Source organism: Hyperolius riggenbachi, chromosome 3, assembly GCF_040937935.1.
Source record: "Hyperolius riggenbachi isolate aHypRig1 chromosome 3, aHypRig1.pri, whole genome shotgun sequence".
NCBI lineage: Eukaryota > Metazoa > Chordata > Amphibia > Anura > Hyperoliidae > Hyperolius > Hyperolius riggenbachi.
In genome coordinates, this window is record NC_090648.1 from 1,277,340 (window position 1) to 1,421,518 (window position 144,179).

Consider the following 144,179-nt stretch of genomic DNA (forward strand, 5'->3'; position numbering starts at 1 on the left):
TGGCTGGAGGTGACATAAGGTGACAGCAGGCTCCTGGTGACACACATCCTGTACAGAGATATATTGGGCTGGATGTTGGGGGAGCACACACTCTCTGGCTGGGGCTGGGATATGGTCACCACTGGCTGGAGGTGACATAAGGTGACAGCAGACCCCTGGTGACACACATCCTGTACAGAGATATATTGGGCTGGATGTTGGGGGTGCACACACTCTCTGGCTGGGGCTGGGATATGGCCACCACTGGCTGGAGGTGACATAAGGTGACAGCAGGCTCCTGGTGACACATCCTGTACAGAGATATATTGGGCTGGATGTTGGGGGAGCACACACTCTCTGGCTGGGGCTGGGATATGGCCACCACTGGCTGGAGGTGACATAAGGTGACAGCAGGTTCCTGGTGACACATCCTGTACAGAGATATATTGGGCTGGATGTTGGGGGAGCACACACTCTCTGGCTGGGGCTGGGATATGGCCACCACTGGCTGGAGGTGACATAAGGTGACAGCAGGCTCCTGGTGACACATCCTGTACAGAGATATATTGGGCTGGATGTTGGGGGTGCACACACTCTCTGGCTGGGGCTGGGATATGGCCACCACTGGCTGGAGGTGACATAAGGTGACAGCAGACCCCTGGTGACACATCCTGTACAGAGATATATTGGGCTGGGTGTTGGGGGAGCACACACTCTCTGGCTGGGGCTGGGATAGGGCCACCACTAGCTGGAGGTGACATAAGGTGACAGCAGGCTCCTGGTGACACATCCTGTACAGAGATATATTGGGCTGAATGTTGGGGGAGCACACACTCTCTGGCTGGGATATGGTCACCACTGGCTGGAGGTGACATAAGGTGACAGCAGGCTCCTGGTGACACACATCCTGTACAGAGATATATTGGGCTGGGTGTTGGGGGAGCACACACTCTCTGGCTGGGGCTGGGATATGGTCACCACTGGCTGGAGGTGACATAAGGTGACAGCAGGCTCCTGGTGACACACATCCTGTACAGAGATATATTGGGCTGGATGTTGGGGGAGCACACACTCTCTGGCTGGTCCTGGGATATGGTTACCACTGGCTGGAGGTGACATAAGGTGACAGCTGGCTCCTGGTGACACATCCTGTACAGAGATATATTGGGCTGGATGTTGGGGGAGCACACACTCTCTGGCTGGGATATGGTCACCACTGGCTGGAGGTGACATAAGGTGACAGCAGGCCCCTGGTGACACATCCTGTACAGAGATATATTGGGCTGGATGTTGGGGGGTGCACACACTCTCTGGCTGGGATATGGCCACCACTGGCTGGAGGTGACATAAGGTGACAGCAGGCCCCTGGTGACACATCCTGTACAGAGATATATTGGGCTGGGTGTTGGGGGTGCACACACTCTCTGGCTGGGGCTGGGATATGGCCACCACTGGCTGGAGGTGACATAAGGTGACAGCAGGCCCCTGGTGACACACATCCTGTACAGAGATATATTGGGGTGGATGTTGGGGGTGCACACAGTGGCGTAGTTAAGGAGCTGTGGGCCCTGATGTACGTTTTACAATGGGGGCCCCCCCAAGCACTCTATACATAACAATTGATACGACGCACCAAAACCTGCCAAAGGCAACTACAGTCTCAGAGGTGCAAGAAGGGGATGGGGAACAGGCTGTTAATGATTACCACTATTCAAAGTATCTATAAAAGTAATAATTATGAGCACAGGATCAATAGAGAGCTAATTCTGTAGTTGAGGCAGGATCCTTCGGGGCCCCTCTGGCCCAAGGGCCCCGATGCGGTCGCTACCTCTGCAACCCCTATTGCTACGCCCCTGGGTGCACACACTCTCTGGCTGGGGCTGGGATATGGCCACCACTGGCTGGAGGTGACATAAGGTGACAGCAGGCCCCTGGTGACACATCCTGTACAGAGATATATTGGGCTGGGTGTTGGGGGTGCACACACTCTCTGGCTGGGGCTGGGATATGGCCACCACTGGCTGGAGGTGACATAAGGTGACAGCAGGCTCCTGGTGACACACATCCTGTACAGAGATATATTGGGCTGGTTGTTGGTGGTGTACACACTCTCTGGCTGGGGCTGGGATATGGCCACCACTGGCTGGAGGTGACATAAGGTGAAAGCAGACCCCTGGTGACACACATCCTGTACAGAGATATATTGGGCTGGATGTTGGGGGAGCACACACTCTCTGGCTGGGGCTGGGATATGGCCACCACTGGCTGGAGGTGACATAAGGTGAAAGCAGACCCCTGGTGACACACATCCTGTACAGAGATATATTGGGCTGGATGTTGGGGGAGCACACACTCTCTGGCTGGGGCTGGGATATGGCCACCACTGGCTGGAGGTGACATAAGGTGACAGCAGGCTCCTGGTGACACATCCTGTACAGAGATATATTGGGCTGGATGTTGGGGGTGCACACACTCTCTGGCTGGGGCTGGGATATGGCCACCACTGGCTGGAGGTGACATAAGGTGACAGCAGGCCCCTGGTGACACATCCTGTACAGAGATATATTGGGCTGGATGTTGGGGGAGCACACACTCTCTGGCTGGGGCTGGGATATGGCCACCACTGGCTGGAGGTGACATAAGGTGACAGCAGGCCCCTGGTGACACATCCTGTACAGAGATATATTGGGCTGGATGTTGGGGGTGCACACACTCTCTGGCTGGGGCTGGGATATGGCCACCACTGGCTGGAGGTGACATAAGGTGACAGCAGGCTCCTGGTGACACATCCTGTACAGAGATATATTGGGCTGGATGTTGGGGGAGCACACACTCTCTGGCTGGGGCTGGGATATGGCCACCACTGGCTGGAGGTGACATAAGGGGACAGCAGGCTCCTGGTGACACATCCTGTACAGAGATATATTGGGCTGGATGTTGGGGGAGCACACACTCTCTGGCTGGGGCTGGGATATGGCCACCACTGGCTGGAGGTGACATAAGGTGACAGCAGGCTCCTGGTGACACATCCTGTACAGAGATATATTGGGCTGGATGTTGGGGGTGCACACACTCTCTGGCTGGGGCTGGGATATGGCCACCACTGGCTGGAGGTGACATAAGGTGACAGCAGGCTCCTGGTGACACATCCTGTACAGAGATATATTGGGCTGGATGTTGGGGGAGCACACACTCTCTGGCTAGGGCTGGGATATGGCCACCACTGGCTGGAGGTGACATAAGGGGACAGCAGGCTCCTGGTGACACATCCTGTACAGAGATATATTGGGCTGGATGTTGGGGGAGCACACACTCTCTGGCTGGGGCTGGGATATGGCCACCACTGGCTGGAGGTGACATAAGGTGACAGCAGGCTCCTGGTGACACATCCTGTACAGAGATATATTGGGCTGGATGTTGGGGGTGCACACACTCTCTGGCTGGGGCTGGGATATGGCCACCACTGGCTGGAGGTGACATAAGGTGACAGCAGACCCCTGGTGACACATCCTGTACAGAGATATATTGGGCTGGGTGTTGGGGGAGCACACACTCTCTGGCTGGGGCTGGGATAGGGCCACCACTAGCTGGAGGTGACATAAGGTGACAGCAGGCTCCTGGTGACACATCCTGTACAGAGATATATTGGGCTGAATGTTGGGGGAGCACACACTCTCTGGCTGGGATATGGTCACCACTGGCTGGAGGTGACATAAGGTGACAGCAGGCTCCTGGTGACACACATCCTGTACAGAGATATATTGGGCTGGGTGTTGGGGGAGCACACACTCTCTGACTGGGGCTGGGATATGGTCACCACTGGCTGGAGGTGACATAAGGTGACAGCAGGCTCCTGGTGACACACATCCTGTACAGAGATATATTGGGCTGGATGTTGGGGGAGCACACACTCTCTGGCTGGTCCTGGGATATGGTTACCACTGGCTGGAGGTGACATAAGGTGACAGCTGGCTCCTGGTGACACATCCTGTACAGAGATATATTGGGCTGGATGTTGGGGGAGCACACACTCTCTGGCTGGGATATGGTCACCACTGGCTGGAGGTGACATAAGGTGACAGCAGGCCCCTGGTGACACATCCTGTACAGAGATATATTGGGCTGGATGTTGGGGGGTGCACACACTCTCTGGCTGGGATATAGCCACCACTGGCTGGAGGTGACATAAGGTGACAGCAGGCTCCTGGTGACACATCCTGTACAGAGATATATTGGGCTGGATGTTGGGGGTGCACACACTCTCTGGCTGGGGGTGGGATATGGCCACCACTGGCTGGAGGTGACATAAGGTGACAGCAGGCTCCTGGTGACACATCCTGTACAGAGATATATTGGGCTGGATGTTGGGGGAGCACACACTCTCTGGCTGGGGCTGAGATATGGCCACCACTGGCTGGAGGTGACATAAGGTGACAGCAGGCTCCTGGTGACACATCCTGTACAGAGATATATTGGGCTGGATGTTGGGGGAGCACACACTCTCTGGCTGGGGCTGGGATATGGCCACCACTGGCTGGAGGTGACATAAGGTGACAGCAGACCCCTGGTGACACATCCTGTACAGAGATATATTGGGCTGTATGTTGGGGGAGCACACACTCTCTGGCTGGGGCTGGGATATGGCCACCACTGGCTGGAGGTGACATAAGGTGACAGCAGGCTCCTGGTGACACATCCTGTACAGAGATATATTGGGCTGGATGTTGGGGGAGCACACACTCTCTGGCTGGGGCTGGGATATGGCCACCACTGGCTGGAGGTGACATAAGGTGACAGCAGACCCCTGGTGACACACATCCTGTACAGAGATATATTGGGCTGGATGTTGGGGGAGCACACACTCTCTGGCTGGGGCTGGGATATGGTCACCACTGGCTGGAGGTGACAGCAGGCTCCTGGTGACACATCCTGTACAGAGATATATTGGGCTGGATGTTGGGGGAGCACATACTCTCTGGCTGGGATATGGCCACCACTGGCTGGAGGTGACATAAGGTGACAGCAGGCTCCTGGTGACACACATCCTGTACAGAGATATATTGGGCTGGATGTTGGGGGAGCACACACTCTCTGGCTGGGGCTGGGATATGGCCACCACTGGCTGGAGGTGACATAAGGTGACAGCAGACTCCTGGTGACACACATCCTGTACAGAGATATATTGGGCTGGATGTTGGGGGTGCACACACTCTCTGGCTGGGATATGGCCACCACTGGCTGGAGGTGACATAAGGTGACAGCAGGCCCCTGGTGACACATCCTGTACAGAGATATATTGGGCTGGGTGTTGGGGGAGCACACACTCTCTGGCTGGGGCTGGGATATGGCCACCACTGGCTGGAGGTGACATAAGGTGACAGCAGACTCCTGGTGACACACATCCTGTACAGAGATATATTGGGCTGGATGTTGGGGGTGCACACACTCTCTGGCTGGGATATGGCCACCACTGGCTGGAGGTGACATAAGGTGACAGCAGGCCCCTGGTGACACATCCTGTACAGAGATATATTGGGCTGGGTGTTGGGGGAGCACACACTCTCTGGCTGGGGCTGGGATATGGCCACCACTGGCTGGAGGTGAGGTGACATAAGGTGACAGCAGGCTCCTGGTGACACATCCTGTACAGAGATAGATTGGGCTGGATGTTGGGGGAGCACACACTCTTTGGCTGGGATATGGTCACCACTGGCTGGAGGTGACATAAGGTGACAGCAGGCTCCTGGTGACACATCCTATACAGAGATATATTGGGCTGGATGTTTGGATTTCCGGGCAGTGAAGACACTCTGTCCAGCAGTGTGAGTGTTAATTCCTGGCACAGATGTTCCCCGTATTAGTGCTAAGGATTATGTTGGAATTAGTGTCACCATCTGTCCCTCAGCCGCTCATCATGCCCGCCTGTGACACTGGGAGGGGGGAGGGAGATGACAAAGGTGACATTATTGAGCACATTACACATTAATTGACCATTCAGTCAGGAGAAGCTTCAGTGACATTTTCCAGAATCCGGCTTTTCTCTCAGACAATCTGTCATCATTCATGAGAACACAAACCACTCATGCCACAAACTGTAAGACAGCGACAAAACCGGGCACTGAAGATGCTACAAATAGAGGGTAGTAGTCTCCAATACAAAATGGAGAGTTTATTCAATGAAAAAACATCCCCAGACTCAGTGTTATCTCCTTGCTCACTGCCCTATGCCACAGCAAGAAATCAGACTGGAGCGGAGCGATCCGCCCGTGCAGCCTGTAACGCTCCGCCCGTGCAGCCTGTAACGATCCGCCCGTGCAGACTATAACGATCCGCCCGTGCAGACTATAACGATCCGCCCTTGCAGACTGTAACGATCCGCCCATGCAGACTGTAACGATCCGCCCTTGCAGACTGTAACGATCCGCCCATGCAGACTGTAACGATCCGCCCATGCAGACTGTAACGATCCGCCCATGCAGACTGTAACGATCCGCCCATGCAGACTGTAACGATCCGCCCATGCAGACTAACGCTCCGCCCGTGCAGACTATAACGATCCGCCCGTGCAGACTATAACGATCCGCCCGTGCAGACTATAACGATCCGCCCTTGCAGACTGTAACGATCCGCCCATGCAGACTGTAACGATCCGCCCGTGCAGACTGTAACGCTCCGCCCGTGCAGACTGTAGCGATCCGCCCGTGCAGACTGTAGCGATCCGCCCGTGCAGACTGTAATGATCCGCCCGTGCAGACTATAACGATCCGCCCGTGCAGACTGTAGCGATCCGCCCGTGCAGACTAACGATCCGCCCATGCAGACTAACGATCCGCCCATGCAGACTGTAACGATCCGCCCGTGCAGACTGTAACGATCCGCCCGTGCAGACTGTAACGATCCGCCCTTGCAGACTGTAACGATCCGCCCATGCAGACTGTAACGATCCGCCCGTGCAGACTATAACGCTCCGCCCATGCAGACTGTAACGATCCGCCCGTGCAGACTGTAACGATCCGCCCGTGCAGACTGTAACGATCCGCCCGTGCAGACTATAACGATCCGCCCGTGCAGACTGTAGCGATCCGCCCGTGCAGACTAACGATCCGCCCATGCAGACTAACGATCCGCCCATGCAGACTGTAACGATCCGCCCGTGCAGACTGTAACGATCCGCCCGTGCAGACTATAACGATCCGCCCGTGCAGACTGTAGCGATCCGCCCGTGCAGACTAACGATCCGCCCATGCAGACTAACGATCCGCCCATGCAGACTGTAACGATCCGCCCGTGCAGACTGTAACGATCCGCCCGTGCAGACTGTAACGATCCGCCCTTGCAGACTGTAACGATCCGCCCGTGCAGACTGTAACGATCCGCCCGTGCAGACTGTAACGATCCGCCCGTGCAGACTGTAACGCTCCGCCCATGCAGACTGTAACGATCCGCCCGTGCAGACTGTAACGATCCGCCCGTGCAGACTGTAACGATCCGCCCGTGCAGACTGTAACGCTCCGCCCGTGCAGACTGTAGCGATCCGCCCGTGCAGACTGTAGCGATCCGCCCGTGCAGACTGTAGCGATCCGCCCGTGCAGACTGTAACGATCCGCCCTTGCAGACTGTAACGATCCGCCCGTGCAGACTGTAACGATCCGCCCTTGCAGACTGTAACGATCCGCCCGTGCAGACTGTAGCGATCCGCCCGTGCAGAGTGTAACGATCCGCCCGTGCAGAGTGTAACGATCCGCCCGTGCAGACTGTAACGATCCGCCCGTGCAGACTATAACGATCCGCCCTTGCAGACTGTAGCGATCCGCCCGTGCAGACTGTAACGATCCCCCCTTGCAGACTGTAACGATCCGCCCGTGCAGACTGTAACGATCCGCCCTTGCAGACTGTAACGATCCGCCCGTGCAGCCTGTAACGCTCCGCCCGTGCAGACTGTAACGATCCGCCCGTGCAGCCTGTAACGCTCCGCCCGTGCAGACTGTAACGATCCGCCCGTGCAGACTGTAACGATCCGCCCGTGCAGCCTGTAACGCTCCGCCCGTGCAGACTGTAACGATCCGCCCGTGCAGACTGTAACGATCCGCCCGTGCAGACTATAACGATCCGCCCTTGCAGACTGTAGCGATCCGCCCGTGCAGACTGTAACGATCCCCCCTTGCAGACTGTAACGATCCGCCCGTGCAGACTGTAACGATCCGCCCTTGCAGACTGTAACGATCCGCCCGTGCAGACTATAACGATCCGCCCGTGCAGACTGTAGCGATCCGCCCGTGCAGCCTGTAACGCTCCGCCCGTGCAGACTGTAACGATCCGCCCGTGCAGACTGTAACGATCCGCCCGTGCAGACTGTAACGATCCGCCCGTGCAGACTGTAACGATCCGCCCGTGCAGACTGTAACGATCCGCCCGTGCAGACTGTAACGATCCGCCCGTGCAGACTAACGATCCGCCCGTGCAGACTGTAACGATCCGCCCGTGCAGACTGTAACGATCCGCCCGTGCAGACTGTAACGATCCGCCCGTGCAGACTGTAACGATCCGCCCTTGCAGACTGTAACGATCCGCCCATGCAGACTGTAACGATCCGCCCATGCAGACTGTAACGATCCGCCCATGCAGACTAATGATGGCGTGCACTGTCCACGTTATGATTCCTGTGAATTCTATAAAGGAAAAGCAGAGAATCCTATTCTAGACAGTTTCCATCTTGGTTACCTTTGAATGAAGTTAATTCTTAATTTCCTCCCTCACTCTCTTTTCGCCTCTTGCTAATTGTGTATTGGTTACCCGCCCTCCTTCCAGAGTCTTCAGACACTCCCACTGAGGGCTATACTAGGAAGTGCACTGGTTTATGTCATTAGAAGGAGGGGAAATACAAGGAAGAGGAGGAATATATTATAGATAAAAAAAGACCCCCAGCATGCAACTGTTTTGCCAGCCGATGGCAATGGCAATTAAAGGCCCAGTGCTCCTAAAGTATGTGATAACTCCAAACCATAACAGCAGAAAAAGTTTTGCAAGTTTTAAATGCAGGATTAGCATCTTTATCACTTAATACACTCAGACCAGTTGCTGTTGAGATTTGATTTTTATGGTGACACTCCCGCTTTAAAGACGATGTTAAAGTGAGCCTCCAGACTAAAAATCGACTCAGCAGCACTGAGATGGCTTGGTGTTTCTTTAACAGTTTCACAGCATCAGAACTTTGTTTCTCTTATACAAGCCTCATTTTTAGCTGCACAGAAGAAAACTGCCCGGGCTTTTTTCCCCTGATGCTGTGCAAAGCATGATGGGATTTCTGATTTTGTTGTTCTCTTTCTGCTGTTTTGGTGCAATTTTTTTACATTTTGAATTTGACATTTGAAGCCTAGTGTGTGCAGCTGGGAGGGGTAATCAGGACACAGGATAGTTGGAACTGTGTCTTCTGCTCCTTGTCACCTCCTTTCAACCAAAAAGATGGCTGCCCCCATGACAAAGATGGCAGCCCCCATGACAAAGATGGCAACGCTCATAAATCACAAACATTTGCCTGTTCTTTTAAAACAGGGTGGGTAAGAGATTATATTACCTATCTATTCTAATTAACATAACTATTGTAACTTGATGACAGTATGTTTGTTTAGGCTGAAGTTCCCCTTTAAGACTTGTCTGGGCCACATTGGTCAGATGAGTAAGAATATGTTACGTGCATTTATGTTTTTAAAAGTTGAAGTAAACTGTAAGAAAGATTTCCAATAATTGAGTTCTTAGCTGTAAATAGTTTATACCCAATGAGGAAAGCCACTGTCTAGTGTTCCCAGCCTGGAGTGCGTGTCTGTATTTGTAATGCTGGCTACACACTAGGAGATTTTCTGGCAGATTTACTGTCAGATTGATTATTTCCAACATGTACGATTTGCTTTCCGACCGATTTCCTATTAAAGTGCATGGAAATTGATAGGAAAGCAAATTTGTCATGTTGGAAATAATCAATCTGACAGTAAGTTGGCCAGAAAATCTCAGTGTGTAGCCAGCATTAGAGTGTTAAGCAATGTTATTGTTGGTTGGGTGAAGTTCTGCCTATAGTACCAATGAGGATGGCAATCCTACTACATACAGTATAAACTACATAACAATCTAAGATGTAATATAAACTATACTTAGCAACATGCCAGAAGACAATGAAGAAAACACAATGTTTACATGTTTATTGATTGAACAAAGCTCTCCAGCATCCATCGCCCAGGAAATCAGAGCACCAGCCCATACTGCTGAGCTGTCCAGATGTGAAGGCATGTTTCATGTCCACCAATGGCCTCAGTCCAGGACCATCCATTACCTGGTCTGTAACCTTCCACCTATTTCGCCTCAGCCATTCATACATAGTGTAGCCAGAACCCCCCCCCCCCAAAGCTTGCATAACAGCATTACACCCCATAGATAGGCTCCCTGCAGGGTAGATTGGGGTGTTGGTGTGTGAAGGGCCCCACATGCTTGCATTACAGCAGGCCAGGATGAGGGTGTAAAAAATTGCCCCCCCCCCCCCCCCCGTGGACTCACAAACCTCATTGTAATACCCCAGTCCCAGTGTGGCCTCAGCTCCCCCTTCGTTTACTGCGTCCCTCTCTGTGGCTGAGTCCCAGTGTGGCCACAGTTCCCGCCTCCCTCACTGCATCCCTCTCTGTGGCTGAGTTCCAGTGTGGCCACAGTTCCCACCTCCCTCACTGCATCCGTCTCTGTGGCTGAGTCCCAGTGTGGCCACAGTTCCCGCCTCCCTCACTGCGTCCCTCTCTGTGGCTGAGTCCCAGTGTGGCCACAGTTCCCGCCTCCCTCACTGCATCCCTCTCTGTGGCTGAGTCATAGTGTGGCCACAGTTCCCGCCTCCTTCACTGCATCCCTCTCTGTGGCTAAGTCCCAGTGTGACCACAGTTCCCGCATCCCTCACTGCGTCCCTCTCTGTGGCTGAGTCCCAGTGTGACCACAGCTCCCACCTCCCTCACTGCATCCCTCTCTGTGGCTGAGTCCCAGTGTGGCCACAGTTCCCGGCTCCCTCACTGCGTCCCTCTCTGTGGCTGAGTCCCAGTGTGGCCACAGTTCCCGCCTCCCTCACTGCATCCCTCTCTGTGGCTGAGTTCCAGTGTGGCCACAGTTCCCGCCTCCCTCACTGCGTCCCTCTCTGTGGCTGAGTCATAGTGTGGCCACAGTTCCCGCCTCCTTCACTGCATCCCTCTCTGTGGCTGAGTCCCAGTGTGGCCACAGTTCCCGCCTCCCTCACTGCATCCCTCTCTGTGGCTGAGTTCCAGTGTGGCCACAGTTCCCACCTCCCTCACTGCATCCGTCTCTGTGGCTGAGTCCCAGTGTGGCCACAGTTCCCGCCTCCCTCACTGCATCCCTCTCTGTGGCTGAGTCCCAGTGTGGCCACAGTTCCCGCCTCCCTCACTGCGTCCCTCTCTGTGGCTGAGTCCCAGTGTGGCCACAGTTCCCGCCTCCCTCACTGCATCCCTCTCTGTGGCTGAGTCATAGTGTGGCCACAGTTCCCGCCTCCTTCACTGCATCCCTCTCTGTGGCTAAGTCCCAGTGTGACCACAGTTCCCGCATCCCTCACTGCGTCCCTCTCTGTGGCTGAGTCCCAGTGTGACCACAGCTCCCACCTCCCTCACTGCATCCCTCTCTGTGGCTGAGTCCCAGTGTGGCCACAGTTCCCGGCTCCCTCACTGCGTCCCTCTCTGTGGCTGAGTCCCAGTGTGGCCACAGTTCCCGCCTCCCTCACTGCATCCCTCTCTGTGGCTGAGTTCCAGTGTGGCCACAGTTCCCGCCTCCCTCACTGCGTCCCTCTCTGTGGCTGAGTCATAGTGTGGCCACAGTTCCCGCCTCCTTCACTGCATCCCTCTCTGTGGCTGAGTCCCAGTGTGGCCACAGTTCCCGCCTCCCTCACTGCATCCCTCTCTGTGGCTGAGTTCCAGTGTGGCCACAGTTCCCGGCTCCCTCACTGCGTCCCTCTCTGTGGCTGAGTCCCAGTGTGGCCACAGTTCCCGCCTCCCTCACTGCATCCCTCTCTGTGGCTGAGTTCCAGTGTGGCCACAGTTCCCGCCTCCCTCACTGCGTCCCTCTCTGTGGCTGAGTCATAGTGTGGCCACATTTCCCGCCTCCTTCACTGCATCCCTCTCTGTGGCTGAGTCCCAGTGTGGCCACAGTTCCCGCCTCCCTCACTGCATCCCTCTCTGTGGCTGAGTTCCAGTGTGGCCACAGTTCCCGCCTCCCTCACTGCGTCCCTCTCTGTGGCTGAGTCATAGTGTGGCCACAGTTCCCGCCTCCCTCACTGCATCCCTCTCTGTGGCTGGGTTCCAGTGTGGCCACAGTTCCCGCCTCCCTCACTGCGTCCCTCTCTGTGGTTGAGTCATAGTGTGGCCACAGTTCCCGCCTCCCTCACTGCGTCCCTCTCTGTGGCTGAGTCCCAGTGTGGCCACAGTTCCCGCCTCCCTCACTGCATCCCTCTCTGTGGCTGAGTTCCAGTGTGGCCACAGTTCCCGCCTTCCTCACTGCGTCCCTCTCTGTGGCTGAGTCATAGTGTGGCCACAGTTCCCGCCTCCTTCACTGCATCCCTCCCTGTGGCTGAGTCCCAGTGTGGCCACAGTTCCCGCCTCCCTCACTGCATCCCTCTCTGTGGCTGAGTCCCAGTGTAGCCACAGTTCCCGCCTCCCTCACTGCATCCCTCTCTGTGGCTGAGTTCCAGTGTGGCCACAGTTCCCGCCTTCCTCACTGCGTCCCTCTCTGTGGCTGAGTCATAGTGTGGCCACAGTTCCCGCCTCCTTCACTGCATCCCTCCCTGTGGCTGAGTCCCAGTGTGGCCACAGTTCCCGCCTCCCTCGCTGCATCCCTCTCTGTGGCTGAGTCCCAGTGTGGCCACAGTTCCCGCCTCCCTCACTGCATCCCTCTCTGTGGCTGAGTCCCAGTGTGGCCACAGTTCCCGCCTCCCTCACTGCGTCCCTCTCTGTGGCTGAGTCCCAGTGTGGCCACAGTTCCTGCCTCCCTCACTGCGTCCCTCTCTGTGGCTGAGTCCCAGTGTGGCCACAGTTCCCGCCTCCCTCACTGCGTCCCTCTCTGTGGCTGAATTCCAGTGTGGCCACAGTTCCCGCCTCCCTCACTGCGTCCCTCTCTGTGGCTGAGTCCCAGTGTGGCCACAGTTCCCGCCTCCCTCACTGCATCTCTAGAAAGGCTGCTGCATTACAGTACATTACACCTTATTGAAGCTTGTGTGGCCTGCATTTGATCCAGTCTGGGTAAGACACTCACATGGGTATCGCTTTCGCATGGGTAACTCTCTCACACGGGTATCGCTTTCACACGGGTAATGGTCTCGCACGGGTAACTTCTATGAGCAGAAGTCCCCAGACATCTCCACAGCAAGACACCTGGTGGACCAGAGCAGACATTTTACAGAACAGCATCCTTCTAGTCATTCTATGAGCAGAAGTCCCCAGACATCTCTACATGAAGCCACCTGGTGGACCAGAGCAGACATTTTACAGAACATCCTTCTAGTAATTCTATGAGCAGAAGTCCCCAGACATTTCCACAGCAAGCCACCTGGTGGACTAGAGCAGACATTTTGCAGAACAGCATCCTTCTAGTAATTCTATGAGCAGAAGTCCCCAGACATCTCCACAGCAAGCCACCTGGTGGACCAGAGCAGACATTTTACAGAACATCCTTCTAGTAATTCTTTGAGCAGAAGACCCCAGACATCTCCACAGCAAGCCACCTGGTGGACCAGAGCAGACATTTTACAGAACAGCATCCTTCTAGTCATTCTATGAGCAGAAGTCCCCAGACATCTCCACAGCAAGCCACCTGGTGGACCAGAGCAGACATTTTACAGAACATCCTTCTAGTAATTCTATGAGCAGAAGACCCCAGACATCTCCACAGCAAGCCACCTGATGGACCAGAGCAGACATTTTACAGAACAGCATCCTTCTAGTAATTCTATGAGCAGAAGTCCCCAGACATCTCCACAGCAAGCCACCTGATGGACCAGAGCAGATATTTTACAGAACAGCATCCTTCTAGTAATTCTATGAGCAGAAGTCCTCAGACATCTTTACAGCAAGCCACCTGGTGGACCAGAGCAGACATTTTACAGAACATCCTTCTAGTAATTCTATGAGCAGAAGTCCCCAGACATCTCTACAGCAAGCCACCTGATGGACCAGAGCAGACATTTTACAGAACATCCTTCTAGTAATTCTATAAGCAGAAGTCCCCAGACATCTTTACAGCAAGCCACCTGATGGACCAGAGCAGACATTTTACAGAACAGCATCCTTCTAGTAATTCTATGAGCAGAAGCCCCCAGACATCTTCACAGCAAGCCACCTGGTGGACCAGAGCAGACATTTTACAGAACAGCATCCTTCTAGTAATTCTATGAGCAGAAGACCCCAGACATCTCCACAGCAAGCCACCTGATGGACCAGAGCAGACATTTTACAGAACATCCTTCTAGTCATTCTATGAGAAGTCCCCAGACATCTTTACAGCAAGCCACCTGGTGGACCAGAGCAGACATTTTACAGAACAGCATCCTTCTAGTAATTCTATGAGCAGAAGACCCCAGACATCTTTACAGCAAGCCACCTGGTGGACCAGAGCAGACATTTTACAGAACAGCATCCTTCTAGTAATTCTACAAGCAGAAGTCCCCAGACATCTTTACAGCAAGCTACCTGATGGACCAGAGCAGACATTTTACAGAAAATCCTTCTAGTCATTCTATGAGCAGAAGTCCCCAGACATCTCCACAGCAAGCCACCTGGTGGACCAGAGCAGACATATTACAGAACAGCATCCTTCTAGTAATTCTACGAGCAGAAGACCCCAGACATCTTTACAGCAAGCCACCTGGTGGACCAAAGCAGACATTTTACAGAACAGCATCCTTCTAGTAATTCTATGAGCAGAAGTCCCCAGACATCTTTACAGCAAGCCACCTGGTGGACCAGAGCAGACATTTTACAGAACATCCTTCTAGTAATTCTACGAGCAGAAGACCCCAGACATCTCCACAGCAAGCCACCTGATGAACCAGAGCAGACATTTTACAGAACAGCATCCTTCTAGTAATTCTACAAGCAGAAGACCCCAGACATCTTTACAGCAAGCCACCTGGTGGACCAAAGCAGACATTTTACAGAACAGCATCCTTCTAGTAATTCTATGAGCAGAAGTCCCCAGACATCTTTACAGCAAGCCACCTGGTGGACCAAAGCAGACATTTTACAGAACAGCATCCTTCTAGTAATTCTATGAGCAGAAGTCCCCAGACATCTTTACAGCAAGCCACCTGGTGGACCAGAGCAGACATTTTACAGAACATCCTTCTAGTAATTCTACGAGCAGAAGTCCCCAGACATCTTTACAGCAAGCCACCTGATGGACCAGAGCAGACAAATGGCCGCTGCACCACACAGCAGTCTGTGCTCCAGGTAAAGTTCTGCAGGGGGTTTCCAGATATAAGGGTACATGGTTTGGAAATGGGGTTGTCCGGCTGTTTGTCACCCCAGTTGCTGAAGGTCCCCCACTGCTGTCCTCCGCTCCAGTACCAGTTACCCCAGAATCGGTTGCGCCTCAGTCCAAACCAGAAGCCACCGCTGGACACGATGCGGGAGGACAGAAGGTCAGCCATGTTGATTTGGTCCTTCAGTGACAATATGGCGGCAAGATCAGTGAAATAACTTCGGCAGTACTTGCGGGAATCTGACCAGGTCATGGCGATCTCTACCACGTGCAGCTGGCCTGCGGGGAGAGGAAATCTCGTGAGTGAAAAGGCAACATGAAAACCAAAGTCACCAAATCAGATCATCTTCACTTTACTACAATCACATCATTAGAAGAGAGAATTGTCATGTTGCTGTTATCGGCTCTAAGTTATCGATTATCCTACTGTGAGGAACCCCCCGATGCTAATGAGTAGCTACACTGTGAAAACTAGCACTATGGCCAGTCCTAAAATAGTGCAATTTGCTGTCTCAGCCTTGGGTGCTGAAGGACCTTGTCCCGCCTCTGCCCCCCCTCCTCATATCTTACCCTGACATATTGTATAAGTAAGTACTAAAGATCTCAGGATCAACCTTGCATCTAGGAGTCCATGGTTTGGATTGAGGCGTTTAGATATATGTATTATATGGATACATTCTATGTCACCGAGGCCTTGAATAACAATGCCTGGTTATGCTCGATTTTATCCACTAGATGGCAGCATTGCTCCACATATAGGCAGCATGACACTCTCTCAATCATTCATTCTTGGACAGACGAAGAGAGCTAGAAGACATGACATGTTTGTTGGGGAAAGATTGCACTGAAAGCCTAGCAGAATTACCCCCAGTATATTCTTCTCTAGGGGATATGATTAGGTCATAAATGAGACCCTCAACTCGGCAGCAACACAACATTTGCTATGCTGATCTACTAATACATAGAATGTTTGTGAACAGTGGCGTAGCTAAGGAGCTGTGGGCCCCGGTGCAAGTTTTACATGGGGCCCCCCCAAACACTCTATACATAACAATTGATACGGCGCACCAAAACCTGCTAAGGACAACCACAGTGTCAGAGTTGCAAGAAGGGGATGGGGAACAGTTTGTTAATGATTACTACTATTCAAAGTATCTATAGAAGTGATTATTACCAGCACAGGACCAACAGAGAGCTAATACTGTGATAGATGGTGGATACTTCGGGGCCCCTCTGGCCCAAGGGCCCCGATGCGGTCGCTACCTCTGCACCCCCTATTGCTACGCCCCTGTTTGTGAAATATATTTCTGTTCATACTTGTTAAATATAACTTACAGACCCCCTTGGCTTAGCACAAAGGATGAAAGCCTCACATCATATGTATACGTATACCAATGTGTAATAATCCAATATAATTATTAGATGCTGTGAAGTTTAGAGGGGTGGCAGCAGCACGCAGTACACAGATGTATCAAATAAAGTCCGTTTATTGTGCAGTAGAAGAAAAACAGCTTCAGTTCAGCAGTAACAAGTGGAAAATAAACAGTCAGCTTACTTCAGCTTTGTAGTATAAAGTCCAGCATGTTCAAACAAGGTTCATTTTTCCATCAGGCCAATGCCATACTAACAACCGGCCAGCGTATGGTTTGGCTTCCATCAAGTGATCTCCAATACTCCTTGTCAGGAGATTCCGTAGCAGACATGCTACTCCTCCAACACCTCTCTCTAGACTGCCTGTGAGGCTGCTTCTTATGCATAAATTAGCATCTAATCAGCACCATATTAGTGAGGCTCTCAGCTCCACTGACAACCAGGTGTGTACCTAGGTGGGATGGGAAGGCCCGCCCTTCCTTCCCTCCCATCCCAGGAGTCCGGCCCTGAAAAGAAAAAACACAAGCAGCAACTGCTTGCTGCCACCAAAATCCGGACTCCTTTCCTAGGACCACACAAGGTTTTAAAGGGACCACAGTCCAAATACCGGGGAAATGTACCTCCCATCTAATACCCAGCCCCGATGACCCCTACAATGCATATGCAATAATTCTGGAAGTCAGCCATAGAAACATCTTTTCTGCATAAAGCTTCTATGGCCTTGTTCAGTTATAGAAAAGGAAGTCCTCTCCTACTTATATTGGGTAATTAATGGTGCAGACTGGGTCGCTATGGGGGATAGGTCCCGGACTTTATAGGGCAAGTTTTTGCTAACACTACATATTTATTTATTTATTGTATTTATAAAGTGCCAACATATTACGCAGTGCTGATAGGTAAAACCACCGACTGGGAGACATACTATTCCTTTTTAAAATCAATTAAGATTAAGACTGGTGGGCGTGTGAACATATCAAGTGCTTCAAAATCTCCTGGCAGCTAGCAGCATTGACCCTGCCCTTGATAAAACACAGTGGACCAACACCAGCAGCTGACATGGCACCCCAGACCATCACTGACTGTGGGTACTTGACACTGGACTTCAGGCATTTTGGCATTTCCCTCTCCCCAGTCTTCCTCCAGACTCTGGCACCTTGATTTCTGAATGACATGCAAAAGTTGCTTTCATCCGAAAAAAGTACTTTGGACCACTGAGCAACAGTCCAGTGCTGCTTCTCTGTAGCCCAGGTCACTCGCTTCTGCCTCTGTTTCTGGTTCAAAAGTGGGTTCATGCTTCCATCTGCTGAAAAGCTTTATGGAGATGAAGATTTCATTTTTCAGCACAACCTGGCACCTGCTCACAGTGCCAAAACCACTGGTAAATGGTTTACTGACCTTGGTATTACTGTGCTCAATTGGCCTGCCAACTCTCCTGACCTGAACCCCATAGAGAATCTGTGGGATATTGTGAAGAGAAAGTTGAGAGACACAAGACCCAACACTCTGGATGAGCTTAAGGCCGCTATCGAACCATCCTGGGCCTCCATAACACCTGAGCAGTCCCACAGGCTGATTGCCTCCATGCCACGCCGCATTGAAGCATCCTGGGCCTCCATAACACCTGAGCAGTGCCACAGGCTGATTGCCTCCATGCCACGCCGCTATCGAAGCATCCTGGGCCTCCATAACACCTGAGCAGTGCCACAGGCTGATTGCCTCCATGCCACGCCGCATTGAAGCAGTCATTTCTGCAAAAGGATTCCCGACGAAGTATTGAGTGCATAACTGAACATCATTATTTGAATGCACTTCAGAAACAAAAAAACAAAAGACAGAGAGCCCAAATGGTGCGGTATTTCAGGATAGTAACAACAAATTTAATAGAATGAGTTATACTCACAAACATGGGTTGCCCCTAGGCAACCACTCCATGTGCCGGTGGGGAGAATTAGAACCTGACCCCACTCAGGTATAAGATGTCGCTCTCTGTAGAAAGAAGTTAGGAAGAATCCTTGCCACCATAGGTGGATTACTTTGTGATGAGGATAAGGACCAGAGGGAGTACCAATAAATTGTTGTTTTTCTGACTGAACATTGAGTTTTATATTGGTTCTTGGTCTTTATGATGGGCGGTGAGTATGTCTCCCCCCAGTTTTTAACCTTCGTTGTGTTTTTACCCTTTTTGGCGCCTCTGGTCCTTATCCTCATCACATAATTATTTGAAGGTTGACTTTTTTTTGTTTTAAAAACACTTTTCTTTTATTGGTCGGATGAAATATGCTAATTTTTTGACATAGGAATTTGGGGTTTTCATGAGCTGTATGCCAAAATCATCAATATTAAAACAATTAAAGGCTTAAACTACTTCAGTTGTGTGTATTTGAATCTAAAATATATGAAAGTCTAATGTTTATCAGTACATTACAGAAAATAATGAACTTTATCACAATATGCTAATTTTTTGAGAAGATCCTGTATGTTACAGCAAGGCCCTAATGACCCTCTCTCTTACGGGGCTATGGCCACCGATTGGCCCATCTGGTAAAGCAAGGTGTAAAAACCAAAGTACTACACAGAGAATTGAATGTGTGCATTAAACACCAAGTGAACACCTGACATATCTGGCTAAGCAAATTTGGCCTAATTGGCTATTCATGAGGCAATGCTCATGCAAATATGCATTCGCTTTCGCATGCCAACTTATGCAGGGTCAAAAACCAATACTGCAAAGCGGTCACCCTGCGGGAATTAGTTCATGCTACATTAGCACTATCCAGGAGCGCCACGGGGAGGCTTCCCAATGCCCCCATACAACCGGGGGGACCGCGGGGTCCCAGGCGCTCTCACTGCCTGGGAACCACAGCGGCACCCCGGAGGGGGAGGCTAGGTGGTGCAGGCAACCCCCCCAAGCGTGGCCAGCGCCAGGGAGAGCCATCCACACCCACCTCCCAATAATTAAAAACAGACACTTACCTCAACGTCCATTGCGTTCTGCTGCTGAGCATAGCTTGGGTGCAACACATTTGAAAAGGAAAGGAATGAAGCATGGGTCGCACTGAGCTTTGGAGCTCAGGACTGGCTCACACACTGCACTCTGGGGGGGGGGCGGGGAGAGGACAGGCGCATCCACCTAGCCGAGGATGGTTTCGATCCATCAACCTCTGAGTTATGGGCTCAGCACGCTTCTGTTGCACCACTCTGCTGCTGTACAGCTGATGCTTCATTGTAGGTAAAAGTGAGTGAGACCGCTTAGCCGTACGGAAAAATGGGCACTCATTTGCCTACTTCTTTCTGGCCTTTGTCATCATGAAAGGATCATAGAAATATATGTAGACATTTGATATATACAGTTTTTGTTTAAAGTGACGTTAAACTTCTTGGAGCAGACTTTTTTCCTCCCTCCACAAGACACACATGCATCCACATAAAATCGTTTAGCAACAACTGTGTGCAGTCTCTGTGGTGCAATCGGTTAGCGTGTTCGGCTGTTAACCGAAAGGTTGGTGGTTCAAGCCCAGAGAGAGAAAGAGATGATTCTACATGGCTATCTGGCGTTCTCTTTGGACAACTGTTGAACACAAAAGGCAAGGCTGACCCTGGGTGGGCTTGAACCACCAACCTTTTGGTTAACAGCTGAATGCACTAACCGATTGTGCCACAGAGACTGTGCATGCAGTTGCTGTTGAATGATTTTATGGGGATGTATGTGTGTCTTTTGGAGGCAGGAAGTAAGTCTGCTCCAAGAAGCTTCAGCATGTAGCGTTGGTGGTATAGTGGTGAGCATAGCTGCCTTCCAAGCAGCTGACCTGGGTTCTATTCCTGGCCAATGTATGTGAGCTGGCTTTTGACATCCTACAAATCCCTGGAAGACAAGATCCATGGAAGAAAGGAGGAGGAAGGGAGGAGGTGAAAAAAAAGCACAAGATTAGCTCTCAAAAGAGCTGTTTGTGGGGTGCTATTTTAGGAATAAGAATCAGCCAGGAGCAAGCTAACAAGCTTACAAGAGCCTAACTAATCTTTCCCTATGAGAGTCTGCCAGCAGCTTTCCCTTCACTATATACTGCAGGGACACGAGTGACTATAATGGCCTGCGCTGCCTGCCTTATATAAGGTGGGGGCTCCAGGGCTAAGTGTAACCTGATTGGCTACAATGTGCCTGCTGACTGTGATGTAGAGGGTCAAAGTTGACCCTAATGGAGCACTATGGGGGCGAACCGAACTTCCGGGAAAGTTTGCGTTCGCATGCGATCGCGAACCACCCAAAGTTCGCCTGGAACCGTTCGGGCCATTTCTAATCATGATATCATATTAACAGATTCTGAAGACATTAATAATACCTTTGTACAATACTATCAAAAATTATACTCCTCGAGAGCACACTACACCATCTATGAGCTGTTAGAATATCTAGGTACTATAGATACACCCCCCCCCCCCCCCCCCCCTTAACACAGGATGATAGCCATCTCCTAGAAAAAGATATTACTATTGAAGAAATACAAATGGCAATATCTAGCCTTAAACCCGTTAAGGCCCCAGGTCCGGATGGACTTCCATCCGAGTTTTATCACACATATAGGCCTCGATTCATAAAAGTGAGTGCGGTAGTTCAGAGACGGGCAGGAAGTTACCACTAGCGGTAAATGAGGGTTTTTGCAGTGAATTCATGAAAAATATCCCGAGTGCGAGGTGATTGCGATAGCAGTCGGTAAGTGTGCGGTAAGGTGCAGAAAGCTGTCGGTATAATTTGCTGAGTGCGGTAGTTTGCCGCTGACTTCCTAATGACAAGGTGCATGCTGGGTAGAAGTGGGCAGTTTTAGACACACGTGACTTATTTTTTATAAAGTGTGTGTGTGTGTGTGTGTGTGTGTGTGTGTGTGTGTGTGTGTGTGTGTGTCTGTGTGTGTGTGTAGTGTGTGTGTGTGTGTGTGTGTGTGTGTGTGTACAGTGTGTGTGTGTAGAGGGGGGTAATCGGTGTTTGATGCAGTTTTACTTCATTTTTTAAAAAATAGAGGCTGTGGGTTGGAGCATTTTTACTTTACTTGGGGAATGGCAATGTTGAGGGGGGGGGGGGGCAGATGAAGGATTGTACAGGGTTTTTTTAACCCTCTGGGCGATACAATTACATCGCCCAGGAGGGGGCGCAGCACTTTTTTTTTTATTGTTATTTTTTATAAATCATGTAGCTAGCCTAGCGCTAGCTACATGATAGCCGCTGTGCAGCGGCATCCCCCCACCCCCTCCGATCGCCTCCGGCGATCAGCGCAAGCAGGAGATTGCATTCAGAACGGGATCTCCTGCTAGGCTTCTCCATCACCATGGCGACGCTCGCGATTACGTCATGGATGTCGTGACATCAGAGGGAGTCCCGATCCACCCCTCAGCGCTGCCTGGCACTGATTGGTCAGGCTGCGCAAGGGGTCTTGGGGGGGGGGGGGGGGCTGCGCGGCACAGCGGGCAGCGGCGGATCGGAAGTTACACGCAGCTAGCAAAGTGCTAGCTGCATGTAACAAACAAAAAATTATGCAAATCGGCCCACCAGGGCCTGAGAAATCCTCCTGCGTGACATACCCCGAGCTCAGCTCGGGATTATCGCCCAGGAGGTTAAAACAAAATGGAAGCTGGGGGGGATTCGTTGGTCAGATCACTTTTACCTATTTCAGCAAAATATGGGGGCCCTGAACACAGAACAAGCTGGAAAGGCTCCATGTTATGTGACAGATATCACAATTCTGTCACAGCACTGCACTTATCATGTGGTAGAGGTAGGTCTAATTATGTGAGGTAACAGACATGTAAACACGCCCTTATTTCTCTTCAGAATTCAAGTGTGAGGTATTTCACTACTAAATACCACACATTTTAGTAGAAAATTACCACATGAATTACCTCATGAAATTACATGAGGAAAAACTTTACTTACCGTATATACTCCACTACAAGTCGAGAAATGTAGGACTGACTCAATGTGTAAAAGTGGGGGGGTCGCCTTATACTCGGGTCCGTCCTAAATTTCTCAACTTATAGCCGGGATTGGGGGAAGGGGGGCCGCCACTCTCTATCCTTCAAGCAGCAGCAACGTGTTGTGTAATGATCCCCCTCCCCCTCCATTGTGGCCAGCGTTGTGTTTACTATTAGGTATCCCCCCCTCCATTGTGGGCAAAGTGGTAGAGTCACCCGCAGCACCGGCGCCCCCTCCCCCTAGCGAGCTTCAGTGGCCAGCGTGAGAGTACCTTCCCTTGTTTATTTATATGCACAGTGAGCTGCTGTAATAAGACATCCGGAAGCCTCCATTCATGAATTTCGCAACGGGCGCAGTGTTCCGTCACTCGCGCTCTCTCTCTCTCTCACGCTGGTCTGCCTGTGTTAGCGTACCTCTGACTCACGTGACTTCGGGAGCTGGAGCAACGCTGACACAGGCATACCAGCGTGAGAGAGAGAGAGAGAGCGCGAGTGACGGAACACTGCGCCCGGTGCGAAATTCATGAATGGAGGCTTCCGGATGTCTTATTACAGCAGCTCACTGTGCATATAAATAAACAAGGGAAGGTACGCTGGCTGCTTTTGTTTGCTGGGAAGGGGGTGGCTCTGCTGCGGGTGATGTGGGTGATGTTTTGCGCTACTGCCCCAAATAAAGGGGAAAAGTTAATTCAACGCTGGCCACAATGGAGGAGGGGGTAATTTAACAGCACTGGCCACAATGGGGGTGGTGTGAGATATTTACAGAACACTGGCCACAATGCAGGGGGATGTTTAATTCACAATACTGGCCACAATGAGGGAGGTGGGGGGGCAGGGGGATAGGCTGCACTGAAAATGGACATGAACTCTTTCACAAGACTGAAGAAAAACATAGATAAATGCACTCTGAATGTATTTAGAGAGTTTAGCCTGTTTAATTACCACTCATTTGTGTCTATTCACAAATTGATCTTTCCCCTGTGCCACCTGACTGCCATGGCAGAAATGGCAAATAAGCACATTTGAAAGCACAGTAGGTTAACACTACGTCTGCTTCCATGAATCAGGAAGTAGAAACACTGCAGAGAGGATGTTCTGAGTTCAGGTCTGCTTGAAAAGGGGAAACAGATACTTGGGGACATGGTAAACCTAAATGATAAGGGATGCAGTGGCTGCACTTGGGTGCCAGGAGGGGTTGATGGCTACAATACTGTATGCAGTGCAGCCATTAACCCCTCCTGGTCCCCAAGTGCAGCCATTCACTTTGCTGGGTAGACTTATACTTGAGTCTTTAAAAAATTCCAGCTTAAGAGGGTTAAATAATGGAGTCGACTTATACACGAGGTCGACTTATATCCGAGTATATACGGTAAACTACCAGAATTCAAGAGTTTATTTTCCACATGAGGTAAATCAAATTCCATGAGGTAATTATCTACTAAACGCTACCAGAATTGAGGCCAATCTCTGGTCGTCAGGTAGTGGCTCCTCTTGATACAGAAAAAGCCTTCAACTCCATGGAATGGCCATTTCTTGGGCATTTATTACAACATTATGGTTTTGGTCCCAAATTTATATCACTAATTAAAGCCCTCTATTGCTCTCCACATATTACAACGGGAGACGTCATTTCTAATTCCTGAGGTACCCGTCAGGGTTGTCCCCCGTCGCCCTATTTATTTGCTCTGGCTATAGAGCCAATGGCTATACTGATACGCTCCTCTACAAGGATACGCGGCATACAAGCGAATGTCGCTATACGCAGACCCAGACTCCTCCTTAGTGGCAGCTTTAGAGTTAATACATACCTTTGGTATATATTCAGGCCCGCAAATCAATCAGGAGAAATCAGTAATGATGCAGATAGACGATTTTCCAATAAGTACTTCCTACCTCCCCCTTAAATGGGTTAAAGAATTCAAGTATCTTGGGGTAAATATAACTGCACAGGTCTGTGACTTTTATACAGTAAATGTGCTCCCCATACTGCATAACTTTAAAGGAGAACTGTAGTGAGAGGTAAATGAAGGCTGCCAAATTGATTTCCTTTTAGGCAATACCAGTTACCTGGCAGCCCTGCTCAGCTATCTGCCTGCAGAATCCCACCAGAAACAAGCATGCAGCTAGTCTTGTCAGATCTGACAAAAAATGTCAGAGACACCTGATCTGCTGCATGCTTGTTCAGGGGCTAAGGCTAATAGTATTAGAGGCAGAGGATCAGCAGGGCTGCCAGGCAACTGGTATTGCTTAAAAGGAAATAAATATGGCAGCCTCCATATACCTCTCACTACAGTTCTCCTTTAAATGGAAAACTATAGTCTGGAAGACCCTTCCTCTCATTGATTGGTCGCATTCATCTTTTCATAACGATTTGTCTTCCCAAGTTCTTGTATATCTTCCGCCAAATCACCTACAGCAATCCCAAAAAAGTGTTTCCGAATTCTCCACTCTTGTGTATCTACTCATATGGCATCAACCTTCTAAGATAGCACTGTCTGGACTCCAATTACTGAGCGATCACGGCGGGCTATCTCTTCCCAATCTTTATACTACTGTGCAGCGATATTGGTCTCTGTCCGTTGGTGGTTCGCACAAGACACATATAATGCAGCTGTCACAGTGGAGGCAGCTCGTCTAGGCTCAAAGGAGAGACTCACCCTATTAGTATTCAGAGGTACAAGTAATGATGATAGAATCACAACCCCGATGGCCACGACTAGAGATGTCGCGAACCTCCGATTTTTCCGCAGAAGGTTCGGTTCGCGGAAAAATTCGCGAACCGCAATAGACTTCAATGGGGAGGCGAACTTTGAAAAATAGAAAAAATTATGCTGGCCAAAAAAGTGATGGAAAAGATGTTTCAAGGGGTCTAACACCTGGAGGGGGGCATGGCGGAGTGGGATACATGCCAAAAGTCCCGGGGAAAAATCTGGATGTGACGCAAAGCAGCATTTTAAGGGCAGAAATCACATTGAATGCTAAATTGCAGGCCTAAAGTGCTTTCAAACATCTTGCATGTGTATACATCAAACAGGGAGTGTAATTAGAGTTCTGCTTCACACTGACACACCAAACTCATTGTGTAACGCACCGCAAACAGCTGTTTGTGTAGTGACGGCCATGCTGGACTACTGCGCAACATGGCGTGATTGCTCTTCCTCACTCAGTGATGTCAGGTAATGTGTGACTTCCTTCTCAACTTTCCATGGCATTGTTAAAAAGCTTACGTTTTGTTTTTAATTTACATTTTCTACTTGCTGTGTACTTGTTCAGTACCGCTACAATGAGAATCCTGTGGAGGCGGGCAAGTCTGCCATTGTGACCCCAGGTAATGGCCGGGGAATGAGAGGTTTGAATCCGGTGTGGAGCCTGAGCAACGGCTACCACTACACATCCAAGGAGGGCAGCGGGCAGGCATGCACACCCGCCCCGAGGTAGTGACCAAAAATAACAATACAGGAGGAGGACTTTCGAGGCCCTGCTGTGTATTTGAAATGAATGTACTTTAAATCCTTTAACGAGAACCAGTTATGGCGGGCAAAGATGACACCACATTCCTTTCACGAGAATCATATGGAGGCGGGCAAGTCTGTCATTTGTGACCCCGGGTAATGGCCGGGGAATGAGGGATGGAATCCAGTGTGGAGCCTGAGCAACGGCTACCACTACACATCCAAGGAGGGCAGCGGGCAGGCACGCCCGCCCGCCCTGAGGTAGTGACCAAAAATAACAATACAGGAGGCGGACTTTCGAGGCCCTGCTGTGTATTTGAAATGAATGTACCTTAAATCCTTTAACGGGAATCCGTTATGGAGGGCAAGTCTGCCATTGTCACCGCGGGGAAAGAAAAGGGCCCGGAGCTGGAGCAGGGTGGAATGTGGAGGGCCCAGCATGATAGGGTGCCGTCCAGGTGGCAGGAGAAAAAGGGGTGGTTAGTGGATAGAGCAGGGAGGAGCGAAGCTTCCCGGGCTTAGGAGCAGGAAGGGGCTGAGCGTGGGTAGGAGATAGACGGGGGTAGGCGGAGTTTTTAGCAGACGGCAGGATAGGAATCGAGCTGGCTGGCTGCTCCTCGAGTGCGAAGAATGGATGGACTCGAGGATTTAGTTTCCAGGATCCGGGAGGAAGCAGTGGCTAGGGGACCTACGTGGGTGCAAGTGCAGCTTGCCGCCATGGCCCCCAGCACGTCTGCGCAGCCAGAAGGAAAGCGGGCAGAGGCCGTGCAGGCGAAGCGTAAATCCAGGCCGCCGGAGCGGCTCAGCCCTGATGCGAGGCCAAGGTCCCAGCGCAGCAACGCGAGTCCACAGGCGGACCCTCCGGCGCCCCCGGCCAAGCGTGCAAATGCTAGCGCAGGGGGGTCTGCCGGGAGGAGCTCGCAAGGAAAAAAAGGATCTACTGGAGGTGCGCGACAGGTGTCTCCTTCCCCAGCGCCGCCGGCGGCGGATGGCAGAACGAAAGCGGCGCATGGCCGCTCCTCGCGGAGGGCCAAGCAAGCCAAGCAGGTGGTCAGTACTGCAACGGGCGCCGCTTCTTCCCAGGGCACGGCGGCGGCCCGCACGCAGCAGCAGAGGCAGTCCAGGTCTGGACAGAGGACCAAGAAGGGGAGTGCAGGAGCTTCTACCCAGACCAGCAGCCAGAGAGGTGGGAGCAGCCAGGAACAGCGCCGCCAGGACCAGGGTGGTCAGCCCAGCACCCAGGCTCAGCAGCAGTCAGAGGGCGATTCCTCGCAAGGTGAAGAGACAGATGGCGGCAGCGGATCCGGATCGACGGCTGACCAGGACGCCCGTCCGGCGCAGCCAGGTGAGGCCAATAATGCCAATCCTTTTAGCAATTTGTTGTTTGGGTCTGTTGGGGGAGGGCAGGGTGGGGGGGCAGGGATACCATCCCAGGTCCCCTCAGCGTTGGATTTTCTGTGGGCAGGTTTGAGGGCCATGTCGAGTTTGGCAGTACCACCGGTGGGAGCTTGGTCTGCTCCTCCCCAGGTGGCGAATTCACCCCCGGCCCCCCCGATTGCATCTGCCTCCCTGGGTGCGGCTCCGTCTGGTACCGTTGTTATCTCAGAGCCAGTTGCACCCGCTGAGGCGGGGTCGTCGGGGCAACCGGGGGTGGGGGTACAGACATCTGGTAATCAAACTGAGGGAGCGTCCGGGGGAAGGGAGTTGGTTCGCCTTTCGGACGCTTCACACAGAGAGCTGTACGTTTGTTTTATGGGTAAGTTGGGGTTACACTTAAAACAGGAAGTCAAAGAACGTATTTGGAAAGGGGAATATATCGAGATATTTTCCCTGTTGCCTTTGGAAAAATTTAACTTAGACAAGGTTAACCTGGACGAAAAAAAGAGGGAGGAGGAACGGCGGTACAGGCTGATTCCGAGAACATTTCAGAATTGGTTTCAGGCGTTCAGTATATTGGCAAGCGTAATCGGGGAGCGGCAGCCAGAGTGCTTCTCGGCGTTATTCGGGTACATGGACGCGATTGGGGATGCGTATCGTTCATACGACGGAAACGCTTGGCTCAGATATGACGAGCAGTTTCGCCAAAGTATGGCGGTTCGCCCGGATCTACGGTGGGATCATAAGGACATCGAATTGTGGATGCGACTCATGATCCCGACTAGAGTGACACAGCCCTTTCACGGGCAGGCCAGCGGTTCCAGTTCAGCAGGACAGCTGGCCAGCAAGGGAAAAGGAGTGTGCTGGCAATTTAACGACGGGTCTTGTCGTTTCGGACAATCGTGCCGGTTCAAGCACGAATGTTCAGCCTGCGGCAGCACGCATCCAGCTTCCAGGTGCTATAGGCAAAAAAAGGGTAAGACAGCTGAGCCTGCAAACAAGAGGGACGACGCCAGTGAGAGTGGAAGAGATGGAGCAGTTCCTCGGTAGGTATCCGCAGGGTGAGGTGGCAGAATTTTTAAGGACAGGTTTTCAGAGTGGTTTTGTTATTCCCAGCAGTTGCGCTTTGTCATCAGAGGGTCCGGTTAGGAATTTGAAGTCGGCCCACGAGTTTCCTGGAGTTGTGTCTCAAAAACTGAACAAGGAATTGGCAGCGGGCCGTATCGCGGGCCCTTTCTCATATCGTCCACTGGAAAACCTGATAGTGTCTCCGCTGGGCATTGTACCAAAGAAGGAACCAGGTTCCTTCAGGCTCATTCATCACTTGTCCTATCTGAGGGGATCATCGGTTAACGATGGCCTCTCTGCGCAGGATACATCCGTGGTATATACTTCATTTGATGTGGCTTTGAGATGGGTGAAGCGTTTGGGGGGAGGCGCATGGCTGGCTAAAACAGACATTGAGGCTGCCTTTCGGCTGCTTCCAGTGCATCCCAATAGCTTTCATTTACTTGGATGTTATTGGAAGGGTGAATACTTTGTAGACCGATGTCTGCCAATGGGATGTGCAATTTCTTGTTCATATTTTGAGAAGTTCAGTGGTTTCCTGGAATGGGTGGTGAGGGAGGTGTCAAGTGTGCAATCAGTCATTCATTATTTGGATGATTTTTTGTTCATGGGTGCAGCAGATTCAAGGGATTGTGCTTATGCCCTCGCCACCATGAGACACGTGTGCGAGCGGTTCGGTGTACCTCTGACGGAGGACAAAACGGAGGGCCCAGTGACGTCTTTGAAATTTCTTGGCATCACCATTAATACGGTGGCCATGGAATGCCGGTTGCCTCAAGACAAGGTTGAGGACCTGGCGGCCGTGATTAAAGCTGCGTTGAAAGCCAAAAAAATTACGTTACGTGAGTTACAATCGTTGCTCGGGAAATTGAATTTTGCCTGCAGAATTATGCCCATGGGGCGTATATTTTGCAGGAGATTGTCACTGGCAACAGCGGGAAAGTCGTCGCCGCACCACCGCATTCGTTTGTCGGCAGAATTAAAGGGTGACCTTCAGGTGTGGGCCAGATTTTTAGAGGAATTTAACAGGAAACCTTTGAGGATTCAACAGACGGTGAGTAACAATGACCTGCAACTGTTCACGGATGCGTCGGGTTCGATCGGGTTTGGGGCATTTCCGGCAGGATGCTGGTGTGCTTCCGCCTGGGACGAGTCCTGGGTGGTTGCAGGTTTTACATCAAACTTGGTTCTGTTAGAATTATTTCCGGTCGTGGTGGCGTTTCGGTTATGGGGACAGACATTGGCCAACAGAACCATCAGGATCAACTGTGACAACATGGGGGTGGTGATGGCAATTAATAATTTTTCGGCATCATCCCCACCAGTAATTAGTTTGATGAGGCAGTTAGTGTTGGATTGTTTGCGTTTAAATACGCATATTATTGCTGTGCATTTGCCTGGGGTTGACAATGTTATCGCTGACGCCCTCTCTCGATTCCAGTGGGCCAGGTTCCGGGCGGCTGCTCCTTCGGCGGACGAGAGTGGGGCGGACTGCCCATCGTCAGTGTGGAAAATTCCTTTCGGACAGTCTCTGATTTGATCAAGCAATCCCTGTCGGCATCGTCATGGGCAGCGTACACGTGTGTATGGGGCACGTGGGACGCTTTGATGACCCAAGTGGGCGGCTGTCGATCGCATGACGACAGGCTTTGTTTGCTGCTGTATTTCGTGGGAAAATGTTTTTCGGAAGGTGTTTCGGCATCAACTATGTCCAAAAAGCTTTCTGCGTTAGCTTTTTGGTTTAAGATTAGAGGTTTGCAGGATGCTACAAAGGACTTTAGAGTCCGGCAGGCGGTGAAGGGTTTTAGGGCAGGGGTGGTGTTTAGGGACTCAAGGCGACCGGTGTCTTTTGAGCTGTTAGAGAAGTTGGTGCGGGTGTTGGAAGGGGTCTGTTCGTCGGAGTACGAGGTAAGTTTGTTCAGGACAGGGTTCATTTTAGCCTTCTTTGGGGCATTCAGAATTGGTGAGCTGGTTAGTAGTAGTAGGTCAAAAGTGGGAGGCATCCTCACCACGGACGTTAGTGTCCGTAACGATTCAGTCGTTATTCGTCTGCGGCACTCAAAAACGGATCGAGCAGGGAAAGGTAGGTCCATCTCCCTTTTTCGGACGAACGGTCAGCTTTGCCCTTGCAGAGCTGTGGAAGCCTTTGGGGCCGCAAGGCCTTTGGAGGCTCCGCAATTTTTAGCTCACAGAGACGGTACCTCCTTATCCAGATTTCAATTCATCTCCATTTTTAGAAAATGCTTGGGTCGTCTCGGGCTCCCGGTAGACGAGTTTGCCTCCCACTCATTTAGAATAGGTGCCGCCACCGAGGCTTCCAGGTGGGGACTTAGTGAAGACATTATACGGAAAATAGGCCGCTGGGAATCCTCCCGTTATAAATCATATGTTAGACCACATTTAGTTTGTTAAAATTTTAGGTACTATGGGAGCCCATGCTGTTAGATTTTTGTTTGTATGTTGCAGGTTCACGGATCTTGGTGTGGATCTTCGGGCACTCCTATGTCCACAGGGGAGCAAAGAGAGCCGATGTAAGGCCTGAAGGTCGGCAGCTCGGCTTCCCTGTATTCGTTGGCTCGGTTTCCCAGGCATGGTGTGGTCCAGGGTCATGCCGGAATTGCATAGGTATTCGAAATTGGACAGGGCCCCGGATATATTAGTACTCCATGTTGGGGGGAATGACTTAGCTTCCAGATCCACACGGGCGATTGTAAAAGATGTTAAGTTTGATTTTATGCGGATCAAATCGTTGTTTCCAGACGTGATCTTAGTCTGGTCTGATGTGGTGGCCAGGGCTTCATGGAGGTTGGCCAGATCGGTTATAAAAATTAATAGGGCTAGAGTGAAGTTGAATAAAGAAGTGGCAAAATATTTTATCAAGAATGGGGGTTTGGCAATTAGGCATTTTGAGTTAGAGGAGGAGACCCATTTGTTCTTAAAAAGGGATGGTGTGCATCTTACGGACATAGGGACCGATTTATGGGCCTTAGGCATAGAGGACGGGATCCAGCGAGCCCTGAGGTTGGGGGCCTCGCGGGTATGAGGTTTCACACCCGCTTGTGGTGGAGGGAAAAGGGGTTCCGGAGGTCGGTGCTATTCAGTGGAGGATTGTCGCGGGATAATCCTACGAGAAGAGACGGTTCAGCGGAAATGTCGTTTAAGGGGGCGTGCAGTTGTCCCTGAGCCGGAGAACGCGGCGGGGGCCGGAGCAAGGCTGCATCGCCACTTTTGGGTCTCATGTTTTTTCAGGTGGTGCCTCCGGACCCCTTACCTCAGTGCTCAGAGTTAATATATGTTTTGATGTTGAGAGTTATTTTTGTATTAAAGTATATATATTTAACTATGTTTTGGTTAAATAAATGGGCTGCTTTGGCCGAAAATTTTATCCAATGCCAGGTAGTCCGCGTGAATTATTCAAGAATGATGTGAGGTATGTGGGAACGGGAAACTGGGTAGGCAATACCGCTATCATGAAGGTTGGATTCCGGCCCGAAGTGGGAGCCTGCTGAGACCCATGCTGTAGCTGCCCTGACCGTGCTTTGCAGACCAGGCATCTGTGGTCAGATGGACCCTTGAGCCAGCGGAAGACAAACCAAGTCGAAAGCATTTGCCAAGAAGAATGTTTTACGGAGGGCAAGTTTTTTTGCCCTTTTTTTAAATTGTTTGAAAATGACAGATGGTTGTATTTTTAAATTGTTTGAAAGTTTAGATGGTTGTATTTTTAAATTGTTTGAAAGTTTAGATGGTTGTATTTTTAAATTGTTTGAAAGTTTAGATGGTTGTATTTTTAAATTGGTTGAAAGTTTAGATGGTTGTATTTTTAAATTGGTTGAAAGTTTAGATGGTTGTATTTTTAAATTGTTTAAAAGTGTATCCATTCTTCCTCCCCCCAGCCACAAACAATACCATGGGAACGTGGAGCAGCAGAAGCCCCCTGTGACAGCTGCCACGGTTGTTCTCCGCTGCTTGTCTTTTGAGGGGTGCTGCTTTTCCTCAGGTGTTCTTGCCATAGCTGTTTGTGCCTTCTCTCCAGGTGCCTTCGTAAAGCACTTGTCCCTACGTGACAGTTGGCCTTTCCACGGCTCAATTTTTGCTGGCAGAGACAACAGATGGCTTTGCTCCGATCTGAGACACACACGTGAAAAAATTTCCAAACCGCTGAGCCCCCCTGGGGTGATGGCGCTACGGTGGCATCAGCAGCAGCTGACGTTGAAGGGCATGTGTGCTCCCTGGCCATAGCTGGCGATACATGGCACCGGACACTGCCCCCAGCTGTTTCTGAGGACGAGCTCCCTCTGCTTCTATCATGGAGTCGTCTCCTCCTACTCCTCTCTGACTCCTCCTCTGAACTGTCCCCCTGGTCATCTCCTCTACCGGGAACATATGTGCTATCCGTATAATCGTCATCATAATCCTCCTGGCCAGCTGCGCTTTCCTCAGACACCTCCTCAAGTGCACCAACTTCAGGTGGTCCACCATCATCCCCATCCACACACGTTACGTCCATACTATCGCCACCTAACTCAGACGTATGAGGTGGTGTACCTGCACCTTCTTGTTGTTGTTGCAGTAGTGGCTGGGAATCAGTGATTTCACCACCACCACCAAATAACTCCTGCGAAGTGTCAAATGCAGCGGATGTGGTGCTTGTTGTAGCGCTGGTGGCTGCGGGAGATGAGGTGTTCTGTGTTAAATACTCAAGCACCTCCTCACGATTTTGGGAAGTGATGGCACGTGCCTTCTTCTGAGCACTGTATTTTGGGGCATGTCCGCACGAAATCACAGCAACACCACCTCGCACAGCCACAGACCTGCCGGTGCCTGGTGGCCTTCCTCTGGGTCTGCCTCTACCTCTTCCTCTACCTGGTTTGTCCATTTTGTCCATCTCGGGGGTATGCTAGCTATATGCAGTGAGGTGGGTTCTCACTCAACACAACAGGTAGTTAGATGCAGTGAAGTGGCCAGGTGGGTTCACACTCAACACAACAGGTAATTAGATGCAGTGAGCTGGGTTCACTCAACACAAGGCTAGGTATATGCAGTGATGAGGTGGGTTAAGTAAACACAACAGGTACTGGGTAGTTAGATGCAGTGAGCTGGGTTCACTCAACAGTAAAGGTACTTAAGATGCAGTGAGGTGGGTTCTCACTCAACACAACAGGTAGTTAGATGCAGTGAGGTGGCCAGGTGGGTTCACACTTAACACAACAGGTAGTTAGATGCAGTGAGCTGGGTTCACTCAACAGTAAAGGTACTTAAGATGCAGTGAGGTGGGTTCTCACTCAACACAACAGGTAGTTAGATGCAGTGAGGTGGCCAGGTGGGTTCACACTCAACACAACAGGTAATTAGATGCAGTGAGCTGGGTTCACTCAACACAAGGCTAGGTATATGCAGTGATGAGGTGGGTTAAGTAAACACAACAGGTACTGGGTAGTTAGATGCAGTGAGCTGGGTTCACTCAACAGTAAAGGTACTTAAGATGCAATGAGGTGGGTTCTCACTCAACACAACAGGTAGTTAGATGCAGTGAGGTGGCCAGGTGGGTTCACACTCAACACAACAGGTAATTAGATGCAGTGAGCTGGGTTCACTCAACACAAGGCTAGGTATATGCAGTGATGAGGTGGGTTAAGTAAACACAACAGGTACTGGGTAGTTAGATGCAGTGAGCTGGGTTCACTCATCAGTAAAGGTACTTAAGATGCAGTGAGGTGGGTTCTCACTCAACACAACAGGTAGTTAGATGCAGTGAGGTGGCCAGGTGGGTTCACACTCAACACAACAGGTAGTTAGATGCAGTGAGCTGGGTTCACTCAACAGTAAAGGTACTTAAGATGCAGTGAGGTGGGTTCTCACTCAACACAACAGGTAGTTAGATGCAGTGAGGTGGCCAGGTGGGTTCACACTCAACACAACAGGTAGTTAGATGCAGTGATCTGGGTTCACTCAACAGTAAAGGTACTGAAGATGCAGTGAGGTGGGTTCTCACTCAACACAACAGGTAGTTAGATGCAGTGAGGTGGCCAGGTGGGTTCACACTCAACACAACAGGTAGTTAGATGCAGTGAGCTGGGTTCACTCAACACCACGCTAGGTATATGCAGTGATGATGTGGGTTAAGTAAACACAACAGGTACTGGGTAGTTAGATGCAGTGAGCTGGGTTCACTGAACAGTATACAGTAAAGGTACTTAAGATGCAGTGAGGTGGGTTCTCACTCCACACAACAGGTAGTTAGACTTAGATGCAGTGAGCTGGGTTCACTCAACACAACGCTAGGTATATGCAGTGATGAGGTGGGTTAAGTAAACACAACAGGTACTGGGGTATATGCAGTACTGGGTAGTACAATGTGCAGCTCCCTGTCACACACACACAGGCAGTCAGTCACTGAATGTGCTGGGCTGCTGGCAGTGGCACACACACTATCAATTAGCAAGGCTGTGCATGCAACAAAAGTGTCAGAAAAAAAAATGTACAGGTTGAGCTCTAAAAAGAGCTGTTGCTGGGTGCTTTAAAAGCAATATTAATCAGTCAGGAACAAGCAAAGCAGCCTAGAACCTAACTAATCTGTCCCTAAGAGAAAAAGTCTGCAGCAGCTTTCCCTTTCCTCTCTCTAGCAGGCACACGAGTGACTGTAATGGCCGCCGGAGGCTGCCTTATATAAGGGGGGGGGGGGGGGGGCTCCAGGGCTTACTGTAGCCTGAATGGCTACAATGTGCCTGCTGACTGTGATGCAGAGGGTCAAAGTTGACCCTCATAGTGCATTATGGGGCGAATCGAACTTCCGGAAAAGTTCGCCTGGCGCAGGCGAACGCGAACCCCCAATGTTCGCCTGGAACCGTTCGCCGGCGAACCGTTCGGTACACCTCTAGCCACGACCGTGAAGGTTTGGCAGGATATGATCAGACTTAGAGGCGGATACAACATGCGGTCGCCACACTCCTCCCTTTGGGATAATGCCAACTTGCCTCATTTTATGGGAATCCCTGATCCTTTACTGTGGGCACAATATGGTATAAAGGCACTACACCACATGGCTGGAGATGGAAAGCTAGTCCTGACATTTCATCAACTTAAACAACTATACTCACTTAAAAACAATATGTTTTTTCATGATCTTCAAATAAGGCATGCCTTTGGTTCCCAGTTTCTGGGGGGCAGTATAACAAATATGGGTTCCTGTCATCTGGAAACTACGCTCCTGAGCAAACATTTAGACAAACCTTCATCGGTAATATATTATGAGTTATTAGACACTGAAGCAAAGGGGTGGGTAAACTGCAAAAATACATGGAACACAGACATCCCTGATATAGAAGATCCAGATTGGGAGGATATTCTGGACAAGTTTATAAAGCTTCTGATATGTTCCAGAGATAGACTGATACAAACCAATATCTTGCACAGGATGTACATGACTCATAATATCTCACTAACCAATGCTGCTACTTGCCCAAAATGCAAGCATGATGAAGGTACCTTTATCCATGTATTCTGGTCTTGTCCAGTTATCCTCCAATTCTAGACTGAAGTCTTTCAGCTACTCAATGATATGTTTTATCTACACAACTACTTCCTACACCTAAAATGGCTTTATTAGGTATAATGGGCGAAACCTCACTGAACCTCCCTGGCGGTACGCAGTTTCAGAGGCTGCGTCCACGGGAGGGTTTTTTAAAATAAAATTTGATTCAAATGCTTAAGCTAGCACTTCGCTAGCTAATTATGTCCCCCAATTCCCCCGGCACCGTTCTGATACCCTGATCGCCGCCGGCAATATTTACCTGTACGTGATCCCGCGAGAGCCGCAGCTTCACCAATGAGCTTCACTCGTTGCTATAGCGACGATCGGACATGACGTCATGCGCAGTCCCGATCCTCCCCATATCGAAGCCTGGAGCTGATTGGGAGGCTGCACCATCGCGGGATCCCTGGGGAGGGGGGGGGGTACGTACACTGGCAGCGATCGCTGGGGACCGGAGGGACTTGGGCCACATGGTTAGCTAGCTTAAGCATTTAAATCAAATTTTATTTTAAAAAATCCTCCGGTGCCATGTGATCCTCCCCGGTGGCTAGCCCAAGCGTAGGTCAGGCTTACCGCCAGGGAGGTTAATAAACACTCTCAATATTTAATTAAGATAATTAGTGTATATGCCCGTAAAGCAATTCTCAGGGTTTGGAAAGGTACTGTGGGCCCCTCGGTAAATTATTTGAAAAAAATCCATTAATCAGATACTGACTCTCTACAAAATGACCTATTTGAGCAGGAATTGCCCATCTAAATTTGATAAAATTTGGTCCCCCTGGATTAATAATCCAGACATTACTTCTGAGATTCCCTCCTAATTACGGCCATTGCAGATTTCACTCTCTCTGTCCCTCCAATCAAGTGACTTACTAACTGTCACGGACGGTTGCGGGGCCGCAGGCGCGTCCTGTAACCGCCCGTGAAGAAAAGCGATCGCACTCGATTCTCTGCATCGATTGCGCTTCAAATCGATACAATCTGGGTTGAGTGTGTAGGGGCAGCTGAAGTCTTCTCTCAGCAGAGAGATAGCACCAGCCCAACTGCTGGATGGCTCTTTTGATATGCTAATGAGCCTCGGCCCAGAGAGTCCCTGGCTTCAAGCTGTGCTGATGGCCCATCCATCAGGTATAGACCATGACAGAAGCAATCTAGTTGGGAGAAAAGCCAGACCCTCCGGCTCCCTCCCAGCAGGGGAGCTAACACCTAGCTAGCTGCCCCAAACTTCAAAGAGCCTTTGCCTGGGAATGACCTGCTTTAAATCCCAGGGGTATCTCATATTCCATAAACGGCTATATGTATCATATTTTCTGTGTTGCCAGGCTGGCAGACCCTCCAAACTAACAGAGCATGCTTGGTCCTATCTGGCGCTGGCTCTGAAGAAATTTCAGACCATTCTGAGGGAAAGACTGCCAGTTAGGCAGTTCGAAAGTGCCCTGCTGATACCACAAGGGTCCCACCCCTCATGTTTGGTATCAGGCTGCTGGGTACATCGAGGCAGACCTGAAAATATTAGTAAATCTGCCCTGACCTGTACGGTTCTGTGAGATAGAGCCCATATATGGTTAAGGCATGATTTCTGGTTCCCAGGACAAGGGGAGGACTCATCTCATGTTCAAAGGGGGTGTGTGGGCCCGCCCTCACTCCCTCCTACTGAATCAGGGGCATAAGAATGGCAGAGGAGCCAAACTCAGTGTCCTCCACCCTGAAACATCTTGAACTCATCTGTGCCAGCTTGAGGATATGCTGGCATCCACCTGGTCTGAACTCTGAACTTTGATTGAAACCAAGAACTTTACAAGTTTTCCCACAAAAAGGACATCTTTCCAGGAACTAAGTATTTTTCTCCCTTCTTTTATTTCTTATACTGGCTATTACTGTTTTAATAATTGTTGATTTTAATAATTGTCTGTATATATTAATTATTTATATTGCTGTGAATAAAAGACTTCCTCCAAGTCATTCACTGTCTGCTACCCTGCTTATCAGCACACACACAGAACTGATCCCGGGTCTCTGAAGATACGCTACTGTTTGTTTGTTGTTGGCTAGACAGAATACCGTGTGTTTAACCGTTTTATTCGCAGGACTAGTCAGTTAGTGGGCTCCACGGTCCCATGGTAACCGCGGTGGTGGCAGTTTACTCTGAACCAGTAGGTGACGTTGTAATCACCCGTGTCTCACAGGCTCCCTTCTGAGTTGTCTGCGGCTAATTCTTAACGGTTCCTGCGCATTGACTGCGACCAGAGTTCGCACGATCTGTGCGCTGGCACCGTTTAGAAGGCTAAGTGCGGTCAGCCACTAGGGCTCCTGTGACACTAACCTTTCTACCAGCAGAGTGGGGGGCGATGGGTGGGGTTGCCATCCAGATCTTTCTTGTCCTTCTCTTCATTCTGTTTTCTCTTTCTCTTCTTCTTCTCACTTCGCTTCTAAGCTCTGCATCTCCTCTACTTTGTACCTACCGGTATTAATCTGTAGAGCTGACACAGCCATGGATTTACCTCTCTGGGACTCTCTACACGTTACTCTTGTTATGAGAATTGCTAAGATGTTAATATGCTGCATTACTTGTGTCTTGCAATGAGATGGTTGCTAGCTTCCAGAATGTATATATACTTCTAATCTATACAGGTTCTTGTTTATGTTGGCCTTTGGCCTTGTTCTAGTGTTAAGAATTCATCAATAAAATGATTTGTAAAAAGAAAAGAGAATTGTCAGTTTATACGATATTTGTTAAGGTACCAATGCATCTAGTCATGTACGGAAACATCGACAAACAGACAGATCTCTCATCAAATCTGATCGGAGACAGATCTGTTGCCTTAAATTGGGGGGGAGGGGGGGGGCTGCCAATATTGGGGAAAACCTGACTATTAATACTGTGGGAGGCGGCTACTTAATACTGGGGTAACAACTGCATGCCTATGGGGGGAAGGGAATCTACCTGGACTAGACAAGCCACAGAAAATTTATATTGAGGTTTTCTCTTGTCGGACTCAAAGCGGGGAGGCTGCCAATATTGGGTAAAACCTGACTATTAATACTGTGGGAGGCGGCTACTTAATACTGGGGTAACAACTGCATGCCTATGGGGGGGAAGGGAATCTACCTGGACTAGACAAGCCACAGAAAACTTATATTGAGGTTTTCTCTTGTCGGACTCAAAGCGCCAGAGCTGCAGCCACTAGGGGGTGCTCTATAGGCAGTAGCAGTGTTAGGCCAGAGCTGCAGCCACTAGGGGGCGCTCTATAGGCAGTAGCACTGTTAGGCCAGAGCTGCAGCCACTAGGGGGCACTCTATAGGCAGTAGCAGTGTTAGGCCAGAGCTGCAGCCACTAGGGGGCGCTCTATAGGCAGTAGCACTGCTGGCCAGAGCTGCAGCCACTAGGGGGCGCTCTATAGGCAGTAGCAGTTAGGCCAGAGCTGCAGCCACTAGGGGGTGCTCTATAGGCAGTAGCAGTGTTAGGCCAGAGCTGCAGCCACTAGGGGGCGCTCTATAGGCAGTAGCAGTGTTAGGCCACAGCTGCAGCCACTAGGACGCGCTCTATAGGCAGTAGCAGTGTTAGGCCAGAGCTGCAACCACTAGGGGGTGCTCTATAGGCAGTAGCAGTGTTAGGCCAGAGCAGCAGCCACTAGGGGGAGCTCTATAGGCAGTAGCAGTGCTAGGCCAGAGCTGCAGCCACTAGGGGGCACTCTATAGGCAGTAGCAGTGTTAGGCCAGAGCTGCAGCCACTAGGGGGCGCTCTATAGGCAGTAGCACTGTTAGGCCAGAGCTGCAGCCATTAGGGGGCGCTCTATAGGCAGTAGCAGTGTTAGGCCAGAGCTGCAGCCACTAGGGAACGCTCTATAGGCAGTAGCAGTGTTAGGCCAGAGCTGCAGCCACTAGGGGGCGCTCTATAGGCAGTAGCAGTGTTAGGCCAGAGCTGCAGCCACTAGGGGGTGCTCTATAGGCAGCAGCAGTGTTAGACGGAGCTGCAGCTACTAGGGGGCGCTCTATAGGCAGTAGCAGTGTTAGGCCAGAGCTGCAGCCACTAGGGGGTGCTCTATAGGCAGTAGCAGTGTTAGGGCAGAGCTGCAGCCACTAGGGGGCGCTCTATAGGCAGTAGCAGTGTTAGGCCAGAGCTGCAGCCACTAGGGGTGCTCTATAGGCGGTAGCAGTGTTAGGCCAGAGCTGCAGCCACTAGGGGATGCTCTATAGGCAGTAGCAGTGTTAGGCCAGAGCTGCAGCCACTAGGGGGCGCTCTATAGGCAGTAGCACTGTTAGGCCAGAGCTGCAGCCACTAGGGGGCGCTCTATAGGCAGTAGCAGTGTTAGGCCGAAGCTGCAGCCACTAGGGGGCGCTCTATAGGCAGTAGCAGTGTTGGGCCAGAGCTGCACCCACTAGGGGGCGCTCTATAGGCAGTAGCAGTGTTAGGCCAGAGCTGCAGCCACTAGGGGGCGCTCTATAGGCAGTAGCAGTGTTAGTCCAGAGCTGCAGCCACTAGGGGGCGCTCTATAGGCAGTAGCAGTGTTAGGCCAAAGCTGCAGCCACTAGGGGGCGCTCTATAGGCAGTAGCAGTGTTAGGCCAGAGCTGCAGCCACTAGGGGGCGCTCTATAGGCAGTAGCAGTGTTAGGCCAGAGCTGCAGCCACTAGGGGGCGCTCTATAGGCAGTAGCTGTGTTAGGCCAGAGCTGCAGCCACCAGGGGGCGCTCTATAGGCAGTAGCAGTGTTAGGCCAGAGCTGCAGCCACTAGGGGGCGCTCTATAGGCAGTAGCAGTGTTAGACCACAGCTGCAGCCACTAGGGGGTGCTCTATAGGCAGTAGCAGTGTTAGACCACAGCTGCAGCCACTAGGGGGCGCTCTATAGGCAGTAGCAGTGTTAGGCCAGAGCTGCAGCCACTAGGGGGCGCTCTATAGGCAGTAGCAGTGTTAGGCCAGAGCTGCAGCCACTAGGGGGCGCTCTATAGGCAGTAGCAGTGTTAGGCCAGAGCTGCAGCCACTAGGGGGCGCTCTATAGGCAGTAGCAGTGTTAGGCCAGAGCTGCAGCCACTAGGGGGCGCTCTATAGGCAGTAGCAGTGTTAGGCCAGAGCTGCAGCCACTAGGGGGCGCTCTATAGGCAGTAGCAGTGTTAGGCCAGAGCTGCAGCCACTAGGGGGCGCTCTATAGGCAGTAGCAGCGTTAGGCCAGAGCTGCAGCCACTAGGGGGCCCTCTATAGGCAGTAGCAGTGTTAGGCCAGAGCTGCAGCCACTAGGGTGCGCTCTATAGGCAGTAGCAGTGTTAGGCCAGAGCTGCAGCTACTAACGGGTGCTCTATAGGCAGTAGCAGTGTTAGGCCAGAGCTGCAGCCACTAGGGGTGCTCTATAGGCAGTAGCAGTGTTAGGCCAGAGCTGCAGCCCCTAGGGGGCGCTCTATAGGCAGTAGCAGTGTTAGGCCAGAGCTGCAGCCACTAGGGGGCGCTCTATAGGCAGTAGCAGTGTTAGGCCAGAGCTGCAGCCACTAGGGGGCGCTCTATAGGCAGTAGCAGTGTTAGGCCAGAGCTGCAGCCACTAGGTGGCGATCTATAGCCAGTAGCAGTGTTAGGCCAGAGCTGCAGCCACTAGGGGGCGCTCTATAGGCAGTAGCAGTGTTAGGCCAGAGCTGCAGCCACTAGGGGGAGCTCTATAGGCAGTAGCAGTGCTAGGCCAGAGCTGCAGCCACTAGGGGGCGCTCTATAGGCAGTAGCAGTGTTAGGCCAGTGCTGCAGCCACTAGGGGGCGCTCTATAGGCAGTAGCAGTGTTAGGCCAGAGCTGCAGCCACTAGGGGGCGCTCTATAGGCAGTAGCAGTGTTAGGCCAGAGCTGCAGCCACTAGGGGGAGCTCTATAGGCAGTAGCAGTGTTAGGCCAGAGCTGCAGCCACTAGGGGGTGCTCTATAGGCAGTAGCGGTGTTAGGCCGGAGCTGCAGCCACTAGGGGGCGCTCTATAGGCAGTAGCAGTGTTATGCCAGAGCTGTAGCCACTAGGGGGCGCTCTATAGGCAGTAGCAGTGTTAGGCCAGAGCTGCAGCCACTAGGGGGAGCTCTATAGGCAGTAGCAGTGTTAGGCCAGAGCTGCAGCCACTAGGGGGTGCTCTATAGGCAGTAGCGGTGTTAGGCCGGAGCTGCAGCCACTAGGGGGCGCTCTATAGGCAGTAGCAGTGTTATGCCAGAGCTGTAGCCACTAGGGAGTGCTCTATAGGCAGTAGCAGTGTTAGGCCAGAGCTGCAGCCACTAGGGGATGCTCTATAGGCAGTAGCAGTGTTAGGCCAGAGCTGCAGCCACTAGGGGGCGCTCTATAGGCAGTAGCAGTGTTAGGCCAGAGCTGCAGTCACTAGGGGGCGCTCTATAGGCAGTAGCAGTGTTAGGCCAGAGCTGCAGCCACTAGGGGGCGCTCTATAGGCAGTAGCAGTGTTAGGCCAGAGCTGCAGCCACTAGGGGTGCTCTATAGGCAGTAGCAGTGTTAGGCCAGAGCTGCAGCCACTAGGGGTGCTCTATAGGCAGTAGCAGTGTTAGGCCAGAGCTGCAGCCACTAGGGAGCACTCAGTAGGCAGTAGCAGTGTTAGGCCAGAGCTGCAGCCACTAGGGGGCGCTCTATAGGCAGTAGCAGTGTTAGGCCAGAGCTGCAGCCACTAGGGGGCGCTCTATAGGCAGTAGCAGTGTTAGGCCAGAGCTGCAGCCACTAGGGGGGCCTCTATAGACAGTAGCAGTGTTAGGCCAGAGCTGCAGCCACTAGGGGGCGCTCTATAGGCAGTAGCAGTGTTAGCCCAGAGCTGCAGCAACTAGGGGGTGCTCTGTAGGCAGTAGCAGTGTGAGGCCAGAGCTGCAGCCACTAGGGGGCGCTCTATAGGCAGTAGCAGTGTTAGGCCAGAGCTGCAGCCACTAGGGGCTGCTCTATAGGCGGTAGCAGTGTTAGGCCAGAGCTGCAGCCACTAGGGGGCGCTTTATAGGCAGTAGCAGTGTTAGGCCAGAGCTGCAGCCACTAGGGGGCGTTCTATAGGCAGTAGCAGTGTTAGGCCGAAGCTGCAGCCACTAGGGGGCGCTCTATAGGCAGTAGCAGTGTTAGGCCAGAGCTGCAGCCCCTAGGTGGCGCTCTATAGGCAGTAGCAGTGTTAGGCCAGAGCTGTAGCCACTAGGGGGCGCTCTATAGGCAGTAGCAGTGTTAGGCCAGAGCTGCAGCCACTAGGGGGCGCTCTATAGGCAGTAGCAGTGTTAGGCCAGAGCTGCAGCCACTAGGGGGCGCTCTATAGGCAGTAGCAGTGTTAGGCCAGAGCTGCAGCCACTAGGGGGCGCTCTATAGGCAGTAGCAGTGCTAGGCCAGAGCTGCAGCCACTAGGGGGAGCTCTATAGGCAGTAGCAGTGCTAGGCCAGAGCTGCAGCCACTAGGGGGCGCTCTATAGGCAGTAGCAGTGTTAGGCCAGAGCTGCAGCCACTAGGGGGCGCTCTATAGGCAGTAGCAGTGTTAGGCCAGAGCTGCAGCCACTAGGGGGCGCTCTATAGGCAGTAGCAGTGTTAGGCCAGAGCTGCAGCCACTAGGGGGCGCTCTATAGGCAGTAGCAGTGCTAGGCCAGAGCTGCAGCCACTAGGGGGAGCTCTATAGGCAGTAGCAGTGCTAGGCCAGAGCTGCAGCCACTAGGGGGCGCTCTATAGGCAGTAGCAGTGTTAGGCCAAAGCTGCAGCCACTAGGGGGCGCTCTATAGGCAGTAGCAGTGTTAGGCCAGAGCTGCAGCCACTAGGGGGCGCTCTATAGGCAGTAGCAGTGTTAGGCCAGAGCTGCAGCCACTAGGACGCGCTCTATAGGCAGTAGCAGTGTTAGCCCAGACCTGCAGCCACTAGGGGCTGCTCTATAGGCGGTAGCAGTGTTAGGCCAGAGCTGCAGCCACTAGGGGGCGCTCTATAGGCAGTAGCAGTGTTAGGCCAGAGCTGCAGCCACTAGGGGGCGTTCTATAGGCAGTAGCAGTGTTAGGCCGAAGCTGCAGCCACTAGGGGGCGCTCTATAGGCAGTAGCAGTGTAAGGCCAGAGCTGCAGCCCCTAGGGGGAGCTCTATAGGCAGTAGCAGTGTTAGGCCAGAGCTGCAGCCACTAGGGGTGCTCTATAGGCAGTAGCAGTGTTAGGCCAGAGCTGCAGCCCCTAGGGGGAGTTCTATATGCAGTAGCAGTGTTAGGCCAGAGCTGCAGCCACTAGGAGGCGCTCTATAGGCAGTAGCAGTGTTAGGCCAGAGCTGCAGCCACTAGGGGGCGCTCTATAGGCAGTAGCAGTGTTAGGCCAGAGCTGTAGCCACTAGGGGGCGCTCTATAGGCAGTAGCAGTGTTAGGCCAGAGCTGCAGCCACTAGGGGGCGCTCTATAGGCAGTAGTAGTGTTAGGCCAGAGCTGCAGCCACTAGGAGGCTCTCTATAGGCAGTAGCAGTGTTAGGCCAGAGCTACAGCCACTAGGGGGCGCTCTATAGGCAGTAGCAGTGTTAGGCCAGAGCTGCAGCCACTAGGGGGCGCTCTATAGGCAGTAGCAGTGTTAGGCCAGAGCTGCAGCCACTAGGGGGGGCTCTATAGGCAGTAGCAGTGTTAGGCCAGAGCTGCAGCCACTAGAGGGAGCTCTATAGGCAGTAGCAGTGTTAGGCCAGAGCTGCAGCCACTAGGGGGCGCTCTATAGGCAGTAGTAGTGTTAGGCCAGAGCTGCAGCCACTAGGGGGCGCTCTATAGGCAGTAGCAGTGTTAGGCCAGAGCTGCAGCCACTAGGGTGCGCTCTATAGGCAGTAGCAGTGTTAGGCCAGAGCTGCAGCCACTAGGGGGCGCTCTATAGACAGTAGCAGTGTTAGGCCGGAGCTGCAGCCACTAGGGGGCGCTCTATAGACAGTAGCAGTGTTAGGCCGGAGCTGCAGCCACTAGGGGGCGCTCTATAGGCAGTAGCGGTGTTAGGCCAGAGCTGCAGCCACTAGGGGGAGCTCTATAGGCAGTAGCAGTGTTAGGCCAGAGCTGCAGCCGCTAGGGGGCGCTCTATAGGCAGTAGCAGTGTTAGGCCAGAGCTGCAGCCACTAGAGGGAGCTCTATAGGCAGTAGCAGTGTTAGGCCAGAGCTGCAGCCACTAGGGGTGCTCTATAGGCAGTAGCAGTGTTAGGCCAGAGCTGCAGCCACTAGGGGGCGCTCTATAGGCAGTAGTAGTGTTAGGCCAGAGCTGCAGCCACTAGGGGGCGCTCTATAGGCAGTAGCAGTGTTAGGCCAGAGCTGCAGCCACTAGGGGGCGCTCTATAGGCAGTAGCAGTGTTAGGCCAGAGCTGCAGCCTTTAGGGGGGCCTCTATAGACAGTAGCAGTGTTAGGCCAGAGCTGCAGCCACTAGGGGGCGCTCTACAGGCAGTAGCAGTGTTAGGCCAGAGCTGCAGCCACTAGGGAGTGCTCTATAGGCAGTAGCAGTGTTAGACCAGAGCTGCACCCACTAGGGGGCGCTCTATAGGCAGTAGCAGTGTTAGGCCAGAGCTGCAACCACTAGGGGGCGCTCTATAGGCAGTAGCAGTGTTAGGCCAGAGCTGCAGCCACTAGGGGGCGCTCTATAGGCAGTAGCAGTGTTAGGCCAGAGCTGCAGCCACTAGGGGGAGCTCTATAGGCAGTAGCAGTGTTAGGCCAGAGCTGCAGCCACTAGGGTGCGCTCTATAGGCAGTAGCAGTGTTAGACCAGAGCTGCAGCCACTAGGGGGCGCTCTATAGGCAGTAGCAGTGTTAGGCCAGAGCTGCAGCCACTAGGGGGCGCTCTATAGGCAGTAGCAGTGTTAGGCCAGAGCTGCAGCCACTAGGAGGCGCTCTATAGGCAGTAGCAGTGTTAGGCCAGAGCTGCAGCCACTAGGGTGTGCTCTATAGGCAGTAGCAGTGTTAGGCCAGAGCTGCAGCCACTAGAGGGAGCTCTATAGGCAGTAGCAGTGTTAGGCCAGAGCTGCAGCCACTAGGGGGCGCTCTATAGGCAGTAGCAGTGTTAGGCCAGAGCTGCAGCCACTAGGGGGTGCTCTATAGGCAGTAGCAGTGTTAGGATAGAGCTGCAGCCACTAGGGGGTGCTCTATAGGCAGTAGCAGTGTTAGGCCAGAACTGCAGCCACTAGGGGGCGCTCTATAGGCAGTAGCAGTGTTAGGCCAGAGCTGCAGCCACTAGAGGGAGCTCTATAGGCAGTAGCAGTGTTAGGCCAGAGCTGCAGCCACTAGGGGGCGCTCTATAGGCAGTAGCAGTGTTAGGCCGGAGCTGCAGCCACTAGGGAACGCTCTATAGGCAGTAGCAGTGTTAGGCCAGAGCTGCAGCCACTAGGGGGCGCTCTATAGGCAGTAGCAGTGTTAGGCCAGAGCTGCAGCCACTAGGGAGTGCTCTATAGGCAGTAGCAGTGTTAGGCCAGAGCTGCAGCCACTAGGAGGCGCTCTATAGGCAGTAGCAGTGTTAGGCCAGAGCTGCAGACACTAGGGGGGGCTCTATAGGCAGTAGCAGTGTTAGGCCAGAGCTGCAGACACTAGGGGGAGCTCTATAGGCAGTAGCAGTGTTAGGCCAGAGCTGCAGCCACTAGGGGGCGCTCTATAGGCAGTAGCAGTGTTAGGCCGGAGCTGCAGCCACTAGGGGTGCTCTATAGGCAGTAGCAGTGTTAGGCCAGAGCTGCAGCCACTAGAGGGAGCTCTATAGGCAGTAGCAGTGTTAGGCCGGAGCTGCAGCCACTAGGGGGCGCTCTATAGGCAGTAGCAGTGTTAGGCCAGAGCTGCAGCCACTAGGGGGCGCTCTATAGGCAGTAGCAGTGTTAGGCCGAAGCTGCAGCCACTAGGGGGCGCTCTATAGGCAGTAGCAGTGTTGGGCCAGAGCTGCAGCCACTAGGACATGCTCTATAGGCAGTAGCAGTGTTAGCCCAGAGCTGCACCCACTAGGGGGCGCTCTATAGGCAGTAGCAGTGTTAGGCAAGAGCTGCAGCCACTAGGGGGCGCTCTATAGGCAGTATTAGTGTTAGGCCAGAGCTGCAGCCACTAGGGGGCGCTCTATAGGCAGTAGCAGTGTTAGGCCAGAGCTGCAGCCACTAGGGGGCGCTCTATAGGCAGTAGCAGTGTTAGGCCAGAGCTGCAGCCTTTAGGGGGGCCTCTATAGACAGTAGCAGTGTTAGGCCAGAGCTGCAGCCACTAGGGGGCGCTCTATAGGCAGTAGCAGTGTTAGGCCAGAGCTGCAGCTACCAGGGGGCGCTCTATAGGCAGTAGCAGTGTTAGGCCAGAGCTGCAGCCACTAGGGGTGCTCTATAGGTAGTAGCAGTGTTAGGCCAGAGCTGCAACCACTAGGGGGTGCTCTATAGGCAGTAGCAGTGTTAGGCCAGAGCTGCAGCCACTAGGGGGAGCTCTATAGGCAGTAGCAGTGTTAGGCCAGAGCTGCAGCAACTAGGGGGTGCTCTATGGGCAGTAGCAGTGTTAGGCCGTAGCTGCAGCCACTAGGGGGAGCTCTATAGGCAGTAGCAGTGTTAGGCCGTAGCTACAGCCACTAGGAGGCGCTCTATAGGCAGTAGCAGTGTTAGGCCAGAGCTGCAGCCACTAGGAGGCGCTCTATATGCAGTAGCAGTATTAGGCCAGAGCTGCAGCCACTAGGGGGCGCTCTATAGGCAGTAGCAGTGTTAGACCGAAGCTGCAGCCACTAGGGGGCGCTCTATAGGCAGTAGCAGTGTTAGGCCAGAGCTGCAGCCCCTAGGTGGCGCTCTATAGGCAGTAGCAGTGTTAGGCCAGAGCTGCAGCCACTAGGGGGCGCTCTATAGGCAGTAGCAGTGCTAGGCCAGAGCTGCAGCCACTAGGGGGCGCTCTATAGGCAGTAGCAGTGTTAGGCCAGAGCTGCAGCCACTAGGGTGCGCTCTATAGGCAGTAGCAGTGTTAGGCCAGAGCTGCAGCCACTAGGGGGGGCTCTATAGGCAGTAGCAGTGTTAGGCCAGAGCTGCAGCCACTAGGGGGCGCTCTATAGGCAGTAGTAGTGTTAGGCCAGAGCTGCAGCCACTAGGAGGTGCTCTATAGGCAGTAGCAGTGTTAGGCCAGAGCTGCAGCCACTAGGGGGGCCTCTATAGACAGTAGCAGTGTTAGGCCAGAGCTGCAGCCACTAGGGGGCGCTCTATAGGCAGTAGCAGTGTTAGCCCAGAGCTGCAGCAACTAGGGGGTGCTCTATGGGCAGTAGCAGTGTGAGGCCAGAGCTGCAGCAACTAGGGGGCGCTCTATAGGCAGTAGCAGTGTTAGGCCAGAGCTGCAGCCACTAGGGGGCGCTCTATAGGCAGTAGCAGTGTTATGCCAGAGCTGCAGCCACTAGGGGGCGCTCTATAGGCAGTAGCAGTGTTAGGCCAGAGCTGCAGCCACTAGGGGGCGCTCTATAGGCAGTAGCAGTGTTAGGCCAGAGCTACAGCCACTAGGGGTGCTCTATAGGTAGTATCAGTGTTAGGCCAGAGCTGCAGCCACTAGGGGGGCCTCTATAGACAGTAGCAGTGTTAGGCCAGAGCTGCAGCCACTAGGGGGCGCTCTATAGGCAGCAGCAGTGTTAGGCCAGAGCTGCAGCCACTAGGGGGCGCTCTATAGGCAGTAGCAGTGTTAGGCCAGAGCTGCAGCCACTAGGGGGCGCTCTATAGGCAGTAGCAGTGTTAGGCCAGAGCTGCAGCCACTAGGGGGCGCTCTATAGGCAGTAGCAGTGTTAGGCCAGAGCTGCAGCCACTAGGGGGCGCTCTATAGGCAGTAGCAGTGTTAGGCCAGAGCTGCAGCCACTAGGGGGCGCTCTATAGGCAGTAGCAGTGTTAGGCCAGAGCTGCAGCCACTAGGGTGCGCTCTATAGGCAGTAGCAGTGTTAGGCCAGAGCTGCAGCCACTAGGGGGAGCTCTATAGGCAGTAGCAGTGTTAGGCCAGAGCTGCAGCCACTAGGGAACGCTCTATAGGCAGTAGCAGTGTTAGGCCAGAGCTGCAGCCTCTAGGGGGCGCTCTATAGGCAGTAGCAGTGTTAGGCCAGAGCTGCAGCCACTAGGGGGCGCTCTATAGGCAGTAGCAGTGTTAGGCCAGAGCTGCAGCCACTAGGGGGCGCTCTATAGGCAGTAGCAGTGTTAGGCCGAAGCTGCAGCCACTAGGGGGCGCTCTATAGGCAGTAGCAGTGTTAGGCCAGAGCTGCAGCCACTAGGGAGTGCTCTATAGGCAGTAGCAGTGTTAGGCCAGAGCTGCAGCCACTAGGAGGCGCTCTATAGGCAGTAGCAGTGTTAGGCCAGAGCTGCAGACACTAGGGGGAGCTCTATAGGCAGTAGCAGTGTTAGGCCAGAGCTGCAGCCACTAGGGGGTGCTCTTTAGGCAGTAGCAGTGTTAGGCTGGAGCTGCAGCCACTAGGGGGCGCTCTGTAGACAGTAGCAGTGCTAGGCCAGAGCTGCAGCCACTAGGGGGCGCTCTATAGGCAGTAGCAGTGTTAGGCCAGAGCTGCAGCCACTAGGGGGCGCTCTATAGGCAGTAGCAGTGTTAGGCCAGAGCTGCAGCCACTAGGGGGCGCTCTATAGGCAGTAGCAGTGTTAGGCCAGAGCTGCAGCCTTTAGGGGGGCCTCTATAGACAGTAGCAGTGTTAGGCCAGAGCTGCAGCCACTAGGGGGCGCTCTATGGGCAGTAGCAGTGTTAGGCCAGAGCTGCAGCCACTAGGGGGCGCTCTATAGGCAGTAGCAGTGTTAGGCCAGAGCTGCAGCCACTAGGGAGCGCTCTATAGGCAGTAGCAGTGTTAGGCCAGAGCTGCAGCCACTAGGGGGCGCTCTATAGGCAGTAGCAGTGTTAGGCCAGAGCTGCAGCCACTAGGGAGTGCTCTATAGGCAGTAGCAGTGTTAGGCCAGAGCTGCAGCCACTAGGAGGCGCTCTATAGGCAGTAGCAGTGTTAGGCCAGAGCTGCAGACACTAGGGGAGCTCTATAGGCAGTAGCAGTGTGAGGCCAGAGCTGCAGCCACTAGGGGGAGCTCTATAGGCAGTAGCAGTGTTAGGCCAGAGCTGCAGCCGCTAGGGGGCGCTCTATAGGCAGTAGCAGTGTTAGGCCAGAGCTGCAGCCACTAGGGGGAGCTCTATAGGCAGTAGCAGTGTTAGGCCAGAGCTGCAGCCACTAGAGGGAGCTCTATAGGCAGTAGCAGTGTTAGGCCGGAGCTGCAGCCACTAGGGGGCGCTCTATAGGCAGTAGCAGTGTTAGGCCAGAGCTGCAGCCACTAGGGGGCGCTCTATAGGCAGTAGCAGTGTTAGGCCGAAGCTGCAGCCACTAGGGGGCGCTCTATAGGCAGTAGCAGTGTTGGGCCCGAGCTGCACCCACTAGGGGGCGCTCTATAGGCAGTAGCAGTGTTAGGCCAGAGCTGCAGCCACTAGGGGGCGCTCTATAGGCAGTAGTAGTGTTAGGCCAGAGCTGCAGCCACTAGGGGGCGCTCTATAGGCAGTAGCAGTGTTAGGCCAGAGCTGCAGCCACTAGGGGGCGCTCTATAGGCAGTAGCAGTGTTAGGCCAGAGCTGCAGCCTTTAGGGGGGCCGCTATAGACAGTAGCAGTGTTAGGCCAGAGCTGCAGCCACTAGGGGTGCTCTATAGGCAGTAGCAGTGTTAGGCCAGAGCTACAGCCACTAGGGGTGCTCTATAGGCAGTATCAGTGTTAGGCCAGAGCTGCAGCCACTAGGGGGCGCTCTATAGGCAGTAGCAGTGTTAGGCCAGAGTTGCAGCCACTAGGGGGCGCTCTATAGGCAGTAGCAGTGTTAGGCCAGAGCTGCAGCCACTAGGGGGCGCTCTATAGGCAGTAGCAGTGTTAGGCCAGAGCTGCAGCCACTAGGGGTGCTCTATAGGCAGTAGCAGTGTTAGGCCAGAGCTGCAGCCACTAGGGGGCACTCTATAGGCAGTAGCAGTGTTAGGCCGGAGCTGCAGCCACTAGGGGGTGCTCTATAGGCAGTAGCAGTGTTAGGCCAGAGCTACAGCCACTAGGGGTGCTCTATAGGCAGTAGCAGTGTTAGGCCAGAGCTGCAGCCACTAGGACGCGCTCTATAGGCAGTAGCAGTGTTAGGCCAGAGCTGCTGCCACTAGGAGGCACTCTATAGGCAGTAGCAGTGTTAGGCCAGAGCTGCAGCCACTAGGGGGCGCCCTATAGGCAGTAGCAGTGTTAGGACAGAGCTGCAGCCACTAGGAGGCACTCTATAGGCAGTAGCAGTGTTAGGCCAGAGCTGCAGCCACTAGGGGGCGCTCTATAGGCAGTAGCAGTGTTAGACCAGAGCTGCAGCCACTACGGGGCGCTCTATAGGCAGTAACAGTGTTAGGCTAGAGCTGCAGCCACTAGGGGCGCTCTATAGGCAGTAGCAGTGTTAGACCAGAGCTGCAGCCACTAGGGGGCGCTCTATAGGCAGTAGCAGTGTTAGGCCAGAGCTGCAGCCACTAGGGGGCGCTCTATAGGCAGTAGCAGTGTTAGGCCAGAGCTGCAGCCACTAGGGGGCGCTCTATAGGCAGTAGCAGTGTTAGGCCAGAGCTGCAGCCACTAGGGGCGCTCTATAGGCAGTAGCAGTGTTAGGCCAGAGCTGCAGCCACTAGGGGGTGCTCTATAGGCAGTAGCAGTGTTAGGCCAGAGCTGCAGCCACTAGGGGGCACTCTATATGCAGTAGCAGTGTTAGGCCAGAGCTGCAGCAACTAGGGGGTGCTCTATGGGCAGTAGCAGTGTGAGGCTAGAGCTGCAGCCACTAGAGGGGCCTCTATAGACAGTAGCAGTGTTAGGCCAGAGCTGCAGCCACTAGGGGGCGCTCTATAGGCAGCAGCAGTGTTAGGCCAGAGCTGCAGCCACTAGGGGGCGCTCTATAGGCAGTAGCAGTGTTAGGCCAGAGCTGCAGCCACTAGGGTGTGCTCTATAGGCAGTAGCAGTGTTAGGCCGAAGCTGCAGCCACTAGGGGGCGCTCTATAGGCAGTAGCGTTGTTAGGCCAGAGCTGCAGCCACTAGGGGGCGCTCTATAGGCAGTAGCAGTGTTAGGCCAGAGCTGCAGCCACTAGGGGCTGCTCTATAGGAGGTAGTGATGGTCGCTGGATTCAGCGAAATTAAGATTTCCGTGATTCCGGACGGAATTTGGTGATTCCGTTCCGTTCTGATGGAACAGAATTGCTATATTACTATGGCGGAATTTCCGCGAAATTTTACGGAATGCTAATTTTTTTCCCCACCAAATAAGAAGAATTTCTTTAAAATACAAAACACTGCGCTGGTATGTTACCAATGAATGCTACTCAGGTGGTGCGCGATACCAAAACTACACACATAAATATTAAATATACATTGTGTCGCGCAACAACTTTAATTGAGTCCTTGCCACTATATTTCAAAGTCAAATGTCCATGCTTCGTACTTCTTGGACAGCACTAGGGATGCTCAGCAGAGCTCGAATATTCGAGCTCTTTTTCAGCTATTCGAGCTCGGTATTCGAGCTCCGAATAGCTACAGCTATTCGAATGGGCTTTTCGAGTGAACTCGAATAGCCCACTCACTATTCGAGCTATTCGAGTAAACAGCGCTATTCGAGCTCGAATACCGAGCTCGAATAGCGTCATAGCCCAGATTGATGTCCTTAGAGCCAATCAGAGGGCTCCCAGGCCCTCTGACGGCAGCCAATCACAGAGGGGGACCCTGGCCAGCCCCTACCCTATAAATAGCGGCCGCCATGTTCCGTTTCTCTGTCCTTGCCTGAGACTTGCATAGAGAGAGAGTTGCTCCTTTGTGCTTTGGCTTAGCAAGAGCTCTATTGTGGTCATTTACCTAGCGTTTTTGCTCACATACACCTCCTATACACACCTATATTGTTGTTAGTTAGATAGACATTGTATTTTAGTTAGTAGCTTGTGTGTTACATAGAGACAGACAGCTGCTGCTGCAGGCAAGCTTACACAGCTTTAGGCCTCAGGGCCTTGCCTGTGGGCAGCTGTCCTCCTGTCCTCTGTTAGTTTATTTCTCATCTATACCAGTGTTTCTGCTGTCCTTTACTACTGAGTGATTGTGTTTTGTAGTTATACTGTAACTGTACTAGGACACTCACTGTCACTGTTTGTTCATAGCTCCTGCGTGTGTGCGTGCACTGTCTGTACAGTACACACACTCTATTTCCTTCTGATTACTACTGATTATTGTAATTTCTAGTTGTACTTACTGTTACTACTTACTACTAGGGACACTCAGTCACTGTTCATAGGCTAGCTCCTGCGTGTGTGTGTGTGTGTGCGTGTGTGTGTGCGTGCACTGTCTGTACAGTACACACACTCTATTTCCTTCTGATTACTACTGATTATTGTAATTTCTAGTTGTACTTACTGTCACTACTTACTGTACTAGGGACACTTAGTCACTGTTCATAGGCTAGCTCCTGCGTGTGTGTGTGCGTGCACTGTCTGTAGTGTACACACACTCTATTTCCTTCTACTGAATCTGATTACTACTGATTATTGTATTTTCTAGTTAGTGTACTAGGGGACACATTCACTGTTCACTGTTCACATTTACTGATTACCGATTATTGTATTTTGTATTTGTACTGTACTAGTAATCACTTAGCGATCTAATCACTTAGTGATTAGTGTCACCTCACCCACCAACCCACTCCATTAAAGTACCCCACTTTTTCACCCGCCCTTTTAAAAAACTTTTTTGTTTACGCCCAAAACATCTAAGAGGTCTGGAAGTGGCAGCCAGCGCGGTTTGGGCAAGGGGAAGGGCAGCAAGGGAATCAGGAGGAGAGGGAGCAGCATTGTGGCAGGCCGCGGCCGCGCCACCATGCACAGTTCCGCAGCAGCAGCAGCTGCGTCAGTGGCTAACATTCCTCCTATAGCCACTGGCCGTGGACGCCTTGGGCGCCGCCCAGCAGGAGCATCTGCAACTCACGCTGCAGAGACACAGCAGCAGCGTGTAGTACCTGCTCCTATTTTCCTCCAGCCGGGTCGGAAACGTCCCATTGAGAAAAAGGATGCAGCCACTGTGGTGCAACTGATGACGGAGGATGAGCAGCTCGCCATCAGCTCTGCATCCGAGGCCTCCACCCTCACCACCACCACCACCACCACCCCTGTTCGCAGCAGCCGCCCAGCAGGGCCTGGGGAGGAGGCCAGTTCACCGTCAGTTGGCGATCTGTCATTCAGCAGTCTTTTGACCCCAGGCATCATGAGTAAATTGTCTGCTGTTGTTGGCGATCTTGAGGAGGAGATGCTGATGGGCACTTTGGGGGAGGAAGGATTGGACAGCAAGACTGTGGCGACAGTCAAGCAGCCCATCCATGCATCAGGAGAGGAGTTTGGGGGGTCATCATCCCAGCAGGACATGTTTCAGGAGGGGGAGGATGATGATGACACGGTGACAGACAAAGACTGGGTGCCACCAGCTCCAGGGGATGTCGTCATCAGCAGCTCTGAGGAGGAGGAGGAGGATGCGCTTGTGGGCCTTGCAAGGAGGCGCATCATTGCAAGCATTGGCAGCAGTAGGCAGGTCCCACAGCCTGCTGGTGTCTCAGGCTCAGCAGCAGCAGCAGCAGCATCTGCCAGTACCACCACCAGCCGCACCCAAGCCCCCCCCCCCAACCACCACAGGGAGACAGGCAGCAGCGGCTCCAGGCCGTAGGAGGCTTTTCTTGTCACCAATCTGGCGATTTTTCACCATGCCCACAGTGTACAGCAAGTACGCCACTTGCAACCACTGTCAGCGGAAGTTGAGCAGAGGTGCAGACCCCTTAAAGTTCAGCACCAGCTCGCTCATCAACCACCTTGCTGCTAAACATTTCCACCAGCATGAGGAGTTCCAGAGGCTGAAGGCATCTGGTGCTGGCAGTGGCACCACACCCATCACTGCACAGCCTTCAGCAGCAGCAGCAGCAAGAGCAGCCACCCGCCCTCCTGCTCCTCCAGCACCACCAGCAGGAGTGCGGAAACGCACCGCTCCTCCCCCCTCTGCAACTCCTGCCACCGACACTGAGGCCTGTTCTGGCAGCCATTCCTCAGTGGCCTCCTCCGCTGTGTCTGCTGATTCCCGTGCCAGCAAAAGGCCACGCCAGAGCCTTTTGAGCGAGTCCTTCCAGGGGGTGGTTAGGGCTCTGCCTCCCAGCAGCCGTCGCGTGCGGCAGCTGAACGGCTTGCTGGCACGGGCCATGTGCTCCCAACTCCTGCCGTACACGCTCGTGCAGGAGGGGAGCGACGTGCGCTGCTTGCTTGTGCAGCCCCAGACTGGCAGCTCCCCAGCAGACACTACTTTGCCCGCAAGGCCATTCCTGCACTGCACCGCTTTGTGATGGCCAATGTGGAGCGAGGGCTGGAGCACACGGTTGGTGAAAGGGTCCACGTCACCATGGACTCCTGGAGCAGCCGCTTCAGGACAGGCCGCTACCTGTCCTTCACTGTCCACTGGGTCAGCTTGGTGGAAGGGGGTGAGGATGGGAGAGCAGCAGCGGGCACAGCAGCAGCAGCAACACAGTGGGTGGTGCCACCCCACAGGGTCAGGGGAACTGCAGCAGGTTCCTCCGATCCTCTGCCATCCTCCGGCACACCTGGCCAAACCCCCCGCCTCAGCAGCAGCGTGAAGGCCCGCCACTGCCAAGCGCTGCTGCACTTGGTCAGCCTTGGGAAGACCAAACTGATGGCAACCCATGTGTTGGCCAAACTCCAGGAGCAGGAGAGGATTTGGCTGACCCCCAGAGGCCTCAGAGTCAGAGAGGTGGTGGCCGACAATGGGGCCAATCTGGTTGCTGCAATTGACAGGGGAAACCTGACCCACATCCCCTGTCTTGCCCACGTGCTGAACCTGGTGGTGCAGAAGTTCTTGCGCACCTACCAGGGGATGGGCGAACTGCTGGAAACGGCAAGGAATGTTGTGCGTCACTTCCGGCGCTCGCCTGCAGCCTGTGCGAGCCTGGAAGACGTGCAAAAGGAGCTGGAGCTGCCACGCCATCGGCTGATCCTTGACGTTCCAACTCGCTGGAACTCCACCCTGGCGATGTTGGAGCGTCTGGTTGAATAGAAGCACGCTGTCAACCAGTACCTTGCCCTGGCCACTGTTTCCGCCGCTCAGAAAAGGGACAAGACCATCAACATCCGGTCCATCAGCCCCAATGACGACTGGAGGCACATGCAGCAGGTGTGCTTAGTGCTGGCTCCCTTTCTGCAGGCCACTAACATGGTGAGCAGGGACCATGCTATGGTCTGCGAGTGGGTGCCCCTGGTTTGTCTGCTGAACAGGGCCCTCGATGCTTTGCTGGAACAGGGAGCGGCAGCCTTGGATCAGCAGGAGCGGCATGCAGCTGCACAGTCCACCTCTGAGGGGGAGGAGGAGGAGGACTTGGTGGAGGTCCCTGACCTTGCTGCTGATGAGGGGGATCAGCACAGCGCAGCTGAGTTGGTGCGGGGGTGGAGAGAGGATGAGGCTGAGGAGGCAGAGGAGGAGGATGAGGACAGCACTGCCGTCGATGTGCCAGCACACGTGGCCCGCCTCTTCCCAATGGCAGCGCACATGCTGACGTGCCTGCGCAAGGACCCCAGGGTGATCCAGATGAAGCAGAGGGAGGACATCTGGATCAGCATGATGTTGGACCCACGCCTCAAGGGGAAGTTGAGCCAGTTCCTGCCGCCTGCAGGAGGAGACCCAGCGCAACAAATAAGGAGCTTGCAGCAGGCCCTTGTTGAGCGCTTGGAGGAAGCCTTCCCCCAGCCTTCCACCCCCACTGTCCAGCCAGCACAGAGGCAGCAGCAGGTGCCTGCATCCAGCAGCAGCAAGCGCCCCACAGACCTGCTGTCTCTCAGCAACGAGCTCTACAGGACTGTAGAGGCTCCGGCAGCAGTAACTAGAGAGGAGGTGCATGCAGCAGCATCCTCCTCCAGTCACAGCCAGCGCCTGACCCGCATGGGGGCTGACTACATGTGGTCCTACAGCGGGCTTGACAGCGATGCCCCTGTTGATCCCATGGAGTATTGGGTCAAGCGCCTGGAGATCTGGAGCGAGCTGGCGCAGTACGCCCTGGAAGTGCTGTCCTGTCCCCCTTCCAGCGTGCTGTCCGAGCGCTGCTTCAGTGCAGCTGGTGGCGTGGTCACCGAGAAACGCTCACGTCTGTCTCACAAGTCTGTGGACAGACTGACGTTTCTCAAGATGAACCAGGCGTGGGTGGAAGGCGAGTTCCTGGCCCCTGTTGTCGGCGAGAGGGGGACATGAAGTGGCTGCCGGAAGAACCATCGTTAATATGCCTTACCACCCTTTACCACCTCCTGGCTCCTGCTCACTAAGCCAGCCTGGTTCACTTTGACTAATACGTTGCCTGCAGCCACACATTTTACACCTACAGTGGGCTGCTGTGTACTGCCCTTCTGCTGTCTGTCTGTGTTTCCCACTGCCAGGGTACACAGATTTACCTTCTGCTGCCACTCTGCCACCAGCTATTACGTCAAACAATAGCTATATCTGTGTAATTTGCTGTAAAAACAAAACAAAAAAACCATTAAAAAAAAAAGGTTTAATTTTTCTGAGGTGCCCGGGTTGAAAACTGTGATGTCCCAGTTGAGTATTGGACACAATGTGGGCTTCACGACCGCTGTCTGGGACCTCTTGCTGTGTTTATTTACAGCCCTGGTATCACCGCTAGGTACCAGGGCTATTATGTCACGCTGCCTGCCTGCTGCCACACTCACACTACTCCTCCATTCCTCCTGCTGCTGCTGCTGTCTGTGTTTCCCACTGCCAGGGTACACAGATTTACCTTCTACTGCCACTCTGCCACCAGCTATTACGTCAAACAATAGCTACTGTAGGGGCCATCGGGGCTGGGTAATAGATGGGAGGTATATTTCCCCGGTATTTGGACTGTGGTCACTTTAAAACCCTGTGTGGTCCTAGGAAGGGAGTCCGGATTTTAGCAGCAAGCAGTTGCTGCTTGGTTTTTCTTTTCAGGGCCGGACTCCTGGGATGGGAGGGAAGGAAGGGCGGGCCTTCCCATCCCACCTAGGTACACACCTGGTTGTCAGTGAGGCTGAGAGTCTCACTCATTATGGTATTGATGAGATGCAAATTTATGCTTAAGAAGCAGCCTCAGAGGCAGTCTGAGGAGAGGTGTTGAAGGAGTAGCATGTATGCTATGGAAGCTCCTGACAAGGAATATTGGAGTATGTGATGGAAGCCAAACCATACCCTGCTCTGTTGTTTGTATGGTATTGGCCTGATGAAAACTGAACTTTGTTTGATCCTGCTGGACTTTATCTTACCAAGCTGAAGTAAGCTGAACTGTTATTTTCCAGTTATTACTGCTGCACTGAAGCTGTTTTCTTCTACTGCACAATAAACGGACTTTGTTTTATACATCTGTGTACTGCGTGCTGGCTGCGACCCCCTCTAAACTTCACAACTGGTGGAGGATGCGGGCAGCGCAGCACTGCAGGAAAAGAAAAAGTTCCGTTTAAAAAGTGACATTTAAAGGGCCAGTCTCCTTGTATGCATGATGGAGGAATTGCTGAAACAAATGGCCTTAGCAGCTGTGCAGCTACAGCAGAGTATGGTGGCTCAGCAGGCGTGTATGGTGTCTCAACAGCAAGCCACGGAAGCCCTGCGAGAGGCCTCAGAGGCGCAAGCCAAAATCCTGCTTGAGGCGGTGCAGAAGCTGGCCCAGGGGAGAGAGACAGCAGGAGCTGCCCCTTGCAACCAGGCGATGGTGAGAGCCAGTCACTTTTTGCAGAAACTAACCCCCACAGATGATGTGGAAGCCTTTCTGAAAACGTTCGAAAGGACAGCAGAGCGGGAAGGATGGCCGAAAGACAAATGGGCTGGTATCCTTGCACCGTTCCTGACGGGAGAACCCCAGAAGGCCTACTACGATCTCAACTCTGCAGACGCCCTCGACTATGATCGACTACAGGCAGAGATCCTGGCCCGACTAGGTGTAACAACAGCGGTCCGGGCACAGAGGGTGTACAGCTGGCAATACCGGATGGATCATCCAGCCAGATCACAGATGTATGACCTCATCCAACTGGCGACAAAGTGGCTGCAACCAGAGGTACTTACCGGGCCTGAGATGGTGGAGCGATTCGTGCTGGATCGTTTTCTGCGTGCCTTGCCAGTGGGTCTACAGCGCTGGGTCAGTCATGCAGACCCCAAAAAAGCGGAGCAGCTGGTGGGGTTGGTGGAGAGATATAACGTAGTGGAAGATCTACTCTCTCCAAAGGGCCAGGCGGGCCCCATCTTACCCCGTGTTGCAAGGTTCCCTGACTCTGGAAAGGGTGCTTCATGGAACCCCGCAACCAGCATCACCAGAAATAGGGAAGTATTCCCAAAAGCTGCTCAGGGGTTGCCACCTGCTATGGCTACACCCCGGAAGGGAGGTGTGATCCAGTGTTGGAGATGTTCTGCTTGGGGCCATACCAGAGCCCAGTGTCCACTGCAGGAGGAACCCATGCAGTGTGACGTACTATGGAGGGTGTCCTTTTTTGCCCAGGAGGTATGCCTGGCAGAGTGCCAGGAGAGATTTGTGTGTCCCGTCAGTGTGAACCAGGTACCTGCCAAAGCCTTGCTGGACTCAGGCAGTATGGTAACCATGGTGCATGCTGATCTGATTGGAACTATTGACACTGTGCTAAAGCCGCTTAAGGTGGTGGGTATTCACGGAGACACAAAGACTTATCCTGTGGTGCCAGTGTCGATTTCAACGGACTGTGGGACAATTACTCACGACGTCGGAGTGGTAAGAAACCTAATGTGCCAAGTTATATTGGGTCGAGACTTTCCACTGTTTTGGGTACTGTGGGAGAATGTCAAAGGGAAGTTATTTAAGGACTCTGATAATAACTTAGCCCCTCCTCCCCCTACCAGAGAACTTGATGCACTAAGTCTAGATACAAATGTTGCAGAAAATGTATTGCAAAATGATCATGTATTATTGCATAATGATGATGTAATGTTGCCAATGGATGAAAATGAGACTGACCATCCTTGTCGGGACCCTGAGCAGGTTACAGAGGGGGGGGGATGATTCCCCATTACAAGTTATGTTGGGCGAGGATGATGAGGAATCTTCCCCCCAATCTATGCTCCCTGACCTGGATGTGTCAAAAGGGTTGTTTATTTAAATTCTATTTAAATAATTTATTTAAATTTTATTTAAATTCTGGCTATCCCAGCCTGCATGGGGGACAAGGGGTTACAGAGGCTCGAGAGGGGGGACCCCACGTCGTCTTTTTTTTTTTACATTTATTTCCCACACTCAGAACATTAAAAAAATAAAAATTGATACCAAATTTAAAAAAAAAACGACGTGGGGTCCCCCCTCCCGAGCCTCTGTAACCCCTTGTCCCTCATGCAGGCTGGGATAGCCAGAATGCGGAGCCCCGGCCGACTGGGGCTTCGCACCCTGAGCTATACCAGCCCGCATGGTCCATGGTATGGGGGTGCTCCGGGGGGGAGGGGCAGCCAAGCCTCCCCCTCCCCCCCGGAGCCCCTTGTCCAATCCATGGACAAGGGGCTCTTCCCCGCCTCCCTTGCCCCAGGTGGAGGCGGGGGGAGATGACTCCCTGGGGGGGGGTTCATGGTGGCATCTGGGAGTCCCCTTTAAGAAGGGGACCCCCAGATGCCCACCCCCCTCCCAGGAGAAATGAGTATAGAGGTACAAAGTGCCCCTTACCCATTTCCACAAAGGGTTAAATGAAATAAAAACACAACCACGAGAAAAGTCCTTTAATGTTCTAAATTAACCACAAATACTTACCTGTACCTTTAAGAAAAAAATCCCACGCCAATCAGGTCCCACGACAGTATCCTCCATCTTGCGATCTTCTGATACATGTTGATTGAAGATCTCCGCCGCCCCGACGCCACACACGCCGCCTCCGCCGCACTGCTCTCAGCTATACTAAGTATAGCTGAGAGTTGCGTCTATGCGTCTATACAGACGCATTAGCGCTAGCTGCCGCTGCCCTCCCTGCCTCCCCCCACCTGTCACCCTTACCCATGCTGGCACCCAATGCACCCATGGGTGCCAGCATGGGTGAGGGTGACAGGTGGGGGGAGGCAGGGAGGGCAGCGGCAGCTAGCGCTAATGCGTCTATATACACGCATAGACGCAACTCTCAGCTATACTAAGTATAGCTGAGAACAAAAAGCATCTTTACATTTTGGCTCCAAGGCTCCCCATTCGTTCCTTATCGACCAATGGGGATCCTCCTGATCCCCATTGGTCTGTTAAGGAACCAATGGGGACCATTGGAGCTAAAATTTAAAGATGCTTTCTGCTCTTAGCTATACTAAGTATAGCTAAGAGCAGTGAGTGCGGCGGAGGCGGCGTGTGTGGCGTCGGGGCGGCGGAGATCTTCAATCAACATGTAACTGAAGGTCGCAAGATGGAGGATACTGTCGTGGGACCTAATTGACGTGGGATTTTTTTCTTAAAGGTACAGGTAAGTATTTGTGGTTAATTTAGAACATTAAAGGACTTTTCTCGTTGTTGTGTTTTTATTTCATTTAACCCTTTGTGGAAATGGGTAAGGGGTACAAAGTAGCCCTATACTCATTTCTCCTGGGAGGGGGGTGGGCATCTGGGGGTCCCCTTCTTAAAGGGGACTCCCAGATGCCACCATGAACCCCCCCCCAGGGAGTCGTCGCCCCCACCTCCACCTGGGGCACCGGAGGTGGGGAAGAGCCCCTTGTCCATGGATTGGACAAGGGCTCCGGGGGGGGAGGGGAAGGCTTGGCCGCCCCTCCCCCCGAAGCCCCCCCATACCATGGACCATGCGGGCTGGTATAGCTCAGGGTGCGAAGCCCCAGTCGGCCGGGGCTCCGCATTCTGGCTATCCCAGCCTGCTTGGGAGACAAGGGGTTACAGAGGCTCGGGAGGGGGGACCCCACGTCATTTTTTTCAAAAATTTCCCACACTCTGAACATAACCCACAAATTTTAATTTAAAAAAAAAAATAAATAAAATTTTTCAATTTTTTTTAAATATTGTTTCCCAGTATCTTTTTAACATATCCTGCAAATTTGGTGTTGCTAGGATTTTAGGGGACTTTGCTATTAACTGCTAAAGTCGGCGGAAAAAGTTTCCACGGAAATGTCAGTACGCGATATAAATAGTTACATTTCCTTTGAAGATTTAAAATCGATTTTCTCAAAAACTATAAGGTCTTTTTGAACAATTTTTTTTTCTTCGTGTTCCCACTATTATTCTTAACATTCCCTACACATTTGAGGTTTCTGGCATTTAAAGGGGCTTTGCTATTAACCGCTAAAGTCGGCGGGCGTTTAATTTTCCCACGGTCAGAAGAAGAATATTCAAAATCGATTTTCTCAAAAACTATAAGGTCTTTTTGAAAAAAAAAAATTCTTCTTGTTCACAATTTTCTTCTTAACATTCCCTGCAAATTTGGTGTTTGTAGCTTTTAAGGGGGCTTTGCTATTAAACATTAAAGCCGGCGGGCAGATATTTTCCAAACGGCAGCAAAGCAAGGGTTAAAACGATAAATATCGTTTGGGAGCAATACAAATATAAACAATAAATATCGTTTTTAAAGCCGGCGCCATTTTTTAGCTGTCAAAAACGAAAAATAACTAGCGATAGTGGTTCTCTATGGGGCGCCGTTTTTTAACTACGATAACTGGCGCCATTTTTAACGGACCCGGCAGCACATATCCCCGCAACAGAGTCCCCCTACTACAAACTTGATATTTATGAGGTCCTACAAAGAGAAGCCAGCCACTTCCAGTCTCAGGGCAGAGTACTCATCTATGGAGACCTTAATGCCAGAACAGGCACAGAGAAGGACTATCTGACCTCTGAGGGAAACACATACATACTTGGAGGAGAGAGCTATTACCAGGAACCAATGCAGACAGCAAGAAACAGCTATGACAAGACAGTAAACAAAAGCGGGAAAGCCCTGTTGAACCTGTGCCGGAGCCTCGGCCTATACATAATGAATGGGCGAACCAGGGGTGACTCTCTTGGGAGATTCACTATGAACTCACATGTAGGCAGCAGTGTGGTAGATTATGCTGTCACAGACACAGACCCCATAAACATCAATGCCCTCATAGTCACCCCTGAAACACACCTGTCAGACCACAGCCAAATCTTGCTGTACCTGAAATCCACCGATAAACCAACCGCACAGCAGCCTCACCAGACCGGTCTCTACAAGCTGCCACCATCCTTCAAATGGCCCAAAGAGTCTGCCATCAAATTCACCAACATGACCAACACTGCCAAAATCCAAGAACTGCTGACAAACTTTTATAACAACCCATATGAACCAAACCAACAAGGTGTCAACCATGCAGTGAAGGACTTCAGCAACATCTTATATAACATGGCAGTACTCGCCGGCCTCAAGCAGACCAACTTCAAGAGATCCACAAATAAACAGTCCCAAAAATGGTTTGACAGTGAGTGCAAGGCTCTACGTAATTCGCTAAGGGCAGCCTCTAACCAAAAACACAGAGACCCCAACAACCAGGACCTAAGGGAAGCCCATGACCACCTACAGAGACAATACAAAGACACCCTCAGGCGGGAAAAAAAAAACATATCTCCCACAAACTCCAACAGCTGGAGGACTCCCTCCAAGACAACTCATTCTGGGAGACCTGGAACCATATCGGTGCAAAGCCTAAAAAAAGCCCTCTACACATCCAAAATGGCCACATCTGGCTCCACTACTTCAGGAACCTCTACAAAGACATCCCAGAAAATGCCCAAACCCCGGAACAGAATCAAATAGCTTCAAAACTGAAGGACATGGAGGAGAGAATCAAGGATTTTCAAAACCCTCTGGATACACCAATCACGATGGAGGAAATAAGAGAAAGAACAAAGCTGATAAAATGTAAGAAGGCTAGCGGTACCGATGGCATCCTGCCAGAGATGATCAAATACAGCCCCCCCGGACATACATGAGGCACTCGCAAGACTATTCAACCTTATCCTGAGTGCAGGCTCCTTTCCTCAGGCCTGGAGTGAAGGCCTCATAACACCCATCTACAAGAATGGGGACAGATACGATCCAGCAAACTACAGAGGAATCTGTGTCAGCAGCACACTGGGGAAACTGTTTAACAGCATCATCAATAAGAGGATCCTCTCCTTCCTCACACAGCAGGACGTACTCAGCAAAAGCCAAGCCGGGTTCATGCCAAACCACCGCACCACCGACCACATCTACACACTGCACAGCCTTATCAAGACCCATGTCCACAGCTCACACGGCAAATATACCGCACCACCGACCACATCTACACACTGCACAGCCTCATCATACCCATGTCCACAGCTCACGTGGCAAATACACCACACCACCGACCACATCTACACACTGCACAGCCTTATCAAGACCCATGTCCACAGCTCACGTGGCAAATACACCACAGCACCGACCACATCTACACACTGCACAGCCTCATCAAGACCCATGTCCACAGCTCACGCGGCAAATACACCACACCACCGACCACATCTACACACTGCACAGCCTCATCAAGACCCATGTCCACAGCTCACGCAGCAAATATACTGCACCACCGACCACATCTACACACTGCACAGCCTCATCATACCCATGTCCACAGCTCACGTGGCAAATACACCACACCACCGACCACATCTACACACTGCACAGCCTTATCAAGACCCATGTCCACAACTCACGCGGCAAATACACCACACCACCGACCACATCTACACACTGCACAGCCTCATCAAGACCCATGTCCACAGCTCACGTGGCAAATACACTGCACCACCGACCACATCTCCACACTGCCCAGCCTCATCAAGACCCATGTCCACAGCTCACACGGCAAATACACCGCACAACCGACCACATCTACACACTGCACAGCCTCATCAAGACCCATGTCCACAGCTCACATGGCAAATACACCGCACCACCGACCACATCTACACACTGCACAGCCTCCTCAAGACCCATGTCCACAGCTCACGCGGCAAATACACCACACCACCGACCACATCTACACACTGCACAGCCTCATCAAGACCCATGTCCACAACTCACGCGGCAAATACACCACACCACCGACCACATCTACACACTGCACAGCCTCATCAAGACCCATGTCCACAGCTCACACGGCAAATACACCACACCACCGACCACATCTACACACTGCACAGCCTCATCAAGACCCATGTCCACAGCTCACGCGGCAAATACACCACACCACCGACCACATCTACACACTGCACAGCCTCATCAAGACCCATGTCCACAGCTCACGTGGCAAATATACCGCACCACTGACCACATCTACACACTGCACAGCCTCATCAAGACCCATGTCCACAGCTCACGTGGCAAATACACCGCACCACCGACCACATCTACACACTGCACAGCCTCATCAAGACCCATGTCCACAGCTCACACGGCAAATACACCACACCACCGACCACATCTACACACTGCACAGCCTCATCAAGACCCATGTCCACAGCTCACGCGGCAAATATACTGCACCACCGACCACATCTACACACTGCACAGCCTTATCAAGACCCATGTCCACAGCTCACGTGGCAAATATACCGCACCACCGACCACATCTACACACTGCACAGCCTCATCAAGACCCATGTCCACAGCTCACGCGGCAAATATACTGCACCACCGACCACATCTACACACTGCACAGCCTCATCAAGACCCATGTCCACAGCTCACGCGGCAAATATACTGCACCACCGACCACATCTACACACTGCACAGCCTCATCATACCCATGTCCACAGCTCACACGGCAAATACACCGCACCACCGACCACATCTACACACTGCACAGCCTCATCATACCCATGTCCACAGCTCACACGGCAAATGCACCACACCACCGACCACATCTACACACTGCACAGCCTTATCAAGACCCATGTCCACAGCTCACGTGGCAAATACACCGCACCACCGACCACATCTACACACTGCACAGCCTCCTCAAGACCCATGTCCACAGCTCACGCGGCAAATACACCACACCACCGACCACATCTACACACTGCACAGCCTCATCAAGACCCATGTCCACAACTCACGCGGCAAATACACCACACCACCGACCACATCTACACACTGCACAGCCTCATCAAGACCCATGTCCACAGCTCACACGGCAAATACACCACACCACCGACCACATCTACACACTGCACAGCCTCATCAAGACCCATGTCCACAGCTCACGCGGCAAATACACCACACCACCGACCACATCTACACACTGCACAGCCTCATCAAGACCCATGTCCACAGCTCACGTGGCAAATATACCGCACCACCGACCACATCTACACACTGCACAGCCTCATCAAGACCCATGTCCACAGCTCACGTGGCAAATACACCGCACCACCGACCACATCTACACACTGCACAGCCTCATCAAGACCCATGTCCACAGCTCACACGGCAAATACACCACACCACCGACCACATCTACACACTGCACAGCCTCATCAAGACCCATGTCCACAGCTCACGCGGCAAATATACTGCACCACCGACCACATCTACACACTGCACAGCCTTATCAAGACCCATGTCCACAGCTCACGTGGCAAATATACCGCACCACCGACCACATCTACACACTGCACAGCCTCATCAAGACCCATGTCCACAACTCACGCGGCAAATATACTGCACCACCGACCACATCTACACACTGCACAGCCTCATCAAGACCCATGTCCACAGCTCACGCGGCAAATATACTGCACCACCGACCACATCTACACACTGCACAGCCTCATCATACCCATGTCCACAGCTCACACGGCAAATACACCGCACCACCGACCACATCTACACACTGCACAGCCTCATCATACCCATGTCCACAGCTCACACGGCAAATGCACCACACCACCGACCACATCTACACAATGCACAGCCTTATCAAGACCCATGTCCACAGCTCACGTGGCAAATACACCGCACCACCGACCACATCTACACACTGCACAGCCTCATCATACCCATGTCCACAGCTCACACGCCAAATGCACCACACCACCGACCACATCTACACACTGCACAGCCTTATCAAGACCCATGTCCACAGCTCACGTGGCAAATACACCACACCACCGACCACATCTACACACTGCACAGCCTCATCAAGACCCATGTCCACTACTCACACGGCAAATACACCACACCACCGACCACATCTCCACACTGCACAGCCTCATCAAGACCCATGTCCACAGCTCACGGGGCAAATATACCGCACCACCGACCACATCTACACACTGCACAGCCTCAAGAGACCCATGTCCACAGCTCACGTGGCAAATACACCACACCACCGACCACATCTATACACTGCACAGCCTCATCATACCCATGTCCACAGCTCACGCGGCAAATACACGACACCACCGACCACATCTACACACTGCACAGCCTCATCATACCCATGTCCACAGCTCACACGGCAAATACACCGCACCACCGACCACATCTACACACTGCACAGCCTCATCATACCCATGTCCACAGCTCACGCGGCAAATATACCGCACCACCGACCACATCTACACAATGCACAGCCTCATCATACCCATGTCCACAGCTCACGCGGCAAATACACCGCACCACCGACCACATCTACACACTGCACAGCCTCATCAAGACCCATGTCCACAGCTCACGCGGCAAATATACTGCACCACCGACCACATCTACACACTGCACAGCCTCATCAAGACCCATGTCCACAACTCACACGCCAAATACACCGCACAACCGACCACATCTACACACTGCACAGCCTCATCAAGACCCATGTCCACAGCTCACACGCCAAATACACCACACCACCGACCACATCTACATACTGCACAGCCTCATCAAGACCCATGTCCACAGCTCACGCGGCAAATATACCGCACCACCGACCACATCTACACACTGCACAGCCTCATCAAGACCCATGTCCACAGCTCACGTGGCAAATATACCGCACCACCGACCACATCTACACACTGCACAGCCTCATCAAGACCCATGTCCACAGCTCACGCGGAAAATATACCGCACCACCGACCTCATCTACACACTGCACTGCCTCATCAAGACCCATGTCCACAGCTCACGCGGCAAATATACCGCACAACCGACCACATCTACACACTGCACAGCCTCATCAAGACCCATGTCCACAGCTCACGTGGCAAATATACTGCACCACCGACCACATCTACACACTGCACAGCCTCATCAAGACCCATGTCCACAGCTCACACGGCAAATACACCGCACCACCGACCACATCTACACACTGCACAGCCTTATCAAGACCCATGTCCACAGCTCACGTGGCAAATATACTGCACCACCGACCACATCTACACACTGCACAGCCTCATCAAGACCCATGTCCACTGCTCACACGGCAAATATACTGCACCACCGACCACATCTACACACTGCACAGCCTCATCAAGACCCATGTCCACAGCTCACGTGGCAAATACACCGCACCACCGACCACATCTACACACTGCACAGCCTCATCAAGACCCATGTCCACAGCTCACGTGGCAAATATACTGCACCACCGACCACATCTACACACTGCACAGCCTTATCAAGACCCATGTCCACAGCTCACGTGGCAAATATACCGCACCACCGACCACATCTACACACTGCACAGCCTCATCAAGACCCATGTCCACAGCTCACGCGGCACATATACTGCAACACCGACCACATCTACACACTGCACAGCCTCATCAAGACCCATGTCCACAGCTCACGCGGCAAATATACCGCACCACCGACCACATCTACACACTGCACAGCCTCATCAAGACCCATGTCCACAGCTCACGCGGCAAATATACCGCACCACCGACCTCATCTACACACTGCACTGCCTCATCAAGACCCATGTCCACAGCTCACACGGCAAATATACCGCACAACCGACCACATCTACACACTGCACAGCCTCATCAAGACCCATGTCCACAGCTCACGCGGCAAATACACCACACCACCGACCACATCTACACACTGCACAGCCTCATCATACCCATGTCCACTGCTCATGCGGCAAATATACCGCACCACCGACCACATCTACACACTGCACAGCCTTATCAAGACCCATGTCCACAGCTCACGCGGCAAATACACCACACCACCGACCACATCTACACACTGCACAGCCTCATCAAGACCCATGTCCACAGCTCACGTGGCAAATATACCGCACCACCGACCACATCTACACACTGCACAGCCTCATCAAGACCCATGTCCACAGCTCACGTGGCAAATACACCGCACCACCGACCACATCTACACACTGCACAGCCTCATCAAGACCCATGTCCACAGCTCACACGGCAAATACACCACACCACCGACCACATCTACACACTGCACAGCCTCATCAAGACCCATGTCCACAGCTCACGCGGCAAATATACTGCACCACCGACCACATCTACACACTGCACAGCCTTATCAAGACCCATGTCCACAGCTCACGTGGCAAATATACCGCACCACCGACCACATCTACACACTGCACAGCCTCATCAAGACCCATGTCCACAGCTCACGCGGCAAATATACTGCACCACCGACCACATCTACACACTGCACAGCCTCATCAAGACCCATGTCCACAGCTCACGCGGCAAATATACTGCACCACCGACCACATCTACACACTGCACAGCCTCATCATACCCATGTCCACAGCTCACACGGCAAATACACCGCACCACCGACCACATCTACACACTGCACAGCCTCATCATACCCATGTCCACAGCTCACACGGCAAATGCACCACACCACCGACCACATCTACACACTGCACAGCCTTATCAAGACCCATGTCCACAGCTCACGTGGCAAATACACCACACCACCGACCACATCTACACACTGCACAGCCTCATCAAGACCCATGTCCACAGCTCACGTGGCAAATATACTGCACCACCGACCACATCTACACACTGCACAGCCTCATCAAGACCCATGTCCACAGCTCACGTGGCAAATATACTGCACCACCGACCACATCTACACACTGCACAGCCTCATCAAGACCCATGTCCACAGCTCACGCGGCAAATATACTGCACCACCGACCACATCTACACAATGCACAGCCTCATCAAGACCCATGTCCACAGCTCACGTGGCAAATATACCACACCACCGACCACATCTACACACTGCACAGCCTCATCAAGACCCATGTCCACAGCTCACGGGGCAAATATACCACACCACCGACCACATCTACACACTGCACAGCCTCATCATACCCATGTCCACAGCTCACGTGGCAAATATACCGCACAACCGACCACATCTAAACACTGCAGAGCCTTATCAAGACCCATGTCCACTGCTCACACGGCAAATATACCGCACCACCGACCACATCTACACACTGCACAGCCTCATCAAGACCCATGTCCACAACTCACGCGGCAAATATACCGCACCACCGACCACATCTACACACTGCACAGCCTCATCAAGACCCATGTCCACAGCTCACGCGGCACATATACCGCACCACCGACCACATCTACACACTGCACAGCCTTATCAAGACCCATGTCCACTGCTCACACGGCAAATATACCACACAACCGACCACATCTACACACTGCACAGCCTCATCAAGACCCATGTCCACAGCTCACGCGGCACATATACTGCAACACCGACCACATCTACACACTGCACAGCCTCATCAAGACCCATGTCCACAACTCACGCGGCAAATATACCGAACCACCGACCACATCTACACACTGCACAGCCTCATCAAGACCCATGTCCACAGCTCACGTGGCAAATATACCGCACCACCGACCACATCTACACACTGCACAGCCTTATCAAGACCCATGTCCACAGCTCATGCGGCAAATATACCGCACCACCGACCACATCTACACACTGCACAGCCTTATCAAGACCCATGTCCACAGCTCACGCGGCAAATATACCGCACCACCGACCACATCTACACACTGCACAGCCTCATCAAGACCCATGTCCACAGCTCACGTGGCAAAATACACGCTTGCTTTGTTGATTTTAAGAAGGCGTCTGACTCGGTGTGGCACCCAGGCCTTTTCCTAAAACTCCTAGAGAGTGGAATAGGAGGAAAAACCTATGATGTCATCAAGAGTTCATATACTGGGAACCAATGCAGTGTGAAAGTGGACGGGAAGAGAAGTGCGTTCTTCAAGCAGGGTCGAGGGAGTCAGGCAGGGCTGCAGTCTGAGCCCAACACTCTTTAACATATACATTAACCAACTGGCTGTAGCCCTGGAATCCTCCCCAGCTCCAGGCCTCCTCCTGCATGACCGTGAGGTGAAGTTCCTGCTGTATGCAGATGACCTTGTGCTGCTCTCCCCAACAGAGAAAGGACTACAGGACAGCCTGTCAGTATTGGAGACTTTCTGTACCACATGGGCACTGCCCATGAACAAAAAGAAGACAAAAGTGATGGTGTTCCAGAGGAAGAATCAAGAATGGAAATAAAAACCCCACCTCCTCATTTATATTAAATGGCTCCCCACTGGTGTCCACTAACAGCTACACCTACCTAGGGCTGGAGATCAACCAATCAGGAAGCTTTAAACCAGCAGTACAGGCCCTGAAAGACAAAGCCCGCAGAACATTTTATGCCATCAGAAGACAGCTTTACCACCTAAAACCACCAGTGAGAGAGTGTGGGCAAAGATATTCGACAGCATCATCACCCCAATCCTGCTCTATAGCAGTGAGGTATGGGGCCCGGTCACCTACCCTGACCAATCAAAATGGGACTCCAGCCCAACAGAAATCTTCCATCTAGAGTTCTGCAAGTATCTCCTCCAAGTCCATCGAAGCACTTCAAACTCAGCTTGCCGGGCAGAGCTAGGCAGGTTCCCACTATGGCTGACTATCCAGCAGAGGGCGCTCTCATACTGGGCGCATATACAGAGCAGCAACCCCAGAACTTACCACCATAAAGCCTCACTGAGCCAGGGGGGCGAGGCCATACCACACGCTCTCAAGCAAAGCATCAGCACCCAGCCCAGCCAAGGCCACCAACACAGGCTGACAAAAGCCCAAATAAAACAGACTATAGAAAGCTGCAAGGAACGATACAAAGAGGAATGGAGAAGTGACATAAAGAATTCCAAGAAACTCACTGTCTACCAATCACTACAGAGGGAGTACACAATGGCTCCATATCTGGGGAGGCTACATCACCACAAAGACAGACAGGCCTTGAGCCTGTACCGTCTGAGCGCCCACAGCCTGGAGATAGAGACAGGGTGGCACAGACAGACATGGAAGCCCCGGGAGGAGAGACTGTGCAGGCAGAGCCGGGACAAGGTCCTCCAGCACCCAAGGCTGAGACACCAAAGTGCGCCCCTCCATCCCTCCCATCCCAGCCATCACACACTGATTGATATTAGACTAAGAGGCACCACAGGGCCCACAACCTCCTCAACAACTTAATATCTAGTTATCTGGCTTGCAGTCACTGCCATGTATCCCCTTTTCTTATTTCTTTCTGCTTCAAACACAATTAGGAATGACAGCTGAATGAATTCTGCACCCCCTCCTACACTGCGCCCTGAGGCTGGAGCCTCTCCAGCCTATGCCTCGGCCCGGCCCTGTGTGCAGGCAATGTGACCAGGGGGTCTTGGAGGATGAGGCCCACTTCCTGCTACACTGCAGCAAATATGCACCTGTGAGGACCGCCCACTTCCAGAGACTCTCCGCCCACATCCAGGATTTTACCTCCACAGATGAGGAGAGGAAACTCTACATCCTACTGGGGGAGGAGGAAACAACCGTGCAAATAGCTGCCCGATATGTCACAGCCTGCCACCAACTGAGAGGAACATGATACCACATGGAGGGAGAGGGAGGAGGGTGAAGGGAGGAGGGAGAGAGGGAGGAGGGAGAGAGGGGGAGATAGAGGCGGGAGAGAGGGGGAGAGGGAGGAGGGAGAGAGGGAGGAGGGAGAGAGGTATCCTCCAGGTATTAGAACCCTTGAAACATGTTTTATATCATTTTTACAGCCAGTAGAACATTTTCTAAATTTTGAAGTTCGCCTCCCCATTGAAGTCTATTGCGGTTCGGGAACTTTTCCGCAAACCGAACCTTCCGCGGAAGTTCGCGAACCGAAAATCGGAGGTTCGCGACATCACTACCCCCCAGTCAAGTATATGTAGACATATGCTCCCACCCACACCCAGTACAGGTAGCCACTAGCCATTTGCCCCTCCCAATGTAAACTTAGATGTCCTCCCAAAATAATCAGGTAAGTCTGGTTCTCTGCCCCGCCCAGTATAAGTCTTCTGTGTCCCCTCCAAGTCCCGTTGCATCTCGGCCATGTCACCACACAGATAATAGCCCCAAACACACACATTAGTGTTGTGCACGATGTGTAGCTACGAGTATGAAGCTATTCATAATTACATGTAAATTAGACAGCGCTGCCCACAGCAGAGGGGGGTACACTTATCATGCTGCCTTAGCCGATGCGCTCCCTTCATGTTCCACGTGCCCCCACGACTCCTGCTTCTGGGTAAGGAGAAAGCATGAGAGTGACATGAAACGTGATGTGGAAAGCAAGTGAAGCTGGCAGCTAAGGTGGTGGCATGGCTAATTGTAATTTGGATTATGAGTAGCTACATATTAGTAGCAACACATAGTGCACGACACTAACACACAAACAGTGAAAAGTGCTTCTACTCCCTCTGCTGTCAGTAAATTGGTGGTGATGGTGGTGGTGATGGTGGTGGTGGTGGTGGTGGTGATGGTGGTGGTGGTGGTGGTGGTGGTGGTGGTGGTGGTGGTGGTGGTGGGGGGGGGGGGGAGGGTTGGTGTGCAACTGGGGGACCAGATCCAGATTTTGCATCAGGGCCCAGTGGTCTGTAGCTACACCACTGTGAAAGATCAGCCACATAGGGAAACATGCAGCAGTTAGAATGCATTAAGTGCAGTGAGCAGTGTTAGAACCTCTATACAGCTGGATCAGATGCCTCACTTCCTGAGCTATGGCAGGGGGACAGGAAGTCAAGCAACAATAAAGTCCAGCACAGCTTCTTACTTATCTCCAAACCCCAAATAAACTATTGTAGACAGGATTTTAACATTTACCAGCCACTTGGTTGCCTGAGAAGAAGCCCCAGTGCAGTCTTACCTGAGACCCCAGTAACGTCTGTGACAGAGGACCTTCCTAGAGTGGAAGCCGATGCGGTCCTGAGGTTGGTGCTCGATACAAGGCCTGAAGGAGCAGAATTCCCACTGACTCCAGGGCTAATAGGCTGAGACATGGAGAACTGCAGGCTAGGAGATTTTGTGGATCCACTGGTGCTTTTATTGTTTCCACCTAAGGCATTGCCTGAACCACTGCTTTTACCAATATTTCCACTGGAGGCACTGCTAGAACCACTGGAGGCACTGCTAGAACCACTGGAGGCACTGCTAGAACCACTGGAGGCACTGCTAGAACCACTGGAAGCACTGCTAGTACCACTAAACGTACTGCCAGGTCCACTGGAGGCACTGCTAGTACCACTGGAGACACTGCTAGTACCACTGGAGAAACTGCTAGTACCACTGAAGGCACTGCCAGGTCCACTGGAGGCAATGCTAGTACCACTGGATGAAATGCCTCTATCACTAGTGACAGCTATAGTTTCACTGAACACACTACTAGTATCAGTGGAGAAACTGCTTGTAGCACTGGCAACAGCTCTAGTTTCACTGGAGGCACTGCTTGTACCACTTGAGGCACCGCTAATTCCACTAAAATGACTGGTTGATCCATTGAATCCAAAGGTCATGTCAGTAATTCCACTGTCTGTTTCACCAGCATTAGGGGTTGTCTCAATACCATTATTATTCCCATATAAATCAGTGGTTGCCGCACTAAAGAGACTAGTTGTTACACTAAATCCACCAGTCGTTCCATTAAATCCACTGGCCGTTCCATTAGATAATCTTCCTGTTCCATTAAAACCACTAGTTGTCAAAGTGAGGGTACTGGTGGTGGGGTTATTGTTGTTGTTATTGTTGTTGTTATTGTTGTTGTTATTGTTGTTGTTGTTGTTGTTGTTGGAGTTAGATGCGGGCGTCGTGGCATACACCACAGTGGAAGGCTTGGAAGGCCACTGGCAGGAATCCGGCAGGTCAGACACGTTTCCACTCACTAGGGGGGGGAAATACAACTGTGGTCAGATCTACAGCACATAAACAGTCCAGAATGTGCACTTACTGACAGATAACCGTAGGGGCCACATAATGTATAAATCATCCATAATAATAATAATAACTGACAGATAACCGTAGGGGCCACATAATGTATAAATCATCCATAATAATAATAACTGACAGATAACCGTGGGTGCCACATAATGTATAAATCATCCATAATAATAACTGACAGATAACCGTGGGAGCCACATAATGTATAAATCATCCATAATAATAACTGACAGATAACCGTGGGGGCCACATAATGTATAAATCATCCATATTAAATAACTGACAGATAACCGTGGGGGCCACATAATGTATAAATCATCCATAATAATAATAACTGACAGATAACCGTGGGGGCCACATAATGTATAAATCATCCATAATAATAATAACTGACAGATAACCGTGGGAGCCACATAATGTATAAATCATCCATAATAATAACTGACAGATAACCGTGGGGACCACATAATGTATAAATCATCCATAATAATAACTGACAGATAACCGTGGGGGCCACATAATGTATAAATCATTCATAATAATAATAACTGACAGATAACCGTGGGGGCCACATAATGTATAAATCACCCATAATAATAATAACTGACAGATAACCGTGGGAGCCACATAATGTATAAATCAGCCATAATAATAATAACTGACAGATAACCGTGGGGGCCACATAATGTATAAATCATCCATAATAATAACTGACAGATAACCGTGGGGGCCACATAATGTATAAACCATCCATAATAATAATAACTGACAGATAACCGTGGGGGCCACATAATGTATAAACCATCCATAATAATAATAACTGACAGATAACCGTGGGGGCCACATAATGTATAAATCATCCATAATAATAATAACTGACAGATAACCGTGGGGGCCACATAATGTATAAATCATCCATAATAATAACTGACAGATAACCGTGGGGGCCACATAATGTATAAATCATCCATAATAATAACTGACAGATAACCGTGAGGGCCACATAATGTATAAATCATCCATAATAATAATAACTGACAGATAACCGTGGGGGCCACATAATGTATAAATCATCCATAATAATAATAACTGACAGATAACCGTGGGGGCCACATAATGTATAAATCATCCATAATAATAATAACTGACAGATAACCGTGGGGGCCACATAATGTATAAATCATCCATAATAATAATAACTGACAGATAACCGTGGGGGCCACATAATGTATAAATCATCCATAATAATAATAACTGACAGATAACCGTGGGGGCCACATAATGTATAAATCATCCATAATAATAATTGTCAGATAACCGTGGGGGCCACATAATGTATAAATCATCCATAATAATAATAACTGACAGATAACCGTGGGGGCCACATAATGTATAAATCATCCATAATAATAATAACTGACAGATAACCGTGGGGGCCACATAATGTATAAATCATCCATAATAATAACTGACAGATAACCGTGGGGGCCACATAATGTATAAATCATCCATAATAACTGACAGATAACCGTGGGGGCCACATAATGTATAAATCATCCATAATAATAATAACTGACAGATAACCGTGGGGGCCACATAATGTATAAATCATCCATAATAATAATAACTGACAGATAACCGTGGGGGCCACATAATGTATAAATCATCCATAATAATAACTGACAGATAACCGTGGGGGCCACATAATGTATAAATCACCCATAATAATAACTGACAGATAACCGTGGGGGCCACATAATGTATAAATCACCCATAATAATAATAACTGACAGATAACCGTGGGGGCCACATAATGTATAAACCATCCATAATAATAACTGACGGATAACCGTGGGGGCCACATAATGTATAAATCATCCATAATAATAATAACTGACAGATAACCGTGGGGGCCACATAATGTATAAATCATCCATAATAATAATAACTGACAGATAACCGTGGGGGCCACATAATGTATAAATCATCCATAATAATAACTGACAGATAACCGTGGGGACCACATAATGTATAAATCATCCATAATAATAACTGACAGATAACCGTGGGGGCCACATAATGTATAAATCATCCATAATAATAACTGACAGATAACCGTGGGGGCCACATAATGTATAAATCATCCATAATAATAATAACTGACAGATAACCGTGGGGGCCACATAATGTATAAATCATCCATAATAATAACTGACAGATAACCGTGGGAGCCACATAATGTATAAATCATCCATAATAATAATAACTGACAGATAACCGTGGGGGCCACATAATGTATAAATCATCCATAATAATAATAACTGACAGATAACCGTGGGGAGCCACATAATGTATAAATCATCCATAATAATAACTGACAGATAACCGTGGGGGCCACATAATGTATAAATCATCCATAATAATAATAACTGACAGATAACCGTGGGGGCCACATAATGTATAAATCATCCATAATAATAATAACTGACAGATAACCGTGGGGGCCACATAATGTATAAATCATCCATAATAATAACTGACAGATAACCGTGGGGGCCACATAATGTATAAATCATCCATAATAATAATAACTGACAGATAACCGTGGGGGCCACATAATGTATAAATCATCCATAATAATAATAACTGACAGATAACCGTGGGGGCCACATAATGTATAAATCATCCATAATAATATTAACTGACAGATAACCGTGGGGGCCACATAATGTATAAATCACCCATAATAATAATAACTGACAGATAACCGTGGGGGCCACATAATGTATAAATCATCCATAATAATAATAACTGACAGATAACCGTGGGGGCCACATAATGTATAAATCACCCATAATAATAATAACTGACAGATAACCGTGGGGGCCACATAATGTATAAATCATCCATAATAATAATAACTGACAGATAACCGTGGGGGCCACATAATGTATAAATCATCCATAATAATAACTGACAGATAACCGTGGGGGCCACATAATGTATAAATCATCCATAATAATAACTGACAGATAACCGTGGGGGCCACATAATGTATAAATCATCCATAATAATAACTGACAGATAACCGTGGGGGCCACATAATGTATAAATCATCCATAATAATAATAACTGACAGATAACCGTGGGGGCCACATAATGTATAAATCATCCATAATAATAACTGACAGATAACCGTGGGGACCACATAATGTATAAATCATCCATAATAATAACTGACAGATAACCGTGGGGGCCACATAATGTATAAATCATCCATAATAATAACTGACAGATAACCGTGGGGGCCACATAATGTATAAATCATCCATAATAATAATAACTGACAGATAACCGTGGGGGCCACATAATGTATAAATCATCCATAATAATAACTGACAGATAACCGTGGGGGCCACATAATGTATAAATCATCCATAATAATAATAACTGACAGATAACCGTGGGGGCCACATAATGTATAAATCATCCATAATAATAACTGACAGATAACCGTGGGAGCCACATAATGTATAAATCATCCATAATAATAATAACTGACAGATAACCGTGGGGGCCACATAATGTATAAATCATCCATAATAATAATAACTGACAGATAACCGTGGGGAGCCACATAATGTATAAATCATCCATAATAATAACTGACAGATAACCGTGGGGGCCACATAATGTATAAATCATCCATAATAATAATAACTGACAGATAACCGTGGGGGCCACATAATGTATAAATCATCCATAATAATAATAACTGACAGATAACCGTGGGGGCCACATAATGTATAAATCATCCATAATAATAACTGACAGATAACCGTGGGGGCCACATAATGTATAAATCATCCATAATAATAATAACTGACAGATAACCGTGGGGGCCACATAATGTATAAATCATCCATAATAATAATAACTGACAGATAACCGTGGGGGCCACATAATGTATAAATCATCCATAATAATATTAACTGACAGATAACCGTGGGGGCCACATAATGTATAAATCACCCATAATAATAATAACTGACAGATAACCGTGGGGGCCACATAATGTATAAATCATCCATAATAATAATAACTGACAGATAACCGTGGGGGCCACATAATGTATAAATCACCCATAATAATAATAACTGACAGATAACCGTGGGGGCCACATAATGTATAAATCATCCATAATAATAATAACTGACAGATAACCGTGGGGGCCACATAATGTATAAATCATCCATAATAATAACTGACAGATAACCGTGGGGGCCACATAATGTATAAATCATCCATAATAATAACTGACAGATAACCGTGGGGGCCACATAATGTATAAATCATCCATAATAATAACTGACAGATAACCGTGGGGGCCACATAATGTATAAATCATCCATAATAATAACTGACAGATAACCGTGGGGACCACATAATGTATAAATCATCCATAATAATAACTGACAGATAACCGTGGGGGCCACATAATGTATAAACCATCCATAATAATAATAACTGACAGATAACCATGGGGGCCACATAATGTATAAATCATCCATAATAATAACTGACAGATAACCGTGGGGGCCACATAATGTATAAACCATCCATAATAATAATAACTGACAGATAACCGTGGGGGCCACATAATGTATAAATCATCCATAATAATAACTGACAGATAACCGTGGGGGCCACATAATGTATAAACCATCCATAATAATAATAACTGACAGATAACCGTGGGGGCCACATAATGTATAAACCATCCATAATAATAATAACTGACAGATAACCGTGGGGGCCACATAATGTATAAATCATCCATAATAATAATAACTGACAGATAACCGTGGGGGCCACATAATGTATAAATCATCCATAATAATAATAACTGACAGATAACCGTGGGGGCCACATAATGTATAAATCATCCATAATAATAATAACTGACAGATAACCGTGGGGAGCCACATAATGTATAAATCATCCATAATAATAACTGACAGATAACCGTGGGGGCCACATAATGTATAAATCATCCATAATAATAATAACTGACAGATAACCGTGGGGGCCACATAATGTATAAACCATCCATAATAACAACTGACAGATAACCGTGGGGAGCCACATAATGTATAAATCATCCATAATAATAACTGACAGATAACCGTGGGGGCCACATAATGTATAAATCATCCATAATAATAATAACTGACAGATAACCGTGGGGGCCACATAATGTATAAATCATCCATAATAATAATAACTGACAGATAACCGTGGGGGCCACATAATGTATAAATCACCCATAATAATAATAACTGACAGATAACCGTGGGGGCCACATAATGTATAAATCATCCATAATAATAATAACTGACAGATAACCGTGGGGGCCACATAATGTATAAATCACCCATAATAATAATAACTGACAGATAACCGTGGGGGCCACATAATGTATAAATCATCCATAATAATAATAACTGACAGATAACCGTGGGGGCCACATAATGTATAAATCATCCATAATAATAACTGACAGATAACCGTGGGGGCCACATAATGTATAAATCATCCATAATAATAACTGACAGATAACCGTGGGGGCCACATAATGTATAAATCATCCATAATAATAATAACTGACAGATAACCGTGGGGGCCACATAATGTATAAATCATCCATAATAATAACTGACAGATAACCGTGGGGACCACATAATGTATAAATCATCCATAATAATAACTGACAGATAACCGTGGGGGCCACATAATGTATAAATCATCCATAATAATAACTGACAGATAACCGTGGGGGCCACATAATGTATAAATCACCCATAATAATAACTGACAGATAACCGTGGGGGCCACATAATGTATAAATCACCCATAATAATAATAACTGACAGATAACCGTGGGGGCCACATAATGTATAAACCATCCATAATAATAACTGACGGATAACCGTGGGGGCCACATAATGTATAAATCATCCATAATAATAATAACTGACAGATAACCGTGGGGGCCACATAATGTATAAATCATCCATAATAATAATAACTGACAGATAACCGTGGGGGCCACATAATGTATAAATCATCCATAATAATAACTGACAGATAACCGTGGGGACCACATAATGTATAAATCATCCATAATAATAACTGACAGATAACCGTGGGGGCCACATAATGTATAAATCATCCATAATAATAACTGACAGATAACCGTGGGGGCCACATAATGTATAAATCATCCATAATAATAATAACTGACAGATAACCGTGGGGGCCACATAATGTATAAATCATCCATAATAATAACTGACAGATAACCGTGGGAGCCACATAATGTATAAATCATCCATAATAATAATAACTGACAGATAACCGTGGGGGCCACATAATGTATAAATCATCCATAATAATAATAACTGACAGATAACCGTGGGGAGCCACATAATGTATAAATCATCCATAATAATAACTGACAGATAACCGTGGGGGCCACATAATGTATAAATCATCCATAATAATAATAACTGACAGATAACCGTGGGGGCCACATAATGTATAAATCATCCATAATAATAATAACTGACAGATAACCGTGGGGGCCACATAATGTATAAATCATCCATAATAATAATAACTGACAGATAACCGTGGGGAGCCACATAATGTATAAATCATCCATAATAATAACTGACAGATAACCGTGGGGGCCACATAATGTATAAATCATCCATAATAATAATAACTGACAGATAACCGTGGGGGCCACATAATGTATAAATCATCCATAATAATAATAACTGACAGATAACCGGGGGGCCACATAATGTATAAATCATCCATAATAATAATAACTGACAGATAACCGTGGGGGCCACATAATGTATAAATCACCCATAATAATAATAACTGACAGATAACCGTGGGGGCCACATAATGTATAAATCATCCATAATAATAATAACTGACAGATAACCGTGGGGGCCACATAATGTATAAATCACCCATAATAATAATAACTGACAGATAACCGTGGGGGCCACATAATGTATAAATCATCCATAATAATAATAACTGACAGATAACCGTGGGGGCCACATAATGTATAAATCATCCATAATAATAACTGACAGATAACCGTGGGGGCCACATAATGTATAAATCATCCATAATAATAACTGACAGATAACCGTGGGGGCCACATAATGTATAAATCATCCATAATAATAACTGACAGATAACCGTGGGGGCCACATAATGTATAAATCATCCATAATAATAATAACTGACAGATAACCGTGGGGGCCACATAATGTATAAATCATCCATAATAATAACTGACAGATAACCGTGGGGACCACATAATGTATAAATCATCCATAATAATAACTGACAGATAACCGTGGGGGCCACATAATGTATAAACCATCCATAATAATAATAACTGACAGATAACCGTGGGGGCCACATAATGTATAAATCATCCATAATAATAACTGACAGATAACCGTGGGGGCCACATAATGTATAAACCATCCATAATAATAATAACTGACAGATAACCGTGGGGGCCACATAATGTATAAATCATCCATAATAATAACTGACAGATAACCGTGGGGGCCACATAATGTATAAACCATCCATAATAATAATAACTGACAGATAACCGTGGGGGCCACATAATGTATAAACCATCCATAATAATAATAACTGACAGATAACCGTGGGGGCCACATAATGTATAAATCATCCATAATAATAATAACTGACAGATAACCGTGGGGGCCACATAATGTATAAATCATCCATAATAATAATAACTGACAGATAACCGTGGGGGCCACATAATGTATAAATCATCCATAATAATAATAACTGACAGATAACCGTGGGGGCCACATAATGTATAAATCATCCATAATAATAATAACTGACAGATAACCGTGGGGGCCACATAATGTATAAATCATCCATAATAATAATAACTGACAGATAACCGTGGGGGCCACATAATGTATAAATCATCCATAATAATAACTGACAGATAACCGTGGGGGCCACATAATGTATAAATCATCCATAATAATAATAACTGACAGATAACCGTGGGGGCCACATAATGTATAAATCATCCATAATAATAACTGACAGATAACCGTGGGGACCACATAATGTATAAATCATCCATAATAATAACTGACAGATAACCGTGGGGGCCACATAATGTATAAATCATCCATAATAATAACTGACAGATAACCGTGGGGGCCACATAATGTATAAATCATCCATAATAATAATAACTGACAGATAACCGTGGGGGCCACATAATGTATAAATCATCCATAATAATAACTGACAGGTAACCGTGGGAGCCACATAATGTATAAATCATCCATAATAATAACTGACAGATAACCGTGGGGGCCACATAATGTATAAATCATCCATAATAATTATAAATGACAGATAACCGTGGGGGCCACATAATGTATAAATCATCCATAATAATAATAACTGACAGATAACCGTGGGGGCCACATAATGTATAAAACATCCATAATAATAACTGACAGGTAACCGTGGGAGCCACATAATGTATAAATCATCCATAATAATAACTGACAGGTAACCGTGGGAGCCACATAATGTATAAATCATCCATAATAATAATAACTGACAGATAACCGTGGGGGCCACATAATGTATAAATCATCCATAATAATAACTGACAGGTAACCGTGGGGACCACATAATGTATGAATCATCCATAATAATAATAACTGACAGATAACCGTGGGAGCCACATAATGTATAAATCATCCATATTTAATAATAACTGACAGATAACCGTGGGGACCACATAATGTATAAACCATCCATAATAATAACTGACAGATAACCGTGGGGGCCACATAATGTATAAATCATCCATAATAATAACTGACAGATAACCGTGGGGGCCACATAATGTATAAATCATCCATAATAATAATAACTGACAGATAACCGTGGGGGCCACATAATGTATAAATCATCCATATTTAATAATAACTGACAGATAACCGTGGGGACCACATAATGTATAAATCATCCATAATAACAACTGACAGATAACCGTGGGGGCCACATAATGTATAAATCATCCATAATAACAACTGACAGATAACCGTGGGGGCCACATAATGTATAAATCATCCATAATAACAACTGACAGATAACCGTGGGGGCCACATAATGTATAAATCATCCATAATAATAACTGACAGATAACCGTGGGGGCCACATAATGTATAAATCATCCATAATAACAACTGACAGATAACCGTGGGGGCCACATAATGTATAAATCATCCATAATAACAACTGACAGATAACCGTGGGGGCCACATAATGTATAAACCATCCATAATAATAATAACTGACAGATAACCGTGGGGGCCACATAATGTATAAATCATCCATAATAATAACTGACAGATAACCGTGGGGGCCACATAATGTATAAATCATCCATAATAATCACTGACAGATAACCGTGGGGGCCACATAATGTATAAATCATCCATAATAATAATAACTGACAGATAACCGTGGGGGCCACATAATGTATAAATCATCCATAATAATAATAACTGACAGATAACCGTGGGAGCCACATAATGTATAAATCATCCATAATAATAACTGACAGATAACCGTGGGGGCCACATAATGTATAAATCATCCATAATAATAACTGACAGATAACCGTGGGGGCCACATAATGTATAAATCATCCATAATAATAATAACTGACAGATAACCGTGGGGGCCACATAATGTATAAATCATCCATAATAATAATAACTGACAGATAACCGTGGGAGCCACATAATGTATAAACCATCCATAATAATAATAACTGACAGATAACCGTGGGAGCCACATAATGTATAAATCATCCATAATAATAACTGTCAGATAACCGTGGGGGCCACATAATGTATAAATCATCCATAATAATAATAACTGACAGATAACCGTGGGGGCCACATAATGTATAAACCATCCATAATAATAATAACTGACAGATAACCGTGGGGGCCACATAATGTATAAATCACCCATAATAATAATAACTGACAGATAACCGTGGGGGCCACATAATGTATAAATCACCCATAATAATAATAACTGACAGATAACCGTGGGGGCCACATAATGTATAAATCACCCATAATAATAACTGACAGATAACCGTGGGGGCCACATAATGTATAAATCATCCATAATAATAATAACTGACAGATAACCGTGGGGGCCACATAATGTATAAATCATCCATAATAATAACTGACAGATAACCGTGGGGGCCACATAATGTATAAATCATCCATAATAATAATAATAACTGACAGATAACCGTGGGGGCCACATAATGTATAAACCATCCATAATAATAACTGACAGATAACCGTGGGGGCCACATAATGTATAAATCATCCATAATAATAATAACTGACAGATAACCGTGGGGGCCACATAATGTATAAATCATCCATAATAATAATAACTGACAGATAACCGTGGGGGCCACATAATGTATAAATCATCCATAATAATAACTGACAGATAACCGTGGGGGCCACATAATGTATAAATCATCCATAATAATAATAACTGACAGATAACCGTGGGGGCCACATAATGTATAAATCATCCATAATAATAACTGACAGATAACCGTGGGAGCCACATAATGTATAAATCATCCATAATAATAATAACTGACAGATAACCGTGGGGGCCACATAATGTATAAATCATCCATAATAATAACTGACAGATAACCGTGGGGGCCACATAATGTATAAATCATCCATAATAATAACTGACAGATAACCGTGGGGGCCACATAATGTATAAATCATCCATAATAATAACTGACAGATAACCGTGGGGACCACATAATGTATAAATCATCCATAATAATAATAACTGACAGATAACCGTGGGGGCCACATGTATAAATCATCCATAATAATAACTGTCAGATAACCGTGGGGGCCACATAATGTATAAATCATCCATAATAATAACTGACAGATAACCGTGGGGGCCACATAATGTATAAATCATCCATAATAATAATAACTGACAGATAACCGTGTGGGCCACATAATGTATAAACCATCCATAATAATAATAACTGACAGATAACCGTGGGGGCCACATAATGTATAAATCATCCATAATAATAACTGACAGATAACCGTGGGGGCCACATAATGTATAAATCATCCATAATAATAATAACTGACAGATAACCGTGGGGAACACATAATGTATAAATCATCCATAATAATAATAACTGACAGATAACCGTGGGGACCACATAATGTATAAATCATCCATAATAATAATAACTGACAGATAACCGTGGGGGCCACATAATGTATAAATCATCCATAATAATAATAATAACTGACAGATAACCGTGGGGGCCACATAATGTATAAATCATCCATAATAATAACTGACAGATAACCGTGGGGGCCACATAATGTATAAATCATCCATAATAATAATAACTGACAGATAACCGTGGGAGCCACATAATGTATAAATCATCCATAATAATAATAACTGACAGATAACCGTGGGGGCCACATAATGTATAAATGATCCATAATAATAACTGACAGATAACCGTGGGAGCCACATAATGTATAAATCATCCATAATAATAATAACTGACAGATAACCGTGGGAGCCACATAATGTATAAATCATCCATAATAATAACTGACAGATAACCGTGGGGGCCACATAATGTATAAATCATCCATAATAATAATAACTGACAGATAACCGTGGGGGCCACATAATGTATAAATCATCCATAATAATAACTGACAGATAACCGTGGGGGCCACATAATGTATAAATCATCCATAATAATAACTGACAGATAACCGTGGGGAGCCACATAATGTATAAATCATCCATAATAATAATAACTGACAGATAACCGTGGGGGCCACATAATGTATAAATCATCCATAATAATAACTGACAGATAACCGTGGGGAGCCACATAATGTATAAATCATCCATAATAATAACTGACAGATAACCATGGGGGCCACATACTGTATAAATCATCCATAATAATAACTGACAGATAACCGTGGGGGCCACATAATGTATAAATCATCCATAATAATAACTGACAGATAACCGTGGGGGCCACATAATGTATAAATCATCCATAATATTAATAACTGACAGATAACCGTGGGGAGCCACATAATGTATAAATCATCCATAATAATAATAACTGACAGATAACCGTGGGGGCCACATAATGTATAAATCATCCATAATAATAATAATAACTGACAGATAACCGTGGGGGCCACATAATGTATAAATCATCCATAATAATAACTGACAGATAACCGTGGGGGCCACATAATGTATAAATCATCCATAATAATAATAACTGACAGATAACCGTGGGGGCCACATAATGTATAAATCATCCATAATAATAACTGACAGATAACCGTGGGGGCCACATAATGTATAAATCATCCATAATAATAACTGACAGATAACCGTGGGGGCCACATAATGTATAAATCATCCATAATAATAATAACTGACAGATAACCGTGGGGGCCACATAATGTATAAATCACCCATAATAATAATAACTGACAGATAACCGTGGGGGCCACATAATGTATAAATCACCCATAATAATAATAACTGACAGATAACCGTGGGGGCCACATAATGTATGAATCATCCATAATAATAATAACTGACAGATAACCGTGGGGGCCACATAATGTATAAATCATCCATAATAACTGACAGATAACCGTGGGGGCCACATAATGTATAAATCATCCATAATAATAACTGACAGATAACCGTGGGGGCCACATAATGTATAAATCATCCATAATAATAACTGACAGATAACCGTGGGGGCCACATAATGTATAAATCACCCATAATAATAATAACTGACAGATAACCGTGGGGGCCACATAATGTATAAATCATCCATAATAATAATAATAACTGACAGATAACCGTGGGGGCCACATAATGTATAAATCATCCATAATAATAATAACTGACAGATAACCGTGGGGGCCACATAATGTATAAATCATCCATAATAACAACTGACAGATAACCGTGGGAGCCACATAATGTATAAATCACCCATAATAATAACTGACAGATAACCATGGGGGCCACATAATGTATAAATCATCCATAATAATAATAACTGACAGATAACCGTGGGGGCCACATAATGTATAAATCACCCATAATAATAACTGACAGATAACCGTGGGGGCCACATAATGTATAAATCATCCATAATAATAATAATAACTGACAGATAACCGTGGGGGCCACATAATGTATAAATCACCCATAATAATAATAACTGACAGATAACCGTGGGGGCCACATAATGTATAAATCATCCATAATAATAATAACTGACAGATAACCGTGGGGACCACATAATGTATAAATCATCCATAATAATAACTGACAGATAACCGTGGGGGCCACATAATGTATAAATCATCCATAATAATAACTGACAGATAACCGTGGGGGCCACATAATGTATAAATCATCCATAATAATAACTGACAGATAACCGTGGGGGCCACACAATGTATAAAGCATCCATAATAATAACTGACAGATAACCGTGGGGGCCACATAATGTATAAATCATCCATAATAATAACTGACAGATAACCGTGGGGGCCACATAATGTATAAATCATCCATAATAATAACTGACAGATAACCGTGGGGGCCACATAATGTATAAATCATCCATAATAATAACTGACAGATAACCGTGGGGGCCACAATGTATAAATCACCCATAATAATAATAACTGACAGATAACCGTGGGGGCCACATAATGTATAAATCATCCATAATAATAACTGACAGATAACCGTGGGAGCCACATAATGTATAAATCATCCATAATAATAACTGACAGATAACCGTGGGGGCCACATAATGTATAAATCATCCATAATAATAACTGACAGATAACCGTGGGGGCCACATAATGTATAATCATCCATAATAATAATAACTGACAGATAACCGTGGGGGCCACATAATGTATAAATCATCCATAATATTAACTGACAGATAACCGTGGGGGCCACAGAATGTATAAATCATCCATAATATTAACTGACAGATAACCGTGGGGGCCACATAATGTATAAGTCATCCATAATAATAATAACTGACAGATAACCGTGGGGGCCACATAATGTATAAATCATCCATAATAATAACTGACAGATAACCGTGGGGGCCACATAATGTATAAATCATCCATAATGATAATAACTGACAGATAACCGTGGGGGCCACATAATGTATAAATCATCCATAATAATAACTGACAGATAACCGTGGGGGCCACATAATGTATAAATCACCCATAATAACTGACAGATAACCGTGGGGGCCACATAATGTATAAATCACCCATAATAATAATAACTGACAGATAACCGTGGGGGCCACATAATGTATAAATCATCCATAATAATAACTGACAGATAACCGTGGGGGCCACATAATGTATAAATAATCCATAATAATAATAACTGACAGATAACCGTGGGGGCCACATAATGTATAAATCATCCATAATAATAACTGACAGATAACCGTGGGGGCCACATAATGTATAAATCATCCATAATAATAACTGACAGATAACCGTGGGGGCCACATAATGTATAAATCATCCATAATAATAACTGACAGATAACCGTGGGGGCCACATAATGTATAAACCATCCATAATAATAATAACTGACAGATAACCGTGGGGGCCACATAATGTATAAACCATCCATAATAATAATAACTGACAGATAACCGTGGGGGCCACATAATGTATAAATCATTCTTAATAATAAATACAGATAAACATGCAATGTGCAAATCATTCATGCGGTCACACTGCCGGCCCGTCCGCGGTCACACCGTCAGTGGTTATGCCGTCGGCCTGTCAGCGGTCACACTGTCGGCCTGTCAGCGGTCACACTGTCGGCCTGTCAGCGGTCACACTGTCGGCCTGTCAGCGGTCACACTGTCGGCCTGTCAGCGGTCACACTGTCGGCCTGTCAGCGGTCACACTGTAGGCCTGTCAGCGGTCACACTGTCGGCCTGTCAGCGGTCACACTGTCGGCCTGTCAGCGGTCACACTGTCGGCCTGTCAGCGGTCACACTGTAGGCCTGTCAGCGGTCACACTGTCGGCCTGTCAGCGGTCACACTGTCGGCCTGTCTAATGTGGGCGGAGTGACTTGTATGGTAATCAATGAATGACTTACATTTGTAGCACATGAAGTAATGGGTGGCTCCACAGTCTGAGCTGCTCCATTTCTGGCTATTTATGAGGGCACATGCGTTCTCAGAGAGGCTGGGCTCACCAGAGTTCCATTTGGTGTAGGACACGGTGGCGCCATTACTCCAGTTCCAGTCCCCGGGGTTGCAGAGATAGAAGCCAATCCAGAACTCATTGGATCCTCCTAAAATGGCCACAGCGAAGAGTTCCAAATCAGACATGGTGGTGACCAGATCCGTGTACTGTGTCCGGCAATAAGCCATCGCCTCCAACCATGGCAAAGACTGCTTCACCAGATAATACTGTATGAGAGGCGAGACCTCCGCTGACACTGTGCAGAGAGAGAAAGGGTGAGGAGCAGGAAGAAGCTGGAGGAAGATACAGAGAGGAGAGGCAATCACAGCTCCTCCTCTGACACTGTGCAGAGAGAGAACATGGAGAGGAAGAGGAGCAGCAGGAAGTAGCCAGAGGAAGATACAGAGAGGAGAGACAATCACAGCTCCTCCTCTGACACTGTGCAGAGAGAGAACATGGAGAGGAAGGGGAGAAGCAGGAAGTAGCCAGAGGAAGATACAGAGAGACAATCACAGCTCTTCCGCTGACACTGTGCAGAGAAAGAGCATGGAGAGGAAGGGGAGGAGCAGGAAGTAGCCGGAGGAAGATACAGAGAGGAGAGACAATCACAGCTCCTCCTCTGACACTGGGCAGAGAGAGAACATGGAGAGGAAGGGGAGAAGCAGGAAGTAGCCGGAGGAAGATACAGAGAGGAGAGACAATCACAGCTCCTCCTCTGACACTGGGCAGAGAGAGAACATGGAGAGGAAGGGGAGGAGCAGGAAGTAGCCGGAGTAAGATACAGAGAGAAGAGACAATCACAGCTCTTCCGCTGACACTGTGCAGAGAGAGAGAGAGCATGGAGAGGAAGGGGAGGAGCAGGAAGTAGCCGGAGGAAGATACAGAGAGGAGAGATCATCACAGCTCCTCCTCTGACACTGTGCAGAGAGAGAACATGGAGAGGAAGAGGAGCAGCAGGAAGTAGCCGGAGGAAGATACAGAGAGGAGAGACAATCACAGCTCCTCCTCTGACACTGTGCAGAGAGAGAACATGGAGAGGAAGGGGAGAAGCAGGAAGTAGCCAGAGGAAGATACAGAGAGACAATCACAGCTCCTCCTCTGACACTGTGCAGAGAAAGAGCATGGAGAGGAAGGGGAGGAGCAGGAAGTAGCCGGAGGAAGATACAGAGAGGAGAGGCAATCACAGCTCCTCCTCTGACACTGGGCAGAGAGAGAACATGGAGAGGAAGGGGAGGAGCAGGAAGTAGCCGGAGTAAGATACAGAGAGGAGAGACAATCACAGCTCTTCCGCTGACACTGTGCAGAGAGAGAGAGAGAGCATGGAGAGGAAGGGGAGGAGCAGGAAGTAGCCGGAGGAAGATACAGAGAGGAGAGATCATCACAGCTCCTCCTCTGACACTGTGCAGAGAGAGAGAGCATGGAGAGGAAGGGGAGGAGCAGGAAGTAGCCGGAGGAAGATACCGAGAGGAGAGGCAATCACAGCTCTTCCGCTGACACTGTGCAGAGAGAGAACATGGAGAGGAAGGGGAGCAGCAGGAAGTAGCCGGAGGAAGATACAGAGAGGAGAGGCAATCACAGCTCTTCCGCTGTCACTAAGCAGAGAGAGAACATGGAGAGGAAGAGGAGCAGGAAGTAGCCAGAGGAAGATATAGAGAGGAGAGACAATCACAGCTCCTCCTCTGACACTGTGCAGAGAGAGAACATGGAGAGGAAGGGGAGGAGCAGGAAGTAGCCAGAGGAAGATACAGAGAGGAGAGACAATCACAGCTCCTCCTCTGACACTGTGCAGAGAGAGAGGATGGAGAGGAAGGGGAGGAGCAGGAAGTAGCTGGAGGAAGATACAGAGAGGAGAGACAATCACAGCTCCTCCTCTGACACTGTGCAGAGAGAGAGCATGGAGAGGAAGGGGAGCAGCAGGAAGTAGCCAGAGGAAGATACAGAGAGACAATCACAGCTCCTCCTCTGACACTGTGCAGAGAGAGCATGGAGAGGAAGGGGAGGAGCAGGAAGTAGCTGGAGGAAGATACAGAGAGGAGAGGCCATCACAGCTCCTCCTCTGACACTGTGCAGAGAGAGAGCATGGAGAGGAAGAGGAGCAGCAGGAAGTAGCCGGAGGAATATACAGAGAGGAGAGACAATCACAGCTCTTCCGCTGACACTGTGCAGAGAGAGAACATAGAGAGGAAGGGGAGCAGCAGGAAGTAGCCGGAGGAAGATACAGAGAGGAGAGGCAATCACAGCTCTTCCGCTGACACTGTGCAGAGAGAGAACATGGAGAGAAAGAGGAGCAGTAAGTAGCCAGAGGAAGATACAGAGAGGAGAGGCAATCACAGCTCTTCCTCTGACACTGTGCAGAGAGAGAGAGCATGGAGAGGAAGGGGAGCAGCAGGAAGTAGCCAGAGGAAGATACAGAGAGACAATCACAGCTCCTCCTCTGACACTGTGCAGAGAGAGAGAGAGAGCATGGAGAGGAAGGGGAGGAGCAGGAAGTAGCCGGAGGAAGATACAGAGAGGAGAGATCATCACAGCTCCTCCTCTGACACTGTGCAGAGAGAGAGAGCATGGAGAGGAAGGGGAGGAGCAGGAAGTAGCCGGAGGAAGATACCGAGAGGAGAGGCAATCACAGCTCTTCCGCTGACACTGTGCAGAGAGAGAACATGGAGAGGAAGGGGAGCAGCAGGAAGTAGCCGGAGGAAGATACAGAGAGGAGAGGCAATCACAGCTCTTCCGCTGTCACTAAGCAGAGAGAGAACATGGAGAGGAAGAGGAGCAGGAAGTAGCCAGAGGAAGATATAGAGAGGAGAGACAATCACAGCTCCTCCTCTGACACTGTGCAGAGAGAGAACATGGAGAGGAAGGGGAGGAGCAGGAAGTAGCCAGAGGAAGATACAGAGAGGAGAGACAATCACAGCTCCTCCTCTGACACTGTGCAGAGAGAGAGGATGGAGAGGAAGGGGAGGAGCAGGAAGTAGCTGGAGGAAGATACAGAGAGGAGAGACAATCACAGCTCCTCCTCTGACACTGTGCAGAGAGAGAGCATGGAGAGGAAGGGGAGCAGCAGGAAGTAGCCAGAGGAAGATACAGAGAGACAATCACAGCTCCTCCTCTGACACTGTGCAGAGAGAGCATGGAGAGGAAGGGGAGGAGCAGGAAGTAGCTGGAGGAAGATACAGAGAGGAGAGGCCATCACAGCTCCTCCTCTGACACTGTGCAGAGAGAGAGCATGGAGAGGAAGAGGAGCAGCAGGAAGTAGCCGGAGGAATATACAGAGAGGAGAGACAATCACAGCTCTTCCGCTGACACTGTGCAGAGAGAGAACATAGAGAGGAAGGGGAGCAGCAGGAAGTAGCCGGAGGAAGATACAGAGAGGAGAGGCAATCACAGCTCTTCCGCTGACACTGTGCAGAGAGAGAACATGGAGAGAAAGAGGAGCAGTAAGTAGCCAGAGGAAGATACAGAGAGGAGAGGCAATCACAGCTCTTCCTCTGACACTGTGCAGAGAGAGAGAGCATGGAGAGGAAGGGGAGCAGCAGGAAGTAGCCAGAGGAAGATACAGAGAGACAATCACAGCTCCTCCTCTGACACTGTGCAGAGAGAGAGCATGGAGAGGAAGGGGAGGAGCAGGAAGTAGCTGGAGGAAGATACAGAGAGGAGAGGCCATCACAGCTCCTCCTCTGACACTGTGCAGAGAGGGAACATAGAGAGGAAGGTGAGGAGCAGGAAGTAGCCGGAGGAAGATACAGAGAGGAGAGGCCATCACAGCTCCTCCTCTGACACTGTGCAGAGAGAGAACATGGAGAGGAAGGGGAGGAGCAGGAAGTAGCCGGAGGAAGATGTTGGTTATGTATTAGAGAAGACACTAGAAGCTCGTGATGAGGCAGAACTTGGTTTACTTGGCTGGATTAAGCTGCAAGCATACAGAGCATTTCAGTAAACTGTAACAGCAGACATCTTAGTTGTGAAGAGAGAGGAAGAGATAAAGAAAACAAGTTTTCAGACAGACACACATAACTGGTAACCTTAGTATTTGCTACAGTGCCATCTACTGGTCTAGTGGTGTTAATACTCAGTACTATATAAAGTACATGCAGTTGTATCTCCAACACCCCTTCTCAACGGCATGTGCGTTATTATACAACATTCAGTCTCTTTTGTAGAAAACAATGACGTTCCCTGGGCAAAGGTTTGGTGAGTGCATCTGCAGTCATCTCCTCTGATGGGCAGTACTGAATGTCGATAACTCCTTGTTCTTGCATGTCCCTAAGCAGATGATATTTTACATCAATATGCTTGGTTCTTGGGTTAACCTTCTCAGATTGTGTGAGCTTTATGCATCCCTGATTGTCTTCAAAGATGGGTGTGGGTTGTGACATATTTAGTCCCATGTCTAGTAGAAGCTGACGAATCCAAATGGCTTCTTGACATGCATAAGCTGCTGCTATGTATTCCGCTTCAGTTGAAGAGAGTGCAACAGTCGCTTGTTTCCGACTTGACCAGCTTATGGTTCCTTGTCCATACTGGAAGATGTAACCACTTGTAGATTTCCGGTCAGTGGTGTCTCCAGCCCAGTCGGCGTCCACATATCCAATCAGTTTTGGGTTTGACGATGCTGGAAGTCTCAGCTTCATCTGATTTGTTCCCTTTAGGTATTGCATTACCCTTTTTACTGCGTTCCAGTCGCGTTGACACGGTGATGCGACTTTTCTGCAAAGTATCCCCACTGCTACAGCAATGTCTGGTCTTGTCACGGTGGTAATGTATAGCAATTTTCCAATTGCCCTGCGGTAGTAATCATTGTTAGGTAACAAATTTTCTGTTCCATTGTATTTCAGATAATCTGGTTCCATTGGCGTTCTCACTTCCTTTGCATCTTGCATGTGAAACTGTTCTAATATTTCTGTAATTTTCTGATTTTGGTTAAGAAGATAGCTTCCATCCTCTTCCTGCTCTATTTGAATTCCTAGGTAGTGAGTAATGTTCCCCAACTCTTTAATTTCAAAGTTTTGTTTCAGTTTGTGAACTATTTGGTCATAGTCCCCTTCTTGTTCAAAACACGTCAAGATGTCATCAACGTAAATTAGGATATATGTCCATCTGTTCTCTTGATTCTTCGAGTACAGACATGGATCCGCTTTACTTCTTGAGAATCCTTCTTTCGTGAGTATTTCGTTCACCTTTTCATTCCACACTCTTGCCGCTTGCTTGAGCCCATAGATGCTCTTCTGCAGTTTGCATACAAGGTTCTTTTTCTCCTCAAATCCTGGTGGCTGTTCCATGTATAGATCCTCCTTGATGTCTCCATATAGAAAGGCAGTTTTGACATCTAGGTGCTTCACTTGCATTTTCTTTCCGGCAGCAACGCTAAGGAGTGTTCTCATGGTGGAATATTTCACAACTGGAGCAAATGTTTCATCATAATCTTCTCCAAATTTCTGGGAGTATCCCTTGGCAACTAATCTTGCTTTGTATCTATAGATGTTTCCCTCTGCATCATATTTCACTTTAAAAGTCCATTTGCTTCCAATGGTCTTGCGACCGGGAGGGAGTTCTGTTAGTGACCAAGTTTTATTTTCTTGAAGTGATTTTATTTCTTCTTCAGCTGCTTTTCTCCATTGATCAGCTTCCCTTCTTGGCAAAGTTTCTATGTCTTCCCAGGATGTTGGCTCCTGTGTTTGATGTGTTTTTGCAGCATATGATAACCTGCGGGGTGGTATCCCTTTTGTAGTCCGAGTGGATCTTCTGATTTCTTGTTGCTCAGTGGGTTCTACTGGCTCGTTGATTGTAAGTTCCACTTCTTGGTCTGGCTCTTGTTCTGCTTCACATGAGTCCGTGTCTCTTGCTGATTCAGCCCGCAAATCCTCTCCGCATTTTTCAAGAATTGTATTATCTGGTGCTTCGCTTTCGTCAAAATAGACACTGCGGCTGACTGTCACCTTATTGGTCTTTGGATAAAGTATTCTGTATCCCTTACTCTGCTCACTGTAGCCCACCAGAATGCCTTCTATGGCTTTGTTCTCCAACTTGGAGCGTTTCTCACTTGGAATGTGGGCATATGCTTCACAACCGAACACTCTGATGTGCCCTACATTAGGTTTTGATCCATTCCACATTTCGTATGGTGTACTCTCGATAGCTTTTGATGGGAGCCTGTTTTGTAAGTATGTTACAGTCATTATAGCTTCTCCCCAGTATCTGTTAGGTAAGCCAGCATCTGAAAGCATACATCTGGTCATTTCTACAAGAGTGCGGTTCTTCCTTTCTGCTACACCATTTTGCTCAGGAGTATATGGTACAGTTGTTTGGTGTATGATACCTTGTTTCTTCAGGTGTGATTCCATCTCCTTACTCGTATATTCTCCTCCATTGTCAGTGCGTATTATTTCAGGTTTTCTTTGAAACTTGTTGCTTGTCATAGCTATAAACTCTTGAAGTTTTTCTAAAGTTTCACTTTTGTGCTTCATCAGATAAGTTATTGTGTACCTAGAATAATCGTCAATGAAAGTCAGTAAATATCTGTTCCCACCGGGTGTGACGGTTTTCATTGGTCCGCACACATCACTATGTATCAGTTCCATAGGTTTAGTGGTTTTTCTCTGACTGCTCTGTGGAAGAGGGGTTCTGGTGGCTCTTGCTTTGATGCAGCACGTGCACTTGCTGAGTGTGTGGCAAGGCAGTATCTTCATGTCTTCCGATAGACCTCTCTTTGCAAGGTCCTTTATAGCTTCTGGGTTTCGATGTCCCAATCTTCTGTGCCACAGGTGGATGCACTTGTCATGTGGGTTATGAGTTGCTGCTTTAGCCTTCTCACTTTCAGTGACGAGCTTGTACAGGTGTTCATTTAATTTTCCTCTTGCTAGGATTTGCTTTCCATTTTGAATTGTGCATTCATTACCTCTGAACTGGACGGTGAGTCCATTGCTTGCAAGGGTTTTCACTGATAGGAGGCTTCCTTCTAGGCTTGGAACATATAGAACGTTCTTTACAAGGATACTCTGCTTGCCCCCTGATGGTGTTTTGCAGTTCAGAAACCCCTGACCATTACCTTCAGCAGTAATACTTTTCCCATTTGCTAGGAAGACTTTGTCTTTAACACTGTAATCAATTTCTGTGAAGAATGTCTCGTCACATGTCATGTGACTTGTTGCCCCTGAATCGATGTACCATCCGCTTGCGGTGCTATTCTGAGTCACTTTAAAAGTACCACTCCATGATGCACTTTCATTTTCCTGCATGACTGCTTTAGCTCTTTCTCTTGTGGGTGGTTCCTGCTTCCTTTGCTCAGCTTTCCAGATTGAGCAGTTCTTTTTCAGGTGACCGGCCTTTTTACAGCGAAAACACACCCTGGTTTCTTTGCTTTGTCTTGTGCCTTCATGCACCTTTAGAGCTGTCTCTGATCTCTCGTTCTCTTCACTATGCAGGTTTTCCTTTCTTCTGCTGTATTCATCAATTAGTTTTCCCTTAACATATTCTAGAGTCAGTTCAGTTTCTGGTCTAGTTTCTAGCGCATTTATAAGGGCACTGTATGATTCCGGGAGGCTGCATAGCAGTAATGCTACTACGTGATTGTCTTTCATTTCTTCGCCTATTGCACCCAGCTGGTCCACAATCTCTAGCATAGCATTTACATGTTCACTCATTTCCTGCCCTTTTTCCAGCCTCATCTTATACAGTTTGCGTAGCAGATATAGTTTACTGTTTAGGTTTGCACGTTCATGCAGCCTTTGTAATGCAGTCCACATACCTTTAGCTGTGTTTTCTTTCCTTATATGAATGAGTTGATCATCCTCCACTAGCAGGCTTATGACTGCTTTTGCTTGCCTGTTTTTTCTGTCCCATTCTTCTGGGTTGTCATTGGGCCTGTCTGTATCCAGCACCTGCCACAAGTCATCTTTGGATAACAGCATTTCAAGCTTAAACTTCCACAGCTGGTAGTTTGTATTGTTAAGCTTTGCTACTGTAATCTTCATATCTGAAGCGCTTGCCATCTTTCTGGGTGCAGCTCGTGTTTCCTCACACAGGATTCAGTATGATTATAGATGCAGCACTTACTTGCTTGTAGTTTTCCTCTTTCTAGTGTCTGGAGCTGGGCCCATAACCTGTTGGTTATGTATTAGAGAAGACACTAGAAGCTCGTGATGAGGCAGAACTTGGTTTACTAGGCTGGATTTCAGTAACCTGTAACAGCAGATATCTTAGTTGTGAAGAGAGAGGAAGAGATAAAGAAAACAAGTTTTCAGACAGACACACATAACTGTTAACCTTAGTATTTGTTACAGTGCCATCTACTGGTCTAGTGGTGTTAATACTTGTGACGCCGGGCGACGCCCAGTCGTCCGAGGATTCGCGGCCGATTGTCCGATCGCAACCGTGATCGGAAAACTGACATTCTTTATTTTTAAAATAGAAGTTTTTCCTTCCTGCCTTCCCCCCCCTTTTGCCATGAGGGCTGAATGGGCCTGCGTTAGCATATGGCTAAAGCAACCTGGTTTAGCAAGAAATCCTGTTAAGGCCCCCGGAAAAGCTCTGGTGACACTAATGTGCTAATTGGGCAGAGCTGAAATACCAACAGAGTCTATTCAACAGGGGAAGCTAGCACAGCATGAGGTCTATTGACACCTACATTCCTCCCAGTCTTGACGGCACCGACTAGACTGAGTATGGAATGCATGGTGTTGATAACTTTGTCACATTTTGCAAATACCATCCATGGGAGGAATATGAAAATTACGTAATTTTGTTTCCCTAATTCTGTAGAATATGGTGATACTAGACATAGCCAGGTAACCCGAGCAGGGGCTGAGATATGAATAATGGGGTCCCCGTGCGCCCCAAATATTGCAAGTTTGATGTCCTATGAACGTGTATTCTCAGCCCAATCTGAATATGAAATCGGTTTGCATGTGCGACAAAACCCCGGCGGGGTATGAAATTGGACATATTTTGTGGATGGCTGGAAGTTCCTCCCCTGAGAACTCACTGCCTGACACGCCCCTGGGCTGAGCTTGAGACTCCGCCCAGAAATGTCAGTGCTCAAAACTGATTGCATGAGGACCCCCAGCCAATTCCCCCACTTTCCATCATACCGAAAAGACTGCCACTGCTTGGGGAAATAGCAGTGGCCATCTTGCAGGCGGAGCAACGGCCATGTGGTTCGGCCATATTGCGAACTAACTGCATCAAAGGAACTTTGTCTTTTCCCGAACGGACTTTCCACAGAATCATAAGTATTCGTTCTTTTTATCCCTTTTTCTTTTATGTACTGTGTTATCACTGTCTCTCATCGTTTAATTGTTCACGATTGTCTGTATATATTAATTATTTATATTGTAACAAATAAAGGCTTTTTAAAAGGTCTTTACCTCTCAGTAAAACCTTCTATTCAGTATACACAGACGAGACCTAAACTTCCGAAGGAACGCTACTGTTTTGATAGATAGATAGGAATTGCACAGTTTTAACCGGTTGTTTCTTTCACAGGTCTATAGCCAGTTAGCAGTTTTCTCTGGGCTGATAGAAAACAGAGATGGTGGCAAATCTACCCCTGGGTTGGAGTAAAAGTGTATTTTCGTAACCTCACAGGCTCCCTACTGCGTCGTGACGCTCAAACTCCGCCAATTCTACGCAGATTGCGTCCATAGCTCTCAATCTGTGTGATAGAATCGGATCGGACGGTTTTGCGTGTTCACGGCCAGTGGGGCTCTTGTGACAGTGGTCGGCAGCGTTTGGGATCTGTGTGTGCTGATAGTATCTCAGGTAGGGCTATCGAATTAGCCCTATCGAGAAACGAACTAATTCGTTGGTAGTGACTGAGTGCAATATATTTTTCATATATACAGAGAGACTGTGTAACCAGTACCCCTCCCCTAAGTTTTCTTTTATTTGGCATGGAAATGTCCGGGAATTACAAGGTCATGGTCCTATCCGACCTGCAGAGTCTGTGCGAGGCGAGAGGCATGGACATCCGCGGCAAGAAACAGCAGGACCTGATAACGGACTTGTACCGATGGGATAGCCAGAATCTGCGGACGCTGGAGGTGTCCACTGTGGAGGACACCGGCTCATCTAACGCAAGTCGAGGGGAACCAGAGACTGAAGATCCTGTGCGTACCGAGGTTGAGCAACCCGCGGGCAATGCGGCAACAGATACGCAGGAGGCTGTCAGTGTGATCCCCGACCCCAGAACCCCTGAAAGTACTCGCCTGGAACCGGCCAGTACTGGACTGTCCAGTTATGTTGATCCAGTAATGCAGCAGGCATTGCAAAAGCTGATGGAAACTGATGTGGACAAGTACCTGCAGTACATGGCGGAGCAAAAGCGAGAGGAACGCCAATCTGCAGAGGCGCGGGAGAGACGACAGCATGAGCTGAACATGGCGAAAGTGCAGCAAGCCAGCCGGAGTTCAACGCCCAGCCTCCCTGCTGAAGGGACTGCCGCTCCAGTAAGTGCAAAATTTAAATTTGCTATTATCGAAAAAGACACTGACATTGACTTGTTTTTGAGGTCTTTTGAAAAGGCCTGCCGTCAGTATCGTCTGTCCCAAGACCAGTGGGCCAGACATCTGACACCCTTGCTGCGCTACAAAGCGCTTGATGCTTTCTCAGAGCTGCCTGTGGAAAAGGACAATGATTATACCGCTATAAAGGAGGCTATAATCACTAAGTACCAGCTGACGCCAGAAGCCTACCGGAAAAGGTTCAGGTCCTGGCAGAAAAAATCTACTGATTCTTATCAAGATGTGGTCAGCAGTCTGCTCACCACACTCCGCCAGTGGACGCTAGGCCTCACTAAAGGGTCTTACGGTGTCCTGGAGGACTTAATCGTCCTGGAGCAGTTTCTGAACATTTGCCCGGCTGATGTACGCCAGTTTGTGCTGGAGCGCCGACCGGCGTCAGCAACGGTCGCTGCAGACCTCGCTGAGACCTTTGCAACGACCAGGGTGCCGGAGACCCGCAGGACTGCCCCATCTAGCTGGAGAGGAGGTCAGTCCCACAATTTTGCAGACTCTCCTACCTCTGTGAGCCGTGCGCCCCAGAGGCCCTCCAGCGCAGCTGCTGCGTCCAGGCCTGCAGTAACAGAGGGCATCACCTGTCACTTTTGCCGCAAGCCCGGACACATGAAGTTTAACTGCCCGGAGCGGAGGCAGACAGCGCCAGCTCCTGCACCACCTACACCTCGCCCACGGCAACTGCCGCCAGCCAGCGCACCCCAGCCGGGAGCACCCAACAACGTCATGTTCGCAGGTGGGAGAGGGATCCACTCCGCTACGAGCAACCACCAGCTGGTTACAGTGAACGACCAGCTTGTTACCGGTTTCCGCGACACTGGAGCGGATGTCACCCTGGTGCGTGCGCACCTGGTCCCGACGGAAAATATCCTCCCTGACAAATACCTTACCCTCACTGGAGTGGGGGGCACTCTTTCTCGCATTCCCCAGGCTCGGGTGTCCATCGATTGGGGGGTGGGGGTTCAAGAGAAGGTTGTTGGGGTCCTGGACCAACTGCCGGTCCCAGTTTTGTTGGGGACCGACCTGGGCAAGCTTGTGTCCTATTATGAACCTGCCCCAAGCCCCTCAGACTGCCAGGAGGGAGACGGACTCTCCGCCCACACTAAGGTACTTTGCACCAAGGGGCAAGAACAGGGGGGAGGTGGGTTGAATGTGCCCAGTCCAGGGGTACCGAGTCCAATAGTACCTGTGTCACAGGTACCTGTGTTTGATATACCGATTGTTTGTGATGAAAATGTTGTTGTACCTGTCACTGTAATTCATGCATGCAGCCAGGATGTGAGTAATGCCAGTATGTGCCAGTCTGAAGGTGTACCTGTACTGGCAGTAACACGCAGCCGCGCTGCTCAGAACCTGGGCTCAGAGCAGGTGGAAGAGGTTCCGGCCTCCTCCCCCTCCTCTGACCACAGGGATGGTAGCCTTCAGCCACTAACTGCATATGCCCTTCTTCCCGTGAGGCAGAACAAGCTGCAAGCAGCCTGGGAGGGGCCTTTTACTGTAGTGCAGCGGTTAAACCCTCTGACGTATCTAGTGAACATGGGGGGCAGGAAGCAGAAGAGCTTTCATGTAAACATGCTGAAGGCCCACCATGACAGGACCCAGTATGCGCTGCCAGTGTGCAGCCGGTTAGAGCAGGGAGAGGCAGACCCCCTGTTAGACCTGCTGGCTGACGTACGAGATGTGGACGGCGACCTAAACGTCAATCCACAGCTCGCCTCAGCCCAGCAAGAGCAGTTACAGAAGGTGCTGGGCCAGTACCAGCACACCTTCTCCGGTATCCCGGGGCGGACCAGTATGGCGGTGCATGGGGTAGATACAGGTACCCATCCCCCCATCAGGCAATCCGCTTACCGTGTCTCTCCCGAGGTACAGGCGGACATGCAGAAGGAGGTGGGGGAGATGCTGGAGTTAGGGGTGGTTCAAAAGTCCAGTAGTGCCTGGGCAGCCCCTGTTGTCCTGGTCCCCAAGAAGGACCAGACAACTCGGTTCTGCGTAGACTACAGGAAACTGAACGCCATCACCACTACAGACGCCTACCCCATGCCTCGCATTGATGAGCTGCTAGATACACTGGCATCAGCCAGGTACCTATCAATCATGGATCTGAGCCGGGGGTATTGGCAGATACCACTTGCACCTGACGCGAGGCAAAAGTCGGCCTTCATCACCCCTTTCGGCCTCTTCGAGTTCACGATGATGCCCTTTGGGATGAAGAACGCCCCCGCCACGTTTCAGCGGGCCGTGAACGACCTGCTAGAGGGAATGCAAGGGTTCGCTGTAGCGTATCTGGATGACATTGCGGTGTTCAGCCCCACCTGGGAAGAACACCTCAAACACCTGTCCCAGGTACTAGAGAGGCTGGCCATGGCCAATCTGACGGTTAAACCGAGTAAGTGTCAGATTGGCATGACCGAGGTGCAGTACTTAGGTCACCGGGTGGGGGGTAACACCCTGAAACCTGACACGGGAAAGGTGGACGCCATCCTGGCATGGCCTCGACCTATCACGAAAAAGCAGGTCCAGGCGTTCCTGGGGACCGCCGGCTACTATAGGAAATTTGTTCCCGCCTATAGTACACTGGCGAAGCCCCTGACCGATGCCACTAGCAAGAAGCACCCCAAGGTTGTTAGCTGGACCCCCGCTTGCGAGAATGCCTTCCAGGCCTTGAAGCAGGCCCTCGCAAGCGCCCCTGTGCTTCAGGCCCCAGACTTCAGTCGTCGGTTTGTGGTGCAAACCGATGCCTCTGACTACGGTCTCGGCGCAGTCCTCAGCCAGGTGGATGGAAAGGGGGATGAACACCCTATCCTCTACCTGAGCCGGAAGCTCCTGCCCCGAGAGGTAGCCTACTCCACAACTGAAAAGGAGTGCCTGGCGATCGTGTGGGCCCTACAGAAACTGCAGTCGTATCTGTACGGCCGCTCCTTCACGATCGTCACTGATCACAATCCCCTGAGTTGGCTAAACCGTACTGCTGGAACCAACGGCAAGCTCCTACGGTGGAGCCTGTCATTGCAGCAGTACGACTTTACGATCCAACACAAAGCAGGCAGCCGACACCAAAACGCTGATGGGCTGTCGCGGTGTCAGGGGGAACCCGACCCAACAGCGCCAATAGCTGCTACGGAAGGCGTCCTGTTGACACCTCCCTGAGCAGAGCTCGGGAAGGGGGAGGTGTGACGCCGGGCGACGCCCAGTCGTCCGAGGATTCGCGGCCGATTGTCCGATCGCAACCGTGATCGGAAAACTGACATTCTTTATTTTTAAAATAGAAGTTTTTCCTTCCTGCCTTCCCCCCCCTTTTGCCATGAGGGCTGAATGGGCCTGCGTTAGCATATGGCTAAAGCAACCTGGTTTAGCAAGAAATCCTGTTAAGGCTCCCGGAAAAGCTCTGGTGACACTAATGTGCTAATTGGGCAGAGCTGAAATACCAACAGAGTCTATTCAACAGGGGAAGCTAGCACAGCATGAGGTCTATTGACACCTACATTCCTCCCAGTCTTGACGGCACCGACTAGACTGAGTATGGAATGCATGGTGTTGATAACTTTGTCACATTTTGCAAATACCATCCATGGGAGGAATATGAAAATTACATAATTTTGTTTCCCTAATTCTGTAGAATATGGTGATACTAGACATAGCCAGGTAACCCGAGCAGGGGCTGAGATATGAATAATGGGGTCCCCGTGCGCCCCAAATATTGCAAGTTTGATGTCCTATGAACGTGTATTCTCAGCCCAATCTGAATATGAAATTGGTTTGCATGTGCGACAAAACCCCGGCGGGGTATGAAATTGGACATATTTTGTGGATGGCTGGAAGTTCCTCCCCTGAGAACTCACTGCCTGACACTCCCCTGGGCTGAGCTTGAGACTCCGCCCAGAAATGTCAGTGCTCAAAACTGATTGCATGAGGACCCCCAGCCAATTCCCCCACTTTCCATCATACCGAAAAGACTGCCACTGCTTGGGGAAATAGCAGTGGCCATCTTGCAGGCGGAGCAACGGCCATGTGGTTCGGCCATATTGCGAACTAACTGCAACAAAGGAACTTTGTCTTTTCCCGAACGGACTTTCCACAGAATCATAAGTATTCGTTCTTTTTATCCCTTTTTCTTTTATGTACTGTGTTATCACTGTCTCTCATCGTTTAATTGTTCACGATTGTCTGTATATATTAATTATTTATATTGTAACAAATAAAGGCTTTTTAAAAGGTCTTTACCTCTCAGTAAAACCTTCTATTCAGTATACACAGACGAGACCTAAACTTCCGAAGGGACGCTACTGTTTTGATAGATAGATAGGAATTGCACAGTTTTAACCGGTTGTTTGTTTCACAGGTCTATAGCCAGTTAGCAGTTTTCTCTGGGCTGATAGAAAACAGAGATGGTGGCAAATCTACCCCTGGGTTGGAGTAAAAGTGTATTTTCGTAACCTCACAGGCTCCCTACTGCGTCGTGACGCTCAAACTCCGCCAATTCTACGCAGATTGCGTCCATAGCTCTCAATCTGTGTGATAGAATCGGATCGGACGGTTTTGCATGTTCACGGCCAGTGGGGCTCTTGTGACAATACTCAGTACTATATAAAGTACATGCAGTTGTATCTCCAACAGAAGATACAGTAAGGAGAGACAATCACAGCTCCTCCTCTGACACTGTGCAGAGAGAGCATGGAGAGGAAGGTGAGGAGCAGGAAGTAGCTGGAGGAAGATACAGAAAGGAGAGACAATCACAGCTCCTCCTCTGACACTGTGCAGAGAGGGAACATAGAGAGGAAGGTGAGGAGCAGGAAGTAGCTGGAGGAAGATACAGAAAGGAGAGACAATCACAGCTCCTCCTCTGACACTGTGCAGAGAGAGAGCATGGAGAGGAAGGGGAGCAGCAGGAAGTAGCCAGAGGAAGATACAGAGAGACAATCACAGCTCCTCCTCTGACACTGTGCAGAGAGAGCATGGAGAGGAAGGTGAGGAGCAGGAAGTAGCTGGAGGAAGATACAGAGAGGAGAGGCCATCACAGCTCCTCCTCTGACACTGTGCAGAGACAGAGAATGGAGAGGAAGGGGAGGAGCAGGAAGTAGCCGGCGGAAGATACAGAGAGGAGAGACAATCACAGCTCCTCCTCTGACACTGTGCAGAGAGAGGAAGGGGAGGAGCAGGAAGTAGCCGGAGGAAGATAGAGAGGAGAAGAAATCACAGCTCCTCCTCTGACACTGTGCAGAGAGAGAACATGGAGAGGAAGAGGAGCAGGAAGTAGCCGAAGGAATATACAAAGAGGAGAGACAATCACAGCTCCTCCTCTGACACTGTGCAGAGAGAGAACATGGAGAGGAAGGGGAGGAGCAGGAAGTAGCCGGAGGAAGATACAGAGAGGAGAGACAATCACAGCTCCTCCTCTGACACTGTGCAGAGAGAGAGCATGGAGAGGAAGGGGAGAAGCAGGAAGTAGCCGGAGGAAGATACAGAGAGGAGAGGCAATCACAGCTCTTCCTCTGACACTGTGCAGAGAGAGAGAGCATGGAGAGGAAGAGGAGCAGCAGGAAGTAGCCGGAGGAAGATACAGAGAGGAGAGACAATCACAGCTCCTCCTCTGACACTGTGCAGAGAGAGAGCATGGAGAGGAAGGGGAGAAGCAGGAAGTAGCCGGAGGAAGATACAGAGAGGAGAGGCAATCACAGCTCTTCCTCTGACACTGTGCAGAGAGAGAGAGCATGGAGAGGAAGGGGAGGAGCAGGAAGTAGCCAGAGGAAGATACAGAGAGGAGAGGCAATCACAGCTCCTCCTCTGACACTGTGCAGAGAGAGAGCATGGAGAGGAAGGGGAGCAGCAGGAAGTAGCCAGAGGAAGATACAGAGAGACAATCACAGCTCCTCCTCTGACACTGTGCAGAGAGAGCATGGAGAGGAAGGGGAGGAGCAGGAAGTAGCTGGAGGAAGATACAGAGAGGAGAGGCCATCACAGCTCCTCCTCTGACACTGTGCAGAGAGGGAACATAGAGAGGAAGGTGAGGAGCAGGAAGTAGCCGGAGGAAGATACAGAAAGGAGAGACAATCACAGCTCCTCCTCTGACACTGTGCAGAGAGAGCATGGAGAGGAAGGTGAGGAGCAGGAAGTAGCTGGAGGAAGATACAGAAAGGAGAGACAATCACAGCTCCTCCTCTGACACTGTGCAGAGAGGGAACATAGAGAGGAAGGTGAGGAGCAGGAAGTAGCTGGAGGAAGATACAGAAAGGAGAGACAATCACAGCTCCTCCTCTGACACTGTGCAGAGAGAGAGCATGGAGAGGAAGGGGAGCAGCAGGAAGTAGCCAGAGGAAGATACAGAGAGACAATCACAGCTCCTCCTCTGACACTGTGCAGAGAGAGCATGGAGAGGAAGGTGAGGAGCAGGAAGTAGCTGGAGGAAGATACAGAGAGGAGAGGCCATCACAGCTCCTCCTCTGACACTGTGCAGAAACAGAGAATGGAGAGGAAGGGGAGGAGCAGGAAGTAGCCGGCGGAAGATACAGAGAGGAGAGACAATCACAGCTCCTCCTCTGACACTGTGCAGAGAGAGGAAGGGGAGGAGCAGGAAGTAGCCGGAGGAAGATAGAGAGGAGAAGAAATCACAGCTCCTCCTCTGACACTGTGCAGAGAGAGAACATGGAGAGGAAGAGGAGCAGGAAGTAGCCGAAGGAATATACAAAGAGGAGAGACAATCACAGCTCCTCCTCTGACACTGTGCAGAGAGAGAACATGGAGAGGAAGGGGAGGAGCAGGAAGTAGCCGGAGGAAGATACAGAGAGGAGAGACAATCACAGCTCCTCCTCTGACACTGTGCAGAAAGAGAGCATGGAGAGGAAGGGGAGAAGCAGGAAGTAGCCGGAGGAAGATACAGAGAGGAGAGGCAATCATAGCTCTTCCTCTGACACTGTGCAGAGAGAGAGAGCATGGAGAGGAAGAGGAGCAGCAGGAAGTAGCCGGAGGAAGATACAGAGAGGAGAGACAATCACAGCTCCTCCTCTGACACTGTGCAGAGAGAGAGCATGGAGAGGAAGGGGAGAAGCAGGAAGTAGCCGGAGGAAGATACAGAGAGGAGAGGCAATCACAGCTCTTCCTCTGACACTGTGCAGAGAGAGAGAGCATGGAGAGGAAGGGGAGGAGCAGGAAGTAGCCAGAGGAAGATACAGAGAGGAGAGGCAATCACAGCTCCTCCTCTGACACTGTGCAGAGAGAGAGCATGGAGAGGAAGGGGAGCAGCAGGAAGTAGCCAGAGGAAGATACAGAGAGACAATCACAGCTCCTCCTCTGACACTGTGCAGAGAGAGCATGGAGAGGAAGGGGAGGAGCAGGAAGTAGCTGGAGGAAGATACAGAGAGGAGAGGCCATCACAGCTCCTCCTCTGACACTGTGCAGAGAGGGAACATAGAGAGGAAGGTGAGGAGCAGGAAGTAGCCGGAGGAAGATACAGAAAGGAGAGACAATCACAGCTCCTCCTCTGACACTGTGCAGAGAGAGCATGGAGAGGAAGGTGAGGAGCAGGAAGTAGCTGGAGGAAGATACAGAAAGGAGAGACAATCACAGCTCCTCCTCTGACACTGTGCAGAGAGGGAACATAGAGAGGAAGGTGAGGAGCAGGAAGTAGCTGGAGGAAGATACAGAAAGGAGAGACAATCACAGCTCCTCCTCTGACACTGTGCAGAGAGAGAGCATGGAGAGGAAGGGGAGCAGCAGGAAGTAGCCAGAGGAAGATACAGAGAGACAATCACAGCTCCTCCTCTGACACTGTGCAGAGAGAGCATGGAGAGGAAGGTGAGGAGCAGGAAGTAGCTGGAGGAAGATACAGAGAGGAGAGGCCATCACAGCTCCTCCTCTGACACTGTGCAGAAACAGAGAATGGAGAGGAAGGGGAGGAGCAGGAAGTAGCCGGCGGAAGATACAGAGAGGAGAGACAATCACAGCTCCTCCTCTGACACTGTGCAGAGAGAGGAAGGGGAGGAGCAGGAAGTAGCCGGAGGAAGATAGAGAGGAGAAGAAATCACAGCTCCTCCTCTGACACTGTGCAGAGAGAGAACATGGAGAGGAAGAGGAGCAGGAAGTAGCCGAAGGAATATACAAAGAGGAGAGACAATCACAGCTCCTCCTCTGACACTGTGCAGAGAGAGAACATGGAGAGGAAGGGGAGGAGCAGGAAGTAGCCGGAGGAAGATACAGAGAGGAGAGACAATCACAGCTCCTCCTCTGACACTGTGCAGAGAGAGAGCATGGAGAGGAAGGGGAGAAGCAGGAAGTAGCCGGAGGAAGATACAGAGAGGAGAGGCAATCACAGCTCTTCCTCTGACACTGTGCAGAGAGAGAGAGCATGGAGAGGAAGAGGAGTAGCAGGAAGTAGCCGGAGGAAGATACAGAGAGGAGAGGCAATCACAGCTCTTCCGCTGACACTGTGCAGAGAGAGAACATGGAGAGGAAGGGGAGCAGCAGGAAGTAGCCGGAGGAAGATACAGAGAGGAGAGACAATCACAGCTCTTCCGCTGACATTGTGCAGAGAGAGAACATGGAGAGGAAGAGGAGCAGCAGGAAGTAGCCGGAGGAAGATACAGAGAGGAGAGGCAATCACAGCTCCTCCTCTGACACTGTGCAGAGAGAGAGAGCATGGAGAGGAAGAGGAGCAGCAGGAAGTAGCCGGAGGAAGATACAGAGAGGAGAGGCAATCACAGCTCTTCCGCTGACACTGTGCAGAGAGAGAACATGGAGAGGAAAGGGAGCAGCAGGAAGTAGCCGGAGGAAGATACAGAGAGGAGAGACAATCACAGCTCTTCCGCTGACACTGTGCAGAGAGAGAACATGGAGAGGAAGGGGAGGAGCAGGAAGTAGCCGGAGGAAGATACAGAGAGGAGAGACAATCTCAGCTCCTCCTCTGACACTGTGCAGAGAGAGAACATGGAGAGGAAGGGGAGCAGCAGGAAGTAGCCGGAGGAAGATACAGAAAGGAGAGACAATCACAGCTCCTCCTCTGACACTGTGCAGAGAGAGAACATGGAGAGGAAGGGGAGGAGCAGGAAGTAGCCGGAGGAAGATACAGAGAGGAGAGACTATCACAGCTCCTCCTCTGACACTGTGCAGAGAGAGAACATGGAGAGGAAGGGGAGAAGCAGGAAGTAGCCAGAGGAAGATACAGAGAGGAGAGACAATCACAGCTCCTCCTCTGACACTGTGCAGAGAGAGAACATGGAGAGGAAGGGGAGGAGCAGGAAGTAGCCGGAGGAAGATACAGAGAGGAGAGACAATCTCAGCTCCTCCTCTGACACTGTGCAGAGAGAGAACATGGAGAGGAAGGGGAGCAGCAGGAAGTAGCCGGAGGAAGATACAGAGAGGAGAGACAATCACAGCTCCTCCTCTGACACTGTGCAGAGAGAGAACATGGAGAGGAAGGGGAGGAGCAGGAAGTAGCCGGAGGAAGATACAGAGAGGAGAGGCCATCACAGCTCCTCCTCTGACACTGTGCAGAGAGGTGTGATGATTTGCTCAGCTGCCTGTGCAGGCAGGCAGCCTTTTGACCATTCTGTAGGTTTGCATGCTGCAGGACTCTGGAAAGAACAGCTTCTGTCAGTTTTGCAGCTTGTGCTTGCAGAGGAATTTGAATATGTTGTCATGCAAATTGCCTGGCCACATTCATTGGAGGCGTGTACTATAAGTACTATGTCTTTCCCACAATGCTTCGCTGTTCATAAGGATTTCGTCCTATGTAACACTCCTGGTGTGGTGCCAGCCTTGCTCTCTGTTTGAACATCAGCTTAGAGTAATTCCTAAATCTGCGCTAGGCAGATTTCCCTAGTGCTGTTAGGATTGTATTATCTGTATTGCCTGTTCTGTCTTGTCTTGCCTGTTGCCATTGTCCTGTCCCTATGGTGGTCGACAGGAAATGGTTCTGATCTCTGTTCTTGGAGTATAGCTGGTGCAGCGGTTGCTACCAGCTATCTCTTCTGTTCTGTCTCCTGGGATCGCGCTAGCTACTTTTCACTAGCGCTGGGGATCCTTCTGTTCTGTCTCCTGGGATCGCACTAGCTACTTTTCACTAGCGCTGGGGATCCTTCTGTTCTGTCTTCTGGGATCGCGCTAGCCACTTTTCGCTAGCGCTGGGGATCCTTCTGTTCTGTCTCCTGGGATCGCGCTGGCTACTTTTCGCTAGCGCTGGGGATCCTTCTGTTCTGCTACTCTGTACTTGGATCGCGCTAGCCACTTTTCGCTAGTGCTGTGGATCCTATCTCTCGCTTGTCCCTGTTTTCGTGTGTCTTGTCCGCTACGCTTGCTGGAGGCTCGGTGAGGTAACCGTTAAGCAAGCGCTCGCGTCCTCTGTTTCATGTTTGTCTGTTAATGGTTAGTTAGGCGTGCTTGTCTCTATTGTGCTTATCACGTGGAGACCGCGCATAACCGCGTGCACTGTTGCGAATGAGTGCGGTGTTCGCGGTTAGCTAGCGTTTGTTATTTTCCGTATCTCCTCATTGTATTATTTGCTGTGCCTTTGCTAACCTCGTATTCTGTTCTGATCTGCCTTGTGTCACGTCTGGCGATCGCACCTCTCGCGATCGCGTTCCTATTTCATATCTGCTGTTGTGTGTGTGCGGTCGCGGGGTGGCGACTGGATTGGCGCACACACATACAACCTGTCCCTTTGCTCATTCTCAATCGCCTCTCTTGTGATTGCGTTCTGCGCTTCGTACAATTCCTGTCTGGCTTTTGTGGAGGTACAGAGGATTAGTTCCTCTGCACTCCCCAGCGCCATCTGCCGACAGGAATTTCCCTCTACGGGTGCGTAGCACCTTTTGCTGGGTTCCTGCAAATTATACGCTTGTGGAGGATTTCCGCCGTGTCAGCGCACGCGTTGTGCGCTGATCACGGAGAAAGTTCCACAATCGTTACAGAATGTCCAGCCCAACCCAAAACCCCAGTGTAGACGGAATTTCCGATTTGTACGATTTTGTCGAATATGGCTCTTGTACCTTTAAGAGATTTAAAAAACTTGAACCTGAATCAGCAGACGAATTTTTGTCTGAGTGTACGAAACTGTTAGCGAACCCTGAATTCCAATGCACCCCAGTGTCTACCTGGGCCCCCCAAATGGTCTACATTCTGTTGGGGGGCGAAATGTCAATGTGGGGTTATGATGTGTTAGATCATACCACCCTGAGTCAAAGACCCCTGGAATTCTTGGCCTTTTTAATTCACAATTGGCTGAGATTACCTCAATTTCCATACCCCCTTAATGAGTTGTTGTCAGCAGCTCAATCAGCTGTTCCATCTACTCTTTCATCCATAAAGCAGCCATCCAAAGCCTCTAAGTCTAAACGTAAAAGATCTAGGAAGGCTTCCCAGCGGAAAGATCCGTTGCCCATGGCAACCACAGATAAAGAGGTTATTTCTGTCAAGTCTGAAATGTGCAAAACCATTCAGTATAACAATGATGTTTTGTCTCCTGGTTTTTTGCCCCAATCCAAAGCTTATGTGGATCCTGCTATAGGTAGGATCGCACACTACATTAAAGCAGTTAAAAAATCTGTTCTTGTTCCTGAACTCCACCCCTATGGAGATTATTTGGATACTGGCCTGTTTGAACCCCCATTTGCTTCCTGGGATATTGGGGCCTTGCTGGAAGAATTCGATTTTGATTGGAAAGCCTTTTGCGATTTTTACATCGCAAAAAGCGAAGATGTCTTGAATGCTTGTCTCGATTCTATGTACCTTCTGATTGATTCCGATGAATGTGACAAGGATGATGTGGATCTGGTGATCTATGTATGGCAAACGATTTTGGATGAGTTGCACACACACCAACCAATTGATTCCAATAAAGAGACATCGTTGTCGGATGATTGTTCCTGCCTTTCTGGGGTAAAGCATGTGAGTCTTGACTTTGTGCAATCTGAAATGAATGAGTGTGCCGCTGTGGTTGATTCCTGTGCGAATCCTGAAGGATTCTCTCCTGACAGTGTGCAGTTTGAATCTGTGCGATCTGATGCCTGTTTCTCGGATGTTCCTGCAGATTGTGATCGGCATGAGTCTGCCGGTTTCCTCAAGGATGTGTGGGATCCTTTGTCATTTAGAAACAGATCTTTGAGATCTTCCGTCTGTGACCCTGCTATGGGGAAAGTTTCTCGACTATGCAGCGTCAAAAGTAAAATTTTTATGCCTAATAAAGTTTATCCTGTTGATGTCGCTATTTCTTCTGCAAATGAGTCTCTGTCTCACCCTGTTCTCACCTGTAAGGGCCCGTTGCCTGGGGACAGTTGCTCCAGCGTTTCGGTCCTAGATGCCTTGCTGTCTGCTCCGCAGATCGCGGAGGTTTGCGCTATGGAAGCGTCAGTTTCACAACCTAAAGCGATTTTTGATTCGCAGGTTTTGCGTTCTGATTCCTCGGATTCGACATTGTTAGCCGAATCTAAGAGTGAGACAGCGCTTCGGTTTTGCGAATCTGATGCTGAACCTTCTTTGCCTTATTCAGAGATGCTTTCTCTGAACCTGCCCTGTACCATGAATAAAAACATGATCTCCACTTGCACTGACATTTGTGAGTCCCTTTCTTGTTTTGAGAAAAATGCTGATTCTGCACCCTGTACTCTGGATGAGTTAATATTGCCTTGTACAATGTCTCCTGCAGTGCCCCTAGAGGCTCGTCTAGGTATTGCTGCTATACTCACCTGTTTTTCTGCAGTTTTGGAGTTGCAAGCTAGTTTGACTGCTACGCAGAATTCGGGGTGCAGTGAGATTAAAGTTGGGGAGTCAGTGTGTGTTCTAGTAGATATTCCTGTACATTCCGCTCATGATGATGAGATCCAGTCTCAGTTTATAGTGGAACCTTCCCTGGAACATTTGCCCTGTCCACAAAATAAAGTTCTAGTTTTGCCCTGTAACATGGATAGTTCAGAATCCTTCTCAGAAAACTTGAAAAATGATGTTCCTGAAGTTTTGTCTGATGTTCTGGAGGTCTCCGAGTTCCTCCCAAAGGGAGCAGAACTTGTAGGAGATGTCTCCTGCCCCCCAAGTCCTTCTAAGGTGTTACCCTCTTCCGTAGGCATTGCTGCCTTGCTGGCTACCTTTCCAGCTCTGATGGAGCTTCACTCATATGTAGTCGATGATATTGCAGTCACAGAAATTTCTGAATTTGAGTCCGAGTCTTCTTTTGAAAGTCCAGTGCTTGAGACCACTGCTCATGATGATTCTCTGCCCGGTACTGGTTTTGGTCCTGTCATGTCGGACTCTGAGGTTGGCAGTTCCCCGACATGTTCTGAGGTTTCTCCTGTGCTGGTGTACCCCAGTGTGCTCTGTGACCCAGAAAGCCCAAGTGTGCCTCGGTTACCTGCGTACTCAGATGCTTCCTCGGTGGAGACATGCTCTGATATGGCCTGCCTGCTTGCATGCCCAGAAGTGGTCCTTGAAAGTCTTGATCTTGATGGGGGTCCTCGTAATTCTGAATCCGGAATTGTCATTGGTTCCATGGGGGTTCTTGGTAATTCTCCATGTGAGCCTGGTGATTGTTCTGCCCTCTTGGGATCTCTGTGGAGCTTCAAAAGGTTCTGGGAGATTCCGGGAGAAAATTTGCTTGGTACACTGGATAAGATCAACGGTGGCTTTTGTGTTGTAAGGGACACTTCGAACAGGTATTGTGGCAGGTTTGGTATTTTCGGACGCTCCTTGGAAGGTGGTGGGTATTGTCTGGAGGGTGTCGATGGCTTCTTCTCTGGCGTTCACAGTCCTGATGGGTGTTATACTGAGACTGGTAGTACAGATGGGCATGTTTCGGTGGCTTCTGTTTCCGATGAGGTCGGTTTCGGGTGGACTGACTCTGGAATTGGACCTTGTCGGGCTGTCCTGACCTTCATGAGTCTTCAGTTTGAATCTGTTGCTAATAGCAGTTTTGAGGGTCGTCTGGAATTCGACCCTGGAGGGGGGGGGGGGGGTACTGTGATGATTTGCTCAGCTGCCTGTGCAGGCAGGCAGCTTTTTGACCATTGTTTTGATTTGCATGCTGCAGGACTCTGGAAAGAAGAGCTTCTGTCAGTTTTGCAGCTTGTGCTTGCAGAGGAATTTGCATACGCTGTCATGCAAATTGCCTGGCCACATTCATTGGAGGCGTGTACTATAAGTACTATGTCTTTCCCACAATGCTTCGCTGTTCATAAGGATTTCGTCCTATGTAACACTCCTGGTGGGGTGTCAGCCTTGCTCTCTGTTTGAACATCAGCTTAGAGTAAGTCCTGAATCTGCGCTAGGCAGATTTCCCTAGTGCAGTTAGGATTGTATTATCTGTATTGCCTGTTCTGTCTTGTCTTGCCTGTTGCCATTGTCCTGTCCCTATGGTGGTCGACAGGAAATGGTTCTGATCTCTGTTCTTGGAGTATAGCTGGTGCAGTGGTTGCTACCAGCTATCTCTTCTGTTCTGTCTCCTGGGATCGCGCTAGCTACTTTTCGCTAGCGCTGGGGATCCTTCTGTTCTGTCTCCTGGGATCGCACTAGCTACTTTTCGCTAGTGCTGGGGATCCTTCTGTTCTGTCTTCTGGGATCGCGCTGGCCACTTTTCGCTAGCGCTGGGGATCCTTCTGTTCTGTCTCCTGGGATCGCGCTAGCTACTTTTCGCTAGCGCTGGGGATCCTTCTGTTCTGTCTTCTGGGATCGCGCTAGCCACTTTTCGCTAGCGCTGGGGATCCTTCTGTTCTGCTACTCTGTACTTGGATCGCGCTAGCCACTTTTCGCTAGTGCTGTGGATCCTATCTCTCGCTTGTCCCTGTTTTCGTGTGTCTGTCTGCTACGCTTGCTGGAGGCTCGGTGAGGTAACCGTTAAGCAAGCGCTCGCGTCCTCTGTTTCATGTTTGTCTGTTAATAGTTAGTTAGGCGTGCTTGTCTCTATTGTGCTTATCACGTAGAGACCGCGCATAACCGTGTGCACTGTTGCGAATGACTGCGGTGTTCGCGGTTAGCTAGCGTTTGTTATTTTCCGTATCTCCTCATTGTATTATTTGCTGTGCCTTTGCTAACCTCGTATTCTGTTCTGATCTGCCTTGTGTCTCGTCTGGCGATCGCACCTCTCGCGATCGCGTTCCTATTTCATATCTGCTGTTGTGTGTGTGCGGTCGCGGGGTGGCGACTGGGTTGGCGCACACACATACAACCTGTCCCTTTGCTCATTCTCATTCGCCTCTCTTGCGATTGCGTTCTGCGTTTCGTACAATTCCTGTCTGGCATTTGTGGAGGTACAGAGGATTGGTTCCTCTGCACTCCCCAGCGCCATCTGCCGACAGGAATTTCCCTCTACAGGTGCGTAGCACCTTTTGCTGGGTTCCTGCAAATTATACGCTTGTGGAGGATTTCCGCCGTGTCAGCGCACGCGTTGTGCGCTGATCACGGGGAAAGTTCCACAATCGTTACAAGAGGGAACATAGAGAGGAAGGTGAGGAGCAGGAAGTAGCTGGAGGAAGATAGAGAGGAGAGGCCATCACAGCTCCTCCTCTGACACTGTGCAGAGAGAGAACATGGAGAGGAAGGGGAGGAGCAGGAAGTAGCCGGGGGAATATACAGAGAGGAGAGACAATCACAGCTCCTCCTCTGACACTGTGCAGAGAGAGAGCATGGAGAGGAAGGGGAGGAGCAGGAAGTAGCCGGAGGAAGATACAGAGAGGAGAGAATCACAGCTCCTCCTCTGACACTGTGCAGAGAGAGAACATGGAGAGGAAGGGTGAGGAGCAGGAAGTAGCCGGAGGAAGATACAGAGAGGAGAGACAATCACAGCTCCTCCTCTGACACTGTGCAGAGAGAGAGCATGGAGAGGAAGGGGAGGAGCAGGAAGTAGCCGGAGGAAGATACAGAGAGGAGAGACAATCACAGCTCCTCCTCTGACAATGTGCAGAGAGAGAGCATGGAGAGGAAGGGGAGGAGCAGGAAGTAGCCGGAAGAAGATACAGAGAGGAGAGGCAATCACAGCTCCTCCTCTGACACTGTGCAGAGAGAGAGCATGGAGAGGAAGGGGAGGAGCAGGAAGTAGCCGGAGGAAGATACAGAGAGGAGAGAATCACAGCTCCTCCTCTGACACTGTGCAGAGAGAGAACATGGAGAGGAAGGGTGAGGAGCAGGAAGTAGCCGGAGGAAGATACAGAGAGGAGAGACAATCACAGCTCCTCCTCTGACACTGTGCAGAGAGAGAGCATGGAGAGGAAGGGGAGGAGCAGGAAGTAGCCGGAGGAAGATACAGAGAGGAGAGACAATCACAGCTCCTCCTCTGACAATGTGCAGAGAGAGAGCATGGAGAGGAAGGGGAGGAGCAGGAAGTAGCCGGAAGAAGATACAGAGAGGAAAGACAATCACAGCTCCTCCTCTGACACTGTGCAGAGAGAGAGCATGGAGAGGAAGGGGAGGAGCAGGAAGTAGCCGGAAGAAGATACAGAGAGGAGAGACAATCACAGCTCCTCCTCTGACACTGTGCAGAGAGAGAGCATGGAGAGGAAGGGGAGGAGCAGGAAGTAGCCGGAGGAAGATACAGAGAGGAGAGACAATCACAGCTCCTCCTCTGACACTGTGCAGAGAGAGGAAGGGGAGGAGCAGGAAGTAGCCGGAAGAAAGATACAGAGAGGAGAGGCAATCACAGCTCCTCCTCTGACACTGTGCAGAGAGAGAACATGGAGAGGAAGGGGAGCAGCAGGAAGTAGCCAGAGGAAGATACAGAGAGGAGAGACAATCACAGCTCTTCCGCTGACACTGTGCACAGAGAACATGGAGAGGAAGGGGAGGAGCAGGAAGTAGCCGGAGGAAGATACAGAGAGGAGAGACAATCACAGCTCTTCCGCTGACACTGTGCACAGAGAACATGGAGAGGAAGGGGAGGAGCAGGAAGTAGCAGGGTGGAGTTACAGAGGAGAGACAATCACAGCTCCTCCTCTGACATGCAGAGTACAGGAAGGGGGATATTTTAGGATTTTCATGCATACAAGGTTTATAGTAAAACTTACTTAGGGATAGCGATATCAGCTTCATCCATAGCATCATGTTGTAGGAGATAATTCTCTGTTATGTGGGGATCACAATGACTTTTTCTAGGTCTGTGATAGGCAAACTGTGTACTTAACCTAGAAGTACATATATACAGGAGTTAGCTTTATATAATGAACACACAATGATACCTCTATACATTATACTTAATGCACTGATAGCTATACATTCCACTGTACACACACCAATATCACCATACATCCCATTGTACACACCAATATCACCATACATTATACTACACACACACACACACACACCGATATCTCCATACATCACACTGTACACACACCGATATCACCATACATCACACTGTACACACAGATATCTCCATACATCACACTATACACACACCGATATCACCATACATCCCATTGTACACACCAATATCACCATACATTATACTACACACACACACACACACACACACACACACACACACACCGATATCTCCATACATCACACTGTACACACACCGATATCACCATACATCACACTGTACACACACCGATATCACCATACATCACACTGTACACACACCCATATCGCCATACATCACACTGTACACACCGATATCACCATACATCACACTGTACACACCGATAGCACCATACATCACACTGTACACACACCGATATCACCATACGTTATACTGTACACACACAGATATCTCCATACATCACACTGTACACACACCGATATCACCATACATCACACTGTACACACCGATAGCACCATACATCACACTGTACACACACCGATATCACCATACATCACACTGTACACACACCGATATCTCCATACATCACTGTACACACACCGATATCACCATACATCACACTGTACACACACCGATATCTCCATACATCACACTGTACACACACCGATATCACCATACATCACACTGTACACACACCGATATAACCATACATCACACTGTACACACACCGATATCTCCATACATCACACTGTACACACCGATATCTCCATACATCACACTGTACACACACCGATATCACCATACATCACACTGTACACACCGATATCACCATACATCACACTGTACACACACCGATATCACCATACATCACACTGTACACACACCGATATCACCATACATCACACTGTACACACAGATATCACCATACATCACACTGTACACACCGATATCACCATACATCACACTGTACACACACCGATATCACCATACATCACACTGTACACACCGATATCACCATACATCACACTGTACACACACCGATATCTCCATACATCACTGCACACACCGATATCATCATACATCACACTGTACACACACCGATATCACCATACATCACACTGTACACACACCCATATCGCCATACATCACACTATACACACCGATATCACCATACATCACACTGTACACACCGATAGCACCATACATCACACTGTACACACACCGATATCACCATACGTTATACTGTACACACACCGATATCTCCATACATCACACTGTACACACACCGATATCTCCATACATCACACTGTACACACCGATATCACCATACATCACACTGTACACACACCGATATCACCATACATCACACTGTACACACACCCATATCGGCATACATCACACTGTACACACCGATATCACCATACATCACACTGTACACACCGATATCACCATACATCACACTGTACACACACCGATATCTCCATACATCACACTGTACACACACCGATATCTCCATACATCACACTGTACACACACCGATATCTCCATACATCACTGTACACATACCGATATCACCATACATCAATGTACACACACCGATATCACCATACATCACACTATACACACACACCGATATCACCATACATCACACTGTACACACCGATATCGCCATATATCACACTGTACACACAGATATCTCCATACATCATACTGTACACACACCGATATCACCATACATCACACTGTACACACACCCATATCGGCATACATCACACTGTACACACCGATATCACCATACATCACACTGTACACACCGATATCACCATACATCACACTGTACACACCGATATCACCATACATCACACTGTACACACACCGATATCACCATACATCACACTGTACACACCGATATCACCATACATCACACTGTACACACCGATATCACCATACATCACACTGTACACACACCGATATCTCCATACATCACACTGTACACACACCGATATCTCCATACATCACACTGTACACACACCGATATCACCATACATCACACTGTACACACACCGATATCACCATACATCACACTGTACACACACACCGATATCTCCATACATCACACTGTACACACACCGATATCACCATACATCACACTGTACACACACAGATATCTCCATTCATCACACTGTACACACACCGATATCACCATACATCACACTGTACACACACCGATATCACCATACATCACACTGTACACACACCGATATCACCATACATCACACTGTACACACACCCATATCACCATACATCACACTGTACACACACCCATATCGCCATACATCACACTGTACACACCGATATCACCATACATCACACTGTACACACCGATATCACCATACATCACACTGTACACACACCGATATCACCATACATCACACTGTACACACACCGATATCTCCATACATCACACTGTACACACACCGATATCACCATACATCACACTGTACACACCGATATCACCATACATCACACTGTACACACCGATATCACCATACATCACACTGTACACACACCGATATCTCCATACATCCCACTGTACACACACCAATATCTCCATACATCACACTGTACACACCGATATCACCATACATCACACTGTACACACACCGATATCTCCATACATCACTGTACACACACCGATATCACCATACATCACACTGTACACACACCGATATCACCATACATCACACTGTACACACACCCATATCGGCATACATCACACTGTACACACAGATATCTCCATACATCACACTGTACACACACCGATATCACCATACGTTATACTGTACACACACCGATATCTCCATCCATCACACTGTACACACACCGATATCACCATACATCACACTGTACACACCGATATCTCCATACATCACACTGTACACACCGATATCTCCATACATCACACTGTACACACACCGATATCACCATACGTTATACTGTACACACACCGATATCTCCATCCATCACACTGTACACACACCGATATCACCATACATCACACTGTACACATATCGATATCACCATACATCACACTGTACACACACCGATATCACCATACATCACACTGTACACACCGATATCACCATACATCACACTGTACACACACCGATATCACCATACATCACACTGTACACACCGATATCACCATACATCACACTGTACACACCGATATCACCATACATCACACTGTACACACACCGATATCTCCATACATCACACTGTACACACACCGATATCTCCATACATCACACTGTACACACACCGATATCACCATACATCACACTGTACACACACCGATATCACCATACATCACACTGTACACACACACCGATATCTCCATACATCACACTGTACACACACCGATATCACCATACATCACACTGTACACACACAGATATCTCCATTCATCACACTGTACACACACCGATATCACCATACATCACACTGTACACACACCGATATCACCATACATCACACTGTACACACACCGATATCACCATACATCACACTGTACACACACCCATATCACCATACATCACACTGTACACACACCCATATCGCCATACATCACACTGTACACACCGATATCACCATACATCACACTGTACACACCGATATCACCATACATCACACTGTACACACACCGATATCACCATACATCACACTGTACACACACCGATATCTCCATACATCACACTGTACACACACCGATATCACCATACATCACACTGTACACACCGATATCACCATACATCACACTGTACACACCGATATCACCATACATCACACTGTACACACACCGATATCTCCATACATCCCACTGTACACACACCGATATCTCCATACATCACACTGTACACACCGATATCACCATACATCACACTGTACACACACCGATATCTCCATACATCACTGTACACACACCGATATCACCATACATCACACTGTACACACACCGATATCACCATACATCACACTGTACACACACCCATATCGGCATACATCACACTGTACACACAGATATCTCCATACATCACACTGTACACACACCGATATCACCATACGTTATACTGTACACACACCGATATCTCCATCCATCACACTGTACACACACCGATATCACCATACATCACACTGTACACACCGATATCTCCATACATCACACTGTACACACACCGATATCTCCATACATCACACTGTACACACAGATATCACCATACATCACACTGTACACACACCGATATCACCATACATCACTGTACACACACCGATATCTCCATACATCACACTATACACACACACACCGATATCACCATACATCACACTGTACACACACCGATATCACCATACATCACACTGTACACACACCGATATCTCCATACATCCCACTGTACACACACCGATATCTCCATACATCACACTGTACACACCGATATCACCATACATCACACTGTACACACACCGATATCTCCATACATCACTGTACACACACCGATATCACCATACATCACACTGTACACACACCGATATCACCATACATCACACTGTACACACACCCATATCGGCATACATCACACTGTACACACAGATATCTCCATACATCACACTGTACACACACCGATATCACCATACGTTATACTGTACACACACCGATATCTCCATCCATCACACTGTACACACACCGATATCACCATACATCACACTGTACACACCGATATCTCCATACATCACACTGTACACACACCGATATCTCCATACATCACACTGTACACACAGATATCACCATACATCACACTGTACACACACCGATATCACCATACATCACTGTACACACACCGATATCTCCATACATCACACTATACACACACACACCGATATCACCATACATCACACTGTACACACCGATATCGCCATACATCACACTGTACACACAGATATCTCCATACATCACACTGTACACACACCGATATCACCACACATCACACTGTACACACACCGATATCTCCATACATCAAACTGTACACACACCGATATCACCATACATCACACTGTACACACCGATATCTCCATACATCACACTGTACACACACCGATATCTCCATACATCACACTGTACACACACCGATATCATCATACATCACACTGTACACACACCGATATCATCATACATCACACTGTACACACACCGATATCACCATACGTCACACTGTATACACACAGATATCTCCATACATCACACTGTACACACACCGATATCACCATACATCACACTGTACACACCGATATCACCATACATCACACTGTACACACACCGATATCACCATACGTCACACTGTACACACACCGATATCTCCATACATCACACTGTACACACACCGATATCTCCATACATCACACTGTACACACACCGATATCTCCATACATCACACTGTACACACCGATATCACCATACATCACACTGTACACACACCGATATCACCATACATCACACTGTACACACACCGATATCACCATACATCACACTGTACACACACCGATATCACCATACATCACACTGTACACACACCGATATCACCATACATCACACTGTACACACCGATATCACCATACATCACACTGTACACACCGATATCACCATACATCACACTGTACACACACCGATATCACCATACATCACACTGTACACACACAGATATCACCATACATCACACTGTACACACACCGATATCACCATACATCACACTGTACACACCGATATCACCATACATCACACTGTACACACCGATATCACCATACATCACACTGTACACACACCGATATCACCATACATCACACTGTACACACCGATATCACCATACATCACACTGTACACCGATATCACCATACATTAAACTGTACACACACCGATATCTCCATACATCACACTGTACACACACCGATATCACCATACATCACACTGTACACACCCATATCGTCATACATCACACTGTACACACACCCATATCATACATCACACTGTACACACACCGATATCACCATACATCACACTGTACACACACCGATATCACCATACATCACACTGTACACACCGATATCTCCATACATCACACTGTACACACACCGATATCACCATACATCACACTGTACACACACCGATATCTCCATACATCACACTGTACACACACCGATATCACCATACATCACACTGTACACACACCGATATCACCATACATCACACTGTACACACCGATATCACCATACATCACACTGTACACACAGATATCTCCATACATCACACTGTACACACACCGATATCACCATACATCACACTGTATACACACCGATATCTCCATACATCACACACCGATATCTCCATACATCACACTGTACACACACCGATATCATCATACATCACACTGTACACACACCGATATCACCATACATCACACTGTACACACACCGATATCACCATACATCACACTGTACACACACACACCGATATCTCCATACATCACACTGTACACACCGATATCTCCATACATCACACTGTACACACACCGATATCTCCATACATCACACTGTACACACACCGATATCTCCATACATCACACTGTACACACACCGATATCACCATACATCACACTGTACACACACCGATATCACCATACATCACACTGTACACACACCGATATCACCATACATCACACTGTACACACACCGATATCTCCATACATCACACTGTACACACACCGATATCACCATACATCACACTGTACACACACCGATATCACCATACATCACACTGTACACACACCGATATCTCCATACATCACACTGTACACACCGATATCACCATACATCACACTGTACACACCGATATCACCATACATCACACTGTACACACCGATATCACCATACATCACACTGTACACACCGATATCTCCATACATCACACTGTACACACACCGATATCACCATACATCACACTGTACACACACCGATATCTCCATACATCACACTGTACACACACCGATATCTCCATACATCACTGTACACACACCGATATCACCATACATCACACTATACACACACACCGATATCACCATACATCACACTGTACACACCGATATCACCATACATCACACTGTACACACACCGATATCACCATACATCACACTGTACACACACCGATATCATACATCACACTGTACACACACCGATATCCCCATACATCACACTGTACACACACACCGATATCTCCATACATCACACTGTACACACCGATATCACCATACATCACACTGTACACACACCGATATCACCATACATCACACTGTACACACACCGATATCACCATACATCACACTGTACACACACCGATATCACCATACATCACTGTACACACACCAATATCTCCATACATCACACTGTACACACCGATATCACCATACATCACACTGTACACACACCGATATCACCATACATCACACTGTACACACACCAATATCACCATATATTATACTACAAACACACCGATATATCTCCATACATCACACTGTACACACACCGATATCTCCATACATCAGACTGTACACACACCGATATCTCCATACATCACACTGTACACACCGATATCACCATACATCACACTGTACACACACCGATATCTCCATACATCACACTGTACACACCGTTATCTCCATACATCACACTGTACACACCGATATCACCATACATCACACTGTACACACACCGATATCTCCATACATCACACTGTACACACCGATATCTCCATACATCACACTGTACACACCGATATCACCATACATCACACTGTACACACACCGATATCTCCATACATCACACTGTACACACCGATATCACCATACATCACACTGTACACACACCGATATCACCATACATCACACTGTACACACACCCATATCGCCATACATCACACTGTACACACACCCATATCGGCATACATCACACTGTACACACCGATATCACCATACATCACACTGTACACACCGATATCACCATACATCACACTGTACACACACCGATATCTCCATACATCACACTGTACACACCGATATCTCCATACATCACACTGTACACACCAATATCACCATACATCACACTGTACACACCGATATCTCCATACATCACACTGTACACACACCAATATCACCATATATTATACTACAAACACACCGATATATCTCCATACATCACACTGTACACACACCGATATCTCCATACACCACACTGTACAAACACCGATATCACCATACATCACACTGTACACACACCGATATCACCATACATCACACTGTACACACACCGATATCACCATACATCACACTGTACACACACCGATATCACCATACATCACACTGTACACCGATATCACCATACATCACACTGTACACACACCGATATCACCATACATCACTGTACACACACCGATATCACCATACATCACACTGTACACACCGATATCTCCATACATCACACTGTACACACACCGATATCATCATACATCACTGTACACACACCGATATCACCATACATCACACTGTACACACACCGATATCTCCATACATCACACTGTACACACAACGATATCTCCATACACACACCGATATCTCCATACATCACACTGTACACACACCGATATCACCATACATCACACTGTACACACCGATATCTCCATACATCACACTGTACACACACCGATATCACCATACATCACTGTACACACACCAATATCTCCATACATCACACTGTACACACCGATATCACCATACATCACACTGTACACACACCGATATCACCATACATCACACTGTACACACACCGATATCATCATATATCACTGTACACACACCGATATCACCATACATCACTGTACACACACCGATATCACCATACATCACACTGTACACATATCGATATCACCATACATCACACTGTACACACCGATATCATCATACATCACACTGTACACACACCGATATCACCATACATCACACTGTACACACACCGATATCACCATACATCACACTGTACACACCGATATCACCATACATCACACTGTACACACACCGATATCACCATACATCACACTGTACACACACCGATATCACCATACATCACACTGTACACACACCGATATCACCATACATCACACTGTACACACACCGATATCTCCATACATCACACTGTACACACACCGATATCACCATACATCACACTGTACACACCGATAGCACCATACATCACACTGTACATACACCGATATCTCCATACATCACACTGTACACACCCATATCGCCATACATCACACTGTACACACACCGATATCACCATACATCACACTGTACACACCGATATCTCCATACATCACACTGTACACACACCGATATCACCATACATCACACTGTACACACACCGATATCTCCATACATCACACTGTACACACACCGATATCTCCATACATCACACTGTACACACCGATATCACCATACATCACACTGTACACACCGATAGCACCATACATCACACTGTACACACACCGATATCACCATACGTTATACTGTACACACAGATATCTCCATACATCACACTGTACACACACCGATATCACCATACATCACACTGTACACACCGATAGCACCATACATCACACTGTACACACACCGATATCACCATACATCACACTGTACACACACCGATATCTCCATACATCACTGTACACACACCGATATCACCATACATCACACTGTACACACACCGATATCTCCATACATCACACTGTACACACACCGATATCACCATACATCACACTGTACACACACCGATATCACCATACATCACACTGTACACACACCGATATCTCCATACATCACACTGTACACACCGATATCTCCATACATCACACTGTACACACACCGATATCACCATACATCACACTGTACACACCGATATCACCATACATCACAATGTACACACACCGATATCACCATACATCACACTGTACACACAGATATCACCATACATCACACTGTACACACCGATATCACCATACATCACACTGTACACACACCGATATCACCATACATCACACTGTACACACCGATATCACCATACATCACACTGTACACACACCGATATCTCCATACATCACTGCACACACCGATATCACCATACATCACACTGTACACACACCGATATCACCATACATCACACTGTACACACACCCATATCGCCATACATCACACTATACACACCGATATCACCATACATCACACTGTACACACCGATAGCACCATACATCACACTGTACACACACCGATATCACCATACGTTATACTGTACACACACCGATATCTCCATACATCATACTGTACACACACCGATATCTCCATACATCACACTGTACACACCGATATCACCATACATCACACTGTACACACACCGATATAACCATACATCACACTGTACACACACCCATATCGGCATACATCACACTGTACACACCGATATCACCATACATCACACTGTACACACCGATATCACCATACATCACACTGTACACACACCGATATCTCCATACATCACACTGTACACACACCGATATCTCCATACATCACACTGTACACACACCGATATCTCCATACATCACTGTACACATACCGATATCACCATACATCAATGTACACACACCGATATCACCATACATCACACTATACACACACACCGATATCACCATACATCACACTGTACACACCGATATCGCCATATATCACACTGTACACACAGATATCTCCATACATCACACTGTACACACACCGATATCACCATACATCACACTGTACACACACCCATATCGGCATACATCACACTGTACACACCGATATCACCATACATCACACTGTACACACCGATATCACCATACATCACACTGTACACACCGATATCACCATACATCACACTGTACACACACCGATATCACCATACATCACACTGTACACACCAATATCACCATACATCACACTGTACACACACCGATATCACCATACATCACACTGTACACACACCCATATCGCCATACATCACACTGTACACACACCCATATCGGCATACATCACACTGTACACACCGATATCACCATACATCACACTGTACACACCGATATCACCATACATCACACTGTACACACACCGATATCACCATAAATCACACTGTACACACACCCATATCGTCATACATCACACTGTACACACCGATATCACCATACATCACACTGTACACACACCGATATCACCATACATCACACTGTACACACACAGATATCTCCATTCATCACACTGTACACACACCGATATCACCATACATCATACTGTACACACACCGATATCACCATACATCACACTGTACACACACCGATATCTCCATACATCACACTGTACACACACCCATATCGCCATACATCACACTGTACACACACAGATATCACCATACATCACACTGTACACACACAGATATCACCATACATCACACTGTACACACACCGATATCACCATACATCACACTGTACACACACCGATATCTCCATACATCACACTGTACACACACCGATATCTCCATACATCACACTGTACACACACCGATATCTCCATACATCACACTGTACACACCGATATCACCATACATCACACTGTACACACACCGATATCACCATACATCACACTGTACACACACACCGATATCTCCATACATCACACTGTACACACACCGATATCACCATACATCACACTGTACACACACAGATATCTCCATTCATCACACTGTACACACACCGATATCACCATACATCACACTGTACACACACCGATATCACCATACATCATACTGTACACACACCGATATCACCATACATCACACTGTACACACACCCATATCACCATACATCACACTGTACACACACCCATATCGCCATACATCACACTGTACACACACCGATATCACCATACATCACACTGTACACACACCGATATCTCCATACATCCCACTGTACACACACCGATATCTCCATACATCACACTGTACACACACCGATATCTCCATACATCACTGTACACACACCGATATCACCATACATCACACTGTACACACACCGATATCACCATACATCACACTGTACACACACCCATATCGGCATACATCACACTGTACACACAGATATCTCCATACATCACACTGTACACACACCGATATCACCATACGTTATACTGTACACACACCGATATCTCCATCCATCACACTGTACACACACCGATATCACCATACATCACACTGTACACACCGATATCTCCATACATCACACTGTACACACACCGATATCTCCATACATCACACTGTACACACAGATATCACCATACATCACACTGTACACACACCGATATCACCATACATCACTGTACACACACCGATATCTCCATACATCACACTATACACACACACACCGATATCACCATACATCACACTGTACACACCGATATCGCCATACATCACACTGTACACACAGATATCTCCATACATCACACTGTACACACACCGATATCACCACACATCACACTGTACACACACCGATATCTCCATACATCAAACTGTACACACACCGATATCACCATACATCACACTGTACACACCGATATCTCCATACATCACACTGTACACACACCGATATCTCCATACATCACACTGTACACACACCGATATCATCATACATCACACTGTACACACACCGATATCATCATACATCACACTGTACACACACCGATATCACCATACGTCACAATGTACACACACCGATATCACCATACGTCACACTGTACACACACCGATATCTCCATACATCACACTGTACACACACCGATATCTCCATACATCACACTGTACACACACCGATATCTCCATACATCACACTGTACACACCGATATCACCATACATCACACTGTACACACACCGATATCACCATACATCACACTGTACACACACCGATATCACCATACATCACACTGTACACACACCGATATCACCATACATCACACTGTACACACACCGATATCACCATACATCACACTGTACACACCGATATCACCATACATCACACTGTACACACCGATATCACCATACATCACACTGTACACACACCGATATCACCATACATCACACTGTACACACACAGATATCACCATACATCACACTGTACACACACCGATATCACCATACATCACACTGTACACACCGATATCACCATACATCACACTGTACACACCGATATCACCATACATCACACTGTACACACACCGATATCACCATACATCACACTGTACACACCGATATCACCATACATCACACTGTACACCGATATCACCATACATTAAACTGTACACACACCGATATCTCCATACATCACACTGTACACACACCGATATCACCATACATCACACTGTACACACCCATATCGTCATACATCACACTGTACACACACCGATATCATCATACATCACACTGTACACACACCGATATCACCATACATCACACTGTACACACACCGATATCACCATACATCACACTGTACACACACACCGATATCTCCATACATCACACTGTACACACCGATATCTCCATACATCACACTGTACACACACCGATATCTCCATACATCACACTGTACACACACCGATATCACCATACATCACACTGTACACACACCGATATCACCATACATCACACTGTACACACACCGATATCACCATACATCACACTGTACACACACCGATATCTCCATACATCACACTGTACACACACCGATATCACCATACATCACACTGTACACACACCGATATCACCATACATCACACTGTACACACACCGATATCTCCATACATCACACTGTACACACCGATATCACCATACATCACACTGTACACACCGATATCACCATACATCACACTGTACACACCGATATCACCATACATCACACTGTACACACCGATATCTCCATACATCACACTGTACACACACCGATATCACCATACATCACACTGTACACACACCGATATCTCCATACATCACACTGTACACACACCGATATCTCCATACATCACTGTACACACACCGATATCACCATACATCACACTATACACACACACCGATATCACCATACATCACACTGTACACACCGATATCACCATACATCACACTGTACACACACCGATATCACCATACATCACACTGTACACACACCGATATCATACATCACACTGTACACACACCGATATCCCCATACATCACACTGTACACACACACCGATATCTCCATACATCACACTGTACACACCGATATCACCATACATCACACTGTACACACACCGATATCACCATACATCACACTGTACACACACCGATATCACCATACATCACACTGTACACACACCGATATCACCATACATCACTGTACACACACCGATATCTCCATACATCACACTGTACACACCGATATCACCATACATCACACTGTACACACACCGATATCACCATACATCACACTGTACACACCGATATCTCCATACATCACACTGTACACACACCGATATCTCCATACATCACACTGTACACACAGATATCACCATACATCACACTGTACACACACCGATATCACCATACATCACTGTACACACACCGATATCTCCATACATCACACTATACACACACACACCGATATCACCATACATCACACTGTACACACCGATATCGCCATACATCACACTGTACACACAGATATCTCCATACATCACACTGTACACACACCGATATCACCACACATCACACTGTACACACACCGATATCTCCATACATCAAACTGTACACACACCGATATCACCATACATCACACTGTACACACCGATATCTCCATACATCACACTGTACACACACCGATATCTCCATACATCACACTGTACACACACCGATATCATCATACATCACACTGTACACACACCGATATCATCATACATCACACTGTACACACACCGATATCACCATACGTCACAATGTACACACACCGATATCACCATACGTCACACTGTACACACACCGATATCTCCATACATCACACTGTACACACACCGATATCTCCATACATCACACTGTACACACACCGATATCTCCATACATCACACTGTACACACCGATATCACCATACATCACACTGTACACACACCGATATCACCATACATCACACTGTACACACACCGATATCACCATACATCACACTGTACACACACCGATATCACCATACATCACACTGTACACACCGATATCACCATACATCACACTGTACACACCGATATCACCATACATCACACTGTACACACACCGATATCACCATACATCACACTGTACACACACAGATATCACCATACATCACACTGTACACACACCGATATCACCATACATCACACTGTACACACCGATATCACCATACATCACACTGTACACACCGATATCACCATACATCACACTGTACACACACCGATATCACCATACATCACACTGTACACACCGATATCACCATACATCACACTGTACACCGATATCACCATACATTAAACTGTACACACACCGATATCTCCATACATCACACTGTACACACACCGATATCACCATACATCACACTGTACACACCCATATCGTCATACATCACACTGTACACACACCGATATCATCATACATCACACTGTACACACACCGATATCACCATACATCACACTGTACACACACCGATATCACCATACATCACACTGTACACACACACCGATATCTCCATACATCACACTGTACACACCGATATCTCCATACATCACACTGTACACACACCGATATCACCATACATCACACTGTACACACACACCGATATCTCCATACATCACACTGTACACACACCGATATCACCATAAATCACACTGTACACACACCGATATCTCCATACATCACACTGTACACACACCGATATCACCATACATCACACTGTACACACACCGATATCACCATACATCACACTGTACACACACCGATATCACCATACATCACACTGTACACACACCGATATCTCCATACATCACACTGTACACACACCGATATCACCATACATCACACTGTACACACACCGATATCACCATACATCACACTGTACACACACCGATATCTCCATACATCACACTGTACACACACCGATATCACCATACATCACACTGTACACACACCGATATCACCATACATCACACTGTACACACACCGATATCACCATACATCACACTGTACACACACCGATATCTCCATACATCACACTGTACACACACCGATATCACCATACATCACACTGTACACACACCGATATCACCATACATCACACTGTACACACACCGATATCACCATACATCACACTGTACACACCGATATCACCATACATCACACTGTACACACCGATATCACCATACATCACACTGTACACACCGATATCTCCATACATCACACTGTACACACACCGATATCACCATACATCACACTGTACACACACCGATATCTCCATACATCACACTGTACACACACCGATATCTCCATACATCACTGTACACACACCGATATCACCATACATCACACTATACACACACACCGATATCACCATACATCACACTGTACACACCGATATCACCATACATCACACTGTACACACACCGATATCACCATACATCACACTGTACACACACCGATATCATACATCACACTGTACACACACCGATATCCCCATACATCACACTGTACACACACACCGATATCTCCATACATCACACTGTACACACACCGATATCACCATACATCACACTGTACACACACCGATATCTCCATACATCACACTGTACACACACCGATATCTCCATACATCACACTGTACACACACCGATATCACCATACATCACACTGTACACACCGATATCACCATACATCACACTGTACACACACCGATATCTCCATACATCACACTGTACACACACCGATATCACCATACATCACACTGTACACACACCGATATATCACCATACATCACACTGTACACGCACCGATATCTCCATACATCACACTGTACACACACCGATATCACCATACATCACACTGTACACACCGATATCTCCATACATCACACTATACACACACCGATATCACCATACATCACACTGTACACACACCGATATCACCATACATCACACTGTACACACACCGATATCACCATACATCACACTGTACACACACCGATATCACCATACATCACACTGTACACACCGATATCACCATACATCACACTGTACACACACCGATATCACCATACATCACACTGTACACACACCGATATCACCATACATCACACTGTACACACACCGATATCACCATACATCACACTGTACACACACCGATATCTCCATACATCACACTGTACACACCGATATCACCATACATCACACTGTACACACACCGATATCACCATACATCACACTGTACACACACCAATATCACCATATATTATACTACAAACACACCGATATATCTCCATACATCACACTGTACACACACCGATATCTCCATACATCACACTGTACACACACCGATATCTCCATACATCACACTGTACACACCGATATCACCATACATCACACTGTACACACACCGATATCTCCATACATCACACTGTACACACCGATATCTCCATACATCACACTGTACACACCGATATCACCATACATCACACTGTACACACACCGATATCTCCATACATCACACTGTACACACCGATATCTCCATACATCACACTGTACACACCGATATCACCATACATCACACTGTACACACACCGATATCTCCATACATCACACTGTACACACCGATATCACCATACATCACACTGTACACACACCGATATCACCATACATCACACTGTACACACACCCATATCGCCATACATCACACTGTACACACACCCATATCGGCATACATCACACTGTACACACCGATATCACCATACATCACACTGTACACACCGATATCACCATACATCACACTGTACACACACCGATATCTCCATACATCACACTGTACACACCGATATCTCCATACATCACACTGTACACACCAATATCACCATACATCACACTGTACACACCGATATCTCCATACATCACACTGTACACACACCAATATCACCATATATTATACTACAAACACACCGATATATCTCCATACATCACACTGTACACACACCGATATCTCCATACATCACACTGTACACACACCGATATCACCATACATCACACTGTACACACACCGATATCACCATACATCACACTGTACACACCGATATCACCATACATCACACTGTACACACACCGATATCTCCATACACACTGTACACACACCGATATCACCATACATCACACTGTACACACCGATATCTCCATACATCACACTGTACACACACCGATATCATCATACATCACTGTACACACACCGATATCACCATACATCACACTGTACACACACCGATATCTCCATACATCACACTGTACACACAACGATATCTCCATACACACACCGATATCTCCATACATCACACTGTACACACACCGATATCACCATACATCACACTGTACACACCGATATCTCCATACATCACACTGTACACACACCGATATCACCATACATCAGACTGTACACACCGATATCTCCATACATCACACTGTACACACACCGATATCATCATATATCACTGTACACACACCGATATCACCATACATCACACTGTACACACACCGATATCACCATACATCACACTGTACACACACCGATATCACCATACATCACACTGTACACACACCGATATCACCATACATCACTGTACACACACCGATATCTCCATACATCACACTGTACACACCGATATCACCATACATCACACTGTACACACACCGATATCACCATACATCACACTGTACACACACCAATATCACCATATATTATACTACAAACACACCGATATATCTCCATACATCACACTGTACACACACCGATATCTCCATACATCACACTGTACACACACCGATATCTCCATACATCACACTGTACACACCGATATCACCATACATCACACTGTACACACACCGATATCTCCATACATCACACTGTACACACCGATATCTCCATACATCACACTGTACACACCGATATCACCATACATCACACTGTACACACACCGATATCTCCATACATCACACTGTACACACCGATATCTCCATACATCACACTGTACACACCGATATCACCATACATCACACTGTACACACACCGATATCTCCATACATCACACTGTACACACCGATATCACCATACATCACACTGTACACACACCGATATCACCATACATCACACTGTACACACACCCATATCGCCATACATCACACTGTACACACACCCATATCGGCATACATCACACTGTACACACCGATATCACCATACATCACACTGTACACACCGATATCACCATACATCACACTGTACACACACCGATATCTCCATACATCACACTGTACACACCAATATCACCATACATCACACTGTACACACCGATATCTCCATACATCACACTGTACACACACCAATATCACCATATATTATACTACAAACACACCGATATATCTCCATACATCACACTGTACACACACCGATATCTCCATACATCACACTGTACACACACCGATATCACCATACATCACACTGTACACACACCGATATCACCATACATCACACTGTACACACCGATATCACCATACATCACACTGTACACACACCGATATCTCCATACACACTGTACACACACCGATATCACCATACATCACACTGTACACACCGATATCTCCATACATCACACTGTACACACACCGATATCATCATACATCACTGTACACACACCGATATCACCATACATCACACTGTACACACACCGATATCTCCATACATCACACTGTACACACAACGATATCTCCATACACACACCGATATCTCCATACATCACACTGTACACACACCGATATCACCATACATCAGACTGTACACACCGATATCTCCATATATCACACTGTACACACACCGATATCATCATATATCACTGTACACACACCGATATCACCATACATCACTGTACACACACCGATATCACCATACATCACACTGTACACATATCGATATCACCATACATCACACTGTACACACCGATATCATCATACATCACACTGTACACACACCGATATCACCATACATCACACTGTACACACACCGATATCACCATACATCACACTGTACACACCAATATCACCATACATCACACTGTACACACACAGATATCACCATACATCACACTGTACACACACCGATATCACCATACATCACACTGTACACACACCGATATCACCATACATCACACTGTACACACACCGATATCTCCATACATCACACTGTACACACACCGATATCACCATACATCACACTGTACACACCGATAGCACCATACATCACACTGTACATACACCGATATCTCCATACATCACACTGTACACACCCATATCGCCATACATCACACTGTACACACACCGATATCACCATACATCACACTGTACACACCGATATCTCCATACATCACACTGTACACACACCGATATCACCATACATCACACTGTACACACACCGATATCTCCATACATCACACTGTACACACACCGATATCTCCATACATCACACTGTACACACCGATATCACCATACATCACACTGTACACACCGATAGCACCATACATCACACTGTACACACACCGATATCACCATACGTTATACTGTACACACACCGATATCTCCATACATCACACTGTACACACCGATATCACCATACATCACACTGTACACACACCGATATCACCATACATCACACTGTACACACACCGATATCACCATACATCACACTGTACACACACAGATATCTCCATACATCACACTGTACACACACCGATATCACCATACATCACACTGTACACACCGATAGCACCATACATCACACTGTACACACACCGATATCACCATACATCACACTGTACACACCGATAGCACCATACATCACACTGTACACACACCGATATCACCATACATCACACTGTACACACACCGATATCTCCATACATCACTGTACACACACCGATATCACCATACATCACACTGTACACACACCGATATCACCATACATAACACTGTACACACACCGATATCACCATACATCACACTGTACACACACCGATATCTCCATACATCACACTGTACACACACCGATATCACCATACATCACACTGTACACACACCGATATCACCATACATCACACTGTACACACACCGATATCTCCATACATCACACTGTACACACCGATATCTCCATACATCACACTGTACACACACCGATATCACCATACATCACACTGTACACACCGATATCACCATACATCACACTGTACACACACCGATATCACCATACATCACACTGTACACACACCGATATCACCATACATCACACTGTACACACAGATATCACCATACATCACACTGTACACACACCGATATCACCATACATCACACTGTACACACCGATATCACCATACATCACACTGTACACACACCGATATCACCATACATCACACTGTACACACCGATATCACCATACATCACACTGTACACACACCGATATCTCCATACATCACTGCACACACCGATATCACCATACATCACACTGTACACACACCGATATCACCATACATCACACTGTACACACACCGATATCACCATACATCACACTGTACACACACCCATATCGCCATACATCACACTGTACACACCGATATCACCATACATCACACTGTACACACCGATAGCACCATACATCACACTGTACACACACCGATATCACCATACGTTATACTGTACACACACAGATATCTCCATACATCACACTGTACACACACCGATATCACCATACATCACACTGTACACACACCGATATCACCATACATCACACTGTACACACCGATATCACCATACATCACACTGTACACACACCGATATCACCATACATCACACTGTACACACACCGATATCACCATACGTTATACTGTACACACACCGATATCACCATACATCACACTGTACACACACCGATATCTCCATACATCACACTGTACACACAACGATATCTCCATACACACACCGATATCTCCATACATCACACTGTACACACACCGATATCACCATACATCACACTGTACACACCGATATCTCCATACATCACACTGTACACACACCGATATCACCATACATCAGACTGTACACACCGATATCTCCATACATCACACTGTACACACACCGATATCATCATATATCACTGTACACACACCGATATCACCATACATCACTGTACACACACCGATATCACCATACATCACACTGTACACACACCGATATCACCATACATCACACTGTACACACACCGATATCACCATACATCACTGTACACACACCGATATCTCCATACATCACACTGTACACACCGATATCACCATACATCACACTGTACACACACCGATATCACCATACATCACACTGTACACACACCAATATCACCATATATTATACTACAAACACACCGATATATCTCCATACATCACACTGTACACACACCGATATCTCCATACATCACACTGTACACACACCGATATCTCCATACATCACACTGTACACACCGATATCACCATACATCACACTGTACACACACCGATATCTCCATACATCACACTGTACACACCGATATCTCCATACATCACACTGTACACACCGATATCACCATACATCACACTGTACACACACCGATATCTCCATACATCACACTGTACACACCGATATCTCCATACATCACACTGTACACACCGATATCACCATACATCACACTGTACACACACCGATATCTCCATACATCACACTGTACACACCGATATCACCATACATCACACTGTACACACACCGATATCACCATACATCACACTGTACACACACCCATATCGCCATACATCACACTGTACACACACCCATATCGGCATACATCACACTGTACACACCGATATCACCATACATCACACTGTACACACCGATATCACCATACATCACACTGTACACACACCGATATCTCCATACTTCACACTGTACACACCGATATCTCCATACATCACACTGTACACACCAATATCACCATACATCACACTGTACACACCGATATCTCCATACATCACACTGTACACACACCAATATCACCATATATTATACTACAAACACACCGATATATCTCCATACATCACACTGTACACACACCGATATCACCATACATCACACTGTACACACACCGATATCACCATACATCACACTGTACACACCGATATCACCATACATCACACTGTACACACACCGATATCTCCATACACACTGTACACACACCGATATCACCATACATCACACTGTACACACCGATATCTCCATACATCACACTGTACACACACCGATATCATCATACATCACTGTACACACACCGATATCACCATACATCACACTGTACACACACCGATATCTCCATACATCACACTGTACACACAACGATATCTCCATACACACACCGATATCTCCATACATCACACTGTACACACACCGATATCACCATACATCAGACTGTACACACCGATATCTCCATACATCACACTGTACACACACCGATATCATCATATATCACTGTACACACACCGATATCACCATACATCACTGTACACACACCGATATCACCATACATCACACTGTACACATATCGATATCACCATACATCACACTGTACACACACCGATATCACCATACATCACACTGTACACACCGATATCACCATACATCACACTGTACACACACCGATATCATCATACATCACACTGTACACACACCGATATCACCATACATCACACTGTACACACACCGATATCACCATACATCACACTGTACACACCAATATCACCATACATCACACTGTACACACACAGATATCACCATACATCACACTGTACACACACCGATATCACCATACATCACACTGTACACACACCGATATCACCATACATCACACTGTACACACACCGATATCTCCATACATCACACTGTACACACACCGATATCACCATACATCACACTGTACACACCGATAGCACCATACATCACACTGTACATACACCGATATCTCCATACATCACACTGTACACACCCATATCGCCATACATCACACTGTACACACACCGATATCACCATACATCACACTGTACACACCGATATCTCCATACATCACACTGTACACACACCGATATCACCATACATCACACTGTACACACACCGATATCTCCATACATCACACTGTACACACACCGATATCTCCATACATCACACTGTACACACCGATATCACCATACATCACACTGTACACACCGATAGCACCATACATCACACTGTACACACACCGATATCACCATACGTTATACTGTACACACACCGATATCTCCATACATCACACTGTACACACCGATATCACCATACATCACACTGTACACACACCGATATCACCATACATCACACTGTACACACACCGATATCACCATACATCACACTGTACACACACCGATATCACCATACATCACACTGTACACACACCGATATCACCATACATCACACTGTACACACCAATATCACCATACATCACACTGTACACACACAGATATCACCATACATCACACTGTACACACACCGATATCACCATACATCACACTGTACACACACCGATATCACCATACATCACACTGTACACACACCGATATCACCATACATCACACTGTACACACACCGATATCACCATACATCACACTGTACACACCAATATCACCATACATCACACTGTACACACACAGATATCACCATACATCACACTGTACACACACCGATATCACCATACATCACACTGTACACACACCGATATCACCATACATCACACTGTACACACACCGATATCTCCATACATCACACTGTACACACACCGATATCACCATACATCACACTGTACACACCGATAGCACCATACATCACA

At 48.6% G+C, this 144,179-nt stretch overlaps 1 protein-coding gene across 1 annotated transcript; it reads right to left on the minus strand.

Moving 5' to 3' along the window:
* Window positions 1–15,305: 15,305 nt before the first annotated feature.
* CLEC20A (C-type lectin domain containing 20A) lies at window positions 15,306–95,138 on the minus strand. The gene is made up of 3 exons (XM_068271937.1): window positions 95,102–95,138; window positions 90,928–91,272; window positions 15,306–15,759 (listed from the first exon to the last, which is right to left on the minus strand). Exons 1-3 carry the CDS (start codon window positions 95,136–95,138, stop codon window positions 15,380–15,382), a joined length of 762 nt encoding a protein of 253 aa, XP_068128038.1. The 3' UTR covers window positions 15,306–15,379.
* Between the last annotated feature and the right edge of the window lie 49,041 nt (window positions 95,139–144,179).

What these genes read in the sequence shown, in the direction of transcription:
- CLEC20A (XM_068271937.1), bottom strand. Translation starts at nt 95,138, where the DNA reads ATGCCGTTGAGAAGGGGTGTTGGAGATACAACTGCAT. An exon ending in TGTTGGAGATACAACTGCAT is followed by an intron (nt 91,273 to 95,101) that starts GTACTTTATATA and finishes CTCTCTGCACAG; the next exon opens with TGTCAGCGGAGGTCTCGCCT. An exon ending in TTACTTCATGTGCTACAAAT is followed by an intron (nt 15,760 to 90,927) that starts GTAAGTCATTCA and finishes CTCTCCCCGCAG; the next exon opens with GCCAGCTGCACGTGGTAGAG.